Source organism: Maniola jurtina, chromosome 2, assembly GCF_905333055.1.
Source record: "Maniola jurtina chromosome 2, ilManJurt1.1, whole genome shotgun sequence".
Classification (NCBI taxonomy): Eukaryota; Metazoa; Arthropoda; class Insecta; order Lepidoptera; family Nymphalidae; genus Maniola; species Maniola jurtina.
Genome location: NC_060030.1, coordinates 2771694 through 2915872, shown reverse-complemented (window position 1 = coordinate 2915872; position 144179 = coordinate 2771694). Strand labels below are relative to the sequence as shown.

Genomic DNA, 144179 nt, shown 5'->3' with positions numbered 1-144179 from the left:
TCGCACGCATCAGCTTAGTGCATACACAGATAACAAATAGTAATTATTTAAAAAAAAACACGACAGCAATACCATACTAATTTTTTTCAAAAAAATTATAGCCAGTGCCACTCGGGATAGGATTCTAACATTCAAATCTGTTCAGGTATTTAGGAGTTATGGTCGAACAAAGAAAATCATATACAAACATTATAATATTATTTTATACATGCCATACATGAATTCTTATACATTACATTCCTTTTTTTAGGCAGGCGTGTAAATACTGTTTTATCTAATAAAATATCTACTCCGTCTCGCCGTATCATGATCCAATATTAGATACATTTTATAAGTTATTTTTTTGCAGCTTTTATGCTCGGGTTCCAGCGTAGGAGTCTCGGAGGCTTCATAAAGTTGAAGGTAAAAAGTATCTATTATCGTAAAACGTGTCAGAAGCGAGAATCCAGTCGACGTTATATCATTAAGTATATTGGATTTATACGTAGGTAGGTAAAATCACAAAGGAGATTGAAAGTTTCTTTGGCTCTGGATTTTGGGTTTCTTTCTTGAGTTTTCAGGTATCTTTAACGCGAAAGTTGAGGCTGATTCTTCTTCAACTGTGTCATTAGTGAGGAAATGTCAGCTAGTGATTGCGCCCTCATTGTAGCTGAGTGCTTAGTTTATCTCCAATGTTGACAGAATTTGAGCGTCGAAACACTGCCGTTAAAATAGAATTGGCCTTTTCTTTCTTTTAAAAAAGAATATTAGCCATGCTAATCATGACTAATACTCCCCTTTCCCGTCCAATTAAGCGTAAAGCTTGTGCCAGGAGTGGATACGCACACTACGCACAATAGTGCAACGGGTGAGGTTTGAACCGCCGAACTTTCGGAATTTAGTCCGTTCCTCAACCGTTGAGCTATCCAGGCTTAAAACGGACTTGAAAAACAAAACATTTAGTCTTGTTTTGAAACTCAACTATTTGATATAATAGTTGATCTCCCATAGTCACCCCCATATCTATTACCGGGGAACTATTGAGACTTTTATAGAAATTTTAAGCCTACTCAAAAAAATCTTCTACCTACATATAGGTAAATAACTCGTCGAATTGACTGATTGACTATCTGACACATCAGAGTACAGGTCACATCGCCTGGGCTGGGTCGAGAAACTGGAGAAACCCAGAGAATCCTGAGATTTCGCATATAGGTTTTCCCTTATCGTTTTACTCGTTTGTGATATCTTCAATGTAGTTTAAAAAAATTAACTTTTGAACTTTTAATCTTATTTATTATTGTTATGAACTCAACAGCCCACATTTCTAGGGTTTTATTTATTTATTTTTCTCGATAAATTTGTATTTAGAACTTATTGAATAGGTAGTCATACACAATTTGCACACTATTGCGATTGCATTGAATGTGGTGATACTTTTAAAATGAATTTGGAGCATTGGATTGATTGGTATCGAAGACTTATGAGATTGTTATAAAAGATTTTGAAAAATACCAACGGGATTTAAAAAAACCTAAATCCATGCAGACAATGCTGCGGGAAAAATAATTTGTCCATAAATATACATATATCTACTTTTATAATTTGTCGTAAAAAAAGTACGTACCTACCCATTCTTATAAGTGAATATACCCATTCTTATGAAAGAAGAACGGACAAGATCATCCAAAACATATCAAAAACACATTTATACGGCCGCACTGTAGGTATTTACTCACGAAGACGAACTTTTTCATGACCCACCATCACCGTTATTAAATGTACGAGTAAGTTTTTCATAATGTCTGTGCTCGGATTTGGCAAACCTTCGTCGTTTATTATTACAAAAACATATTAAAAGTGTACCTTACTATTATAATTGCGAACGTGTCTGTGTGTCTGTCTGTCTGCTAGTTTTTACGGTAGGTAACTCTGCACCATTCGTTTACCGATTTTGACATCTTGCATCTCAGAACGGACACAGATTTTTGTCAAGGAAATTTTAAATTTCCCACGGGAGATCCTGGATGAAAATTGGCACTATGCTATGAACAAGGAGAAGAATTATTATGCCTTAGCCTTAGCCCTCAAGTAAATACTAGCTGACTCGCTGTGGCTTCGCTCGGAGGACTTCTGAAATCCTTTTTTAACGCGGGTCAACGTTACTGAGAAAAGCTGCATACGGAATTTCAGGTTTCGAGATTAAGTGGTGGATTTCATGGTCATGGTCGCAAAAAAATCAAGCAATAAAGCAGTCACAAAGTATTCTGTAGTAAATAATAAGTAAGTAAAGTAAGTAAAATATTCTTTATTGTACACCAAGATAAAATTATAAATTATAATTTTTTTTTTTATAAAAATTAGAAATTATAACAATATGGATTCCTGTTTAGTTAGTATATAATAGTAATAGTTAGTAGGTAAGTATTCTTTGTTTGTAACGGACATGACCAATACTTGTATGCGACTTTTAGTGAGGAAAAAAGGAAAAACAGTTGAATCGTGGGGTGATTACGTGGGAACGCTACAGAACACCGAACATGAAACTTAATGTGGCGTAAAGTTGAAAAAAAATGGACTCGTGGTTCAAACAAAGTCGCTAACACTCGTCCTTGACCCATAAAGGGATGGAAATGTGTTACATTATTTAAAACACCGTTTGTGGTGTTTACCTACGTATTTTTGAAATGTTTTTACTCAATTTTATTAATATAAATTATTATGATGCCTATTGCACCTTGTGGCTTGTACACGATTTTTTATTTCAGGAAAGACAAACCTTTACTTACTTTTTTTTTTGAATTTGTTTGCAGAATAGAATGAGTTCCTAATCGTAGCATTGAGCTTAGTTTGAGATTTTACACCTCATTTAGAATAGAATTCGATAGAGTTCGGGCGTTGAAGCACAATGACGCCAAAGTATTGAATTAAAAAAAAAAACATCTCGCGTTCAATTAGTTTTCAATGTGTGTCAACGAGTGTTCAAAGCGTATTCAACGCGTGTTCAACTGCAAGAGTTGTCATCATTCTGTTATTGTTTGAACAGAGTAGTAATATAATAGTAATAAAATAAGTATTATTTATCTCCATTTTCAAGGCGTCATAATTTACGCGCCAAGGATCTAAAAAATAAAAGATCGCATCTTTTTGTGTAAAGTTGCATTTCGCTATTTGCCTTTCCTAAAAGAACGTTGATGTTAAAAGCAGTTGAAAATTTCGCAGTGAAAAGCTACTTGTAAATAAATAAAATCCAGTAAAAACACCGTTTCAATTTAAAACCGCAAGTCTATAGAGGCAGGTAAATTAAACTCACACTTAAATAACAAACTTTTTTTAATCCTTAATGAACCTAACCACTCCAAACTTTCATTTTATAGTACTGCGTGATCTATATCCACATTTAAAGTACCTATAAATGTCTTTTTAAACATGTAAAATAAGAACTGAAGTAAGCATATTTTAGAAGTGGGCATATTAAGAGGGCTCTCTCCGTCACTCGTTTCCACTCGTTTCATACAATCATAGTTCCAATTTCATTTGAATATTAAGCAACCAAAGTCCATGAAATTTTGCGGACATAATTTAGAAACTAATATCTATGTCTGTGGTTTTCCAGATTTCTGTTAAAATATTTGGTTTCAAAGTTACGCGGTCTTGAAAATTTCATACAAATCTTTGAGCCCCTGTAATTTTTAAACTACATATTTTTAGAAAAATCTAAAACACCACAGACACAGATATTAGTTTCTAGAATATGTCTGCAAAATTTCATGGACTTTGGTTGCTTGATATTCAAATGAAATTGGAACTACGATTGTATGAAACGAGTGGAAACGAGTGACGGAGAGAGCCCTGTTAAGTGGGCAGTCACTCATAAGCAATTTACGAGATTATGTTGCAAATGGAAACGAAATAGCCAGACTGATCGATTTACAGTGAACATCTATATTGCAGCTCAACGACAATTTGCAAGTTATGGCATTTCTATTATACAGAGAGAGCCTGTGAGGGCCAGACCTTCCTTATTTTATAAAAGGTTAAAGTTTATCTGTGCATTGCCCCCAACACAAGGAGCAACGATCAGCGGCTATGAATTTTGGATCAGGGTGGGAAAGTTTAATAAATTGTTGAAGATTAAGGGTTTCTGGAGGAAGTTGCCACGATAAGTACTAAGTGTCTGGCAATCCATGACATGATTTTTAATACTAATCCGCAGAAAATATAACAAAAAAATTACGCTTTATACTTTGGCGAAAGTTTTTATACACCTTTGTTACCTGTTATCAGCCAAAGCTACAATGATCCCAACTTCATAGTCATTGATCGTTCATGTGTTGAGGAAACTTTCAGCTTTTATAAAATAACGAAGGTCTGGCCCTCATACGCTCTTAATCCAGGAGTTGTGACATACCTATTACATAACTGATGGCTTGTTGATCGAACGGCGTTGAAATATGGCTTCATCGTTTATCTGTCGACTATCAATTTGGGAGCAGGCACAGATGTGCACATCATTATTTGCAGTGTAGTGTTCGTTAATTGCTATTGACGTCAAAATGTAAGTTGATATATTTTACGGACGTGACTCAGATCACGTCACAGAGTAGGCGGTTAAAGTTACGTTACGGCCACCTTTAAACTTCAACTATCAATCAAACATAACTACTAATGAAATGAAACGACTATCAATGAAAACATATTGTGTTGAAAAGGTTAGGATTGGGTGATTGACTCTTTGATTTTCCGGGACAAAACGTAGTCTATGTCCATCCCCGGGATGCAAGCTATCTCTGTACCAAACATCAGAATCGGTTAAACGGATGGGCCGGGAAAAACTAGCAGACAGACAGACACACTTTCGCATTCATAATATTAGCACGGATTACAAGGTATTAGTATAATCTTTAAAAGGTTTCAAAGGTTTCATAAAGTACCTACCTAAAATTATTACAAAGTAATTTTGTATTAATTTGTTTAACAAAGGACGACTAAGCTTAATCCGAAGTAAACGGTCTCTTAAGAAGAGCCATTTATGTACGTCTATCTGGACCACAGAACTTAAAATATAGTTGTTATAGAAGTGGTGAACTAGCTCGAGCGTGTTGTTGCGTAGATGTCTAGTGAAACATCAGTAATTTAAGTGTATCACTTCGGTTCGAATGCTGAAATACTAAAAATGAACTGATTGTCGCACAGAGAAAGGTTGCATTTTTCAAGTATCGTCAAACAGGATACCTATCTATACAAGTGTCCTGAAAGGCAAGATTCAGAAAAAGAGCACAAGAGAGTTATTATTAAAATATCACTTGATTAGACATTGAAGGAAAACATTGTGAGAAAACTTACATGTCTGAGAGTTCCCCGTAATGTTCTCAAAGGTGTATGAAATCTGCTAATCCGCACTTGAGTTGACTTCCTTCCTCATTCTAAGAGGAGACTATGGCCTAAAAGCGTGCTCAGTAATAGGCTGGAGATAGGTTGAGATGAGGAGTAGTTAAAAATTGGCGTCACGCTATTCTGACACTGAAGACAACAAATAGCCAGCTGAAATATTAAACTTTTTGGTTGGTATTTAATGATTGTACGACGGCGTTGTAAACATGAACAAACAAATAGCAATTTCTATTACCTTTTTTACTCTGTGGCCTTCACCAAAAGCTAGGTAATTATTAGGTTGCATAAGTCTTTTCAAGCGTTATTAATTATTACCAAGTGAACAGTTAACTAAAATCTATTTAAGCAAACCATTTTTTTAAAGAAGCTTTCGCATGTGACCACATCACCTTAGTTTTTCGTAGCGTATCAAAAAGTATTTTGTACATTTAACTTGCACAACCATTACGATGAAGGCGTTCTTACAGAGGCCATTTCTATTATTTTATATTTTGAATTCAGTGGCTTTAAGACTAACACATACAGACGGAGTGGAGTGGAATCGAGGTTTTTTAGGATTCCACACCTCAAAAGGAAAAAAGCTCTGTCTGTGTAGTGAGCTGCCGATATAATATTACTTATATGATTATGATGATCTGTGGAATATTAAAAACTCCAATCCGATTCCTTCAATGGTGCAGATGCTTTGTGCGAATGAATAAACTGCATCCTATCATTATGTCTAGCAACATACTCGTAATATACCAAACAAACCTCCTTCCTCCCACATACTATCCCTCCCTGCACACAATTTGGCGCAGGTGTACGTAGCAGCCATGAAACTATAATTGCCTATGTATTGTTTCCGTGTAGTGCTTGTTTATTACCTTCAATAGATTTTTGATTCAATAGTAATCGAATTTTGGATAGGAGATAGATAATGCAGATTTGATGATTGAAACTGGGTGACGCTTGAACAGGGTGAGGGCTCATTTTGTAGGATAGAAAAACCATATAAAATATTCAGGCAGGCAGTAAATTATGTATTATAAAAAAATTAGATAGAAAACTTTATTGCACACAAAACATGAAATAATCAAGACAAAACAAAGAAACTTTTTTAGTTTGTTTGTCTAAAAACTTTAAAATTGTATGCAAAGGCGGCCTTATTGCTCAGAACAATCTCCAGCAGGCAATTTACTTACTAAGTACCTGTCCTGGGATATTTTTAAAAGTTTTTTTGAAAATGGGCTACTAATTACTTACACGTGTTAAATTATATGAATAAGCCTCTTTTTATCTTAATTTTAAACGTTAAAAATCTCGTTTCCATTTGCCTCTTCAAATTACCTACTCTTATGTAACTTTATTTACCTATGTTCGTTACTATGTGTTTAGAATCTCTTTGCAAATTTCCAGATCATGCGGTTTATTATTATTCCCAAGAGATAACAAGCTCAACAATAGAATTTATGAACTGACTTCATTTTTATTTGTTTACCTACTGTCAAGACGGCGACGATGATAATGAGAAAAACTCTTGTTTCGCACGGCCGTAAAATTATTTGCATCTCGTAACTTTGAATCTCCCCACTCACTTCGCTCGTGCTGCAATCTAATCTATCTTATCTCTTGCTCGGAATTAAATACAAACACTCACACCAAATAACAACTTTGCAGTTTTGAATAACAAATAAGTACTAGTTCTAAAATATCACTGAGATTTTCTTTACCATCTCGAGTCTCGACTGTCGTATATGGGACATACACGCATCTGGTGGAATCTTACAATTCGCAACAAAATTTTTACAGCTAAAAAAAATGATCTTGCCAAAAACGGAAACGTTCAGACGCTATGGCCTGAACATTACTTTGCGTTCATCATTAAATTATTATAAACTGAGAGGACAAGAAACTATTCCTTCTTCATTCCTTCAAAATTCCACAACTAGGGACTCGTAGGAGTACAATTTTGCCGTGTTTCGGTCTCAAACTCTCGGACTTGCAAAAGTAAGTTGTACGTATTAGTTATACTTTACTATATTTCGTCATTGAAGTCTAGCAAAGCGGACTTTAAGTTTCCTATTCCATTTTACAGTTAGAAGATTTCTTGCTTTAATATTAAATCGGGATATTAAATTTTAAAATCGTTATATGAACGTGAAATGAGAATGAGAGCTCCTTTAGAGAGCGAATTAAAATTATACCAGACGATATTTTAAGATTAATTTATAATTTTGAACTAACATCAGAATAGATTTTTTAAATACAAATAAACTTTTATAAAGTGCTTTCGAATCATCAAGTTAATCTTTCACAGACACAGAATATTGAAGGATGTTACTTTTAATATTGGTTTAGGTACTCGGCGTGAAAGTAAGTTCGTATAATGTTCTTTAAATGCACTATATAGAAGCACATTTTATTGCCAAAGAGCTAGTAAGAACTTTGGCAGGGTTACCATAACATTCTCTCTACTAGATATATCCTCAGTAAGATAACATATCCCTTTCGTAGTTGGCTGGTCTAAGCTGTGGTTTAGCCGCTGTGGCTGACATTCGGTCGACAGGAACATTGATAATATTACTCGTAATTTAGAAATGTACAGTAAGAGCGTAGGCGTTAGGCAACTGTTTGCGCAGCGTTAATGTCGCACCTACGCAACGTTAGCGTGCACGACGGCCGCGCCAACACGGCCACGTTGATTTCTACGCGCTACGACTGCTACGAGTAGTGTTGCACCTACGACGCCTACGCGACGCTAGCGCCTGCGTCTTTTTTGTCGTAGCGTCTGCGCTGCGCACACATTCTTTTAATGCCTACGCTGTACTACAGAAACGCTCCATTGTGAAGGCTCTTCATGACACCGTACATAATTAAAGCCACATCAAATGCGTAGAAGCAGTCGAACAAGCGCGAAATAGTCGAATGATTGTGATTCGCTATTCACTAAAACCACATGTTGGATGCTGAAATCCCTTTACGTCAATAAACAGCAATAATCGAGGGCGTGATTTCAAAAGCGTACCACATTTCGTAGCCAAACAGCTCGGGGAATTTTTGGGTAGGCACTTGATAAAACATGAAAGTTTGTAATATAAGTAGTTTGGTTTTATCTATGTTAACCTAGACCTGGTAGTCTGAAGTGAATTATTTTCAGACATAGTTTGAAGATAACTTGCTAGGCCTAGTCGAGTCAGTATCATGCACTTTGATCAAAATCAGTACACTAACATCTGAGGTACAAGCTACAGCTTAACCTGAATTTAGGTAAAGCCGAGAATAAAAGCTGGTCTATAATAATCTTGTTGTACATGATATTTTCCAACTTTATTCAAACTTATTTTTTTCTTGACAGAAACAGGGTAGTTTATTTAATCTATAACAGTTATGTATAGCCATAATAAATAACGCCTGTACAAGTTTAATGTAATATCGTACCGAAATGCTAAATCGCTTGAACGCAAATCTTTGTCGGTAGGGTGGTAACCAGTCACGGCTGACGCTTTCCACCAGACCAGATACAATTTAGAAATTCAAATTTCCCTTGCCGGGAATCGAACTCACCCATCCATAAGACCATGTAGCCCTCACCTCTGGGCTAAAGAAGGGCGGGCTTTTCAAAAACATCCACTAGCTCTTTGATTATCATGTTTGACAGCATTTTCACGGCATGTCACGGCCTTTCCGACGTGCCTCGGAGTCCGGAGACCACGTCTCGTTCAGCTGTCGACCCACTTTTATTACTAACTAGCTGATGCCCGCGACTTCGTTCGCGTGGATGTAGGTTTTTTAAAATTCCCGTGGGAACTCTTTGATTTTCCGGGATAAAAATTAGCCTATGTGCTAATCCAGGGTATAATCTATATCCATTCTAAATTTCAGCCCAATCCGTCCAGTAGTTTTTGCGTGAAGGAGTAACAAACATACACACACACACACACACACATACAAACTTTCTCCTTTATAATATTAGTGTGATGTATGTAGGTACTTACTAAGGTCCAGTTGCATGACAGGCAGTTAAAATTACGTTACTATTACCATACAAATTTGACCCTCAATAAAGGCAAATTATGAATGAAATGAGAAGTTTTTTAATTTTTATATTGTAAACTACTCAAACCGCTTGTATAATATGACCGCCTATAATATTTTATGTTCATCTCTTATGTCTGAAACACATAAAGCTACCGTACCCGAATGTTATTACGCTCGTATTATGATAATCGTTAACCTCGTCGGAAAATTAATTTCTTAATAACGGTTTTGAACGGTTTAAGGTAAGGCTGGGCACAAGTATTGAGAGGTTAAGTTTCAATTTGTTCGTTTTGACTGCACTGCAATTAAGTTGTCTGACATTCTATTCGTACTAAATGGGAAAGTGTTGTCATTCGTACTATGGAAGTGCTTCTGTCTGTCTGTCTGCTAGCTTAAAAGAGCCATTCACTTAACCGATTTTGTTATCTGTTATCTGCCAAAGCCAAATCCAAACTTCATAGCCGCGAATCTTTCCTGCCTGTGTTGGGAACAAACAGAGAAACTTTCAGCTTTTCTAACATAACGAAGGTCGCTGCAAAGCACGCTGTTTTGATGTCACTGTGGACCGACTGTATAAAGTATTTCTCTAGTTCAACCTGTAGGCAGCCAAAAAGTATTTGGGTGATTAAAATAATTGTGTAGGCAAAAGTCCTAAACCTACAGGCGCGGATTAAGTGTCGCGTGAGTAAACGACAAATGGGGTTGCCATTGGGCCCTTGGGGTCACCCTTCGCTCCCAGACCGGAAGGGGCCCAAATGTTTTACTGCCCTGAGAAAAAACATCGGCATTTTATTTAAGTTGATCGCACATGAGTCAAGCCGCAAGAGCCTTTAAAGGTCATACGTGCTGAAAGCAAAGTATTTTTCAAATGCGAATTACGAGTGCACCAGCATTGTGAAGGCAATCCGCGACAATACGGATCTAATACAAAAAATGTTTCTCTAAATTTTTTTATTTCTTTTCATAGGCATTCTACGACTTCTGGTGTCGTTTCAATATTGATGTTTTAGTTTTAAGTGTTTGGTACAAAATAAACAAATAAAAATTTAAAAGTACCGAACCATATTGGTTACTTGATGCTACAAAAGCATGTAAGTACTTACTTTGTAAATGTTTCATCTCAACGCACCACCGGGCCACAACCAAGCATTGCACACAAGTCTCTTCTCAAAAGGAGAAGGGTTTAGCCCTGCATATACGCTGGCTAAGTAAAGGATTGAGAGACTTCACACATGTTTGAGAATATCATGGAGAACTCTCACGCAAGCAGGTTTCCTCGCGAGATTTTCCTTCACCGTTAAAGAAAGTGATATTTAACACACATTAATTAAAGTTGTGTGCCGGAATCAAACCCCGAAACTTCGAATAGGAGGCCGAACTCCTAACTCGTAACCATTAGGTTATCACTGGTTACAGGCTGTTCCTTCTAAAAGTTTATTTGAATAAAAACTTTTCCATTCCATTAGGTGTTCTTGCGGCAATGCGTTGCAGTACCTACTCTGCGATCAGTGTAAACATCAGCGTTTTATTTCAATGTACCCACGTGTACTTTTGGTGCTTCCAACTCGTTCTATAGGCACTTATGTCCGACCGGCGCTTACAGGCACTTCATCCGGGAACGGCTTGAGGTAAACCGTAGACCTCAATTTTAGTCCGTACTTTAACGGTTTTGTTTTGATTTTACAACTGTGAAAGGGTTGTGGTTTAGGATTTTCTGGGTCGTCCGATTATAGTATAGACAAAAGTAGAATTAGATTATGCCATTTTTAGTCCGTACTTTTAGCGGTTTTGTTTTGATTTTACAAATAACTGTAAAAGGGTCGTGGGCTATTTTCTGGTATGACACAAAAGCAGAATTTGAGGTACACGACTGTGATACTATCGAGCAATCAATTTTTATCTAGGGCTGTAATGTGTGCCACTTAGGTACCTGAAATGCTCGCCAAAATTTGGAAAAATAACCTAGAATAAACATGAAATAAAACAGTTACATTAGAACAAACAATTTTTCCAATTTAATTTACAAATTTCAAATGAGCTGAAAAATTTTGCTTTGCACAGCTGCAAAATTATTTGCGCCTCGTGTCTTTGAATTACTTACTGCTACGCTCATGATTCTATTTTTATATTTTCTTTTCCATACCATTAGCTTGTCGGGGTTGCGTAGTCAAAGTCTACCTGAAGGTAGATTCAAAGATATTCGTAGGAGTTAGGACATGATTGGCGATTATCGGAAGGGAGAAGAAAGTATCAATTATTGTGGTACCAACTTCTAAGTTCTAGCACATACATTTTGTTCATTCTAACAAGCAGAACCCAGCTAATCATTTGCCCTAAAAATATATACTTAGTTACTTAATTAGTAAACTAATGGCAATTTATTGTTCTATTTGCGTGGAAGTGGAACTAAGCCCGCCCTCAATTTATGCAAATAAGCGCTCAGAGCGTGCTCGCAGCGTCCACTAATCCTGCACTGGAGTGTAATTTGAATGTGTTCTACACTAATTGCTGGGATCCATTCAAGGATACATTGGTGTTTGCATTAAATTGATTCTTCATTTCTAGGTGTAAGCGAAAAAAACGAGTCGTAATTTAAAAAAAAAAAAACAAAAATACTACTGCCCCACCAAAAACGAAATATACCTAATGCAAAAATATTTTTCACATTTGAAAATGGTGCTATGATTGGGTAGTTTTAAAATAAATGAGAACTGAGTAGCTCTTAGCTTTCATAGTTCTTGTGAAATGGTTAGAGTAAAAAGAATACCCAGCTGTATTTATTGTGGGCATCTTCTCAGACCAGGGTACTAAACTCGTAACTTTAGTTTTAAGTTGACGTTAATATCACCATTGTAAATTAATTGATTTGGCTTTGAAAATACTATAAAATATAAAAATGACGAGATGAAAATGTCATCCAAATCACTGTAACGAGGCAGGATGCCCGGAACGCTGGCTGCGTTACCTCGTTGAATGGCCAGACTAATATGCTGACCAAGGAAACTGCCAGACCTCCGGTCACCCGTAGACTCCACAAGACAGGATGACAGGTCCTTAAAAAAGGTTCTGGCATTCTCGCCCCACGAACCCGTGGTCTCCGCCCCAAAAGGCACAATTAATATTAAATTATTTTATATATTTTCATATTTGCGCCTCTCGGCTCTTATTGCCTTTGAAAATTCGACGGCAACTGCATAGCAAGCCAGCCATCACACAGAATGCGCATGTAATGATTTATAATACTTACTATTTATAATTTATACCTAATATTATATAGGACATGGATGGGTATAATTAATTAATGGACGAATAAGACATAGTGAGAGACCACAAGTTTAAGTGGAGGAGAAATGTCTGGGAAACGCTTATACATAAAGTGACGCTAAGCAACCAAGCAATGGCCTTCCTGCAATGCAGAGATGGCTTTAAAAATTCTCTTTTGCATCCCAGAGTGGTAGTTAGCATTTGAAAGCGTATTTTGAGTTTCAGGAGCTTACATTTTTAATGTAATTGCTCTCGAAAATTTGATGTAAATTGCGTGTTAGGATTTAGAAAGAATAAAGAAAAACTGACTAAGTATTTTCTCTAAAAAGCCTGTTCTATACCCATTTTACGAATCACTCACTGTACTTTACTGAGACGTATCTCTCTTTATTAGACAAGTAGATAAACAGAAAAAAAATAGTTTCTAATGTAATTAAAAATCTGAGAGTGTGTGCTAATATTACTTTGTTGCTATAATAGCTGTTTAGTCCTCAAACAGCGAAGGATAAAACATAAATGCACACCGTACGCCACTGTGGCGTAACGAAAACTCTACCATGGTGGGTGGTGCATAGGTATAATGTACTCTACCTAATGTCTTCAATTCGATTGTATCTCCGCAACTGTCACTTTAAATCAGCCAATTATGGCAGCGGCCAATATCGCATCACGCAAAGTACGAACTAATCTTATTATATACTAGAGGATGCCCGCGACTTCGTCCGCGTGGATTTAGGTTTTTAAAGATCCCATGGGAACTGTTTGATTTTCCGGGATAAAAAGTTTCCTAGGTCAATAACAGGGACGCAAGCTACTTCAGAACCAAATTTTATACAAATCGGTTGAGCGGATGGGTTTTTAGGAATCCCGTGGGAACTGTTTAATTTTCCGGGATAAAAAGTAGCCTATGTCCGTCCCCGGGATATAAGCTAACCCTGTACCAAATTTCGTCAGAATCGGTTAAACTGTTGGGCCGTGAAAAGGTAGCAGACAGACAGATAGACACACTTTCGCATTTATAATATTAGTATGGTATAGTACCCAGGTCGAACCCCGCTTCACGCCCCTGTCGTATGCGGCGAGCGCCGGTTCGTTATGCAGCCCCTCTTCCCTCACACCCCTCGAGTAGCTAGGCGCTCACCCCTTCAGTCCGTCCTGGTCGCTCGTGCCTGTGCGCAGGACAGCGGAGCCGCGTAAATTGTTCTCGTAGTCAATAATAGGTTGTTTTTTTCTATTTAATACAGTGTTTATCCACTTACACGGGTTTCTTTTATTACTTACCCTATAATGGATAATTTAATTGCCTTAACCAATTAAATTACGTGTTTAATAGACGTCACAAACACATGTCTATTAACACAATTAATATTAGAAACACATCTTCTATGTTTTATCTTTCGCTGCCTTTAACTATTCACCCCTTTTAATGTAAAAGTACAAACAGTAGCTGAAGAAGAACAAAGGATTCTTTTTATTCCGGGAAAATAAAGATTCGCGCGGCCGAAGCCTCAGGAAAATGATATTCCTTTACCACCCTAAAAAATATCTTATTTAAAGGTTGTTTTAATTTTATGATGAAATATAAATATTTTACAACCGTTTCAAATTTTACAAGGCTGGGACTTAGAAAGCAGTTTTGTTTTAAACTTCTTTCCTTTTGTCCGCAAAGTTGTGCCTGCCGGGCAGAATTTGTGTAATAACTAATTATATTAGACCCGGCGCGACGATTTATCATTATGTAAAGCTTGCAACACACCAGCGCGCGACTGTATGAAAGAAGAATGAATTTGACTGCATCATCACTTATTATCAGGTGAGATGATGAACTCTAACTTGGATGAGATAGTATATAGTTTCATTAAATCCATACCCCTGATCGGTTTCTACATGGCATCATGTCGAAATGCTAAACTATTGGTTGGTGGCACGACTTTGCCGCTAGCGTGGTAACTAGTCACGGCCGAAGCCTTCGACCAGACCAGACCAGAGGCAATTTAGAAAATATACATTCCCAAATTATCTCTGCCAAGAATCGAACCTGTGACCTCACACTTATAAGATTAAGCGCTTACACTTCGCGAGGGAGGTCAAAAGATATATCTAAGAAGAAATATACGAGTACCTTTAAAAACCGGAAGAACTTTTGAGAACCGTGTTGGCGTTCAGCTCTACATCGCAATCATTAGATAAAGTGACATTTCCAAATTAAAACTAAAAACGAAATTTTCGGTAATATCCAAAAAAAATGTTAGTCGCATCATGGTCGCATCATTAAATTTTAAATTTCTTTGAAAGTAAAAGATCCCCTTTTCTGAATATTTCTCTTCCGCTACCATCTACATTTTATACGCTACAGTTGTCATCAGCTACAATGTCACAAAAGAGCTAATTACCCGAGCGACGTCCGTAACAAACGCTCGCAGTGGCTCCCGTCATCTCTTCTGCAGAAAAACAGGCATTTATCTGTAGACCGCCAACCGCAACAGCCTCCGCACTCCGCACTGCAGGGATACGTCTTTACAAATTCCCTTTGATATCAATTTCTTGACACATTGTAGCATACAATTGTGGTTCGCCTTGAATTAATCTAGGTTATCTCGTATAAATTTTTTCATTTGAAAGTTGAAAGCTTGGCAAAAAACTGAAACAGATAGGCTACTTATTAGGTACTCATTTTAGACATGAACATGATTTTTTTTTCAAATTAGTTTTCTGTGTGTGTACATAATAACCATAAACGTAATAATTATAACTTCCTCAAACTATTTGTGCGTAAAGGAAGTGTTTATTTTTTTGTATAATTTCCAAAAAGGGCGCACCGCATGGCAAGCCGCACGAGATAGAGATCTATTTTTGACTTGGTTCTTAAAATAGTTAAAACGAGATACGATTATGTTAAAATAAAGCGAATAAATAGGCCTTATTTTTGTAAAATAAGGCAATCAAATCTGCCTCAGCAGCCAGGTCAATGAGTTTTTTTTAGGATTAACGCGACGCGCTGCGATGGCGTATATGTAAATGAAGGCTAAATTGTTATGCAAATAAACGCCTCAAATATTTATACCTATTACAATTTTGATACCCCTTTAGCACCCCCTCTGGTATGGGTAAAATATTTTTAATGAGAGCCTACATCATAAACCTACACAGTTTAAAGTGTAAACATGACTTCCACAAGCAGGCGAGCAAAAAGGTCATCAAATGCTGCTATTCTGGTAATGAGAACCGTGGCGTGAAAGGTCCTTTGATAACATTTTTCCCATTAAAATTTTGACACCCCATTTCACTCCCTCGGGTTTGAGTGTCATAAAAACTTTTAATTAAGGTCTTTATTCATTAAAAAATAATACAGTTTACGATGCAAACTATATTTTAGAGACTTGCAAATACAAAAATAGTTTAACGTAGTAGTAGTAGTTTATAGTAGGAAAGTATATAATATTCAAAATGTACTCGTAGTTTGTTTTCCTATTTCTTTTAATATAGAAGTAAATGAGGAGTAAAATAATGTTTATGCCAGAATAAGCAAAGAATAAGAAATGTAGAAGATTTCGTTCGAAAATCAAAATTAGAGAAATTCAGTAAATGTATATCTAATATCATTTGTGGTCGTCTTTTCATTATAAATCACTTATATTATAATCTCCAAGACCTAATAATACCTACCTAGTATAACTGTATTGTAAAAAGTCCTTTGTTATACTAAGAATCTAATGATAACGAGGACTTCGCGTGTCTTTGAATAAGTGATTTTACTTGTTGGAATATATATATATTTAGGTTATTAAAAATGTAAAAAATATTATATTTCTAGAAACTAATTTCAATGGAAATGAATATCTCTTATAAGAGACAATATTACGTAAATTCTTATAGCCTAATATGAGTAAGTTTATTATATTGTACAAGTACAGTACAGTCAGAAAATGTGACAAATTAAATTCCGCCTTCATCATTTCCACCCATCGCTGGACGTCCTGAGTGTCCTCTCAGCATGAGAAGGGTTGATACTTCAGCAATCACCACACTGGCCAAGTACTGTTTGGCACACTTTTGAAAACATTATGGAGAGCTCTCAGTTCCCTGACGATGTTTTCCTTCACGGCGGTATGAACACGGTCAATGCTATCATATCTTAATCATTTTTATTTATTGTTTCCTTGTTAACTTACGCACACCCTTTTACCCTTTCTCACTAGTCATTATATTCTGTAACGTGGTTGCCAAGCAGAGATCACCTCAAATCGGTAAGGCCGCCAAATAGTACTACTATTTTTGCTGTGCAATGTTTCACTTTTGTTTCTTTTGATGATGGCTACAATAAAGCAATAATATTTCAATTTAATTCCTTACCAATGTTCAAATAATATAATTGAAGCTAATATATTATATCTAGGCTTTGTGCCACGTTCGAGATGCAATTGCGTATATCAAGCCTTTGTGCTTGGCAAACGACGTGAACACCCTAATCGATAACTAAATGGGCGATCCGACCACGTACGAGTAGGCCCCAGAATTTATGCGTTTATATTCCCCTCGGCTCGGAGAGCACGTTAAGCCGTTGGTTCAGGTACGTTATCATCCTACGCGTACGCGATAATAAACGTACGAGAAGATTGATACTCCGAAAACACTATTACATATTTATCGTATAGGGAAAGTCTTTTGGGAACTATCGTAACGATAAGGTATTTGGGTATTTGTCTCAAGGTATCTATTCACTACTCATATAAACTAGCCGATGCCCGCGACTTCACCCGCGTGGATTTAGGTTTCTGAAAATCCCGTGGGAACTCTTTGATTTTCCGGGATAAAAAGTAGCCTATGTGCTAATCCAGGATATTATCTATCTCCATTCCAAATTTCAGCCAAATCTGTCTAGCAGTTCTTGCGTGAAGGAATAACAAACATACACACACATACATACAAACTTTCGCCTTTATAATATTAGAGTGAAGTGTGATTAGTGTGATGCGAGAGTGTGTTTGTTTGTTAATTTATTGATGTGGTGGTTTGTATTAGATCTTTGCAATTAGGTATTTTAAGGTCTACATTTCCTGAGGATCCGCCGGTGTCGGGGCGAAACGTGCGTGGAGTGGTTTTGGGATTTGTAAAGTGCTTCGTGATGGTTGATTGGTGGTTGGCTTTTCCTGCATGTTTAGCCGTGGGTGCATATCGGATCCAGCATGTTGCACCATACAAAGTCTGGTTTAGTGGATTATAGCAAATTAAGCTTTTGGCTGCTATGTAAATCAGTGAAGCAGCAATGTAGAACCGACCAATGTCAAATGAGCTCGGTGGCTATCATTCAGTGTTAAATATTGAGTAAGCGAATCACCTAGGTCATTCCATTCAGCGATTGTTGGTCTTTTTATCTTTTCTGCTGGGACGTTATCTTGCCAGCTTGTTAGATAGTTAGTATGATTTTAGTACCTATTAGTTCACACAAAATTGAGAATATGTATCCCTTTTCTTTATTACTATGGCGAAGTTATTCATAAGTCTCCGTCATTATCATTATCATGCGATGGCAGTGTAACACTTTGTCAGTCCTGACTTCCACCAGAGTCTGTTTCTTTCGGCGGTTCTTCATCTGCCTTCTCCAGTGTCGTGTTAACGGTAGTTAAAATTTTTGTTCTGTGTTGGACAACCAGTTCATTTTTTAACCAAGTTGAGTGGTTGAGTGGCTTGATGAGGAAGGCTGAGGACTGAGTGTGGTGACGCTCTTTGACAAAGGCCTATATTCAACAGTAGACATCCTCAGACCTAAATTATGATGATCATTGGTTAGCCCAGCGATGATGAACATCTTTCATCTTTCATCATCAAAAGATGATGGCTTTGGTGTGTTCAAAAGAGCTTGAAACAGCTGTCTCCATTTAATATAACATAGCATCATCATCATTATGATGGGTCTATCGCCGTTCCACTGCGCACTGGTTTTTTCTCAGAATGAGAAAGGTTTAGGATAAAGTCTGCCACGCTGGCCCAGTGCACATTGGCAGACTTCACACACCTTTGAGAACATTATGTAGAACTCTCAAGCATAAAGGTTTTCCTACATGTATGTAGAGTTATATTCCCATTAAAAGTTTCAAAATTCATTGTGAAATCGATCATATATAGTTTTCAATTGTTAGAGACAGATGGTCCGCTCGTGAAAACCAATCGAGTTTGCCTTTATTGCCTATTCGTTGTATTCCAATAAAATTAAACGACAAACTGCAAAAAAGATCGCAACTACTGCATATTGATGAACCCATATCCGTAATTCATTCCGACTAGAGCCTTTCTAGGGTTCCGTACGCGAAGGGTGCCAACGGATTCCTATTACTAAGATTCCGCTGTCCATCCGTCCGTCCGTCCATCCGTCTGTCTGTCAGTGGGCTGTATCTCGTGAACCGTAATAGGTATAGAGAGTTCAAACTTTCACAGAATGTGTATTTTTATTGCCGCTATAACAAAAAATAATAAGAATTTCAAAATGATACGGAATCCTTCGTGTGAGAGTCCGACTCGCACTTGACCGATTTTTGTTCTATTTCACAGCTACAATTCAGGATGTCGATATCAAAATACTATCGGTAGTCGCCTTTGTTTTTGCCGGATGTTTTGTCAGGGCGGTTTTGTGATGTTACACGACTGCCGAAAAAAGGAGTGAAATTTTTTCAAGGTTCATATATATTATACGCGAGTTTATTTACTCCACCATAACTTCTAAATGCCTGAAGAGATTTGGATGTAAGTATGGGGTATGACAATCGTCAGAATCCCTAAAATCAGCCCGAGTGGCACTGGCTGTAGATTGTCAAGTATATCATAACATACCCTTAACTCGTCAGGACGATTACGACCATATTGAAAAAAAAAAAACAATTTGGCAGCGTAGGACTACCCTACGCTGCCATAATTTTATTAATTATTCTTTAAACTAATTTTGAGGCATTCAATGTTGTGATTGATGAACAATCTGCAGTTTAATATAATGCCTGCATAACAAAAATATTTGGATAATTCTGTTCCATCATTAATATTCATCACTGATTTCATGATTGACGGAATTGACTGATGCACAATCTTTAGTCTCATGGTCGTCTGCAGTCGATAATAACTAATAAGCTGTCTATCAAGACTTATCAGTTCTTAAGTAGTTGGTTCAGAAACTAATGCAGAAATCTATAATCCACCCTCAGTGTCGGTTAGATAAGCTTGATTAATGTTTCCATAGAGGTGTCAAATACGGTTACATTTACATATCTTAATACTAACGCTAGTTACTTAAAAATATTGAATATTTTTTACGATAGAATATATTCCTAAAAAAAATAAAAAAAAATTGAACTTCCCTTCATACTTTTACAGGCTTAGGACTGTCTAGTTCACACACTAGGCGTACTTAAAAGTTCATTTAGGATCACTTTGTTGTCTGTCTGTTTATTTGTCCGTCCGTCCGTCGTGTCTGTCAAGAACCTAGACCTACAATCATGAAATTTGGCAGGCAGGTAGGTCTTACGTAGCCTAGTAGTCACCTGTACAATGTACATTCTAAAACAGATTTTTATTTAATTGTACTTCCCGTTCACCTACAATCATGAAATTTGGCAGGTAGGTAGGTTTTATAGCACAAGTAAGATACTATACCAAGTGGAGTATCATATGAAAGAGCTTTACTTGTACATTCTAAAACAGATTTTTATTTATTGTTTCATACGATAATGATAAAACTTTCATACGGCTGAATCGATTTTCTTGGATTATAGCTAAGAACACTTTCGATCAAGCCACATTTCAAACAAAAAAAACTAAATTAAAATCGGTTCATTAGTTTAGGAGCTACGATGCCACAGACAGATACACACGTCAAACTTATAGCGCCCCTCATTTTGGGTCGGGGGTTAATAAACAACTGAACACTTGAAAAGAGCAACCGCCGAGTTTCTTGTAGAGTAAAATGTAAAAGTTTACTTGAATAAATATACCTACCTATATTTTATAGTATATTTATTAGTACAGCTACAAGGTTACAGTTACAAAAACAAATAATAGGTTCTCGTTGTTAGCACCCTTCCGATACAGAACCCTGAAAAACATAGAGAAATCCCGAACTTAAGAAAGTAGGTACAAGTTTGTCAATAGGTACATTGAAAATATTATTAACTATGTCAATTGAAATTATTTCATCACGCTAAAACAGGTAAAAAAATCTAACAGGCCAAGCACGCCGAAGCTATAACGGACACTTGGATTCTATGGCCACCTTCCAGCTCCATCATGAGATTCTGGATATGATCTATATTCACTCTAAAGTACTTGTCAAGGCAAATCCAACGAGACCAAACACGACCGAGTTACCCTGTTCAGAAGTTGAGAAATTTTATGCCCACCCGGTTCCATCATCAAACCACCGATATGGTACCATAATTATTGCATTGTAATCGAAGTTAAATATCTGATTACTGTTTCAAATTTCAACTCAATCGGTTAGAAAAACTAATCTGAAGTTGAGTTGCAAGAATTAACCACATAAACACTAAGTAGATAGGTATTTACTACTTACTACTTAAAAAGAAAACATAGGTACCTAATAGCTAATTCATACGTGTTATAAAATGATGCACATATTTCCAAAAAGATCAACTAGTAACTACCACTTTACGTACCTAACTACCTAACCTATAAATAATAACTAACGCACGACACAAATCTATCTACGAAAAACGAAACATTAAATTATCCACATTCAAAATAATTATCGACACTCACGTTGACAAATAAATAAACTGCAGTCCTGATTTAATAGAATACGAAAACCTAGATAAATAATTTATTCTATCGCAGTATTCCACATTCGAACCAATCTCGGGTTAGATAGGCAAAATACTAAAAATGATGTAACAGTTACGCAATATCCAATATTTTTATTATTTACTGTTGTGACGTAGATCGTAGCTGTATCTTTAGCAAACGCCTCGTCAAATTTAAAAGCAATTCTAATGCTAGTAAGAATTTCTATTTTTTTTAAATTACTATATTTTGTATTTAATATGGGGTTTAATGAAAATCTAATATCCTGAATATTTTTCTATATTGAATATGTATTATAGATAAATTATTTTTTGCCACCACTAGTTTCCAAGCGTCTCGAAGGAGCAAAAGTAACATTCTAGATGTAAGTGTGAAAACTTGTTTTCCGACCCTAGAAGCCTATTGATACCTACAGATAGGTAAATCTATCTGTTACAGACCGTTAGGAAAAAGATCTCTGACCTTAGAACTTGCACAGTGGGAGATTTATCGATCTAAGTGGGATGCGATGGCGGGTGTGTTTATCCGAAAAATCAAAAGTTCTCACGGGATTTTCAAAAATAAATTAAATCCATGCCGATGAAGGTGGGCATCGCGCATTTTGTACAAAGATAGCTTGCATATAGGCTGCTTTTTATTCGGGAAAATCAAGGAGTTTACTTGGAATTTTAAAAACCTAAATCAACGCAGATGAAGTCAAGGGCATGATGCTAGTATATTATGTAGAGTTGTTAAGCCAGTTGGGAAGTGCACAGTTAAATGCAATTCATTATAAAACCATATGTGGAGAAGTGGCGTGGAAACCATTTTAATGCATGCAAATAGCTGATAACCTGCACGAACGAGGTGGCGAAGAGCTGAATTTATGCATGTGCGGTCTAGAATTGAATGTATATTTTCTTATTTAAATGGAAATTCCATAGTTTATTGGTATTATGGTACCTTTTATTGGTAACTTACTACTTTTGTTGGTAGTGCGACTGGTTGCGGCACTACTGGTGTCCTAATGAGATGTGGCCTTAGGTTTTCCCTAATTTTTTCTATGCTTATCTCAATACTCTCTATATCGTCGGTCCATTGTGCTGGAGGATGCCATGCTCGCTTTGCAAGAAGACATAATAAATAGTCCCTTTTAGTGAACAGTTATTATTATTGTTCTAAAATGATGATGAATACCTAAATAGCTACTAACTCCTAATTAATCCCCCGCAAACGAAGGACGCCTTCGCTCTCTGGTAGTAATTAATTATAATAAAACGAAATAGATTTGTCGTAATAATTATTACGTGAAACATTAACGCTGTAAGCTTTACATTAGGTATATATACTAGTATTTGCTTCCAGATTCGTCCACGTAAAATTTTTGTTTTATGAACCGATTTTGATTGAAGTCGGAGCAGTATTTCTTGACATATTTTAATCGAACTGCACAAATGGGTATAACATATTAAATATTCTTAATCGGTTCAGTTGTTACGCAATCATGAATAAAAATCTTATTGAAATTGATCTCTATCCTATTAAATTCAAAGCTCTATTTGCTATCAGGACTAAAAATAAATCCTTTATTTATAATGTAAAGGACTAAAATATTTCGGGAATCCTTTCTGGCCCTCTGGAAATTGGAGTTTTTTGAGTGTAGGCGTTTGTTTTGTTTAATTTAAGTACTCCTTTCTTTCACTAGAATTTGCCAAACTTATTTTTTTTTACTACCAAAGTATCAAAATAGATTTCTGTCAGTAATATTTAAAAAAAGATTTATAAGTAATCACCATATTTTATATGACCTTTGTAATCGAACTTTTTTATTTTCTCAGTGTAACGAATCAAATTATAATAAAATATACCCACCATAACGTTTAACAATGATAAACATGATAATTTAAACCTAGATAAACAAATATTGTTGTGGATAAGTAAACACATATTTATTCTTTGACGTCCAGAACAAAGATATGGATAGTATTTAAACGAGTTGCAGAATGTCTTTGGCATGCGGAAATTGCAAGGAAAAACCGTTTTGGACTCGGAAGTATCGGACACAAAAGAATAAATTTATTTCTGCTAAGAGAAGTGAGGCGACTAATGGACAATACTTTTGACGATAAATAATTAAAATGCGACTAGTCAATGCCAGAGCTCGGAGAATTGCCGACAATTAGGTGAAATCAATGTGAGGACTTGCTTTGACTCAAAATGGCTGAAGATAGATCGGCCGCCTGTGACTCTTATTGAGTTTGCATTTTTAACCCCCGACCCAAAAAGAGGGGTGTTATAAGTTTGACGTGTGTATCTGTGTATCTGTGTATCTGTCTGTGGCATCGTAGCGCCTAAACGAATGAACCGATTTTAATTTAGTTTTTTTTTGTTTGAAAGGTGGCTTGATCGAGAGTGTTCTTAGCTATAATCTAAAAAAATTGGTTCAGCCGTTTAAGAGTTATCAGCTCTTTTCTAGTTTTCTTGTAGAAAAGAAGGTTATATAACCGTTAGGTTCATAATATTATGTCAATAGACAAATGTCAAGCTGTCAAGATGGACGTTGCCTCAATACATAATTATTTATTTGAAAATGATGTTTTGGAAAACTCAAATACTTTGGATCGTCGGGGGTGTTATAAATTTTTAATTTACACTTGTAATAAAAACAGTTTTTGCTTTGAATCTCAGTAAGTAGGTACCTGATTTAAAAATATTTAAGTGAAATCTCAGACTAGATTATTGTTCCTTTTTCGAGAATTCAAAAAATAAACACAATAGAACACTGGTTGACTGCGAGTCAGAAGTAGCATAATATGGTATCCGGGTTATCAAGCCTACGGAGTACGGAACTCTTATATAGGGTACCGTAGCCTTGCTAGTTACTAAAAAACTTTGATGTAATTATAATAATAAATCATTCAAAATATCTATTACTCGTGAGGTTTTTCGGTTCTCAGTTTTCATGTTAAGGAGGTAGGTAATTAAGTAGGTACCTACTCTGAAAAATCTATCTTTCTCAAAATAAGCGGTAACAGGTTTCTAACAGCTCTTATTACTTAGTTAATTTATTTTAAAAATGCATATGACACACAGATATATACGGACAGACGGATAGAAATACAGACTGGACGGAACTATAAGAGTTCCTTATTTTACTATGGAACCCTAAAAATAATTTTGTAATGCTTAAGGAAACTCACTTTATTTGGACGTTTACGATTGATTGATAGAGATTGATTTGGTACTGAAATAACTTGAGGTCGTCTGACGTAAGTAAAATGGTTTGATGACGTGGTTAAGCCTACGGGATAGTATTACTTACTTGATATTTCGCTGGCTTAGTGACCCAAAGATGATCTTGACCAGTTCACGACCTAGGGAACTTGTAACAAAATGTCGAAACTTTGACGTCACTAGCAGGCGTCAAATGTGCTACCAAAATTCGCTACTAAGATCTCCTGTCAGAATGAGATGGGTTTGGACATACACGCTAGCTAAGTGTGGTCTGGCAGACTTCACACACCTTTGAGAGCATTATGTACAACTACATTTAGAGTCTCAATAGCTCAACCGGTAAAGGAGTGGACTGAAAACCGAAAGGTCGACGGTTCAAACCCCGCCCGTTGCACTATTGTCGTACCTACTCCTAGCACAAGCCTGACGCTTAGTTGGAGAGGAAAGGGGAATATTAGTCATTTAACATGGCTAATATTCTTTTTAAAAAAAAAAAAAAAAGAAAAAAAAAAACTCTCAGGCGTGCAAATTTACCAGCGACGTTTTTTTTCACAATTCAATGTGTGTGTTTGTTCAGTGATATTTAATTGGTTAAAACCATTTAAAACACATATCTCTGGTTAAAACACACAAACTCCAAAAAGTTAGACGTACGATGCCCGAATGGAGCCGACCTCCCAAAAAGGAGGCCGATGTGTTAACCACTAAGCAAGAATACCTACTTTGAAAACTTCATTTTAGAGATGGCAATAGTACAAGAATATTTGAAGACATTTTGTAGCTCTCTCGTGACCTCACGTACATCACAGAAGCTATGCAAACTGAGCTCATAAGTCATAACAGCTCAACGACAACAAGAACAGCTGACTCTTGAACGCAAGTAACTACCTACTTGCCTCCCTAAAGTTATGTATGACTGCACTCCCACCACATTGATAGATCAGTCTGTCAATCATCTTTTCCTATTATATATTGAGTTATTATTCTAATTGAGGCCATATTTTTAAGGAAATCCGAAAGGCAATTGCTTTGAATCTCCCCAATAAAGAAGGGAGAATATTAGTCATGTCGAAGTTATTCCTAACATTCGTTTATAAGGAAATTTATGAAAATCCATTCCGTCATTGGGGAAGCAGATTTTGCCCGCGGCTTCACCTTTCACCCCACCCTCCTACTCTCAGTTATGGTGACTTTTTGCTCCATAAATGACTTGAGAGTCATTCGAACTGACGAGAGGGTTTAGATTTTCATACAAATATTCGAAAATACTACTACTACAAAATATGTGCTTTGTAAATTGATTTGACATCCATACTAATATTCTAAATGTGAATTTCTGTCTGTCTGCTAGCTTTTCACGGCCCATCTATTTAACATATTTTTTTGAAAGGTACAGAGTTCAAGGTTACTTTTTATCCCGGAAATATCAAAGAGTCCCCATGGGATTTTCTAAAAACTAAAACTTACGCGGACGAGTATATCATAAATCTTCACGCAAGTTCCAAAATCAATTGTACAAAGTTTTAAATTAATCGGTCAAACGATGCCCTAACACATAGATAACGAACAAACACACCAACGCTAGTTTATGTGTAGTTAGGTATATATTTGATTAAAAACGTCTAGTAATTTATTTTGCAGGTTCAGTTTCTGTATTGGCGGTTCTGCACGTGGTTTTACATATGCCAGTTATAGATCTATGTAGGATCAAACTTCCTAAAACCCTCATCTAAAGTTAGGTAGAGATAATTTTACGGCACATTGCACGTGCTAGTAATATTATTCTACCTATCTATGTACATTATACTCAAGATGCCTACCTACATTCATGAAGCAAACAAGTGTTGAAACAAGTCATGAGGCTATTGTACCTAACCCTTAACGGGAAAAAGGGGCTTTTATCTTTCAAACAAGCACACTTTCCGACTTTCAATATAAGCGTTAGTATTCCAAATGCGTTTCAAGTTTCAGCATGTACAGCATTCATGTCCGCATAAAGTTTTCCGTCCGGTTACTCGTAAGTTTCACATGTTGAAATGGAACCTTCCGTGTTGGACGTAAATTCTTTTTTACGTCTATTCATATTCCGTATTCCGTGGAGTTGTAAAAGGGATGCAGGTACGGCAGATCCGGGCGTGTGACTCCGGCCATCCGGCACGGGTAGTATCTTTCCCCCTCATCTCTCCCCTTCATTATAACCGGCCGGGTCGCAGGGGTGCGAAGGGAGAACCAGGGTTGCCAATTACAGGGGCACTTTTCGTCCAGCCCATGAGGTAATGAAACACGCCATTAGTGTCTTCATAAAGGAAGTCCTTTATTACGGCCCATGAAATATGACGGATTCGGAGACCGGAATGAAAATTTCCATTGTGTCGAAAAAATCTTTAACGACTTCCAATTTACAAATCGGTTTTGTATGGAGTTGTGGCTTTATATTATGTTTCCAACCGGGGTGGTTTCGACATCAATGTTTCCAACGTTTTCAGCGTGTTTTTTTTTGGGTGGGAAAACAATGCATGTAAAAAACCACCGGTTCAGAAATCAGATCTCGAGCTTGAAGCTTCATTAAATGGAAAAGAACAATGATAAAGCTGCGTAATATTCGAATTTCACAAACAAACCTTCATTAAAAATAATATCGTATTTATTGTACGTCTATTTAAAATTAAGATTACTGAGAAATATTTTATTTTGTGCTAACTTATTGTTTACATTAGGTTTACATTATATTACGACGGTTTCTATGGATTCTAGGAGTCAACTAACATTTTAGGTACCTACTTTGACTTTTGTTGGATTTGATAATAATAATAGGTCACAAAATTTAAAAAAAATACAAATTAGATTCGAATATAATAATTGAACGTATACTGATATCTTTGACACGCCCTCCTGTAAAATTATAAATTAGGTAAAAAAATCGAATTTTATAGAATTTTTTATAGAAGCCATCGATTAGATCCATCGAAAAAGTTTATTTTTCCTTCAGTAAAAGTTTATTTTTATTTTTCCTTATTAAAAATTGTACCTGTACAATATAACAATCTCACAATATCACAATATAATCCAACTACAAACTTCTATAAAAGCTGTAAGATTCTATAAAATCTTATTTTTCTTTACCCTTATAAAAATTGCTAACATCCAACAATTCGTAGTAGGACTGCAATTACTTTTATACCTACTTGGCATAATATTGTAAATCGAATCTCTCAAAAGAGCAACCGCTAAATTTCGTGTGCTTTTGAAGATTCAATTGTTAAAGTTAATGTGAATAAAAATATTTCTATTCTCTCCTTTTTTTTCTATTCGATTATCTATTGCTATTCTATTATATTCTATGGTACACTTGGTATTATTTTTTCAGTATAAAAATTGCAGGTACACTTAGTGACGGGGTGTTTGCGGGCTAGTCCTGGCAACCCCGGGCGCAGCGGGCGCTGGGCGCGTCCGGGCGCCGGGCGGGCGGCGCGGCAGTCCGCGCGAAGCGGCGCGGTGGCTTAGCGCTCCGCAGTGTCCCAGCCGGCCGCCCTAAGGTACGCGGCATATCTGTTGCGCACAACAATGTTTATAAATGCCTACTCACACTACTTTCAACTTCCCTAGTCTTTGTTATCTTTGCGTAGATTTTCGCGCGCTTTCGCTTAGGTACTTCGATACCTTTGGTGTGATTTTCTTTTGCTGCATATTATAATATTATTGAGTTATGTATTACTAAAAAGTAACAATCGATATTATCGATTGACGGCTGAAAATTAATACTTATTAGTTTTAAGTTTTTCCATTGAAGATATTTTCTTTGTTACCTACTCAAAAAATTTATTTGACAGAACTATAAAATCGATAAACTGGGATTCATCATATTATATAGGCGAATAAATAATCCAAAAAAAAAAAATTAAGTTACCGACTGATGGCTTTATTGTTTATAAATAAAAATAAACCTGGAAGCTACAATGCAGTCAACACCTGCTATGAAAAATAACAAATGAAATTATCGATAGTTGATATTATTATCAATTGATAATAATATTTTCAGTATATAGTAACTGAACTCTCATAATATTATATATCTTATTAAACTATTGCAATTAAATTAAAGCTTGAACACACACATTAATGTGATTTACCAGAAAAGCAGATGGATTATTATTATCGCTTACCGATAACTATTTTCTTTGTTGTCAGTAAAATAGTAATTTATAAAAATTAAACATAGATACGTTAATAATGCTACAAAGCGATGGTAAATTATAATTATAATATGTATAGTGATATGGTGCAGATGATAGGTACCTAATTTTATTGACGTCCATAACTGGTCTAGATCTGAGAAGAAGTCGACAATTAACTCGGTTTCTTTGAATAAATATTTTTTTCCAGCTTTCTTAACTCTTTGTTGAGCGGTTGATGTCGGTTCTTTAAAGGATTTTTCTTACTCTAAGGACCAACCTATACAAAGTACAAACGAGGTGGAGAGAGGAGAGAGTTTTTTTTAACTTCAATATACACTTTGACATAGATCAACATTGGTACATCATGTAACATGTGGTATACTGAAAACAAAGAAGGAGGAAATTCAAACGACGAGCGGCGCGCTCATCCTACGCCTAATCTAAGCCAAAGTAAATGAAGCTTATTTTGAGTTTTTAAATAAAAACCCATCATCTACCCATCATTGGCTACCCCTCCACTCTGCCAGTGTGCGGTTCGCCTAAAACGGCTCATGAACTAAATCATCATCATCATCGGATACTATCTTCAAATTGATATTTAGTGGTCGGTATGTAAATATACCATCTTGAATTTCAAAAGTATGTCTTATATCAAACGAAAAATAAGCCTGAACAGTTTGTTTGTACTTGAGAAGTTCTTGGTATTTAATTGATATTATTCTATGTCCTCCAGTTCATTTAATGTGTATTTTGTGACCTCTGGACATTTATTCCCCTCTCGCTTGAATATTTTAAAAGAAGTGCGACGTGTCCTACTAAAGAATTCTATTTTATTGTAAGTCGGTGGAAATATTTTCATCCATACTCTAATATTATAATGTGAAAGTGTGTTGTCTTTGTTACCTTTTCACGGCCCATCGTGACACTTAATCAATTTTGACGAAAATTGCTACGGAGACAGCTTGTATACCGATACTGCCTACTTTTTATCCCGGAAAATCAATAAAAAATTTATTGATTGGTAGATTAAATTAATTTTTTTTTTAAACTAGATAAGTTTAATATAAAAATTCAATCCTTTTAACGAAGGTGAAAATTCGAAACAGTTTTCTATCACATTTTACACTAAAGAATCATTGTTTTACCTTACACTAATCAGATCCAGGGCAAGGGATGAGAAATAACAAAAGTTGTTATTTAGCCTCCATTGTGCCCTGGTTCAGCCAACCTGAACTACATTACACCCGTCGAATTTGAGGGAGAAACAATCACGATGAATTTTAATTAGATAACTTTCCTTTTGGATTGGAAATACTGGCTAAAGCTTTGCTTTGAAAGCTTATTGTAAAAGTATTGTCAATCCGGGTGAAGGGATCATGAGGGTTTTATATGAGCCCCGACCCCACCCTCCAGCAATCATAGGGCGTGTGTCAATATGTTTATTGGGATCTCAAAAAGACAAACTACCTACGTTTTCCAGTTGCCAAATAGATAGGGGTTTCCTGTTCTTAATAAAAAACTCTTCTGCAAAAATGTGTTTATTATTATTATAAATTTATTTTTCTCTTCTCTCAAAAGTATGTAATTTACATGTACAAAAATTAGTGGTTCTATACAAAAAACTTAGCTATCGAATTGAAAACTCATGATGTTTAAGTGGTGGTGTCGAGTACTCAACTGAAGTGACACCCAATCCGAAATTAAATACGAGTACGAGATTAAATACATATACTGAGCTTATACCTGAAATAAATTCGAGTCAAAAGCTTTTTTATGGTCTCCGATAAAAGAAAGATTCTATTACATAGGGATATTAAATAGGTTGCCATAATATTATATTCCGAATATTATTATTTAACTAAGCCTTAGCAGTAAAGTTAGTTTTTCAGGTTATAATCCACCAAAGTTGCTCAAAGTTGCATCAGTATTTAGGTGTATATTATTTAGGGGTTTTTAAATTTTAAAGTGTCTACTTATCAGTCCAGCTGTTTTTGAATAAGAAACGCATAGACAAACATACAATTTTTGTTCGATTCAAAAAAGAAGACCATCTTAATTAACCCACATTTACATATTTATGGTTTTACTTTCAGATTAATTTTAGTCTGCTTAACATGGGTCAGAATCCCGAAAAAGTGCAAGCTTTAGACTAAACCCTTTAAAGCTTTCTCGAGGACATGGGTCCTACATGACGAGAGGTTGTGTGACAGAATTGTTTTGCATTATGAGATGTGTCACAGATGTGAATATAATTCTACCTCGTCTCCTTACACAGTTCGTGATTTTTTTTATTAAAAATTAAATAAAAAGTAAACTTATCACTATATTTTAGACTAGTTAATTTAGCTTAGTCTAGAAATTATGTACAGCAGAATTAGACACACTGTCTACTTTCAGACGCTTATATTTAATCTACTTTAGATATTTGTGTAAAGGTAAAGCCCTATTGGCAGCAATGTCACAAAAGTAAATAAGCATCAGGAAACATGTGGCTTTTAACAATTCATGGGAAAGGGTAGGTTTATTTGAAGGAAGCTTTTAAGGCTTTTACCCTACAGGCGTGCCACATCATGTAATAACTTTCATAATTTAATTAATTTTAAGACTACGTGCATCGACATTGGAAAATTAGTATAGGTTCATGACTATCCCAAACTGAAAAGGGTTTAATAAAACTACCATACCACTTCCGAATAAGCCAGCTTCCATCTAATAAACTGCATCATTATTTAACACCAAGTGAGATCGCAGTCAAGGGCTAACTTATAATAAAATAAAAAAAACGTTACTTACAATGAAAGTAGGTACCTAAGAAGGCTCTAAACAAGACTCAGTTTTCAAAAAGCCTCGTGTTTCAAAACTTTTGCAATTTTATCCAGAAATTGCTGAAAAAATTTGATGGTAGAGCGCGTAGAATCAAACGAAGCCTTTGATTAAGTTACCTTTCTTTTTTCATTTCTTACTTGTTTCGATGTAATTCCCGAGGCGATTCGAGTCGAGATTTTCGCTGGTTCTTCTCGGTAAGAAGGGTATTTCTAACTGGTGGTAGATTGATTAACCTTTCGAAAACACTTGTAAAAGTTCATTTGAAACGAAAATTATTCTATTCTAATACTTATTTGATTTTCAATCATCGAAACCGAAAGTAACAAGAAACTATCTCAGCAATTATCTCTGAAGGTCTTTGCCTACACTGAAACTCGAAAGGCTTACGACACGGTATCTTCAAATGATGCATAGCTTACACGAAGCTACCAATATAATATTGCATACAATACCATATAATATACAATCGGTCGTTGAGCGACCATATAATATATCTAGAATTAATTTATCCCAGCCTATTACTGAGAAAGGGTCTCCTTTCAGAATGAGAATTATTTAGGCCAAATTATAGAGAACTCTCAGGAATGCAGGTTTCCTCAGGACCTAATCCATATTTAATTGCTTAAAGGTTAAACACAACTAAAATTTTAGTAGAATCTGCTTTCAGAACTGGCGCGGTGGTAGAGTCTTGGGTATAGCTGTATCAATAAGTGGCTCATGCTGTCTTCCATAAAATAAATAAAACCATTTTCATTCAGTTTCAAATTCATTTCATTAAAGTTAGACGTGTGTGTCCGGGATCGAACTTCAGACCCCCGAAGTATTAACCAATCACTGTTTATATCTACCGCTTATATCACAATAACACCCCTCGTTTTGCGTCGGGGGTTAATAACTAAACCGATTGGTTTTAAAGCGTGGATGATAAGTAAGCCTCAATTATTACTCAATGATTCAAGGGATTGGACTGACAACGAAAAGTCTAGATGTTCAAATATCATCCCTCGTTCCACTATTTTCGTACCTACTTCTAGCATTGCCTTTACGCTTATTTTGTAGGAAAAGGGAAATATCCTATTGGTCTAATACCTATTTACCTAGCTATTTTTTGGCCGGTGATTCAACAATTGAAAACCTTGTTTATCATCATTAAATCCATTAAATGTAAAGAAATATATCGCGAAGACTTATTACGCAGAAATAAAATGAATAGCGCCCCAAAGGCCCCAAATTGAGTTCGTCATACACTATCTCTATGGTCATACAAAATTTGTATGTCAAATTTTTGTTTTACAAGTTTATTTACTCAAACTCTTACACCCGAGTCACTAATTATACTTAGTATGTTTTCTCCGCGATAATTGGTAAAACATAAAGGCTGATTCAGGTTACAACCTGCTTACGCCGGACCGTATACCGAGCACACACTTGGGCTTGTGCAAGTAGCACATTTTTTTGCGATCTAGACCGCGGTGAGGTGGTGAGATCACTATTAGCGATAAGATCGCCTTTGCATGCTGTGAAGTTCTGTTCCTAGGTTTTTTTGTGTCATTTCTTCTGTGTATCCTTTTGTGTGCAATAAATACTTAGTCTGCAGTCTATGCAGCACCTAAGTATACTAAACTCAATGAAATAAAATAGAAAATAGCTCCCTAACCTTGTTTAATATTTGTCTCATCTGAGCATCGAAATATGAGGCACAGAAGCGATCCGAGTACGGTCTAGCGGAAATCCACCTTCAACCATTGCTTCGTGATATACAGATACTTATTTGGGTCGTATTTTGGTTAGGCGCCGTATTTTACTGAAATAGAATGGTTAACGTTCGTCGGAAATGAGAACACTTAATTAACGTTCACTAATTAGAAATTTTGTTGATAAATACTTCGATTAATCTGCAAATAAAGTAAGCAAATTTATTTTCAGATGATTTTATTTGCTTATATTTGTAACATATCAATTTTCAAAACACATTGATCTTACATTCCTTTCAAAATAATTAACTAAACCAAAAATCAGTGTATCTTAGATTAGGAAATAAAAAAGCCTTATTCAGAAGTACAGTACCTAGTTGTATTTCAAAAAGACATCTGTTTTTTATTTGAATACTTAGAGGAAAAAATATTATTCAATCTTAATTTAGACCCGTCCTTTCGAAAGCTATATCTAGGTATTTCTTGCTAAATAACATTGAGAAATGTTCGTCAGAAATGTTGTTGAGAAATCCCTTTTGCATTGCGATGAGTTAGGTACTATTGAGAGCGGTCTTGTATGCGGGAACCTTGAGAATTTACTTACTTAGCAACCGGTCGTAATATCGGACGTATCGGACCGAAGTGTTTCAAATTATCCTAGTTTATTGAGGACAGTCTTATATACTCGAACATAAATGTATACGAAGGTTTTGATGTGCAAAATAAAAATGTTGACTGCATAATGTGGCTAATTCTGTTGTGGGTATACACAACCTCTTAGAAACTGAATTAAATTACCAGGTATAAATATAAATTAATATAAATCTAGTGCTTTTTTCGCAGCGAACATTGTGGAAGGGATAGGAATTACATGAATTGTCAACATAATATTTAGTTTAAAGATTTCATGTACAACAAAATTAGACCCAATGTCGATATATTCGATAACTTAGAAAATTAAAAATACTGTTAGCTAGTTACTGGGTCAGTCAGGGTACTGTCAACAGAAGTGAAGCGTAAAACCATGAAAAAACAGTGGGGTTTTATGAAATTTCAAATGAATTGTAGTATGAAAAATTAAAATTTTACAATTAGTAAATTAAAGCCTAACATAACTAAGTTTAGTTTTTACATCTATCAGCACTCACACAATACTATAAATACTACAATATTATAATATTAATATTAGCACGTAGGTGACGTAACATCGCTTCCTTCGCTTCAATTACTAATTAATATGTAAAAAAACTTAGCTTAGAACAACTTCCGACAAAGCTAAGCTAAGCGAAGCTATGAAAATCAAGTGATCCTATTGGTGGGTTTGACGCACATCCGTAGCTTAGTAACGTAGCATATCAATGGTGGAAAGGCAGCCCTATCCTGTGCTACTTTACGCTAGTCTGTTATGTCAAATCTTCCGAAAGGTTATATCCAATACATTATTTTATTCATAGCTTATATAATAGTTCTGAGAAATTCCAAAAAAACGAATCAACCACTCAAGCTTACTACGGCTCTAGGGCACGACGGCTATTTTCAGCTATCGATTAGTACCTACCCTTCAGGCTACAACCTTTTGCTTCGCAGGAATAAAACAACCGAGAGTTATTATGAAATAATTTCTATAGCATTTTATTTTTCTTTCTGTCGTCATCTTTCAAGATAAATCTACTTGTTCTAACCACTAAGCAATTCTAGCTATACGCAGATATAATAAAGGTAAAATCTTACACCGGTCATGGGCCGGGCCATGCCTCGGTTGGGGAACTGTTATATTAGGCACTATACTGGATAAAAAAGAAAAAAGAACACGCGAAGTATTGAATTTTCGGACAAAGAAAATCAATCTATTGCAGGAGCGTTTTTTGAATTTGGAACATTACAACGCAACAAACAAAAAAAAAATCCAAATCGGTCCAGGCGTCTTCAGGCCAGGAGTAATCGGGGAACATACATAAAAAATAAAAATAAAAAAGGTTCCGACGGATTGAGAACCTCTTCCTTTTTTTGAAGTCGGTTAAAACTGCTAGGAAGTTCCACTGTGCCGAATGAATATAATAAATCGTCCCTGTTTAACTCCGCTGGCTTTATTATTGAGACATAACTCACGGTTTCAATTTAAATTTTCCACTCATTTGGGCCGAAATCCGTTTAATTTTAACAAGTCCTCATTAATAACTTGAAGTTAACGAGCTTTTCAAACGATAATAACCACATTAAATACATACTTCAGTAAAGAATAAAACATTGCTCGACTACCAGCAACAGGGTAGTAAGCTTTGTAATCCCTCACTTAAATCAGAGTCGAGAGTTGTTCTCCATCAGAAGTGTTCTGGCATTAAATAGCTCTCCTTTGTTTAGGACACTGACCTCTACTAAAACAAGTACGCTGGACTTGCGATTGCCAACCTGTCTATGAAGCAACTTGTTATTTGCCATTTTGACGCTAATAGCAACAGTGAGTATCATATGAGCGTACTCGAACTAAATGTTAGCTAAGAGATATCTATCAACAGGAAGACCATTTGACAAAATGGAATCCTTTGGTCGCACAGCCATGAACATAATAAGCAGTGTAGATTTGTATCATGACACTAATTTTGGTATCATGACACGTCTGACACGTATACCTACATAATAAGACAATCATAATAATATTATTTATTTGTAGGCAGAATAGCACACATGCTGATTTACTAGATGAATTCAGTGTGCTGCTTAGTAAGTATGACATTTTAGATTTCACCAACATTGATAGAGTTCGAAAGTCGAAACAAAATAACTTCAAAGTAAAAAAGATCTAAATATCCTTATTTTAGAATAAAAAAATCACTACCACTGATTACAATTTCACAGTTTTTACGCTTGGAGCGCTGGCTGTAGATATATTGACGAATTTGAGCATTAGAACAAGACAGTTATAGTAGATTTTACTTTAACATAGAAGTATTACGACGTTTATATACTATCAACATTGGTAAGATTGTACTAAGCTTACTGTAGAATTCTCGTAGACATAACGTAGCAACAGGTAAGTAGCAACCATTATTTTATTTTCCATACACGTAAATAGAATAAAATTATGATTACCATATTAAGGTAAAAGAAAACACACGGACTTCGTCTGTGGTGGCGTGTGCTGGCGCGTGTTTTGTGCCTTTTTGGAGTATTTTTTTGTTAGAAGTGGTTTTTGTGTTCTGGTGTTTATTGGTGGTGAAACTGACTGGGAAGCGCTCTAAAGGGGCGCCGCGTGTATGTCGGCGGGCGTCGGCATAGATGAAGTCCATACTTATACATATAGTTTCCGTAACTTGTAAATAACTAAAAACTTGACATTGGCTAATCAGTGTAAAGCCAGACGAGAGAAAAAAAAAGAAAACACACCTACTCCTAACGTTTCACATTTATGGTATCAATATTACTGAAATAAAATAAAATAAAGATTTTATGTTAAAAAATATGCGATAAAGTATGTGGGATGGCAAAAAAATATAAGAAGTATGTAGATATTTTTGTTAAGAGCTACGGGTCGAGAAGATTTACCTTTTTGTAAAAGAAAAATCACAATATTATGAGTAACTTTTCTTCAAGGCTCTACGAAATGGTAATGATAAAACTTTTTTACGTAAATACTTATGGACTAAGAGCCCTTGAGGGCCAGACCTTCGTTATTTTATAAAAGCTGAAAGTTTCTTTGCGCATTGTCCCCGACACAGGGAGGAGCGATCAGAGACTATGAAGTTTGGATCATGGTGGCTTTGGCAAATACATACCAAACAGACAACAAAGATGTATAAAATCTTTTGTCAAAGTATAAAAGGTAATTTTTTTATACATTCTTCGGAAGAAATCACGTCATGCATTGCTAGATACTTAGTATTGTGCGCAGAGAAACAGAAACTTTCAGCTTTTATAAAATAATGAAGGTCTGGCCCTCACGGGTTCTTTCTCTATTAAACTTCAGACTAATTACTAGGTACAATGATTACTACTTTCGTAGACGTCCGCGTAGCAAGCGTAGCTCCTTACTTGAAATCAATTATTATGAACTTGAAATTTTAACCATCGTTAAAGTAGAATCACTAACGTGGCCAATGAACTCTATGCTCGCACTAGAAGGGCCATTTTGGAGAAAAACTTGTTTTTGCTTATAACTTAATGACCAGTGTGATGTGGAATTTTACACCGTCAAAAATTATGATTTAAATTCGGGAAAAAACCAACTAGTGCGTGGCACATAGAGGTCGTTGAACGTGACATATTATTTGTACTGGTGTAAATCTGTCATACGAGCAAACAGCGTAATTTAACAACTCCATAAAAAAATTACCATTTTAACCTAAATTTGGTAAGTATCGCGTTTTTAGCTGTTACATAGAAGAACAGACAGACGGACATGATCAAACAAAAATAGTTACTTGTTTTGGTTAGTACGGAGCTCTAAAAAGTTTTTACCAAAAGCTCCCGCGATATTTAGTGGTGTAATACCATATCTATGTGTAATACACACCTACGTGACAACAACAGTCGCATAGGTGTGCATAGGTTCGCGTCTTGGACGCTCCCGCATCTCATCCCACATCCCGCGTTCATGACACGCATCTGTGGCCGCAGCTTTACTTTAGTTACTTAATAAAAAAGAAAAATAAACAGTTACAAAAATTCAATAATCCGATTGCAGTTTCTTTTCACTCCTTTTCTGTAAAAAAAGTATTTCCTTATTTTTAATTAAAATATAATGCAGTTTTCCAAAGATAAAAGGTTTTTCTTTGCGAAACAATCCATTGTTCGAAGTTATTCAAGCTAATTAAGGCGTCAGCATGCCTCGTGCACTTTTTGTGATTATTTGCATTTTACCGCTAAATTGTGCCTGCTTTTAACTCCAATTTCAACCGCTATTTACTCAGTTAAGAAAATTCTAGCTTTATTCCGGTACTAGCCGATGCCCGCGACTTCGCCCGCGTGGATTTAGGTTTTTAAAATCCCGTGGGAACTCTTTGATTTTCCGGGATAAAAATTAGCCTATGTGCTAATCCAGGATATTATATATCTCCATTCCAAATTTCAGCGAAATCCGTCCAGTAGTTTTTGCGTGAAGGAGTAACAAACATACACACACACACACACATACAAACTTTCGCCTTTATAATATTAGTGTGATATTAAGAAAAGTCTGAATTTATTTCCTACACCATTTCCATTCCTACAGATAAATTAAATAAGATGGCTATATTTTTTTTTCATTAAGTGGTGATGGCCTTGGGTTGGGGGATCAGTTTCGGGCACTACTAACTTTTTGGAACTAATGTGCTTTTTAAGCAATTAAAATACCACTTCACACTTGCTTTAATAGTGAAGGAAAAGCATCACTCAAGTGCGAGTTGGACTCGTACTCGAAAGATTTCGTACTATAGTATAAGGTTATGTAGTTTTTATTTTTTTAAATTTAGATAGGGGTTATTTCTCTCTTTACCTATTACGATTAACAAGATAACAGCCCGCTGGAACATGTAACCTTAACTGCTGAGCATTTGTTTTCTTCTCCCACAGTTACTCATATTTCTCATTACACTTTAATCCAATCTTCCGCTTCATTTTTCTTAGCGAATGAAGGCGTGTTGAAATTCGTCGCTCTTGAGTTACAATGGTGGCTCGACCCACCTTGATTGAATCTCGCGTGCCATCAGGCGCGACATTCTAGTACCTAGTCTCTAATTATACAAACTTTTATACGAGTAACCTGGAACAGCTTCGTGCCGAACAAAAAAGAGAGAACTCCTTTCATGCAAAGAAAGTTCGCTTTCTTCAGGCATTTACAGAGAGGAGGCCAATTATTACCAGTCCCAAGATTAGTGTTGGAAATTAGACGTAAATGGTTGGACAATATACCTAAGGGGGTGGACAGGGCTTAGTTACCCAGAGTTGTATGTGCCCTGTCCATTGCCACTTCAGCTTCGCTATTCACTGAGCTATATGTATATCGGTTACTCTGGTTCTCCTACGGATCTCCTCATTTCTGAATTCGTAGAGAAACTCCAAGCATAGCTCTCCCCATCGCCTGCTGAGTTACGACTACGCCCTCAGAAGACCTCCAAATATAAGGTCACAGCGCTCAGCACTGCATTACGGAAGTCGTCAAAGGTACAATTGCACGGCTGAATCAGCCTTTAGGTCGTGCCTCGTCGATCTTCATTCGTCGCGATCTGTGAGGCAGTATTTCGTTTGTATCTCGACTTATTGGGACCGCCCTTTGTCGGCTTTTCGGCAATTAGAGGGAAAACGCTTCGCTTTTCCGCTCAAGTATCTTGATTATTTTTGTAGAATGTTCTCTTGAATAAAATAGAACTCTTTGTGTTTTCTTTTACGAAAGGAAATGTTCGAGAATGCTTAAATTACTCGTGTTTGTACTTACACGCTTGTTAACAATGTGATTTTTTGAGGCGAGGAAATCTGTTTTTTGAAACTGAATTTCGCTTTTCGTTCGTGATTTAACGTATTTTTCTTACTTCTGCTGCACTATTTTAAATAATAACATTATTCGTTTATCTACGATAAGTTTGTAATGTTAATTATTATTAAGATACCTTCAAACAACAACTCCAGACACAATTACTTTTTATGTTTTTAATTACCATACAAATAAGGGGTGCCTTATACCCTGTACATAGGTAACAATACCTTTCCTGAAAGGTGGGCAATCGGATTTTCGTTATAGTAGGTACTTTAATTTAACAAAGTTATTAAAGTTGTTTTGTTTTGAATAAATGTATGGAAATACTTTATGCTACGAATAACGAAACAGCATGGCAGCATGGCAATATTTTGACCAACTCTTGCTATTTTTTATGAATATTTTTGGACAATAGATTTTTTTATTGCATAAACATCTTAAATATTGAATCCTGATTAATATTTTAGCTATTAAAGACTAGCTGATGCTAGTCTTCAATAGTTAAAAGGCACGAGAAAGAGACTATCGACTTAATATCATTTAGTCTGAAGTGTAATATCATAAAGCTCTCCTTAGAGAGGTGTACCTTTGAGCCTGTCTTTGTAAATTCCTCATAAGATATTGTTATAACTTATGAGGCAATAAAACTGAGGGACAGCTTCAGCTTGAGGACAAATGCGCTGTCGTTCGCCATTACACGTCTCAACGTTTCATTCCTTAACAAGCAACGTCACAGGGGAAATTCTTGCTTGGAACCTCTATCGCATAATTGCGTATTTAGAGTGTAATCTCTGAACAAATACACTACATCAAAAACTATACGTTTTATACACCACCCATATTATAAATGCGAAGGTGTGTTTGTTGTTTTGCAGGCTACTTTTCGGGATTTTTAAAAACCCAAATCTACGCGGATGAAGCCGCGGGCATCAGCTAGTCTTCAAGAATTAAAAGGCGCGAGAAGAAGGACTATCGACTTATCATTTAGTCTGAAGTGTAAGATCATAAAGGGATGGACATTTGAGCCTCTTTCTCTAAATTCCTTATAAGATATTGTTATAACTTATAAGGCAATAAAACTGAGGGACGGCTTCAGCCTGAGAACAAAATGCCCTGTCGTTCGCCATTACACGTCTCAACGTTTCATTCCTTAACAAGCAACGTCACAGGGGAAATTCTTACTTGGTACTCGTACTACTATGCATAGTTGGGTATTCGTTGTATAATCTCTGAACTAACATGTTTAATCGAAAACAAAGTAAACGTTTTAAGCACTCCGCAACGGAGCAACGGATCAGCGTGCTATTTTGCATGGATTTAGTTAAAGACCTGGAGAGTAATAAAGGCTAGTTTTCGAGATCTATGAAAACCTAAATCCATGCGGACGAAATTCCTGGTTTCAGCTAGTCTTCAATATTTAAAAGGCATGAGAAGAAGAACTAACCGTTTAGTCTGAAGTGTAAGGTCATAAAGCCCTCCGTAGAGAGGTGTACCTTTGAGCCTGTCTTTGTGAATGCCTCATAAGATACTGTTACAACTTATGAGGCAATAAAACTGAGGGACAGCTTCAGCCTGAGAATAACTGCGCTGTCGTCCGCCATTACACGATGTAACGTTTCATTCCTTAACAAGCAACGTCACAGGGGAAATTCTTTGCTCACTGGGAACTACTATCGAGTAATTGCATATTTATGGTGTACTCTATGAGCTAACAAGCTACACCAAAAACTGTACCTATGTTTTAATCACTAGCCAATAGATAACAATAGATAGCAAGGCCCTAATTATAACCGAATAGTTTTCTTTAACAAAACCTAACTATTCCAGTTAACTTGTCTCGATTGACTTAAGTTAGTTAAGTTAAACTTAATATTATTACTTACTGCATCATTGAACTCTGCCTCGGGCGGGCGATTTCTGAAATAACTTTCTCCCACACATACTGAAACTTATTTAATTTTAAAATTCCCAAGTGCATAAAATAGCGTCTTCTGTGGAACTTGTAGTTCAAATATGAGTTCAAACGTGGTTCAAACAGAGTACCTACCTAAGAATATTGTTATTTTAACACTTTACCTTTTGCGACTAAATATCGGACTTTAAAAGTTAGTGAGTTCGAGTTGCATTGAATTAATAAGTATGTATAAATGATATTTATTTTAGTACCACTTTAATTGTGAAGATCTCTTTTTTCTTTTTTTTTTTTTAAGAAAAAACCAAATCCTCATTTCCTTCATATTCATCAGATATCAGAAAATCTATCGTGATAAATGCAAAAATAGTAGTAGTATGAAGCTTTATTGCAACAAAACGCAGTAAGTAAATACAGTGCAATACCTAGTTTTCTAAAATCGTTAACTTGTCAACCAAGTTTAAATAAAGGTACCTAAGACTGTCTATTTCAATTTCTTTCAATTATTCATCATAAAATATAAACCTTTATTTCATTAACAAAACTTTCATTGCATTAATAAAAGTAAAACGTACCTTTATAAATTAGTTCCAGCGGAGGGTGCTATAAGGAAATGTCATGACACAGGTGTTTTTAACTTCTTTCCGACGCTCAGGTTTTAGTAATTACAAGGAAGCAAAATTTATTTCCTTAATAATATTGATGAACTCTTTTATGTATTTTTCTTTAGACATTACCAATTATTAAAGACTGAGTGATAAGCGCTGTGGTCTTATAAGTCCGAGGAATTTATATTTAGTAAATCGTTTCTGATCTGCGGTTTCGGCCGTGGTTGGTCACCACTCAATCGCTAAAGTTGTATCGCCAAACGATTAAGTGGTCTAATAGGATGCCGCGTAGAAACTATTCGGTAAGTTGACTAACTTGAGCCGCTTCCATCCCTACCTCCATATGTGACATAGCTGGCAAGAATAATTGCTCAATAGCAATTATTCTTGCTTGCAGAATAAAAAAGTGTTATTTCTACCATACAAATATGTACCTAATGATACTATAACTATTCATACATTTTTATACGTATGTACAACTTAAATCAATACGAAACTGAACTTTAATACCACACTACTGTAGGCCGCTATATTGATTTATTGTCAGTTATCGAAAAAACATTAATATTGTCAATGGGTTGGCCTACCCTTATTAATTAATGACAGAATGTACCTGTGTATTTAAATATGTATTTCTATGTTTACATTAAACAGCTCGCTGCGTACCGGTAAGAATGTATCTAAATAATTCAGAACTTTTGTGCTTTGTACTTTCAAACTCGCGTGATCAAAGCGACTGCGAAGCGGGAACGTCAGACGCGCGCGGCGGTCGCCTGCCTATGCCTATGCCTTTGCCTGCCTAAGCCTACACGATATTAAATGGTGCCATGTACACCCACGTCACTACAACGCGATTCGACTGCGTCAGCAGAGTGGGACGCACACGTCTAGTGATCTAGAGATCAGCATCAATGTACTAACAAATGATGACCACGATTCGCACTGTCATCGCGTACATAGGTATACACATACAGAAACTGTCGTGGACGCTCCCGCATCGCGTCCCGCATCCCACGTTCTAGACGCGCAGGTGTGGCCGTAGCTTAACCTCAATTACCTTACATGATTGTATGTGAATAAAAATTTATTTGAGTAAATTTTTTTCCGACAACTCGATAGTAGACATCTACCCACCTACATTTCCAATTTCCCTAATCTAATTCCATTATTTATTATACCTATTATTAGCCTTTCTAATTTCGAGTAACCTCAGGCTGAGAACAAGAAAATCTTATGTTTGGTTTTACTTTCTAATCTAAACATAGGTACATATTTACATAATGTATAATCACCATGACTCTTCATGAAAACAGGCCATTAAAAATACATTATGATAATCAAAATTTGCAACAATGTTCTTTAATAAAGTTTCCTTTTTTCAATTCAATAAACTAGGACAAACTCCGTCAAATTCCCGAGTCAAGCTTAAAGTAAACAAATTAAAATGCATTCAAGTGTGAATTTGTGAGAACATTTTATTGCGCGAAATATTTTCAAAGTGACAGTGAAGCATGGTCTCAGCGGTTAATTATCTTCAGGCCCCGACAAAATAGCGCCTGGCTGAGTCTTGAAGTATTCCATTCTTCTCCTAACTGAATGAAATTCTTTCGGGACTTTTGTTGGGAAAAACATAATGGGAAGCAACTTTACAAAAATAATTTATTTACATTCAATTATTTATCGTTTCAAATTATCTTGTATACCTACCTAATTTAAATATTTCGTTTTAGCCTGACTGAACATAATATTGTCCCCTGATTACCCTTGAACTACTAAATATCTTTGCTATACCTTCAATTTGTGACTTTTCCGAAGCTTCACACACAAAAGATTTGTTTTTCCGACATTTTGTACGATAAATCAAAAACTATTATATTATGCATAAAAATATAAAAAAATCCGTTTTAGAATGTACAGGTGAAGTTCTTTCAAATGATACCCCACTTGGTATAGTTATCTTACTTTGAAAATTGAAACACATTTTTTTTGTGATGTAACCACAAATTCACGGTTTTCGGGTTTTCCCTTTACTTGTGCTATAAGACCTATCAACCTGCCAAATTTCATGATTCTTGGTCAACGGGAAGTACCCTATGGGTTTTCTTGACAGACATGAGAGACGGACAGACGGACAGACAGACTGACAGACAACAAAATGATCCTATAAGGGTTCCGTTTTTCCTTTTGAGGTACGTAACCCTAAAAAGGTCTCATCTGAGAGCTTCAGTCGTGCGCTGCATAAATAAATCTATGTACAGTGGTATAACTAATCGTAGAATAGTTTCTCTTCCGAGCAAAGTCGCTGCGAGTTGCTTGTTTACTATATTTCTTTATTAAAACAAGAGAAACTATAGGTACAGGATAGGTACTCTGTTGGATTTTTGTTTCTCTCGACTAGAACAACAAACTGGGAAACATGCGGGTAAATGTGCGAATGAAATGAAGATTGATATGACAGCTGAGGTGTCGGATATGAGTCGGCGCGGCGGGCGAGTACAATGGGCAGGTGTTTTTATTGTGCCACGTTGGTGCCATAACAGCCCGAGTATGTGATAGGAAAAGGGAGGACAAAAGGCAGTGCTTGATAAACTGACGTTTGATAAGAAGATATTTTTTTACAAGCTTTGTATTATTTGCTTTTACTTACATATCGTATCTAATTAATGTACGTGAATATTCTTGCATCTACATTAGTGCTAGAAGTAAAACTTTGGATGCACCTTTGATGACACGCAGTACCTAATATAGTAGTGGTACTATTAAGTTTGAGCTCAAATTACTTAAAATCACTATATGTCAAGGACTGTGAATTAAAATTAAGAGAGACGTTAGGTCATGGCAATGCGCAGTGCGCCACTCAAAAAGCTTTTTTTTCTATCGTTTCAATTAATGCTTGTTTCACTTCAGCTGGCTATTTTGTGTAGCTAAGTTGGACACTCTTATAACTATAATCTGGTTCTCCTACGGATTTCCTCGTTACGGATTTTTTCCCTCAGAGAGATTTAATTATATTAGTCCGGATAAATAACTAATTATCCAATAGGAATCTCAATAATGATGAAAGTAAAACTTTTGTACGCTAGGTCTAAACATATTTCGGTACAGATTAGGTATAAGTGTGGTTTTACAGTGACGCTTTCGCCAGCGCGGTTGGTAAGCGTCGCGGGCCACGAGCTTTGCGTCTCTTGAATCGTTACATAGTCGCACGGACGGCCCGCGCTGACGGCAGTACGGCCACCGCGCTTACCACCCGCGCGGACGGTAAGCGTCACTGTAAAACCAGCCTTACATTGCACAGGCATTATCTAAATTGCCTGTTAGGACCTAATTATATTATATTAGCATTGTTGATTGTGTTACCCGTGTTACCAATCTTGTGTGCTACCAATCGTGTGGTCTTGTAATTAGTTATGAGATCAACCAGGTTCAGTCTTATCACTTTAGATTATGATATTACAAACACTATCAATTTATATCTTAACCATAACATGCCCTCAAAGTTCCTACAGAATCTATCTGGTATCTCTGACTCTATTATAATTTTTTGTTCTTTTCTCTTTTATTTTGCACTAGATGATGCCCGTGACTTCGTCGGCGTGGATTTAGGATTTTTGAAAATCCAGTGGAAACTCTTTGATTTTCCGGGATAAAAAGTTGCCTATATCATTGACCGGGATGCAAGCTATCTCTGTACCAACTTTCATATAAATCGGTTAAATGGATGGGTCTTTAAGAATCTCGTGGGAACTCTTTGATTTTCCGGAATAAAAAATAGCCTATGTCCGTCCCCGGCGAGTACCAAATTTCGTCAAAATTAGTTAAACTGTTGGGCCGTGAAAAGCTAGCAGACAGACAAACACACGGATAAACTTTCGTATAATTTACAATATTAGGAAATTGGATTTAAATTCTATTCTGTTCTAAAAGGATAGACCGTAAAAAGGTTAGAGACTGGGAGACACACTTTCGCATTTAAATTATTAGTACGTATAAACTAGGGCTAAGGTGTGCTTACACAATAATAAAATTTAAATGAATGAATTATACAGTAACTACGAAGTGCTACGCCGGTGTCTACGACAATGCTACGAAAATCAAGATCTTCATAAACAAAACCACCCACCAACTACCCAAAGTTTGTTTTGTTTATAATGCAGACGTGGGGATTTGCGTTCCATTCCACCCCACTTTGAATCCCATCCCACCCCAATCCTACCCCATGATGGGTCAGCTAGATAAAAAAGATAAGAACTGTAACCTTTCACCCACGGATATGAAATTCTATAATACCATTGAATTTAAAAACCTTTTCTGACTAAGCCTTTGCTCCATTCAAAAAATCTCTGTGGCTTTATTCCGAGGAACCTAATTAAGGTTATCTTTACAAATCCTTCGCCAGTGACTCATTAGTACACATCTAGTTATGTAACGAACACAATAGTAGATTATTTTGTTAGTGTGGGCAAGTTAACCTTTGACTACGATCTCACCTGGTAGTAAGCAATGCAAGATGATGCTGTAATATTTATGCAAAGTTTTTTTTTTAATTCTTGCATGTAAGCAAAGAGATTTGCATCCAGCTGCCCTCAAGGTTGTGTGATAATATATTAAGTTGATATAGCTACATATATTGTGATATATGTAATATGGCACTTTGCTACATTTGAAAAGAATAACAACTTCGAGTTACTTGATTACAGATTCTTCAGAGAGTTACTCTCTGAGGAATCTGGTTTGGTTTAGTGTATTGCTGGCATCTCGGAGACAAAATAAATATAAGCTTCCATCCCGGGAAGTCAAAGAGTTCCCACGGGTTTTGTAAAACGCTTAACCTACTTACCTAGACAAAGTTTGCATTCTAGAAACGAACATAGACTATTTTTTATCCCGGAAATCAAGAAGTTTCCACGTAATTTTAAGAAAACCAAACTCACGCGCATGAAGTTGCGAATATCATTCAAGTAGGTACAACCGAGAAAAACATTATTTAAAAATAAACTATTAAGTTATAGGTACATTATAAAGCTTATGGTCACAATCACGTCACAATCACGAATAACTTATTATGTAAATGTAAAAGCACTGTAATAAACTCACGTCACGGAAGCCTTAACCTGCCTATAACACGCTTTTACGTAGGCGAGTATAATTTTGTAATAATGCTTTTTATGACTCAGTTTTTAACCGACTTCCAAAAAAGGAGGAGGTTCTCAATTCGTCGGGATCTTTTTTTTTTTATGTATGTTCCCCGATTACTCAAAGACCCCTGGACCGATTTGGAAAATTTTTTTTTTGTTTGAAAGGGTATACTGTGCAGGTGGTCCCATATAAATTTGGTGAAGATCTGATGAATATCTTCGGAGATGGAGAACAGAACTCCTCAATGGATAGGAGCAAATTGCTCGCGATCAGTGTAATAGCTTAGTAAACAGTAGGGTTTTAACTGGGCACAGCATATTATAGTACAGTAGGGCCACTAAAAATTGTGAAATAAAAGTATGAAGTCGAGCGAGCATATTAAAACAAAATTAGAAATCCAAGAGTGAAGCTCGCCCGACTTCATACCTAGGTGCATTACACGTGTAGCTAAACAAAAGTTATTTTTTACTTTTTAGTGTTTGTCGTTTTTGAAGTCGGTTTTATTTTTCTTTTGAAATTTTTTTATTATTAACATCGTGTGATACATTAAAAATGTCATTTAACGAAATTGAAACTCAATATTTAGTTGTAATATAAAAACATAAGAAATATATCTTTTAAAAATTAACTACTCACATAGTAATTAAGTTACTGACACTGAATGAATCATTTAATGATGTCAAATGAAGAAATTCTTATTATAACTTATTAAAAGTCGTTTTTACAAACTTAAAAATCTATACTTTCCACCAAGGCATAAGATCAAGCAGGGGGTGTGTTAATTTTTATTTTATTTAAATCTCTAGAATCTAGACTTTAAAATATTATAAAGACACTGATAAAGGTACTTACTCGTATTCATACTCGTAGATATCTAAATTACCTCAATGGAGTCAAAATTCAAATTTCAAATCCGTCCCGAAAGTCAAGTACATTGTTAATTCCAATGAAAACATTTGTATGTATCAACATAATTATGTAGGCTGAAGCCAAAAGCAAAAGCAAAGCCATTAGAACGATTCCGGCTTAATTGCGCCCTACAGAGAGGGGTGGTTTAACAAATACGACGGTGTCTAAGGCGTATCGCTCACTACACAGTTGAGGTATAGAATAGAGAAGTAACAGAAGATCGCTCCATACATGATACAACACTCACACAGATTAATATGTCAGATATAATCAGATATAATATGGATAGAGACGTTATTTTAAAATTGACACAAATAAAATCTTCTTTCAAATCTTTCATAAAGTGATGTTACACAACCACTTACTTCTACTACTAACTTAATTAAAGCTCTTCAAAATGTGTGAGTCTTAGAATAAAATTTCGAGATTAAATTAAGACTATAATCATGTTATTCTGAAACATGTGAACGCCAAACTCAGCCTCATAAATTCGGCAAGCTTTTGGCTGACATAAGCTTACTTACCTTGGCATGTATTTCTGTATTCGTCTATGTATAAGTGCATCAGTTTACCGTGCGTTATAATGAGCTGACTTTCTGTTACCACTCTATTTTATGATCTAGGTGGACTCGAGGCAACGTGGGTGAGGTACCTACTGTCGAGAAAGTCGAAACAGAATTAATTGTATGCTTTATTTCACTCATTGCACATGCCATTATCGTCCAAAACAAAACAATAAAGTGATCGTAGGACGTGGAGTCGACTAAAAGGGTGCGCTTTGGCTATGACGTACACCCTACGTCCTACTTTTATAGTAGGCGAACTACAAAGTTACAAAACTTATACTTAGTAGGTAATCCGACCTACCAAACTTCTCCGTGACCCACTATCTACTGGTAAAGACTTCTTTACTTTTATCTTTGACTTTTTTTTGCCAGACGTTCTTGATCCCAATGCCCTCTAGAACTAATTTTGCGTAATATTTTCTGCTCTCCTAATTTTTTCCTTGTAATTTTTCCATGATCATAAACAAAACAGTGAGAGATTAGAGCAATTGTACTCATAATCTCGTATCAATATTTTACGCGTGATCCAATAAATGATAATGAACACTTGGATTGCCCCATAGCTTAAATAAATACTTTATCAATGAATTACTTGAAACTCTCACTAGATTGCCTGTTCTATTATGGTTGCACATAACAACTTGGTTCATAGTTTATAGTTACAAAGCAATGTTCTGAGCCAAGCACTCTGTAATATGGCTCTTGGTTGGATAATTAAATATTGTAAGGCAAATGTTGCCTTTGTGGGTATTTGCGGAGTAAATTAATCGGTTATTCTCTATTGCAATTTCCATATTCTGTATAGTTTTCCCGTATAATGTACTGGAATTTGTTTCATATTAGACGATGTCAGCGACATCGTTTCCGTAGATTAAGGAAGATCGCTCACCGCGACTTTTTGCAGCGATAAATTAGCGATATAGCCGTAAAAGATCGCGATAAAGTAGCGATGCTTAGCTAGCCCTACCTTTGCCCACGATTCAGTTTTGTATAACTAAATACTACCGCAATTCAGAATCGCGTTCAAGATATTATGCGCGACTGTATCGCTACAAAAAATCGCTAATGGGCGATATCCCTTATGTTTTGAAAATCCTGTAGGAACTCTTTGTTTTTTCGGGTAAAAAGTAGCGTACATCCGGTTCCGGGTTGGCAGCTTTTTCTAATACTAAACGTCAAAATTAGTTAAACGGATGGGCCGTGAAAAGGTAATAAACACATAAACGGACAGGCTGACAGACATACAGGTAGACAAACACGTTTTCGCATTTATAATATTAGTATGTAAGTATGTATTGTACCTTATCACACTAATATTATAAAGGCGAAAGTTTGTATGTGTGTGTGTGTGTGTGTGTATGTTTGTTACTCCTTCACGCAAAAACTACTGGACGGATTTGGCTGAAATTTGGAATGAAGATAGATAATATCCTGGATTAGCACATAGGCTACTTTTTATCCCGGAAAATCAAAGAGTTCCCACAGGATTTCGAAATACCTAAATCCACGCGGGCGAAGTCGCGGGCATCGGCTAGTTATCTATAAATGCCCCAAAATGTTGGGCAGTGGTAAATTAGTGAATAAGATTATTAAGGTACTCATTGATTTTGAAAGTGCCACCCCTAGAAAGTACTTGGTATCGTATATAGGTAGGTACCTACTCATAATATATTAAGACGTCGAGAACCAAGTTTCTAACCTCAGTGGCAGAAATCTTCCCACTAAATTTGTTTACTGCATCAAGATTACAACGACGAAGCACCTCTCGGAATGTGACTAAACCACAGCTTAGCGATCATACAGTCAGTACAGACGAAACATTTGCAAAAATCGCAATATACTTATGACATTGCTTCGTACAAAAGGGCATTAGTATTGGGCAAACAACCTACGAGTATATCTAAAGAAGGCCACTGCTATTAAAAATCCCCGCAAATAGTACTTCTGCTGGCACGACGCATTATAGAAATTCATTATTAAGTATGTACCTACGATTTTATTATTGCTTTGTGTTTACTGTGTGTTGAATTAATTAATAAAATAACCTCAATTCTATTCTATTAATAAAAGATTCAAACCCCATCAGTTGGAGTTTAGCTCCCGAATCTACTTACTAAGCACAGACTTAGAAACTGGAGTTATAGTCATCTTTAACATGCTCATATCTTTTTATACTAAACTAGCTTATGTCCGTGACGTTGTCCATGTGGACTACATAAATTTTTTACTCTTTTTTACCTCCTTAGCTTATAGTAATAGTAATAATAGCTATCTGCATGCCAAATGTCAGCCTGATCCATTATACCTACTGTTATATATTATGATAGAAAACTAGTGATAGTTTTAGCTGTGCATTCGTTTATTAGTCAGTCAGTCAGTTACCTATTTCTGTTAAATATCTATACATATAATAAAATTGTAGAAAAGTGGTGTCTGTACAATGGAAATATATAAAAGAAAAGTAGCAGGGGTTGTTATTATATCGATGCCGAACCCGAAATTGTAATTAATTTTTTTTTGTCTGTTTGTCTGTTTGTCTGTGTGTTTGTGCACGCTAATCTCAGAAACGGCTTATTCGATTTAGATACGGTTTTCACTAATATATTGTAGTAAGCTTCACTTAGCATTTAGTGTTTATTTCATGTCAATTGGTTCATAAATAAAAAAGTTATGTCAATTTAAAGAATCACGCGCGCCTGAGCGTCCGTGGCTATAATATAAAGCGCGGTCACTATTCCACGCGAACGAAGTCGCGGGCACAGCTAGTATTTAAATAAGCAACGCCGTACCAAGTTATGTAGCATTCCAGTTTGATGTCACCTAGGAATTAAAATATGCCGGCTACGTAATCATAGAAACTGATTGCTCGTGTCGAATCAACACGTGTGTGTGTTTTGAACTGTATGTTCCTTAAACTACGGCTAACCTGATACTGAGTGATATAAATTTTCTAGGCAAATTGAAATTTTCCTTCGCGCTGTAAAAGCATACTTTATCTAGTATTTCATCAGCACTTTTTAAATTAAATTGTACACGTAATCTCCTCAAACGCGTTTTTATGAAAAAGAAAATAATGTAATGGGTTTTATAATCTATATCCATACTATTAATATTATAGATGCGAAAGTGTCTATCTACTAGCTTTTCTATCTGTTTAACCGATTCGATCTTACAGAGGAGATTCGGTACAGAGTTAGCTTTCATCCCAGGGACGGACATAATACGGCTACATTTGGTTTCGAAAAATGAAGGTGCAGGCATCGTGTCTACTTGGTACTGGGATACCTACTTAGCATCCTGGCTACAAAGGCTACTTTTTAACCTATAAAACCAAAAAGTTTCGATGTTTTTTTAAAAAAAATTAAAGCCACGAACTTGAGATTTATAAATTCCACCCAAACGAAGCCACAGCGGGACAGCTAGCTATGAATAAAATAACCCTAATATTATAAAGGTGAAAGTTTGTGTGTATGTATGTGTACGCATTCCGGATAATCAAAGAATTTCTATGGGATTTTGAAAACCCAAATCCACGCGGACAAAGTGGCGGTCGTCAGCTAGTAGCACTGTATACTAACTTAAAAAGTTGTTTTTAATTAACTTGGTTAAGTTATTAAATACATACATATTACATACCTAGTGAAACTCCTTTTACTAAGAAGCCCTAGAGACATTTCAATTGTTATGAGTTAAAACACTATTTATCTTTAGCTGTACGTTTTGCTTAACCGTAGAACCGTAGGAACTTGAAAATGATAAATGGTGTGAGATTCGCATGACTTTATAAATTGAAATTGAATAATGAGTAAATTATTTCATTGTTCTGTTCCCAATCTCATTTGATTGATGTTATTGAAATCTGTATCCATGCTAAAATAATTTTAAATTCGAAACTGTTTTCGTCTGTCTGTCACCATTTCACGCTCCATCCGAACTTTAACCGATTCTGACGGAATTTGGTACAAAGATCATGCTAGCCGATCCACAGTTGGCCACCGTGGTAGGGAGACCATGCTCAATATTGAGGCAGTGATAGGTTGATGATGATGATGGTACAAAGTTAGCTTACCTACATCCTGGAATCGGACATAGGCTACTTTTTATCCCGGTAAATCTAAGTTCCCACAGAATTTTTCCACTTAGAGATAGCTTATATCCTTGAGACGGCCACAGCTCACATTTATCCCGAAAAATCTGAGGGTTCCCACTGGATTTTTAAAAACTTGAATCCACGCAGTTAAATTCTCAGGTATCATCTATTTAGTATTCTGTGCTACTACATAGCCACATTACTTAATTCCGTGATCTGTCATGTTATCCGAACGTGTCGTGTTGGTAATCCTGACACCGTTCGGCTTAGTGTTCGGTGTTCATGTTGGGCTTTACAAGACGCCTGGCTGAATCAATTTCGGCGCTTTAGATTGTCTAAAGTCTGCTTTATGTATCTACCTTATTGTATAGCTATCTACATTTAATCTAAAACCTTTTACTTTGAGTTTGAGAAATCATCAGCAACCGTACGTGGTCAAAATTCCACGGATACGTAGGTAAAGCCTCCTCGTTTTTAATTTGAATTGCTAGGATATGATCATCAGCATCAATTTTCCCCTCTCATTTTAATATGGTTACCTTCAAGTCAAGAGTGAATAGACTTCTAGGCAAACGTGCTCCATCTTAGGCTGCATCATCACTTGCCAGCAGGTCCGATTGTCGCCAAGTGCCACTCTATTGCTATAATTTAAAAAAAACATGTCCAAGTAAACGAGTTTCCTTTTATATTTTCTCAAAAAGATAAAAATGTGACTCCACTTGTATCGCTACGGTACTGCCATTGCCCTATATCTTTTAATAACCGTGCAATCCAATTAGTAGTAAAAAAATATGATACACTTTAGTAGCCCTTGTGGTGTCTATTCGTATTAATAACTAAGCTCGTGAAATTTTTAGGAGCCGGGAAAATGTGTGAAATATTAAATATTTCAAAATATAATTATTATGTCAGCTCAGTTAAGGGTAATTTAATAAAGTAACATTGTAGTAACGTCAAGTGCTGAAGAACAACATCATTTTAAATTAAACTATTCTGTTGTAATTTTTACCTGTGGTGTCAATAACTTTACGGCTGAAAAAATATAAAATCTTTCTGTAATTTATCGATAAGTTACTAATGTCTGTTTTCTATATTCAATCTATCGCTTTCCGACTATAAGTTACTTGGTACTACTACGTTGTTATTTGTTGAAAAATGTATTGACTTTTTGACAATAATAATCTACCGAGTACAAGCCATAGATTGAAAATCCAATGACAAAGTATACATAGGTAGGTACATGCATTATATCTACTTGATACAGTTCATAAATTCACTTTCCTTAAAAAAACCACCTGTGAAATATCAGAGCGCTATTAATCACACTAATCACACTAATATTATAAAGGTGAAAGTTTGTATGTGTGTGTGTGTGTGTATGTTTGTTACTCCTTCACGCAAAAACTACTGGACGGATTTGGCTGAAATTTGGAATGGAGATAGATAATATCCTGGATTAGACATAGGCTACTTTTTATCCCGGAAAACCAAAGAGTTCCCACGGGATTTCGAAAAATCTAAATCCACGCGGACGAAGTCGCGGGCATCATTAGTCTTGATCATAATTTCTAGTTCATTTAATGTTGCAAATGATTGTAAGTGCGAAATATGAAAAAATACTTTCCGTGAAAAATCTCCTATGAAATACCAGCATTATTAATTTTGATCATGAAATATGAAAAAGCAAACAATATAAGGAACTAGCCGATGCCCGCGACTTCGCCCGCGTGGATTAAGGTTTTTCGAAATGCCGTGGGAACTTGATTTCCGGGATTTTCCGGGATAAAAAGTAGCCTATGTGCTAATCCAGGATATTATCTATCTTCATTCCAAATTTCAGCCAAATCCGTCCAGTAGTTTTTGCGTGAAGGAGTAACAAACATACACACACACACACACACATACAAACTTTCGCCTTTATAATATTAGTGTGATAGTGTGATATGAAAATAAAAAATATGAATAAAGTAAGTAAATAAATATTAAACTATTGAACTAACGAGGCTCACCAAACAGTATCCCAAATTAAATAAAGGTTGTATTATTTCGTGTTGGCATCGTATTGACCCGATTTTTCCCCATCAACGCCAGACGTGTGCCTACCAAAAAATAACAAAACGAATTTTATCCCGATTCCTATTTTTCTTTTACCTTTTACATTACCTGCTGTTCATGAATTTATTCGTTTGTGCATATTACATTACTGAGGATTTTTCGTTTTCATGTGGAAACATTTCATACATTTTATGACTCTCTTTTCTTCCACGAGTGAATTCCAAACTATTTTCATGAAAGATTCTAGATACAAGGAAAGATTGGTCAGAAAATATTAGAAAATCATTTAAATATACTTGACTAGATGATGCCCGCGACTTCTAGAAAATCTGTGAGTGATTTTTAGTTTTCCGGTATAAAAAAATAGCATATGCCCATTCTCGAAATGCAAGTTATTTCTGTCCCAAACATCAAAATCGGTTTAACGGTTGGTCCGTGAAAAGCTAACAGGCAGACAGACAGACAGATTTCCGCATTTATAGGTAAAGATATTAGACTATGAATATATAAATAAAGTACCTATATGGATTAAAAAGAAAAGTTCTGATTCGCTGACTGATTCATCAACCTTTTATAATCCAGGCCGGATTTTGTTGAATTTTCATGGGATAGGGAATAAAGAGCATTTATATTTTCGCCAAGTAAAGCCGTGAGCTGTAATATAATGTTAAAAATTGTCTGTTTGTTTGCTACTTCTTAACACCTCCTAAACCAAATTTTTAATAGACATAAAACATAAAATCTCAGGAAACATACTTTGAGAAATTTGAGAGACGAACACTTTGAAAATAATATGTTTCTTGTAAGTTTCTGTACCTATTATTAGAAGTAATTTCAGCTAAAAGGACATTTTCATGCTCGTTAATGTCAACTTAACAACCACGTACTTAATAAAGAAAGTGGATCATTTTCCACAATATGTACTAGAGAGGTAGCTAGGTACTATGTATAGACTTAATAGATATAGTAAAGCGTCGTTGGGAGCTTAAACTATCATAGTGTCATGAATATATTATCTTTTAAAATGTCGCCTGAAATCAGGTTTATTAAGCTTCGTGCATTTTCCACACAGGTATACTAAAAGTTTCATTCCCCTTTATATTATGTAACGGATCTAATGAAAATCCTGGTAGTGAAACTAGAGGTTTGAAGTACACACATGCAGGCATTTTGAAATTCGCCATCTTGGTTTATTATTAACCCCCGACCCAAAAAGAGGGGTGTTATAAGTTTGACGTGTGTATCTGTGTATCTGTGGATCTGTGTATCTGTGTATCTGTCTGTGGGATCGTAGCTCCTAAACTAATGAACCGATTTTAATTTAGTTATTTTTGTTTGAAAGGTGGCTTGATCGAGAGTGTTCTTAGCTATAATTCAAGAAAATCAGCTCAGCCGTTTGAAAGTTATCAGCTCTTTTCTAGTTACTGTAACCGTCACTTGTCAGGGGTATTGTTATTTGTTGTTATTATAGCGGCAATAGAAATAGGAACATACGAGTACACACTCTGTGCTTTCAGCTCTTTACCGATTACGGTTTATGAGATACAGAGCAGCAGAGAGAGCCCGCTGACAGACAGACAGATAGCAGAGGCTTAGAAATAGGGCCTCGTTGGCACCCTTCGGGTACGAATGTCGGAATCCTTAAAATAAAGTGGTAGTAGAGTAAAACAACGGAGCTTCATCATGTAAATTCAAAAAATGAAAGTATTATTTCTAGTGTGATGGTACGGAACCTTTCTTAAGTGAGTCCGACTCGCACTTGACCGATAATTTTTTTGGCGTTAGCACATGGCGTGTATCCACTAGTATCAAAATATATTGTCTGCAAAAAGGTTTCTGAAATAATTCGTCATTATTTAACGTGTTTCCATTGTATTGACACGGTCGTGCCGTGTTTACCCGCAATCATGCCCGTCGGTAATATCCACTTATTTGTGAAACCGGAAAAATATTCCGTGTTATTTTACTTTTGTTTTGATTGGACGTGTTTTTCCGCCGCCAAAAATTGGTTTTGTTTGATAAAGTATTCATTGATTTTATACCTATTCAGGTTCCATCCACGCGTTCTGCTATTTACTCTCTAAGATTCTGATCTTAGTGAATAAATAAGTTATTCCGAAAAAAAAAGGTGTTCTATGAAACTGTCTAAGTATGGCACTGGCCATTAAGTTATAAGCAAAAAAAAAAAAGATTCCGATGAATTGAGAACCTCCTCCTTTTTTGGAAGTCGGTTAAAAATGAGATACAGCCTGCAACATGTGCAATTTGATCTTTGACCTAAAGCATAACACGCGAAATATTCAAAGGCAATTAAAAAAATCCTTTTAAAACTTTAATTTAATCTAACCACAAACAATAACAGAGGAAAATGGCAAACCAATATCGTTATTTTAAATCGGTGCAGTAAAGTATCGGAAACAAGTTAGCGGCTTTAATTTTAACATCAGGCTTTCGTATAATAGCTTGAAAATCTTTAAGATTTGAAGATTTTAGGGCAAAATTTCTTTCTTTATCTTTAAGGATTTGTTAATTCCACTGAATAGGTAAATAAGTTAATAGTAATAATAATACATACTTTATTTACCTATTCAGTGGTTAATTCCCTAAGCGGTGTACATCTACCATTTGGTTCAGAAAAGATCATCATCAGTCATCACCATCCTCCTCAGGTCTCCTTTCAGAAAGAGAAGGAAAACCCTTCATCGGCCGTAGTCTGCCACGCTGGCTCAGTGCGGCAGATATTACAAACCTTTGAAAACATCATGGAAAACATTTGAAAACTCTCAGGCATGCAGGTTTCCTCACGATGTTTTACGTCACCGTTACTTGCTTTCCATCCATCCATCCATCCATCAGCCTGTATGCATCCACTGCTGGATATAGGCCTTTCCAAGAGCGCGCCACCAAACACGGTCCTCCGCCTTCCTCATCCACCCGCTCCCCGCCACCTTCTCAGGTCATCGGTCCAGCGGGCAGGAGGTCGTCCCACACTGCGCTTACCGGTACGCGGTCTCCACTCCAGAACACGTCTGCCCCATCGGCCGTCGGTTCTACGACAGACATGACGTTACTTGCTTTAGCACGTGATATTTGATCGCTTAAAACGCAGATAACTGCGAAAAGTGAAAGGTGCGTTGGTACCCGGGATTGAATCCCCGACCCCCGAATAGGCTATCACCAATCTTAGGTAAAATCCGTCTCAATCATCGCGCTCTTGTCGTTTTGAAAATAACTCATGAAAATAAAAGAAATGAGTCCAAACTCGACTTCTCTGCCACAAGCCATCACATAGTTCCAATATTTCCCTCCCACCTTCATCATCTATACATATAATAAAATTGTAGAAAAGTGGTGTCTGTACAATGGAAATATATAAAAAAAAAGTAGCAGGGGTTGTTATTATATCGATGCCGAACCCGAAATTGTAATTATTATTTTTTTCTCTGTTTGTTTGTTTGTCATTGTGTTTGTGCACGCTAATATCAGAAACGGCTTATTCAATTTAGATACGGTTTTCACTAATATATTGTAGTAAGCTTCACTTAACATTTAGTGTTTATTTCATGTCAATCGGTTCATAAATAAAAAAGTTATGTCAATTTAAAGAATCACGGCGACATTTTTAACATGCTGCCCGAAAAGTCACTATTCCACGCGAACGAAGTCGCGGGCACAGCTAGTCAGAGAATAGAATCATAATTATCTATTGTCATTCGAACCACTCATTCCTGCCTTTCAAATCAGTTGTAGTCTTGTTGTAGTGGTCGAAAAAACATTTACCAATTTCAACGCAATAACAGCATATGAACAAAGCAACCTAATAAAAAGCTTTTATAAAAATAATTGCCTATTGCCTTTTGTTGTTTATTCCGAGGCGCACAATAAAAGTTTATGATCATTCCATAGACCTATTTATTCCTCCAAGTACCTATCATTCATTCAAAACCTGAATTTAATTGCCAATATTAATAATGAATTTAATTGAAGTCTCTCAAAAAATTCAAAGTTTTCATTAAACTTATTGAAAAATCCTGTTAATTTTTTAACAATTTAAAGGATTATTTATATGACAAGAAAGCTTGGAAATGAACTTAGTTTTAATAATTTTAAGTGATTTTGTGAAGTGGTGATAGGGGAAAAATAGCCGGCTTCGTTTTTTGTGGGCTCTTCTCAGACCGATGTGTTTGGAAAGCTCGTAACTTTAGTTTTGAGTTTACGTGATTTTATCACCATCACATCATTATCTCACTAATTCAACAATCAACTAGCAAATATGGGCACCTACTTCAAATAAATACTTACTTTGAGTTTGAGTTTTGAGCTGACTTTTTTACGTAAATTCCATCTAAACAATTACTATTAGATGAATTTCGTTTAAAAACAAAGACGATGTAACGGGACGTTCAATTCGGCTAAAACACCTACCTACCTACTTGTAATAATATAATATGATATTTTATCATCTCATACATGCATAATTTGGGCGTTTTCTAAGACTTCCAACGTTCTGCTCCAATTTTAAACGGAAATATTATTCATATTATGGTATGGTATTTCATACTTCGCACTTAATACAGAATTGACTGCGTATTATTTCACCAGGCATTGGAATAACTGAATATGTCGGTGAAGTTTGTGATAAAAACTTTCTGAGAATATGAAAGTATTAGCTTTTTTGAAGTCGTAATCTGGGAAAAGAGCTGGTAATAATTATTATAATATATCCTTTCAACGGATAAACGAATTTTCAACAAGCAGGGTTGGATCGAGTCAGTTTTCAGGGCGGTGCGAGAGCCATTTAGGAGCTCCCCAGATCTCTATGATTACCATTTTTTTCACATATTTACTTTTTACATCTACGTTATAATATTTATCTCCATATCTACATTAAATTATTTATCACTTCCGACGGTTATTTTTTCTCACACCATTAAATATTCATAATTATAAGCTCATACTTCCGAATAAGCGCGAGTGAAGAGAGCATACAATTTTGTATTATTTATACAGGAAAGGTTTTTCGGTAAACAACGCGATGTTCTCAGAAAGTAAAGTTGTGTGTAATATTGGCATAAGAGATGCCTTTTTGAGTACGTTTCAGCTTGCTCATAACAGACGGTTAGTTTAAGGTCCCGTTAGCACCCTTCGAGTTCGGAGCCCTAAATTAAATAATAATTATAAAAGCCGCTAATTTATTTTCTTTTGACTTTTTAACGTTTAAACTTTAAACTATCGTGACTGACTTTGATTATGAGTAGGTATATACTGTTGCGGCTATTTATTAGTCAACTAGCTGTGCCCGCGACTTCGTTCGCGTGGAATAGTGACTTTTCGCGCTTTATATAGCCACGGACGCTCAGGCGCGAGGCGCCGTGATTCTTTAAATTGACATAACTTTTTTATTTATGAACCGATTGACATGAAATAAACACTAAATGCTAAGTGAAGCTTACTACAATATATTAGTGAAAACCGTATCTAAATCGAATAAGCCGTTTCTGAGATTAGCGTGCACAAACACACAGACAAACAGACAAACAGACAAACAGACAAACAGACAAAAAGACAAAAAAAAATTTAATTACAATTTCGGGTTCGGCATCGATATAATAACAACCCCTGCTACTTTTTTTTATATATTTCCATTGTACAGGCACCACTTTTCTACAATTTTATTATATGTATAGATGTAAGCAAGACTAGTTTAATTTGTCTTTTCTGGAAATTATTTGCATTAAAACAACATCCACTAAGAAGTGTTGGCGTCAAAACTCGGTAAAAACATAGTTAGAACCTGAAAATCTGCTCCTTAAAATAAGATTGAGCTTTATACTTACGCCGTTATGAGTTATTAGACATTTACTACGTCATAAAACAGCTATCAGCATCAGCTATCAAGTCCCAGGGAAATGGCTCCCGTATTTTATGTCGACATGTTATTATTTGTAACGGATCAGCGGTATTGACTTTATGTTTATGGTCTTTATTTATCGTACCTACAGACAGTTGCCGGCGACTTCGTTTGCAATATTTACATTCGTTCGTTTCATTTCATTAACTCGTCAACGTAGCTTTAGCTGTGAACATGTGATGCGAGCGATGATAGCCTATTATATAGATAGATAGGTTTGATATCCAGTTTTCTATTCGGGAGGTCAGGGGTTCGATCCCGGGCACGCACCCCAACTGTTCGGAGTTGTGTGCATTTTAAACAAATGAATAGTTTATCACTTGTTTCAACAGTGAAGGAAAACTACATGCCTGAGAGTTCTCCATATTTCAATGTTATCAAAGGAATCTGTTAATCCGCACTTGGCCAGCGTGATGGACTATGGCCAATGACTATGAAAAAGAGACCCATGCTCACGAGTAAGTCGGCAATAGGTTGATCATTATGTTGATACCTAAAAGGTAAGTAATGTAAGGTGAAGGCATAGGTAAGTAAATAGATACTTGTTAATCAAAGAGTTCGTACCTACGGGATGTTTAAAAACCCAAATCCATGCGGATAACAAGTGTAAATTAAAAATTTATAACACCCCCGACAAGTGAAGGTTACAGTAACTAGAAAAGAGCTGATAACTTTCAAACGGCTGAACTGATTTTCTTGGATTATAGCTAAGAACACTCTCGATCAAGCCACCTTTCAAACAAAAAAACTAAATTAAAATCGGTTCATTAGTTTAGGCGCTACGGTGCCATAGACAGATACACAGATACACAGATACACAGACACACAGATACACAGATACAGACGTCAAACTTATAACACCCCTCTTTTTGGGTCGGGGGTTAAAAACGTGGGCGTCATCTAGTATTATTTTAAGCTCATGTTTGATACTCTTACATCTCAATATGGCACAGATACATCAATTTCCCCTAGAGAGGATTTGTGGTATCAAAGTGAATAAAATGATTGGATTGGCAGAGAGCATGTTCTGTTCGCACATCGCTGAGTTTCAAATACTCTTGAGGCTTGATGTCTGAAATGTAGATATTATATTATCTATGCTATAAAAATCGGTCAAGTCCGAGTCACACATGAAGGGTTCCGTACCCCCTACAAGAAATAATACTTTTTATATTTTTTAACTTTTCATAGCGGTCATTTTGAGATCGTTATTATTTGTTGTTATGGCGACAATAGAAAAACACATTCTTTGAAAATTTCAACTCTCTACTTATTTCGATTCATGAGATACAGCCTACTGATGGAGAAACGTATGGACGGACGGAGGAACGGACAGACGGACGGACAGCGGAGTCTTTATAACAAGGTTCCTTCCCTTCAGGTACGGAACCCTATAAACCGTTATGCTTAACACCAACGCTCTCTTTGTATATTGATTTCAATACATAACGCCGAATTGGCTTTAAAAAGGGTAGATAAATAGTGTTTTTAGGGTTCCGTACCTCAAAAGGAAAATCGGAACCCTTATAGGATCACTTTGTTGTCTGTCTGTCTGTCTGTTTGTCTGTCAAGAAACCAATAGGGTACTTCCTTTTGACCTAGAATCATGATGGTAGGTAGGTAGGTAGGTCTTATAGCATAAGTAGAGGAATAAATCTGAAAACCGCGAATTTGTGGTTACATCATTTAAAAAAAATTAAAATGTGTTTCAATTTCCAAAATAAGATAACTATACCCAGGGTATCATACGAAAGGGCCTTACAGACCATACATCCTAAAACAGATTTTTATTTATTTTTATGTATTTGATGTTTTTGATGTATCGTGCAAAATGTTGGAAAAAATACCCGAGTACGGAACCCTCAGTGCGCGAGTCTGACTCGCACTTGGTCGGTTTTTTTAATTTATAGACCAGCGCTTAGTTGTTATTATAGGCTGTAAATTTTGTGAGTATCCTGAACAAAGTCGCGGGCAAAAGCTCATATAATAAAATGAACCACAAGTCACATAACTATGTTGTTTCAAAATTACAGATTGTAACGAATTCAAGCTTTTCGCTTTTTAACAACGAAAAGCTCCATAATTACATAATTAACGAAGTATACCTACCTCGCCTCATAAAGTTACATCGAATGTACCTAACGAGCGAAAATGAATAGCCTATTTTAAAGTAGGTAACGTTTTTAATTAAAAAGTTTAAAAAGTAAGCAATGGAAATTAAACCCTGTACGCCGCGGTGAGACCGCAGTAAAAAATTTGGTTAAGTACGTAGGTACCCTCTGAATTTTTTATAATATCAAAGCCGGTCTCTTAATTCTACAGTCTCTTGGTAATTTTATAGCGTAAAAAAAGTAAGAGCAACTCACTTTTCAATTTAAAAAATGAATGTAACTTCTGTAGCAATCAACGGTTTTTTAGGGCGCATCGGGCGCATCGAAGAATTGCTGATGGCAAAGACTTCAGCAACATACGCTGTACGCAGAGCCTGTCCATAAAGGCAACACTTTTTTTAATAAAATTTTATTACTTGGTTCTCTTATCCGGATTTCCTCATTTCTGATTTGAGCTTATACAGTTCTTAATACGAAATCCGATAAGAATGACTTAACATTTTTAACGGTCAATCAGGTAATTCTATTCACAGCAATAGCATGGAACACGCGATAAGGAAGCCTAGTTCACTTTAAGTAAATTAAGTCGGAAAGTAATATAAAAGTCACAACACGCACTTGCTGTTAAAAAAAAAAGGTAAAACTTTTCTATTTTCGTTTGAAGTGACTTCCGGTTACCGTGCAACCTAAAAAATGCCCACTAAAGCAATTATTTTTTAAATTTTTAGAACGGCTGGTTTCCGGTTGCAAGCAAAAAATTAGGCATAGATTAGCGCGCGTCATATTTTCAGGACATACGAGTAAACAACCATGCTATGTCTTCAACTTTAAATAGAAACATTCAACATAACATGACATACTTAGTAGATATTATGTTATAATATAATAGTACAGCTACATAGGCCTAATTAGGTCAATAAATAACGTATATTGGATATAACTAATAATATACACACTACATCATCGTGTATCGTAATGAGGCCACGCTGCGATATTAATTAGCCATGTTGAGTTTACCATGTTCTCAATTATCCGTAATCTATAATACATTTCGCTACGTATTCTTAAGGTGCATTTACACATTGCAAAGGGTGAGACGGGACGCGAGACGACTGTTTTCACTTTCGTCTCCCGGTGTCGTGTTGCATCCAAGCAGTATCGACATTATATGCATAACATATCAAAGACATTCTCGGCGAATGGAGAGAAAGAACACGAGTCTAAATATGTAAATGCACGGTTACATTTTGTTTATTTGTTTATGCGCGTATTATGTCAGAACCATCGATTGACTTTTCTTTCGCATTTCTTAAGCATAAGCTTTATAGGACTTTTTAGGTGTAGATTGCAGTAAGTTCCTAGGATTTCAATAAATAATAATTCTCGTTCTGCGCTGTGGCCTAAAACTTAATAAACGCCTGTCTTTCTACACAAGTCTCTAGGAATGAGAAGAGTTTAGGGCCTAAACTTTAGGCCAAAGTCCATCACGCGAAGTGCGGATTAGCAGACTTCAAACATCTTTGAGAATATTATGGAGAACTCTCAGGCACACGGGTTTCCTCACGATGTTCTGAAGCAAGTGATATCTGATTGCTTAGAACGCACATAACTCCGAAAAGAGAGGGTGCGTGCTCGGGATCGAACCTCCGACCCACCGAATAGTAGGTGGAGGTTTTAACCACTGGACTGCCATGGTTCTATTATGCTATATAACATGCTAATTGCCTACTATCTACTAAATTAATTATTGTACCTCGATATAATTGTACAGACACATCAATATAAATTGCGCCTAATTATAGGTATAGGTTAATTAAATATGTATCATGAGCTTTTTAAAACATAATATCGAATATCGTAATAAAGCTACTAGGGCGACAATTATCGTTATTATTTTATACTTAATTGTGATGGCCGAGTTTCTGTAATTACGGTCATAAAAACCTATTTTCACGTCATTTTCATGCAATTTGATTTTATGATACACATTCAATTTTACTCGGTACAACATCGACATCGTTAATGTTATGTATTATTATCACAAAGTTGTGTTGTTATGACAAAGTTGTGTTTTGTAATGAAATATATAATACATATACTTGCTTACACATGTTACGTCCATATTACATGGCGTATTAGATAACTAAGACATAAGATATAAAACGCACGAGAATAGATGAGATAGACTGATGTGACTCAAGTGTCGCAGTTTTAAATTTTCATTTTAGATACCTATGTATCGTATCTACTTCTTTTGTTAAACGTTGAATAAGTATTTCTTTTATAATATTAGAAAAATGATCAACCTCATTAAAAAAAATACAAAAGTACTTTCATAATAAATTAGTTATAGAAAATACTCGCTTCATTTAAAAAAAAAAAAGTAATCGTCTCGTGAGATATTAATCCTAGGCAATAAAATGGCTTAACGCACACAATCACAATTCAAATAGTTATTGAACTGTGAATCGGTTTTAATCGCTGTTCAAAACTGTGGCACCGAACGGAGATTAATCGTACGCTTCGTAAACTTTTACGAGGATTATCCTTTGATGATTGTTCAGCTTTGTTTATTTGTTTAGGGCTACCGAGATATTTGGTGGGGTGAGTATTTATATGTGTACAGTTCTTTGCCCTACCATATAAATTCGAAGGTCTACTGCTTCATTCATACTTTTCAGAGCTATCACTTGCTCTAACGGTGACGAAAAACATCGCAAGAAAACCTACATGCCTGAGAGTTTTTCAAAATGTTCTCAAAGGTGTGTGAAGGTGCCAATCCGCTCTTGGCCAATGTGGTGGACTGTGTCCTAGACTCTTCTCATTCTGAGAGGAGACCCGTGCTCAGTAGTGAGCTGCCGATGAGACGATGATGGACCTGAAACGATGATGATGGACGTGGCAATTACCTTCGTAGCTCACAATTATTTACAGTTTTAAATAGTTTTAACCGACTTCGGAAAAGGAGGAGGTTCTCAATTCGTCGGAATCTTTTTTTTGAAATGTGAGTCACGCATATTCACAGTTGAAATAAATTGAACTGAGGATTATCCTTGACGATTGTTCAGCTTTGTTTATTGGTTTAGGACTGGGTAGTGGGTACCAACGATGTTTCGTGGGTTATTTACGATGGTTATTTATATCTGTACACTTTTTTGACCTTCCGTATTTCTACTCTAAGCTGATTTGATAGCTTTCATGTTTTATTTTAATCTAGTTTTTGCCTGGAACTTCGTCCGCGTGATATAATTAATTAATTAATAGTATAACCTAGTATTATAGATGAATTTTCAGAATCTAATTATTATTAGTTCCAGAGATTACCCCCTATATGCAAACTTACAAGTTTTATCTCTTTCTATTATAATGTTTTAAACGCACATACGTAACCCCGAAAAGTTGAGGTGCGTATCCTGGCTCGAACCTCCAATCTCTCGAATATGATGAGGACGACTTGACCACTAGGCTATCACGGCTCTTTTTCTTTCACGGAATTGGTCTTAATAGGACCAAATGGATAATAAAATCCAAAAAAAGTTTTTATATTTTTGCTAAATAAGCATGAATTAGAACTTTGTAGCACTTTGTAGCTTGTAAACCTAAATCTTAACTCTGCTGATACAAAAATAGGCTTCTATGTTTTTTTAATTGCAAATATATTACAATAAAACGTAAAGCTAGCCTTATCTAATTACTATACTATACATGCCCGCGTGGAATGGTGCAAAGAATACTGGCTGCAATGCCGCGCTGGACAGCCAGGCTGATCCGTTGTGCAAAAAATAAGCCAGCCCTTCTGTCACCCGAGGAAGCTAATACTCGCGGTGAAATGTCTCGTAAAAATTTCTTAACACTAAGACTCCATGGCCCTAAGGTCTCCACGGCAACCGGAACAAAAATGTAACTCTCGATAAGAGAGGCATACTTGCGCCGCTTGCCGTTTAACAGACACCGCTCGTGTACAAAAGTCAAATTAGTTTAGACAACAATCTGCCCTCAATTCATAAGGCAACAAAATTAAAGGAGCTTCAGAAAATAAATTACAGTTCAGAAGTGTGCGAAGTTCGTAATTAAAAGTTGAAAAGGTATTACGGTGGAAGTTTTGACGGTTTTTGACGTTATCGCCATGGCTAGACCACAGATAAAGGTAGTATAGACTTCACTCTGATAAAGCTGACCGCCCATGTCAACTTTAGGTATCCGCGGTCACGAAGTTTGCTGCGCACGGCTTTACTTTAATATTATGATACAGTTACTTTATCTATTATTTACTTTACTTTAATATATACTAGCTGGTGCCTGCGACTTCAATCGCGTGGACTTAGGTTTTAAAAAATCCCGTGTGAACTCTTTGATCAACCGGGATAAAAAGTAACCTATGTCACTCTCTAGGTCTTTGACTATATACTTACCCATGCAAAAAAGCGATGCGAAGGGCAAACCAACAAACGAATAAACCAACAAACAAATATACTTTCGCATTTATGATACGGGTAGTGATATCATGCTACTAAAATGTAGGTGATAAAAATAGTAATAAAAAACCTTAATTCTGGCGGACGAGGTCGCGGGCATCATCTAGTAAATTATAATTAAAGTAGAGATTAGAGATCCTTGAGAGAATACAGAGATCGTTGACAACGGGTGAAATTTGAATCAGTGACCATACGGACAATTCAGTTCGGTCCACACCCGGGCAGCTAATCAATTTCTGGCGATAAGCATAGACCCATAAGAGTATTCCAAATGTGTATGGGTTGACCACAAAGAAAATTATCCTCTCTATCTAGTACCTACTACCTACGTCTGTTTTCCGTAACTTACAGATTAGCGAACACTAACTTCGTCAATGTACCTCGCTTCCTTAGATCATTATTTATTAAACTTCGCTACGGTACAGTACGACTTAGTACGGGTTTGCTCATCTCGTCAACACTAATAGATTTCGAGTATCGAAACATAATAAAGCCAGAGTAAAATGGATCTAAAGTATCTTGTTTTAGGGTTTATGTTGATCCACTAGTCTTCATCTAAAGTCGGCCCCCAGCTACGACTCTCTGATCTTATTGTTTCGATGTTCCTTTAACATCGTTGTCGAAATGTGCCAACTCGTGCTATAAGCGTAAGTACTATAAAGAGGGTAGGTGAAATATTGCTCGGGAACTTGGTCGTGCACCTGCGTTAATTATTTATAAGTTATGGAATTCTCGTCTAATGCCTTGCGTATTTTTATACGTAATGTCTCATTTATTTTACTTACTTCTCTTTTGATAAATCGACTATTTCTAAGAATTGAAATGTTGAAATATGAAAAATTATAAAATTCTTCCAGAATTCGTAAAATCCACGTGCTCTGTTAGCTTTCAGTTTACTAACCATTTTAAATTATCAATTTCACTAAAGAGGACGTCAAAATATTTTATGACGTTACATGTTTGGAAGTATATAAAAAGAAAAAAGAAATTCTAAAAAGCCCCTGCCGTAGTTAGCACTGCATCTTTTCCAGCCAGCCGTTTCGATTCTTTAAGAAATTTATGTACCCGGAGACACTCACGCCATCAAGAAGAGGAAAATCGGTTGAGCCGTTGAGTAGTTACGAGCAGACATGGCAATGGACATACAGACATGCAGAAAAAACACTTGCCCCTTAACGTAAACATGCAAGGTTCAATTTTAATACAACTTATACGAGTATGTCCATGGGACAACAATTAATCATTAGGTAATTTATGCGTTGATGCGTCCGGCTTGTGCAATTCTTGCAATACGAGCGCTGCAAGTGTAATTAGCTGCAATTAGGTAAATATTAAGTAGTTGTTGTCACAGACTGTAATAAAATACAGAAAATCGAAGTTCCCAAATACCAAAAGCAAATACGAGCACGCCGCCGTTAAACAACGAATTTGTGCCAAACAATGTTGAAACTTAGTGCAATTATGTTGACCGTGGCCGTAACTTTGTCCCTTTGTGCTTAAGCTAACTCACTCACTAAGATGACTGTTGATGGAACTTCGGTGAAGGGTTAGCAAGTTTGTTCGTTATGCTGTACGATTAATTTTAATAACCCTATCGTCTCTCTTGCTTTTACACGCGATTTCTTTCGAGTTTTCTTAAACTTTTCACATATTATGGGCCCTTTTCCATACTTTTTCGTTTTCAAATAAATTGATAGATTACTTATTTAGCCATACGGAGAAATGTTTTGTATTTTTGTTTTTAAATACCTAGACTAGAAATAATAAGCTCCGGGATTTTCACAAAACAAAGAAAAGGGAAAATATTCTAAATACCTAATTTATATTCTGTGATGCCCTTGAAGAAGATATAAATGAGGAGCTAACGGACAAAATAATATTTACCAAGAGCAAAAAACTTAATAAATGTTGTCGATCATTACTTAGAACTCAATTTTTGCACATTTTAGGCTGGTTTGCTTGATAATGAGTTGAGATTTGTATTCAGTGATCGCAATAACGAACTTTGAACTCAATTTCAGTGCAGTTTTAGGCCGCTTTGCTTGGCGATGAGTTCAGATTTGTATTCAGTGGGCTATAAACATCCGGATTAAAGAAAGATAAAATAATTTTGACCAGAAATATAATTAGGTAGTGTAGTGTATGCGCTGGCGCGGGAGGGCGTTGCAGTCTCCGGGGGCGCTGGGGAGTCATTGTCGGCCATGACAGAGAGTGTGCGTGTTCCAGCGTTACGTGTGCTTTACATCCCTTTGTGTGTCCAGAGAGTGTTTTATTAGTGTAATCACAACACTACAAGTGGCGACGAGGATAAAAGTAAGTACATGTAACTCTAATAAAAAAAAAAGGATAAATGAAGGAAGGAACAGTAATGGTTACCTATTTGTTGCCTATCAATTGTTTACGTGTTAGCTTCGGTCCGAATAACCTATTATAAATTGTTGGTATTAGGTATAGGTACCTAATAGGATAAAAAAAAAATTAGTTTAATGAACACTGTAATGTTATATGCATAAATCAGAATCACTTAGGAACCAAGTAAATACGTAAACAAAGGTACCTACTGGCAAACAAATTTATACTCGTATTTATGCCGCTATCCTTCATTGTTAAGGGCCTTGCATTATATCAAATAGAAGGGAATAAGGCCATACAATTATTATGCAAACGTTGTGGTGTAAGGTTATTAAAAAAAAAAAAAAATATTATCTAATGAAGGTGGTTTAACAAAATAATAATTGACTCATTCGATGTCGTACGATCTGTTGCTAGGTGGCCAACAAAAGTAAATTGTTATAAATACGGGAGTTATGAAGGTTTCAAATAAAACCTGCTTTCCAGACCCTTGGATTATATGGATATCTACAAAAATATATATTGTGCACGTATACAACCTAACGATACCTACCTTTGATCAGTTCAATTGATATAATGTATGATTTATGATCATAGATTTGACTTAATGAGAAACATATTTTATGCACATACATTACACAATGTAATATTGATTATTATTTTATTATTAAATTTGGTTATAAGTAATAACTTAAAATATGATAGTTTGAATAATAATTCAATTAGATTGCACGAGGCAGGAAACATGGGTATAAAGTTTATGGTAACTTTGATTATTTCATTGTATTAGTAACAACAATTACATCACAACATTTAAGTTATGCACTTATCCTATTGTTTACTTGCACAATTTATATGGAGATGATCCAGTAATAAGAAAGGTTCACTTTAAGGCCACGCAATGAATAGAGTCACGCAAATTAAATCAAAGGGCCACGCAAAATAAATCAAAGGGCCACGCAAAATTAATCAAAGGGTCACGATAAATAAATCAAAGGGCCACGCAGATTAAATCAAAGGGCCACGCAGATTAACTCAAAGGGCCACGCAGATTAAATCAAAGGGCCACGCAGATTATATCAAAGGGCCACGCAGATTAACTCAAAGGGCCACGCAGATTAAATCAAAGGGCCACGCAGATTATATCAAAGGGCCACGCAGATTATATCAAAGGGCCACGCAGATTAAATTAAAGGCCACGCAGACTAAATCTAAGGGCCACGCAGATTAAATTATGGACATATTTTAAGGTACTCGTATACGCCTTAAGTAACATATTAAAAATATGTGTATATAATTAGGTCCAACTGTATGAGAGGGCTACGCAGTGTAATACTAAAAAAAAAGAGCCACGCAAAAATAAGAGTCAACATTTTGTTGCAGGCTGCCCCAAAATGACTCATGCATCATCTACACTTCCTAACTTGCAACATTTTGATTGCGAAGGCGATCCAACATCTATCGGCACTCGCTGGGAAAAATGGAAAAGAGCATTCGAAATTTACTTACTGGCTGCCAACATCGAGACACCTGTAAAAAAACGGGCTACTCTACTCCATGTGGGGGGTATAGCACTCCAGGAAGTTTATTATAACATACCCGGCGCTCACGTTGAAGAAGAAGGTGTCGATGTTTATGAAGTAGCTCTAAAGAAATTGGACAGTCACTTTGCTCCAAAACAAAGTCGGATTTACGAAAGGTATCTCTTTAGACTCATGAAACAGGAAGAAGAAGAACAATTCGAACGATTTTTATTAAGGTTAAGAACTCAAGCCGAAAAATGTCAATTCCATGACAAAGAGCAGCATATTATTGACCAAATCACTGAAAAGTGCAGACAAGTCGAATTGAGGAAAAAAATTTTAGAAGGTGGAGATACAATTACTCTAGACGAAATCATCAGTAAAGCAAATGCATTAGAAGTTGTAGCCAGACAATTGGATAAATTTAAAATGGTAAAGACAAATGATACGAACAATTTCAACAAAGCAGAAATAAATAAAATCGATAACAAGAAAAAATATAACAAACCGTTCCCAAGACAATTCTCGAACACTAAATGTAGTAGATGTGGAAGCCCCTCCCACTCATCCGAAGACATAAAATGCCCAGCAAAAGACAAACGATGTTTGAAGTGTGGCTTCATTGGTCATTTCCGGGAAAATTGTAGAACTCGACAGAAAAGACAGTTTTCGGGCAACAGGACGGAAACCGTAAATAAAAAACCAAAAATAGAAACAAAAAAAGGTGCCTTTAGATCTGAAATTGACTACATTTTCAATCTGGGTGAAAACGGAGATAAAAAGGATGAGACCGGTGAAGTACGAAAGGAAAAGACAGAAGAGTCCCGAATAGATTATATTTTCCACCTGGATGATGACGAAACTATAAAGTGCAGTATTGGGGGAGTTACCATTGACATTTTGATCGATTCGGGAAGTAAATGCAACGTAATTACTGATAAAACATGGCAGCTTCTAAAAGACAATAGAGTGAAAATTTCTAATCAAATACGCAAACCTAATAAGACACTTGTTTCTTACGGCAGTAAAGAACCTTTGGATATAATGGGCTCCTTTGACGCGAACATTTCAGTCATTGCTAATAAGTGTATAAAAGGTACCATCTATGTTATCAGAAACGGCACACGTGATTTATTAGGCAAGGAGACAGCAATTCAGTTAGGCGTGCTAAAAATTGGGCTTCAAATTAACTCAATAAGTAATGAGAAACCATCAGATAAAGTGTTTCCAAAGTTCAAAGGAGTAACGGTCCAAATCCCAATAGACCAAACAGTTAAACCAGTTATCCAGCCATATCGAAGAGTCCCCATTCCTTTAGAAGAAAAGGTTACCAAAAAATTAAAGGAACTTAAAGATGCGGATATCATTGAGGAAGTAAATGAACCCTCACCGTGGGTATCACCCATGGTTCCCGTTCTTAAAGAAGGACAAGAAGAGGTACGTATTTGCTTAGATATGAGAAGAGCTAACGAAGCAATTATAAGAGAAAATCACCCCCTTCCAACAATGAAGGAATTGCTACCTAACTTTCGTCAAGCGAAATACTTTTCTAAACTTGACATAAAAAATGCCTTTCATCAACTCGAAATTCATGAAGATTGTAGGTACATTACTACATTTAGTACTAGCAAAGGACTATATAGATATAAGAGACTAATGTTCGGAATTTCTTGTGCGCCAGAGATGTTCCAAAAAATTTTAGAAAAGATGTTGTTAGGCTGTGAAGGGACATTCAATTTTATAGACGGCATAATTGTACACGGTGCCACAGAAAAAGAACATGACGCAAGGTTAAGTAAGGTGTTACAAGTTTTGAAAGAAAACAACGTTCTGCTAAATGAAAACAAATGCATTTATAAAACTCAAACAATTGAATTTCTCGGTCATGAACTTTCAGCTAGTGGAATTAGGCCACTTGAAAAATATTTGACAGCAATTAAAACTAGTAGAATACCAAATACTATTGAAGAAATTCAAAGTTTTTTGGGCTTGGTTAATTTTGTAAGTAAATGGATTCCCAACTTAGCTACCCTTACTGAACCTTTGCGCGAACTGTTACGGTTAGGCATTGGAAAGTCAGCAAATGTTCAGAAATTCTGGACACCTAAGCAGGATGAGGCATTTGAAGCTTTAAAGAAAAGCATATCCAATATTGAAACTTTAGGCTACTATAGTCCTTCTGATAAAACCCAGGTTATCGCTGATGCCTCTCCTGTAGGGTTAGGTGCAGTGTTGGTTCAGATTGGTAAAGATGGTCCCCGTGTGATCGCTTTTGGTCACAAGGCTCTCACTGACTGTGAAAAGAGATATTGTCAAACAGAAAAAGAAGCCTTGGCGCTCGTTTGGGCAGTAGAACACTTTAAGATATACCTGTTTGGCAAAGACTTTGAACTAATAAGCGATCACAAACCATTGGAAACCATTTTTGGACGAACTTCTAAACCATGCGCAAGAATAGAACGGTGGGTACTTCGGTTACAGGCTTACAGGTACAAAGTCATCTACCGTCCAGTGGAGATATCCTTCTTCGGGGAACTAGGATAGTTATACCTCATCTTCTGCGGCAACGAGTACTGGAAGCAGCATGAAGGCCATCCAGGCATAGTAGCAATGAAAGCTCGCCTCAGAACAAAGGTGTGGTGGCCTAGGATTGACAAAGATGCTGAACGATTAGTAAAAGCTTGCCGAGGATGTACGCTTGTATCAAATCCTACTCCGCCACATCCAATGAAGAGACGAGCACTTCCCGCTGAACCTTGGGTTGACATAGCGATGGACTTCTTGGGGCCGCTTCCTAGTCATGATTACCTGTTGATACTTGTTGATTACTATAGTAGATATAAAGAAATCAAAGTAATGCGCAGTATTACTTCTCTTGATACGATAAAGGTGTTAAAAGAAATATTCTCCAGATTAGGTTATCCAGCAACCTTGACGTGTGATAATGGAACTCAGATGACTGGCGAGGTTTTCCGGAAATATTGTAAGGAATGTGGAATCATCCTATATAATACAGTTCCGTATTGGCCTCAAATGAACGGGGAAGTCGAGAGGCAAAATCGAGACGTTTTAAAACGTCTAAAAATTTGCCAAGCTGAAAACAAGGATTGGAAAGAGGACATTTTCAGTTATTTAATGATGTATAACAGTACGCCTCACTCTGTTACAGGCAAATCTCCCTCGGAGTTATTTTATAAAAGACAGTTTAGAGACAAGATCCCAGCAGCACCAGATATGGAGTATAAGGCAATAGATGAAGAGGTAAGAGATAGGGACCTGCAAAAGAAGGAAAAAGGGAAAGAGTATGCAGATCTCAAAAGGAAAGCGACAGATAGCAACTTAGAAATAGGAGAAAAAGTATTAGTGAAAAATTTGATCAAAGATAATAAGTTAACCTCCAATTTCAATCCCACTACGCATACAGTTACGGATGTGAGTGGTGGTGATGTTAATATTAGGAATGATGAAACCGGAAAAGAATATCGGCGAAATATAGTCCATTTAAAGAAATTAAATGATTCATGGACGGTTGTGAACCAGAGTAGCAGTTAGTTAACTATGATTAGGTTGATTAGGTGTGATTGGATTTTGTACAAAAGTAAATTGTGTTAAATTGTTAATTGGGAATTGTATTGAATGTTGTTAAAAGGAAGTAAAACCAAAATTGTTTTGTTAAATTTAAAACCATAATTGTTTTGTCTAATTTTGCCTACTGTAACCTACTGTAATTTCAAATTATTTCATATAATAAAAATAAAGAAGGGATGTAGTGTATGCGCTGGCGCGGGAGGGCGTTGCAGTCTCCGGGGGCGCTGGGGAGTCATTGTCGGCCATGACAGAGAGTGTGCGTGTTCCAGCGTTACGTGTGCTTTACATCCCTTTGTGTGTCCAGAGAGTGTTTTATTAGTGTAATCACAACACTACAGGTAGGTATCGTTTATTTTCGCCAGCTCCTCAATTATTTTCTTCCGTAGGTAGGTAATTACATTACATGTCTTTTCATACGTGTCATCTCTGAATTTTTCATGATGAGATATTCAACGCACCTTCCAGAATTCATCCTAACATGACCTAATTCGGTAACAAAAAGTGCTAATGTATGAACATACCTATATCGCATATTGTATTAAGGTTATTCGCTTTTCGGAGGCGAACGTGTGTGGCATTTAAGATTAATTTATTTTGCCGGCGCTAAATACCTTCTATTGTATTTCGACCTGCCGTTTTGGTATTTAATTCAGATATCTTTAACGTAGGTAGGAATCGGACTGAACAAGGCTGGATATCTTTAAGGTGTTTACACGGCACGCACTGAATTTGCTGAAAATCTCGTATATTGGGCAATACTTTGCCCCATGTGCAAGGTTCGTCCTTGGTTCGTCCCCAAGGTTTTTTCTTGGGCAATTGGGCCTAAAGGTTAGATTGCAGTGGCTAACTTGTATCTGAATAAAAAATGAAACTCGTGCTAAATGGCTTTGCTTAGGTAGGCACTAATGATATAAGTATTTTTTAAATATATTGAACATATTCCGAGTTCGAATAATATGATTTGCGATTTTTTTTGAATTTTGCTAACGATGAAGGAAAATATTGTGAGGAAGCCGACATGTTGAAGGATTCTCCATGATGTTCTTAAAGCTATGTGAAATCTACCAAACCACACTTGGCAGCATGGTGCACTATAACCGAAACTCTTCTTATTTTGAAAGAAAATTCATTTATTATTTGGAAATGCAGTTCATTTCCGTGAACCTTAAGAGGTATATTAAAATGTGCGTCAACTTTTTAAAGATATTCAATAAAAATATATAAGTACCTACTTAAATATTGCAAAGCATTATTTGAGCCCACCTCAGAAACTTTGACTACTTTAGGTACATGTTTCACACTGAACTTTTCTTTAATTTAAATATATTTGTGTAACAAAACGCCAGAACAACCAATTCCACTCAATTCTCAAAGCCACATTGAAGTTATAAAGAGTGAAAGTAAACTTTTGTTTGCAAGCAGTCGGAGAGTTTTTAATTAAAAGTTGAAAATGTAAACAATGGAGGGTTTTCGCGGTCGAGGGCCGGTTCAAGCTGGATAAGTGCTAGTCATTGCGCCTTTTATGTGCCTTCAACTTGTGATTGTAGGAACCTCTGAATGAAGATTTGGCATTTTATTTTGCATCTTAAACATGCTTTGTTGCATTAGTAAAGAGTAAAAGCAACCAATTTTTTTAGTCTTATACCTGTTATCACCCATCACCTACCTGGTATGGTTAGGCCATTAAATCATGATCCTCTAAAACTAAACTCCTTCGGTTTTGATTGTGATCCCTATCTCGTTTTAAGGGTTCCGTTGGTGCATGAAAGGAAAAAGGAAGCCTTATGGGATCACTTCGTTGTCTGTCTGTCTTTCAAGACCCATGAAGAGAATTAAAACCTATAGGGTACTTCCCATTGACCTAGAATTATGAAAGGCGGGTAGCAATGACATAGCACCAGTTAATGAAAAAAATCCGAAAACCATGAATTTGTGACATCACAAACAAATCTATTAAAAGTGTTATTATTAATTGTACGACGGTACGGAACCCTTCATAATATGTGCAAGTCCGACTCGCACTTGACCGGTTTTCCATAGTCGCAGTTACCTCAGTCTGCTGATTAGGTACCTACCTTCTAACTAGGAACTGTTTCCAAACTTTCGGCATCAAACTTAGAACAACTTTAACTGTTGACCATCTTTGTAGCTTAATTATACGTTTGCAGCATAAGTTTAGGCAACTGTGTCGTCATGAACTTCAATATTATATTGTTACAACTTACAATACATTGTGTAGACTACGATTATTATTTTATTTATTGGGCGACTGACTGAATCGACTCACTGACTGATTTATTAAGCTGAAACCGAAACAACTGGTCGGATTAGACTGAATTCAGATAGCTATTAGGTAGTAGGTACGATGGAGGCGTAAGGAAATCCGAAACTGATAAAATAGGGGTTTGAAATGTGTATTAAATGATAACCATGAAATTTGAAATTTAGGCTTACGGTTGAAAACTAAGAAATACCTACGTATTTCACGATTTTCGGAGATTTTAATAGCAAGGGAAGAAATTTAAAGGGATTTTTAAGAATCTAATTCCACGCCGGCGAAGTCGCGGTCAAATGCTAGCTGTTTTACAGTATTCATTAAAGCTGAGTTTTCAAACAATAATTGGGAAATCATCAAAATAAATGTTTATTTATTTGCAAGGAATAAACGCTGGTGGATTTCGTGTATAAAATATCTCAGCGGACTAATTATAAGTATTCATGCACGAATTGCCACGGTTTAACGATTAATCATTTTTGTTATTGCAAATGAAATGGAAGCGAGTCGAAAAATAAATTAATTAGATTATATCATGATTCATTAGTTATGTAGCCGTAGGTTTACCTGGTTCCGGCTGAAACTCCGCTCTGTCACTTTTTGTATTTTTTAGGGTTCCGTACCTCAAAAGGAAAAACGGAACCCTTATAGGACCACTTTGTTGTCTGTTTGTTTGTCTGTCCGACGTGTCTGTCAAGTAACCTATTGGGTACTTCCCGTTGACCTAGAATCATGTAATTTGTCAGATAGGTAGGTCTTATAGTACAAATACAGGAATAAATCTGAAAAGCGCGAATTTGTGGTTATATCATGTAAAAAAAATGTGTTTCAATTTTCAAAGTAAGATAACTATACCGAGTGGGGTATCATATGAAAGGGCTTTACCTGTACATTCTAAAACAGATTTTTATTTATTTTTATGCATACTTAATAGTTTTTAATTTATTGTGCAAAATGTTGAAAAAATACCCGAGTACGGAACCCTCAGTGCGCGAGTCTGACTCGCACTTGGCCGGTTTTTATTTCATATTGTGCCACACATGACGTGCAATAATATCCTGGCAATTCTATACTTTTGGAGCAAATAATATGCTCGAGTAGTAGAGACGCCGGGATCAGGAAACCTACATGTCTGAGAGTTCTATAGCCTACACCGTTCTAATTCTGCGAGGAAACCCGTGCTCAGTAGTGGGCCAGCGATGACTTGATCATGATGATGATGACTTTGCTATGCTTGTGAATCATGGCTGGATAGAGGCACAAAGGATCTGGAGGTTCCAATAATTCACCATAGTCTCTTGATGAATCTGCAACAGAAGTTTCTCTGTACAAACCTCAGTTGAAAAACAAATTAATAGCGGGCTTTTGCACATTCGTTCGCGATGTTAGATGATTCGATTTTTAACGGGATGTGGGAAGTGTTCGGGATTAATTGATTTTACTGTCCAGTGACTAGTGAGTTTGCTATTGTAGCATTTGTAGCTGGCTTTTTGCTTTCTCTCAATTCGTTTCGACGTTTAGATTTACTATCTTACTTACCTATTATTTTATTAAAAAAATGAAAACCACTGACCTATGTATGTCACAAAAAAAATCATATCTCCTAAACTACAAAAAATCGCTGTACATACATAGGAGATACTTCCCTAACCCTTTTTATCAGGTATTTAAATTTTACCCTTGGACGTCACTTCCACGGCCACTCCGATTAGTACGGAGTTAACTCACATTCTTCGAAGGGACATAGGCAACTTTTTATTCGGGAAAATTAAAGAGTTCCCACGGGATTTTTAAGGAACCATCGGTTTAGCCGATTTATACAAAATTTGATACAAAGGTAGCTTACATCACGGAAATTGACATAGGTAACTTTTTGTCCCGGAAAAGTAAATAGATCCCAAGGGATTTATAAAAACCTAAATCCACGCGGACGAAGTCGCGGGCATCATCTAGTATTTATAATATCTTCTTGCCTCCGCGCTCGCTGCGCCTTGCCACTTATATAATGGAGGTAAACCGCGCTTTAGCTAGTAAAAAAAATTATCTTGAACTCATTAAAAAGTTATTACAAAGCCAAACGAGCGGAAATGCAGCATTTCTCACTGACTCTTATCTCAAAGCTGGAGTGCATCCAAAACACTATGTACCTATATTTACCTACCTATCTACGTCATTAAAGTTTTTTCCAGAACTAGGTTAACAAGGAATTATGTAGTAGGTAATTTAAAATAAAACCCCGACCGCGGTTTGCACAGGTCTGTTGTTATTGACACCACGTAAATGATTATATTTCGATTTCGAATCGAAAGCATAAAATATGTAGGTATAATTATTTTTTGCTTATGCAATATGTATTGTACTTTAATAACATCTCATTGTAAAAAATGTTTCTGCAAATAAAAAATCTTGAATCTTGTATCTTGCAACCCTGGTAAACATTTTTTGAAACACGCTCGAAGGTGTCAAAAGAATGCTGCCTATAACCCGTACATCCAAATCTGTTTAGACATTTAGAAGTTATGGTGAATCAAAGAAATTCACAATAAACACTTAGGTAAACATTAACCCTGAAAAAATTGTTTTCCTGTCTTGGGCAGTCGTGCAAAAAGTGACTTTTTGCAGAATAACATTTACCTATTTAAAAAAAGGGGAAATGCTTACACAATTGGATTTTGTTCCTGAATTCAATTACCTCCGCGTGTGTTTGACGTCCGGGCCGGAATATAGCACGGAAGCTGCTGATTTTGATTTTTCAATAAAACCCTTCGCTTTTCTGTTCTCTTTGTTGACAAAATAGCTTGTGTGTTGACGATTGTATTATATTATTGCTATCATTGTTATAGGAGGAATCTATAGTTATTCTTGGTCAAGATCCGATATAATATAAATCCCTATCATAACAAAATCGGGAATCCACACATAACTTTTTTCCATACTTCAGTTTCAAACTAAAGTACCTACTTACGTTTTTCCATATACTTTACTTTTTCCATACTTCAGCTTCAAAGATAAACGAATCGCAGAAACCTATCGGAGAAACCCGTACCTAAGCGATGCAATTTGCCCGTGGCGGCGCTTTACAACGTTTTTCACTCCTATCATGATTTCTTTGTCAGTTCGCCGTAACAAGGTCGTATGGGCCGCATCGTGTAGGCTAATAGGCCTTTAACTGCATAAAATATTTAATGTTCATAAGCGGTAATTATGCTTGGAAAACTAGAGCATTTAACTCACTTTTTAGCAAATAAAGAATTTAATTGAATTGTTAATTTACGAGCAGCGAGCTAGCGTAAAAAACACATCTCTGCAAACTGCTTCCTACTTGAATTTGTATGCAACTCTCTTTGCATTCCATTTCGGACGTTTGGAAAAAAGAAAAAGCCGGTCAAGTGAGAGTCAGACTTGCACACTAAGGATTCCGTATCATCGTACAAGATATTTTTTATTTTTTTTTAATTTGCATGGCGGCCATTTAGAAATTCGTCACCTTGGATCTTTATTGTTATGGCCATAGAAATACACACTGTGAACAAGTGTAAATTAAAAATTTATAACACCCCTGACAAGTGAAGGTTACAGTAACTAGAAAAGAGCTGATAACATTCAAGCGGCTGAACCGATTTTCTTGGATTATAGCTAAGAACACTCTCGATCAAGCCACCTTTCAAATAGAAAAACTAAATTAAAATCGGTTCATTAGTTTAGAAGCTACGATGTCACAGACAGATACACAGATACACACGTCAAACTTATAACACCCCTCTTTTTGGATCGGGGGTTAAAAATTCGATTCACTACCTACTACGGTTCATAAGATACAGCCCGATGACAGACAGACGGTCAGACGGAAGAACAGCGAGCGCTTGATAGGTAATAGGGTTCCGTTGGCATCTTCGGGTACGGAACCCTGAAACCTCCCCAAACAAACGAGCGTGTCGTTTCCGAACTACAAGTTAAGGGTTTAGTTTAGACTAGAAAGAATTTACCTTGTATCGGAATTGAATTGCAAAGTAAATTGAATCTCATGCGCGTATTTTGAACTAAACTGGTACCTACCTATTTTGTTAAAACGCTTTTTCTAATTCAGGTATTTATTTTATTAAGTAAGTACCGAAGTACAGACGCACTTCCGCATTTATTATGGACTAGCGGCCCGCCCCGGCTTCGCACGGGTTCATAGAGTTGTAATTTTATCATGAAATAACTAACTGTATAAACTTTCCCCTTCAATCTTTATCTATTGGTGAAACCCGCATTAAACTCCGTGTAGTTTAAAAGATCTAAGCGTTCATACAGACAGTGAGGCGCGACTTTATTTTATACTATGTAGAGAGCTTACCAGCTGTCAAATTTAAATTGCTAAAGTAAGTGCGCGGGAAACTGTGTTTTTAACCCCCGACCCAAAAAGAGGGGTGTTATAAGTTTGACGTGTGTATCTGTGTATCTGTGTGTCTGTGTATCTGTCTGTGGTATCGTAGCACCTAAACGAATGAACCGATTTTAATTTACTTTTTTTTGTTTGAAAGGTGGCTTGATCGAGAGTGTTCTTAGCAATAATCCAAAAAAATTGGTCCAGCCGTTTAAGAGTTATCAGCTCTTTTCTAGTTTTCTTGTAGAAAAGAAGGTTAGATAACCGTTAGGTTCATAATATTATGTCAATTGACAAATGTCAAGCTATCAAGATGGACGATGCCTAGACACATAATTATTTATTTGAAAATGATGTTTTGGAAAACTCAGATACTTTAGATCGTAGGCGCGGAATAGTCCAAGAAAATCGGTTCAGCCGTTTGAAAGTTATCAGGTCTTTTCGGTCTTTTCTAGTTACTGTAACCTTCACTTGTCGGGGGTGTTATAAATTTTTAATTTACACTTGTGTTACTAACGGTCTACAACATAACATTTTTATAAATTGTTTTATCGTTGTAATAACTAATAGAAGAAAGTAAAATAGCTTGTGATTTTTAATATACGGTTCTCATTTTATGCCTAAAAAGTATATGGGTGGTTAAACAGAATAAACAACACATAAAACTTTCAGGAAGCAATTTTGCGTGTCGTAAAACCCTCTATAAAAACACTGCAATGTAATTGATTATTATGGAAATTCATGGCATCCTTTATTATTCTTGTTATAGGGCGACGCTAAGAAAGGCCAAACCCGGCTTTATTTTCTAGTGAAGGTACTGTTCCTGATCAAATCTAACCTATTAGTAAAAATGAAGTAATTTACGCAAAACCTAAATTCAGATTAAATAAAAACTTAAATAAATAAAATTAAATCTAAAACCTCATCAATCAGGCATACCGCAGCGAGGCATAGTTATGCACCGAAGATGCCTGGCAGCTTTGCCTCCCATTTAGATGGCCAGACTAATTCTTTGTCCAAGATAGGTGCCAGCTCTAGGGGCCCCGTAGGCTCGATTACATTTTTTGAAATTTTCTCATAAAGAGGTCCCAGGGGTCCACGGCCCAAGGTCTCCACCCCAAAAGGCACAAAATATGAAACTCCCGTCGAGAATCGACGATTTTTAAATCCTATACCTATGATTTAACATGTCACTTATGGTAGAGTATACAGTCTTAAATAAATATACTTTATACCTAATATTATTTTATGACATAAAGTCGACACTGACCGGGCGATCCTGAAATTGCATTCCGCTTCGTGGAATACTAGTTTTCTCTACATTTGTGTTCCAAATGTCAATATTTATTCGTGATCGTAATATTGTACATCTGCAGTTGTGACTTGAATACAAAATAGCATGATTTTAATACATATATCTGAGCTCAGCCCTATCTATTTCGGTAGGTAGGTACATATGGAACTGCACTAATCTCTGACGGAAAAGCTTAACTTTTAAAAGCAAAGTCCATACGGGATTACTTCGTGCATGAAGCTAAAATGAAGCTAAAATTTCAAGGCGACTTTTGGAAAAGAGATACCTAATTATTTTGTGACTTGGAGTAGAATTACACTTTTTTCAACGAGCAGGGATAAAATAACTATGTCAAGACATTATCAGGCGTATTCGCTTCTAAAAACATGACTACGATCGCTCTCTCAAGAGATTCACGGAGAAGAAATATTTGGCCGTGTTCACGTCCTCATACCATGCTGATTTCCAGAAGTAATAAGTACGCGCATATTGTGCTTATTTAAGAGGGCTCTCTCCGTCACTCGTTTCATACAATCGTAGTTCCAATTTCATTTGAATATTAAGCAACCAAAGTCCATGAAATTTTGCAGACATATTCTAGAAACTAATATCTATGTCTGTGGTTTTCCAGATTTCTGTTAAAATATTCGGTTTCAAAGTTACGCGGTCTTAAAAAATTTCATACAAATCTTTGAGCCCCTGTAATTTTAAAACTACATATTTTTAGAAAAATCTAAAACACCACAGACACAGATATTAGTTTCTAGAATATGTCTCCAAAATTTCATGGACTTTGGTTGCTTAATATTCAAATGAAATTGGAACTACGATTGTATGAAACGAGTGACGGAGAGAGCCCTGTTAAAGAATAGGTAAAAATAAAAACAAAAAACACTTAAACAGTTTCTTACATTGAATATAAGTAACATAATTATCTGAAATTTCGGCACTCAAGATACAGGAGCCGTAGCCCAGCGCGGTGGTCTAAGGTGCTTGAGGTGCGACTCTAAAGAGACGCGTGCACTTACCTATGTGGGTATTTAAAAATCACTTACCTACTGGTTATTAGTGATTGACAAAGAAAATGTGATGTAGACTCCATTGTAATAATAATAGAAAAATTTTTCGTCATACCCGAAGATTAAAATGAAAGACTCCACTACAACGCCACTATTTCAATTTGTACGAGTATCATAACAAGATGTCGCTTTCGCTCGTTGGGCAGACGCAGGCGCAGGCGGGGCGGGCGTGCGTCGCGCGGATGCATGGCGCTGCTGTATCGCGCGACGCGGCTCAAAGACCGCGCGGACACGCACGTCTTCACCTTCGTGGTCACCCGCTCCGCCACTCGCGAGCCCGACCGCGACGTCACCTCCAAGGACTTCTGCTGCGCGCACCAGCGATGGGCCGTCGCCTTCAGTCGCACCGAGGCCGCTCTAGGTAAATATTCTTCCCATGAAAAAATTGAAACATCTTCCCTTAGCCACCTCTTTTAGTCAAAAAGTGTTTCTATTTTTTGATGAGAAGGAATTCATCATCATTATCAACCCATTGCTGGCTCACTACTGAGCATGGAGCTCGTCTAAGAATGAGAAGGGTTTGTCATAGTTTACCACACACTGGTCAAGACGTGTGGATTGTTAGACTTTAGACACCTTTGGCAACATCACGGACAACTGTCAGGCATGCAGATTTTCTCACGATGTTATTGCGTTTTTCTGATAGCTGATGAAATTTTCAATAGCAATCCGGTGTTGGGAAGGGGGTGGTAATCCATGGACTTAGGATCCATTTAGGGATATTAGAGTTTTCTTGAAAAGTTTAAGTCAAAGGTCCATTTTCTAAGACAAGATTTTGTTCTCAGGTGTGTACTTGGTGTGGCGGGGCGTCTGCGAAGGCATGCGTGTCTACGTCGACTTTACTTTCACGTTGCTTAGTCGCGACCACTTCACAGCCAACGAGGGCTTCTCTGGCAAACAAGTCAGATTCTACGCGGGCTGCGCGGCGCAAGGGCGAGGCCGATGCGTCTCGCTCACCGAACTCAACGCCAAGTTCGCGGACGCTCGCGGTGAATTTCAGCTAGAACTGAGCATGTCCCGTGTTCGAACCTTATATTCTTGTGAGTTGCGTGCTCCTCGTTTAGACACGCCTCCGATAGCTTTTGCTGGATTCGACTGGTCAGTGACCGCAACGGGTGGAGTCGGAAAGGAACCTCTCACGTTGCGACTACAGAGGTTATCTGGAGAAGGTCAACGCTGTCGCGTACGCTACGCGCTCGCGCTCGGTGAAGGCGATCGTCGAGTACACTCCGGTCCCCTCGAGTGCCTGTGCGACGCGGAGGGAGGCACTCCACCCTGGACACCACGTCCACCTTCTCGTCTTCTTCACAAAGGTGTTCGCTTAACCGTGGAATTGGTTTGGGCGAGAGCCTTAGCAGAGCTAGCTGTTCCGGTCGCCGGACGAGCGGCCACGTGCTACGACCGCGACAAGCAAGCCTGGGGGCTGCGCTGCGACACGCACTCTGAGACCGTGCGACTACACATGCTGTATCGCGACGTGCACCACGTGCCGCGTAATCACTTGCGCTACGTGAGCTGGTCGGCGTGGCTGGTGCGCGTTGCGCCTGCGACCGGCGAGCCGGAGGCGGACGAACTGCCCGGGGCTCCTTTCGAGAACTATTACGCTCAAGAGAGTGCGGACGAGGGACTCATGATGGAAACAGCGTTGAGGGTAGAAGACGTCACCCGTTCTGGCAGTCCGTTCCTGCATCCCGGCGGAGAACTTCGCGTGCGGCTCGAGTGGACCGACACATATCTCTTATTCCAAGCGACCTATCATGTCTACGATGACCTTTGCCGATTACACGCTCATCAAATGAGGTAGGATTTATTAATATTCGGCTATTTGTATTAAGTTTTCATTTGAAAATTCAAACATTCACTTCTTTGACTCTTATGAAAAAAAACGAATAGCGTCAGAAGATGGCCGCTGTGTGTGTGTGTGTGTGTCTGTTTGTGTGTGTGGTGTGGGTTGGTGTATTTAAGACAGTAAAGCAGCTACGTTCTAAAGACACCTCTTAACGATGACGGTGACGTTTTTTCTCGGTTATCTCCCCAAATACATAAAAATAAATGAATGGTTTGAGTTGGAAGTTTAGTGGGTCGCGTTTGTTGCAGGCGTGAAATCGCGGTGCTGCAGGCGGAGAACTACTCGCTGGAGCGGCAGCTGTTCAGCTACCAGAAGAGCCTGGCGTACGCGCAGGCGCAGGCCGGCGAGCCGGTGGCGGAGGCCAGCGGGCGCCGCTCGCCCGCCGAGCGCTCGCTGTCCACGGACACGGAGTACGCGTGAGCCGGGCCCCGGCAGCGCGCTCTCAGCCCGCTGACCGCCTTCTGCGAGCCCGCTCTCGACTCTTCTATCCTTTCGACTGATTCTAACGTTTTTGAGCGATTTATCTATTTTTCTAAACGTTTTATGGCGAGCTGCGCCCTCGTCCGCACCGCTTCTCGCCGGTCGCCTGCACTCTCGCCGCTCGGATCTATCGATAGCTGATTATTATATTCGACTACTTTTCTATTTATCTGTACATAAAATATATTTAGATATAATATATTATGTATATTTCTTAACTTGAAACTCGAATTCATATACTACGACAGTCGATTTATGAATAAAATAATTTAAAAAAATTCTGGTGTTTGATTTGTGAAGTCTGTGTACAATGTAATCTTACAATACAAAATTACAAATTTAATTTTTGGCACCAGTCACTAAACTTATCGTACTACTATGCTATACTAACCCATCCATTTTGTTCACGTACCAACAGCTACATAATTGCTTCCGCAAAATGTAGTTCTGCTTGAGTAAGTACTACAATAATTAGATATAGGTCGTACCGAAAGATCCGCACGTTAGCAGATTTTAATTATTATTGTGGCCCATGCTTCGTCTCTATTGCAGCAGCTGCAGTCAGAGCACAGCAGAGCAGAGAGAGAGAGAGAGAGGAATGATTTACATTATTAGAACGTATTGGACACGAGCCTTATGAAGTCCGAGATATGAACGCGCTGACCAACCAAAGGTTGGCATTATAAAGTAACCTGACTCGGGCGGATGGCTCGTGCTCTAATGTGAACCATCTCTTACTTCATACAAAATTCTATTTTGATAATTATTATGACTCGCTTGTGCGACACGGACATGTTTCAAGCCATGGCTCGCTATGGCATGGCATGGCATGGCTTGGCATGCTTATAATAATAAGTAAAACTCAATAAATAAATGGCAAAATTTGGCTTACTGACGAATCCCTGCAAGCGAAGATATTATGTAATTATTACCTATTTACGCAGCTGCCCGGTATAACTATTGTACGCTGAAGTGAAAAGTACTTAAGCTATTACTTTTACAAAAATATCAACCTTTCATTACAAAGAAAGTTGACAACTTAAGAAACGCGATTAACTTTAAAGCATTGAACATAAAAATGAATTCCAATGGGAATCAGTTCAATTATAGATTTTAGCAACTGGCTTGACTAGATTTCTGGTCAAAAACCCTCATAGTTAACCCAAGTTTCTAACTGGAATTCCATTTTGTCCAATTAGTTGCGTTTCTATAGTTACCCGGTTTCACTGTGCAATTATTTCTATAAATGCCCGCAGATTCTGCAAAAACAAAACGCAACGGGCGGCTGACATTGACGAAATAACAGACGTCACGTCAAATTACTGTCAAGTGTCAACTGTCAATCTTTGTTTACATTTTGGAGCACGTTTTGTTTTCTTCAAATCAAATTATTAATTAAAATTAAAACAAATATCTATAAAATGGCTCAAGGCAAAATGAAAGTAAAGAGCAAGTTGCCATCAGGCGCTAAATCTAAAGTAAAGAAGGCGAAAGGTAAAGCTGTGACGAAACGAATCAATGCTCCAGTGAAAAGTAAGGCAAAGGCCCAAGTTGTTGAGCGGAATAAAATGAAGGCTACAGTAACTAAAATGGTGAACGCAGCGGCTGAAAAGCAACTTAGGGCTTTAGCAACGGATACGCCACAGCTTTCCGAGGCTCAAAAGCGAGTGGCTAGCGCCCCCACAGCACCTACCCCAGCGAAATAACCTCCAAATGTTCATGGACTGTGTGTTTAATGGACAAGTTTGGAGTATAAATTAAGAATTGTGAATAGTAGAATATTAAATAATAATTAAGTTATAAATGCAAGATCCAGAAACAAGATTGCACAAGTTTTCATGTTGAGTTTATGTAAAAATTAAAATTTTATGGTTCATTAAATACAGAATTCAGCACTTTAAAATTACAGATATAATGTTTCAGAATTCAGACTCTTTTACCGCTTTTTCAATATGTTGGTCACACTTTTATAGTGGAGCCCAGTAAATAAGTAAATATTTGGACCAAAAGTAAAGCTACTAAGTAGTAACCTTACTTAAGAAGTAAAAGTAAGGTAATAAGTTGTTTAGAAAAGTAATCATATCATTACACTAACCACAACTTTCTGATGTGCACATACAATGTACTCATACATACCCAAGTTAGTCAGTATAATTATTAAAAGAGATAATAAAAACCAGCCAAGTACAAGTCAGACTCGCGCATTGAGGGTTCCGTACTCGGGCATTTTTCAGACATTATGCATGATAAATTAATAACTATTATACATAAAAATAAATAAAAATCTATTTCAGAATTAACAGGTAAAGGCCTTTCATATGTCATCTAACTTGGTATAGTTATCTTACTTTGAAAAATGAAAATACTAATTATTTGTTCACAAACACATTTATAATTTTTTTTGGTGATGAACCAGAAATTCACTTTTTTCGGATTTATTTCTTCACTTATGCTATAAGACCTACCTACCTGCCAAGTTTCATAATTCTAGGTCAAGGGGAAGTACCCTGTAGGTTTTCTTGACAGACACAACAGGCGGACAGACAGACAACAAAGTGATCCAATAATGGGTCAGTTTTTTCTTTTAAGTTACGGAACAGTAAAAATGAGCACAAAAAGTTGTGATTTGCAATGACATCCTTATTATTTGTAAAATAAGTAAACTTAACACAGCTCTCAGCACAAAAATATTTATTTCCACAAAAGTGAGGCTTTTCATAGTTTTTCATGTGATGTTCATAGTTTTTTCCTTTAGTATGTGAAATAACTTTAAATAAGTAATATTGTAAAATATAATGTTGTATTAAATGTTATACTAACAGACTGATGATTTCTTTATTTTTAAATCCATCTAAGCTTTAATGCAGATTTGTAATAATGTAGGTATGTTACCGCTAAAGTTGGTAATGAAGATAAAGGTGATTCAGAGAGCAACAAGAAGGACGCTGTAGAATGGATGTGCAAGGTATCACATCACATTAATATTATAAAGGAGAAAGTTTGTATGTCTGTGTGTGTGTATGTTTGTTACTCCTTCACGCAAAAACTACTGGACGGATTGGGCTCAAATTTAGAATGGAGATAGATTATACCCTGGATTAGCACATAGGCTACTTTTTATCCCGGAAAATCAAAGAGTTCCCATGGGAATTTTAAAAAACCTATATCCACGCGAACGAAGTCGCGGGTATCAGCTAGTACAAAATAATAGGTTCAATTTCATCATTAAAAAAAGGTACCATTCCATTGATCTATATCTATACATATAATAAAATTGTAGAAAAGTGGTGTGAAAAAACAATGGAAATATATAAAAAAAAGTAGCAGGGGTTGTTATTATATCGATGCCGAACCCGAAATTGTAATTAATTTTTTTTTGTCTGTTTGTCTGTGTGTTTGTGCACGCTAATATCAGAAACGGCTTATTCGATTTAGATACGGTTTTCACTAATATATTGTAGTAAGCTTCACTTAACATTTAGTGCTTATTTCATGTCAATCGGTTCATAAATAAAAAAGTTATGTCAATTTAAAGAATCACGCTGCCCGAAAAGTCACTATTCCACGCGAACGAAGTCGCGGGCACAGCTAGTGGTAACTAAAATTATCATTATTATCAACCGATAGACGTCCTATACATACAAATAGGTGTCTTGTATGCCCTAGAAGACTATGGCGTGTGAAATTCCCTACATACAATGTAGAAACTTCCATAAATCCACACGTCACGCTTGTGCCGTCTGAAAGACCTAGTGAGCGAACTTTATTATATGAATGGAGGATCACATAATTATACATAGGCTTTGAACATGCACAAGCACTCTTTCAAAAATTTTTCACACTCTTCGGAAACGTTGCTATGCTTCTACTATAATTAAGAAGTATTTATAAATATAATACTTTAATTTACAATACTGTAGCACGATATTATGTAATACAACGCCATCTATGTCAAAAATTAGTAATAAATCAATCCGACTCGAAGATGTTAGGTATATTATTATTATCAGTGGTGCCGAAGGATCTACTAGGTATCAGTAGGTACTTAATATTTCTATGGACGGACACCATCGGATTTGGCAACCTCCAGACTGATGAATAATAAAATCTGGAACATATTGGCAGGATTTTTGAAGAGATAAATTATTTAGCCAAGAAATTAAGAATTAGCCAAAAATCGCTCAAGATTTTTGATGTACATAATATTATACGTAATATGTATACTATATATTATAGATACATATAGTATAATTTATAACTTCATGTTCTAGCTATATTAGGTTACAGACGGACAAAAGCAATTTTACTCAAGTAGACTCCGAGACCTTGCTTCACTTGGTTAACTATAGAAGTATCTATCATGCACTACGCTCGTACCTAGGTATTCTGGATCGTAATAATTAGTAATTACCTACCTACTCAGTTTGTATCTAGGTATATACCTGTTTATTATTCGTACACCCAAATCCATATCGTTAACCAATGCAGTTTAATTAATGTGATGTCGCAGCTGAAACTAATTTAAATTACTAATTACCTGCGTTTCGCGGTTCGCATAATTTTACCTGGAGGTAGTATTTAAGCTCGCAATTTTCAGTAGATATAATATAGGTACACAGAATAGATGCCGTCATGTTTTTTTACCCGACTGCAGCAAAGCCAAAAGGAAGGGTTATGATTTTAGCAGTCTATGTATGTGTGTGTGTATGTATGTATGTTTTTTTTAGTATCCAGAATTTGTATGTTTGTATCCATAGTGCCCCTACACCAGCAGGCGCAGTTATTATTTTGCTTTTATTATTATATTATTTTACACTGTGTTTGTTAAATAAATATTTTAATGAAATGAATACTATATTACTCTTATGGTTATTGTAATAAAATACGAATATAACAAGTTGGGTAGCGACATTATGTTAGTGAACAGACTTTACTCTCCACTAACAAAAGATATCAATTTCTTATTTTATGACGACCCCTCTGGCGCAGTGGTAAGTGCGTGCTGTGGTCTTATCAGTGAGAGGTATCGGGTTCGATTTCCGACAGGGGTTTGGAATATTATAATTTCTAAATCTCTGGTCTGGTCAGGTGGGAGGTTTCGGCCGTGGCTAGTTACCACCTACTGGTAAAGCCGTGCCGCCAAGCGATTTAGCGTTCTGGTAAGATGCCTGTAGAAACCAAAGGGGGGGTTTAATAAAAACTGTCGTACCCCTTCCAGGTTAGCCCGCTTCCATCTTAGAATGCATCATCACTTACCACCTGGTGAAATTGCAGTCAATAACTTGTATCTGAATAAAGAAAAAAATACTTCATTTCATATTGACTAACTGCCCGACTGGATTGAACCGGACTGGATAAGAACCGATGCCTGATCGGACTGGACCGAATTGGTAAGATAAGGTAGGAGTAAAAAGAAATAAGGTTCAGTCCAACCGGTCAAAAATATTTTGGCTGAAACATATACGAAAAAGCTTATCTTATATCGGACATCCCTCAACTTCAGAATAAAAAATAAAATAAAAAAACATTAATAACCACAAACATTAAAATTAAAACAATATTCTAATTTATTACAGAATATAAGACTTATTAGTATGACGTACTCATACCTACAAAAGTTATTATAAGCGTATAATATCTATTATGACAAATAAAATTTATTGTAGTAGGTAGGTACCTACCTCCTAGTTCTATAATTTCTTCCCGAATCAAACCGAAACCTAAAAAGATCGTCCTAAATTACCCAAACCGGGTATTGAACCCGGAACCCGTCGCCTGAAGCCTGTGTGTGTGGGGAGGCAATCGCCCGACGCTGCCTGAGGGAGTTTGTCCAATTGTTTACAATTTGCGAAGAAAGTCTTAATTCAAAGTTATAAGATAGGTACTAGCTGATGCCCGCGACTTCGTTCGCCTGGACATAGATTTTCTTAAAATCTCGTGGGAACTCATTGATTTTCCGGGATAGAAAGTAGCTTATGTGTTCATCCAGGGTATAGTCTATCTCCATTTCCACTTTTAACCAAATTCATCCAGTAGTTTTTGCAGGAAATAGTATCAAACATCCATACATACATACTTACTAACTTGAGTATTTTTAAAAAATTTATGGCTCGCACTTGACCGATTTTTTACTCTCCAGTTGTTCTACGTCACTATACGTTTAACTGTCAATCTACGGTAACCAACGCTGATAAAATTGGAATATGAATGTTGATATCAAAATACTTAAACAAAAACCTGCAACAGGCATTCTGAGAGCAAGTACCGACCGACGGAGGTACCTACCTAAATCGATTCGGCAATCTTTATTTTCGGTCCAAGATTAAATTTTTTTCCGAAGTCACTTCACTGTAATTCGGTGAAGTTTGAGGTTTTTTATTTTAAATTATATTGCATGCTGCGTATGTGGGTAACGTATTCAAGGTAATGTCGCACGGTGAGTGAACGCGCTTTAGGGATGCGGGATGCTTCGTCTCTGATATCGATTTTATCGCCTATACCTACCAACACCTGTACCTATATAACTTGGTACGCTATGAATGTATTGCAATAGAACATAACTGAGCTTATTATTTGGGATTAGTGTGCGTTATATTGTACTGTGTACCTGCAGGCCCTTCTCAATTGAAAAACCGATCAAGAGCGAGTCAGATTCGCACACAAAGAGTTCCGTACCAACGTACAAGATAATAATACCCCGCAAAGAGGCGGACGTAAATCAGTAGGCTATTTTTGCTAGAGCAAAATAATACCCATCCACATTTTTAGTGTTCCGTACGTTGAAAAGGAAAAATGGAACCCTCATAGGATCACTTTATTGTCTTTCTGTCTGTCTGTCTGTCTATCTGTCTGCCTGTCCATCCGTCCGTCCGCCGTGTCTGTCAAGAAAACCTATATGGTACTTCCCGTTGACTTAGAATCATGAAATTTGGCAGATAGGTAGGTCTTATAGCACAAGTAAAGGAATAAATCCGAAAACCGTGAATTTGTGGTTACATCATTTAAAAAAAAACTAAAATGTGTTTAAATTTTCAAAGTTAAATAACTATACATGCTTTCTTGTTAAGTTTATTAATCAATCGAAAACATCGATAAAGTTTCCATACCGAAAATTATTCAAACGATCGGCACTGGCCCGAAGCGGCGTTGTGGCATCAAGGGAAGCGGGGAGGTGATGCGCCGATTTCTCCGAATAAGATTAATAAATGCAGGCGGGGCGGGGGACACCGCGGCTAATGACACGACGCTGCAGATATTTTTTATCGCGAATTTAAAACAAACTGGTTGCGGCGGTAGCTGGACCCCGTCCCGCCCTGGCCCCTTCCGACCCGCGAGCCTGCACTTAAGCCCTAAACAGACGCAGCGCATTAAACGACGCAGGCGCTGCGCCGGTGCACTAGTGCAGGGTGCGCAAGAGTGCACCCTGCACTAGTGCACCGGCAGGGTGCACTCTTGCGCACCCTGAAGCGGGCTAACCTGGAAGGGTATGGCGGTTTTCATTAAACCCATACACCTCTGGTTTCTACATGGCATCGTATCGGAACGCTAAATCGCTTAGCGGCACGGCTTTGCCAGTAAGGTGGTAACTAGCCAGGGCCGAAGTCTCCCACCAGACTAGACCAGACATTTAGAAATTATAAAATTCTAAACCTTGCCGGGAATCGAACCCGGGACCTCTCACTAATAAGACCACAGCGCTTACCACTGCGCCAGGGAGGAAAAGATAGATTGCATAATGCTTTCATTGTATTTCGTGAAGTCTTGCTGTACTGAGCCTGCCGTCGGCTGTCTCGCGTTGCGTCTGTGAAGGCTGTAATAGCTCCTGTGCGCGGGCGCAAACGAGCGCGTCGCACCAATTGTCACACCTACTTAGGGCTTTTGTTACGTAAATAGGTTCGCTTGTCATGCCTCGGCTTTCCTGGTTGCTGGTTGTCTATATTTAAATGTTTACTTTGTAGAGTATACCGCGTGGTAACAGAATTTGTTCCGAGAACGATTTGGATCAAGTACCTACCTCTACTTCTTACAGAGCTTTTGGTTTTGTGATTTCTTTCAACAGTAGGTAGGTAATCTTTTTTTTAGATTTCAAATCAAGGTTTCCTATACCCCTGAAAATAGCTTACAAACTATTTTCAGGTTGTATCATAATTTGACGATTCCAAAACATAAAAGATCATAATTTAAAATATTTTTCAGGAGATCGATTTATATTAAAAAAATAAAATAAAATGAGGAAGCTGGTAAACAAAACGGTCTAATTACAATTCTGATCAAAATACTTTTTTTTTAATTAATCGGGATGTTTTTCATTCACTTAATACAAATCCAAGCATCTTTCATTTGATAGCAAATTGGCCTAAAACTGTACTAAAGTTGAGTCCAAAGTTCATGATTTGCTTCACCTACATACGAACTTAAACTCACTTCCATGCATAACGTGCTGAAATTCAGTCCAATTTAGATCTTGTTGTCGATCAAAACGGTATAAGTTTTAAAAGCTTTCTTCAGTATAATTGCTCGTTTAAAATTTATTTTCGCGCAATTTCACCATTTTGTTTGCCTCCTCCCAATGATGCCAAAAAAACTATAGAAATAATTTAAATATCTTTGCTAGACAGAAATGATGAAAATACCCAAAGCATTACATTATTATCAAGCTTTATAAGGTATGATAGGTAAATTCAAAGTCCAGTTAACACAGATGCAAATACGACTGGTTATTAGTAAGATATCAGTCTGTCAGATGGTCGGGGCCAATGCAAAAAGGTTTCCGATTCAAGCTGAACTAGTTAGGCTAACGGTGCAGATGTGTATAGTGGAGAGCACCGTTTATATGGGCATTAGGAAAAAGGGGACTGAGAATAATGATGTCAATTGTTTTTGCATCTAGAAAGATAGGGGTACCTACTTAGTACTTTAGTTTTTTTTATACGAGTAGAATAATCAGACACCCTTTTTAGGGTTCAAAAGGAAAAACGGAACCCTTATAGGAGAACTGTCTGTCTGTCATACTGTCAGTCCGTCTGTCGTGTCTGCCAAGAAAACTTATAGGGTACTTCCCGTCTAGATTAGACATTTTAATTTTTTTGTGATATGTAAGCACAAATTCACGATTTTCGGATTTTTTCTTTACTTGTGCTATAACACCTACCTAACTGTCAAACATGATTCTAGGTCAACGGAAAGTACCCTATAGGTTTTCTTGACAGACACGACAGTGGACAGAAGGACAGACGGACAGACAAAGTGATCTCATAAGGGTATCTGTTTTCTTTTTGAGGTACGGAACCCTTAAAATCTATAACAAAGTGGACGAAGTCGCGGGCACCATCTAGTACCTACCTAGATATAAAATGTGTCTTATACCTAGGATCTATTTAACGTTACGGGGACATCTATTTTATGTCTCTCATGTTTGCATACAACAAGAATAAAATTCGGTTGCATTTTACGTGAAAGCTGTACTCTAGGTAGCTTTAGGTAACCTTCGGTCCTGACAAAAGGTAAAGCTTTATTCACACTGGCACACACTCCCATTTAAAAAAAAAAACTAATGAATCTTTCTTAGAACAACACAATTTTCTTAACTTAATATCCTACTTACAAATCATCAATACTAAAGATATTTTTCAGCTTTTGTTAAAATAATTAATCTATCAATTTCCCTACTTAATTAGATACTGCTTACTTAGAGTTAAACTACCATTTTTTAACATAACCGTCCAAAGTAATATTGAGTCGTTGATTTAATTATTGTAACTTGTTGCCTGAAAAAGAAATTGCTGAATTCCATTCCGGCTCTTCTCAGTAGAAACTGTTTTGAAAACCGGCGATATATTTACAACAAACAGACAGACTTCATATTTTTAAAATGGTTATAAGATGAGTCTAGTTTAGAGCTCCAAAGATCACCAATCCAGTTATATCTACTAATATGCGCCAACACAACTAGTCGACACGTCTACTAATATTATAAATGCAAAAGTGTGTCTGTCTGTCAATCTATCTGCTATCCAGAGCTTGCACGTTGGAGACAGACGTAGACTACTTTTTATCCCGGAAAATTAAAGGGTTCCCACAAGATTTTTGAAAAACTGAATCCACAAGCGGACGAAGTCGCGGGCACCATGTGCTAAATCTCGATGGCCCAACCTCAGTGCATATTCAAGATCTCTTATGAGCACATCGGAGGGCATCTTCTATCATAGAATATTTTCTCCTAACTAATAGGTCGTAGCTAGTCTACACTAGGCTCTATAGCAGGAGGTTAAACGGGTCAGATGACAAGTGCCCTGTGGGGGCAGGATTTATGTATGTTTCCTCGTACTGCGGGCGAACACGCGGAAGACGGTACATTTACTATTATTGGTGGTATTCCGTCATTACGAAAACAAATCTATTGTTCTTTACCACATACGGTGTGGGGAATAATTTCCGTATTTACTGCAATCTTTGTACGTTGTGGCTAATTCTGTTTGTACACAATTTCTTAAACAAACTAAAACGATGCCCGAAATATATGGTGTAATTTGAACCCTAGCAAAAACGAAGACAGGTTATAGTTAGTATTGATAATTTTACTGAAAATATAAATTTATTTTTTAAAAATTCGCACTGCATTGCAAATAAAACATCTGACTGATGATGAGTTCAACGAACGTTGCGTAGATAGGTACCGTGAGGTCAATGTCGCGTCGATTTACCGATTTACCTAGAAGTGTTCAACTGATTTAGCATACAAATAAAAACTTGATTCGGACGCACGGACGTAAGCTGTGTATAAATGAAAACCGGTCAAGTGCGATCAAAATTCAACTCTCTACTTATTATAATTCATGGGATACAGTCCGCTGACAGGCAGACAGACAGACTAACAGACGAATAGACGGACAGTAGGGGCTTAGTTATAGGATCCTTAGTTATAGGGTACGGAAATCATTAAAACTTTGCATAATGCATCATCGTTACGCGTTGATGTCTTTTATATGCGCTTCCAATTATGGTCTTGCGTTGATAACAATCTTAATTAAAATTAAATGGAGGCTTATATTTTCAATAATTTACTTTTTCCGGTAATCATTTATTTAACAACTTAACTAGTATGATGACCGCGACTTCGTTCGCGTATATTTAGGCTTTTTAAAAATCCTGTGGAATTCTTTGATTTTCCGAAACTAAAAGTAGCTCATGTCACTCTCCAAGTCTTTGATTGAGTTTGAACTTTGTACAGTTGTTGTTGGCTATGTGAAGTTTTCTAATACAGTGTCATCGTTTTACAAAAGGTAGTGCGCATTTACTTAATATTACTACACATGCTGGGCATTAGCTAGTTATTTATAAGTGCAATTTTATTTATCGAACCATCATGAACCAATCGTTGGCTTAGCTTTATTGAGCACAGTATAATCCTCTGTGGATGAAAAGGGCTTTGGTCATAGCCCACCACGCTGCTGGTTTGTTTCAGATTGGCAGACTGCACACACTTTTGAGAATATTATGGAGAACTGTCAAGCATTCAGGTTTCCTCAGGAGGTTCCTTCACTGTTAAAGCAAGTGATACTTATTTAATTGCATAAATCGCGAAAAGTTAAAGAGCCGTGTTCGGAATTGAACCTTCGGCACCCCGTATAAGCGGCCGCCGTCTTTACCATAAGGCTATCACCACTTTTTTATTGTATAAACGAAAAGTATGAATTTCTGTATTTTCGAAAACGTGAATTGTAAAGAGATTTGACTAATATATTTTTCATTCGAATCTTGAATCCTTTCGTTTCATTCATTTAGGCATGTAATTTTGAAACCCTTTTTAGAACATCATAAAAGGCTTTAACACTTAGGTCATTCATGGATGGAAAATATAATTGGATTCGTAATAATACCCACAAATTCGTACATTACATTACATTTCTTTTTCAGCCTGCACATTAAAGCGCATAAAATTGGACGTCTTGATTATTTAAAGAATTTCATGTATGACACTTGCGCTTTTAAGACGAATCTAATGACGTGTCATTTAGCCGTTGAGTAGTTACGAGTGGGCATACATGCAGATCAAATAAATACTTTGGGCTTCGCCGCAGCCGGTTAAAAAACGATCTTTTTTGGCCCGACCCGGGCGTCAACCTCGATATCTGGAGCTGCATTAGCTAGACTAACGAGGCAGCTAAATTAGGTAGGTATATGTACCTGATTGAAAAAAGCTTGTTTCAACCAGTCCCCAAAAGCCCAGTCCATTTACACCCCACTTAACCGTCCGTCTGCGCCATGACAGGAGGTGATATCGACGGGAGACAATAAATCCGGTTCTGCAGCGCTGCAATTAAAGTAGTGTCGCGGCGAGTTCGCGACCGTGCGAAAGTGAAGCGGGGCGGCGCGGGGGCGGCTGCGGGGGAGCGGTACGTGCTAAGCGCATGATCACACCGGAGACATGGTCTGATAAGCTCTCTTGCGGACTTCGTCTGTGGTGGGGTTTGCTGGCGCGCGTGTTGTGACTTTTTGGAGTGTTTTTTTTTGTTAAAACTGACTGGAAAGCGCTCTAAGGGGGTGCCGTGCGTATGTCGGCGAGCGCCGGCACAGACGGGGTCCATACTTGTATAGTTTAGCTAACTTGTTACAAATAACTACAAACTTGACATTGGCTAATCATTGTAAAAGCCAGACGAGAGAGAAAAAAAAAAAGAGCTCTCTTGCGCAGAGTATGCGTGAGCTTTCAACAACGATCAAGTTTGCACATTGATAGCCATATAACGCTAAGTTTACCGAACACCGCTTCAAGTTCGCTAAAGGGTAAACTTGATCGTGTATCGCCATTGAACAGCATCAGAGACACTTATCTTGCGAGCTTCTGCGATAACTAGCACTAACGCAACACGCTGGTGAACATGACAGCGATGAGGATGACGCAAGATTACTGAATTTGAAAATACCCTTGTGCAAGACGGCGAGCCCATCGCCCATAGTGCAGGGATTCTGGACCCGACTCATAACCAAGACCTGGACCTGAGATAAGAAAGCAGGCCTTACCCTATCTGCTTAAATCACGTTACAGGAGAAGTCCCCGGCAAGGGGGCCATGCTTGAGACCCGTTTTCCCTTATTGTTTTAAGTCAAGCGAAGAAGACCCCGTTGTAATAGGATAGATAAGTTTGAGGTTTAACATTTAAAAGTTCAGGAGGCGTTCGTTTGCCGTTTCGTCGTTTTGCGCTGAAAATTGGTTTTCAAAGCTTCCCAAAAGTGTTACAATCGATGTTCTTAAGGTGACGAAAAGTACAATAAATTGTATGAAGTCTCCAAATTGGTAGAGCTCATAATCTGTGTATGCAATATTTTCGCTAACTTGTAGCACTCATTGCTCCTGAACTGTTCAAATAGAGACACCTGCAAACTTGATTGTTCACAAAAGCTTTTCACTTTGACAAAAAGCTGTGAGACAAAAAGTCCAAAGCTTGTGGTTGCTCTGCAGAACCGAGCTTGTCGTGTATTGGCCCATAGTCCCATACTCGTTCAACAGTTGTGAGTTTGCGAGTTGTCAGTATCAGTACACGCGCAGCCGTCGGCGCTGACGCATGCGCCTCGCAGCGTGCCATGCGTTAGCCCCATGGTGTACCCCGAGGCGTCCCGTTGGGGAGCGCCCGACACGCTAGCGCCCCTCTACGATGACGTCTACCGAGGTCAGCATTGCAAGTACCGCGAATTGCATCCTTTGTTCTAAGCCTGTGTAACCTGTCGATGTATTTATATTTATTTCAATGTTTATTGGTGTTTTCTGGTCTTATAAAGTTATTATCTTACTCCTTAACCCGCTTGATACGTAATCGAGTCTCTCTTGAATGTTTTTGTACACTTTAGTTTTCTTTTAATCACTAACAATGGATTCTGCAATGATAATGACTAAATGTAAGGTTATTGGAATACTAAACACAATGATTAAAATATTATTGTACTCACTTAGTTTATAATTATTTACTTTTATTATGTTTTATTCGTGCGAAACATTAACCCATTAATAAAAATATAACAAACAGTTTGTAATGTAGGTTTTAGATGGTACCTAGGTACCTATTAGAATGTCTAACCTTATAAGAATTCAATAAGAAAATAAGTAACATATTTTCCGTTACCTTAATTAACAAAAATGTATGAACGGAAACGGTAACAATAAAATTGGATAACTGTTAGTGGATTCGCACAAATTGACCGATTAGACAGGTTAAGTAACGTTAACTAAGGTCAGTTACTCGTCTGGTGACCGTTAATGGCATGGTTGATAACTTGATAGTTATTGATCGCGTCATATGTTCCGGCAGTTAGAGAAAGCTGTAATGTGAACCAGATTCGAAGAGATTTTAACTTTGTTTTTTGTTTGTGTAAGAAACTTAATTATTTGACTAACTCAACCCGTGTGACAAAAGTTTAGCAGTGCATGTTTATGTTTGTAAGTTCGTCTGTAACTTCTAATCGCATATCTAATAACTACGTATTAGATTGCATATAACAATTAATACATTTTAAAGGATTTCATTGAGTTTCCTTTTGTGTCGTGCATTTCATAGCCTTGCCGTTATGAAAAATTCAATACTTGTATGATGCTTATTATGTTTGTAAGATATTACACCTCAGATTAAAAAAAAACTATGCTAACTCGTTGTATACGTGATAGCGTATCAAATAAAGTTTATTTTTTTAGATTAAAAAATCTTATACTTAGGTACTGTATACTTTACACATATTTTAATAAGTATTTTTAAAAGAAAAAAATTTTACTTAAAGTATTTAATCAAAGTCAAATTAAGTACGTACTTAACTGGAACTTAAAGTTCAGATTGTCCCTCGTTTTCGTTAAATTAAATTCTTAGTTTCGCACCTTACTATCTTGACGTGATAGTTCCTTTAGTTATTTAATTTTAACTTCGTCTACCTAATGAGATTTTAATCGGAAGTGTAATAGATAACATGTCACGTAGTCATGAATAAATATTTCCTTACATAAATTAAGTCCAACAAATTCAAACAATCATGCCCTAGAATTTCCGATATGCCTAAAATTAAAACGTAAAATACATCTATTAATTTAATATAATTGCCTAATTGGCAAAGTTTATCACAGGTTCCCACGTCCACGCTTAGACAAAAAAACGTATAAAAAGTTAAATATGCATGTTGTAAAAAAGCTGTTATAGATTAGTTCGCATGGCAGACTGTCTGTTATAATATTTCTTTGGGGAAGTTCTTATTGTGAACTTTTTATTTTACGTACCTACCTAATATTATATTTATATTAGTGAATACAAGGGAACAATGCATTTTGTAAAGAAAAATTAAATTTAACATGTCCTGGAAATTAATCACGATTACAATGTGTTACATACTTACGTGATTCTTCGCGTTATATACCTACTGTAGATGTAGATTATTTCTTTAAGCAATTAGTTAATAGGTACCTTCGTTGCAGCTAGGCACCGAGGACAAACCTCTGTGGTTTTTTCGGTGTTTTTAGTTTAAGCTTTTATATGTATGTATTTTGTTTTGATAATAAATTAAAAAAAAAATCGAATAGTAAAAATGTAAAATTAATCATAAAAAGCAATAGGTGGTTATGTTTGTTAATTTTAAAATCGTCTAAGATATTATGTAATACTGACTTGTTTTGATCAAAATATTGAAATAAAATAAAGTGAAATATATATTTATATGCTTTAACATTAACAAAACTTAATGCTACAAACTGCTCCCGAAAAACACATTACGAAGATTATGTAAATGAGGATACTTTTATTCTCGTTCTTCTCGGTAGGAGAGACATTCCGAACCAGTAACAGTGGTAGATGCATTTAACAATTTAAGAATTCATTTGAATCGATATATTTCTAATAAGTAGGTAAGTGGTAGGTCCCATAAATAGCTTCCCCAATTTTCCCTAAGCCGATTTCTTATAATTACCGTCACTTTGAAAACAGTATAAGTAAAACGTTTGCTTACCAAGAAAGCACGAATTCAATGCGGTAATATACTTTTATGTATGTTCAGATACCTATAGCTCCATAACGTAAGACATCAACCTTCCATTACTATTATTAGGCCTTTAAGGGAGGGTTCAGTAAAGATTTCCTCTAATCCCGAACACCCTGAGCGGTAAAATATTGATATTGATACCAAGTGATGAAAATTTAATAACACGAGGCTCTACATGTTAAAAGCTTATGTTAAAGCTGTTGGACGTCGACATGATACAGGAATTTTTATGTTCAATATTAGGCAAATATTTAATAAGTAAAATTCTTGAGGCTTTTTTTTTTTTTTTTTTTTTTTATCTATATTTTTCTGGGACTTTTGTCCGACACGGACACGCCAGCCCCATCGTAACCTAAATTACATTCTAAATAACATCGTGGAATGCAACAGATACAAGTGGAGAGATATTACTGCCTATGCAGAAATACATCAATAATAGACTTGAATCTCTCTGCTGTCGGTGTAGTTAACATACTCGTAAAACTACCCATGTCAAATCTATTAATGCTATATCTCTGCACAAGACTCTCTCTCTGCGCGCTGTATCTGCTACATTCCACTAGTACGTGCTGGACATCATCTGTCGTACCACATACTTCGCACTTGTCAGAATCAGCTTTTTTCATTAAAAATGCGAATTTCTTAGAAGGATAGTGTCCAGAACGCAACCTATGAGCTACGACTATATATTTTCTACTTAAACAAGTATTACCAAACCAAGGGAAACGAGGAGGCTGACATTGGATAGTTTTATACCAAATTCCTTTTTCCCTACTTCTTATATCAAAGTATTCCTTAAATTTATCACAACATTTATTTTTAAAACTATTTAAAATTTCTGTAAAAAATGGTACAATGGACAATTCTTTACCAACATTTATTGCCGATTTCGCTAGTTTATCAGCCTCCTCGTTTCCTCTTAGGCCTATATGAGAAGGAACCCATTGCAATCGCAGATTTATGTGCCTAAAATCATATATTTGTTTCAAGATTTCGAAAGCTATCGGTAGACCTCTGCTATATCCAGAGGCGCATCGAGCTAAGTGTTGCAAGGCACTTCTGCTATCTGAAAAGATAACAAAATATTGCCCGCTTAATCCAGAAATGTATTTCAAAGCTTCTGAAATTGCAACGAGCTCCATTGTCATAATACAAATTTGTTGATTTGTTTTAAACATAACTGATTTCCTTTCACCTAAATGGCAAAAAGCTGCTCCCAAACCCATATTATTTTTGGACCCATCTGTATAAATGTGTACCCAGCTCTCATATTTTTCTTGTAGTTCATTGATTACCAAGTATTTTAGACAATCAGGTTCAACTTCTTTTTTTGCTACCGATAAACAATCTAAATTCGCCCTGATTACCCTTTTTAAATTTATATAAGACACCCATACATCAATTTGGTACATGTCTAGTACATCAGAAGAATAAAGGCTTATATACAAAATTAAGAATTTGCTTCAAATGTCCGATGTTTTCTGTCTGTCTAGCAATTTTATTTATTGCTAATGCAAGATTATACCTTATTTAAAAGCTGATTTGCACTGGATGAGTCTAAGCTTTTTTTGTAAGCTTTTTAAAAGGTTTGAAGGCCAAATATAACTTGCGACCGCCCGGTTTCGCTCTCGTGGAAATTTTGAAAAATTGGGCCTTTCTCTTTGTCTATACTATAAAACAACTAACTTAATCTAATGCTTTCAATGAATGAGTCAGGACTTTTCTTTGTATTGTATGTTCAGCAAATAAATAATTTGAATTTGACCCAGTCAAGGAACATCGCAATGTTTAAAGTTACCATTTAAAATGTTTTTTAAACATAGAACTAGGTATACCTATAATATGTGCAAAAATCGACTGAAATATAGTACATAGCTACACCGAGATATGGTAAATAATTTTGACGATTCAAGCCCTTGTAAAAGTTTACTGGAATAAAAATATATTTTATTGTAAAAAAATAGGTATATTCTATTCTATTCGAGATATTATATAATCCGCATGACAATCGTTCGCCTCAGCGTGTTTCTTTGTATCTTTGTAGAGACAAATCCTACAGCTCTCAGTCCGTTAACACAATCCTTTAGCAAAGCTCTAGCTCGTTAAAGTTTCTGAGACACAGAAAATGGCGAACAAAAGCATTACATGGTTTACAGTTCGCGATTAATTTTATATTTATTTATATTTTATACGTCTGATAGCTACCTACAACGTGATATCGTCTACGCAGTGTAGAAATCCGTTGAGGTCGCTTATCGCTGATAAAACATGATGAGTATGACATTAATTTTGCTTTTATTTCTTTGTTTTTTTAACCCCCAACCCAAAAACCCAAGTCCTATAAGTTTGACGTGTGTATCTGTGTACCTGTACGTGGCACCGTAGCGCCTAAACTAATGAACCGATTTTAATTTAGTTTTTTTTGTTTGAAAGGTGGCTTGATCGAGAGTGTTCTTAGCTATAATCCAAGAAAATCGGTTCAGCCGTCTGAAAGTTATCAGCTCTTTTCTAGTTACTGTAACCTTCACTTGTCGGGGGTGTTATAAATTTTTAATTTACACTTGTTAATGACAAGTCTGCATAAAAATGGTCGGTTTTGCATTCACTTTACAAGGTAGTTTAATTGTTACATTGCTTATTTACAGATTAGGTATATTGCAACATTTGGTTTAAAAAAAAGAGCAACTGCCGAGTTTCTTGCCGGTTTTTCTTAACTTTAATTTTCCTTTTAGTATTAGCTGCGTGGTTTTCTACAGAAATGGGTGGCTTGATTTTATACTAAGTGCAGTTCATATTATTATGATTGTCTTTAAAAGAAAGCTCTGTTAGTTTACATTGTCTTTCTGAATTATTTCTACAAGAGTGACCAATACCCAGCCGACCTAGTATTTTTTCTATTAAGTAGGTAGGTACCTACTTAGAAAAACCTAAGCGTAATTTCGCTTGTAGAAAAGATACGTACATTAAGTACTTGAGAATTGAGATAGCTTTATGTAAAACTTTACCATTTATTTCAAGCTGTTGAAGCTAAGCGTTTCAATTCAACGTCCAACTCTCAACGGAGTGATAAAGATACGAATTTACGGAAGCGTCGACATTTGAAAAAGTCCCTACCATTACCAGAACATTATATAAGTATGTTACAGTTACATTCAAAACTTATCTTATCAAAACTATTTTAACGCCAAAAATAGTCAAATCAAAATTAGATTCGTCGAAATTTTATACAGCTATGCTTACTTATTTGAAAACAAGTTGTCTGCATTTTATAATATGACCGCGATTTAGATTTTTTGAATCCCGTGGGAACTCTTTAATTTCCCGGGATCAAAATTTACCCATCTCAATTTCTGGGACGCAAGTTACCTCTGCGCATTTCATACAGTCGGTCAAAAAGTTGGGCTTTTAAGAATGCCGTGGGAACTCTATGATTTTCCGGGATAAAAAGTAGCCCATGTCCGTGCCCGGGATATAAGCGAACTCGGAACTTTTTTTCATCACAATCGGCTAAACTGTTGGGCCGTAAAAAGCTAGCAGACAGACACACATTCGCATTAATCATATTAGTATGGATGTATGGATTTGTAAGTAATTTTCAAAATGGCGAAGTAGGTACTTTCAGAGAGATAGAAATCAGTTCGCCAGCAACGGTAAAGAGACATTTCCCGTGTTTTAACTTTAAGGCTCAATTAAAGCTGAAGCGATTACACTTGATGCGATTCGAATGGTGATTTTATTGTGTTTACCAGTTAATTCCAACGAAGCACGGGTTGCTCTTAACACGAACCCTTCTTATATATTGGATAACCTACATACTGATTAAAAATTTGCTATTTATTTGACATGGGGAGGATTATGTTTTTGCAGACTCAATTTTCAAAACCAAACAAAATATTGCTTTTTTTTCTTTTCTCTTGATAAATTGTATTAACCTATTTTTATAATAAAAATGGGCAGGGTACATATCTAGTTCGAAAAACTGATAGACGTTAGGGTTCCAAGGCGACCCCGTAGGTTAGAATACCTTAAAAACCTTTCCACTAGGTGGACACCAGACCAGAGACGAAGACGCAGTAGACGACTATCAGTTGATAATGTTCATGATGATGAATGAAATGTAGCAGATACATACATAAATACGTGCCAATGCAGAGCAAAATACCTCTAATATAAGCACATTTACTTACTATCAAAAAACGTGACCAATTTTCAACCTATTTTGATGACCTACTATAGAGATAGCTTACTTTTGGAGACGCACGTCGCACATACATTTATCTCGGAAAATCAAAGATCAAAATCTATCAATCTTATCAAAATCTTGTGGGAACACGAGATATTGTAAACCTAAATTCGGATGAAGTCGCGGGCATCGCCTGTTAATTTAATATGTTAAATTTCATTAGGACCCTTTACTCGGTAGAATTACGGATAGTAACCGTAATTAGGTCGGGTCCCTAATTAATTAGATAGCAATTAAGTAAGGTGGTTAAAGCAACGTACTTACTCCAGTTTTACCGAATAACATATCCACGCCATATCGCCTCGTTTCTTCATTATTTAATGACGTCCACCGCTGGACTTAGGTCGCTAAGTGCATGTGATTATGTCCACGGTTTTGTACGGCTTAGTCCAGCGACCCGTTTGATGACATCTGTCTAAGTACCATGGGAACCCTAAGTTCTCCGAAACGAGGTGACTTATTCTTTTGTACACAATCTCTATAAGTACTAAATTAAATTGAAAAGTCTAAATATAGTGCTATCCTTTTCACAAGGTTCCCTGCGGAAAAGGATGATATTAGTTTTAAACCTTTCAATTAGCTTAAAGATGTAAAAATTTAACTAGCCACATTAATATGCCCCTCGAAAAAAAACTGTAGAGTCATTGCTCAACCACTCTTCTTACAAATAGCTAATAGAAAGGAAAGTGACCAAGTATGATATAGGTATCATTTTGTATGGTGCCTAAATACGGGGTTTACCTACCTCAAGAGGAAAGTAAGTTAAAAGAAAACAGAATGCTTCTATTTTCTTTTGTGTCACTTTCCTCCATGGTTTCGAGCTAAATACTCAGTTACACAAAGGAAGTTTCTCGAATGCGAGAAAATCTAGGGAAAACCAAGTAATTAAAGACAAGAAAGCTCTAGAAGTCACCAATTCGCAAAAGTAGTAGGTATATATCTACCAGAAGTAAATAAATATCAGGATCACGACTTTTAGATTAATAAATTACTGATCTTTCGCAATCTGCGGATAGCATGCGAATAGCGCAACAGATTTATGGGACAGATATTTCTCGCTTCAGATATAGGTACTACCTTTACTACTTAGAAACTAGACGTGGACAACAAGAGCTAAGCACTAAGCAGGATCTGTTAGACGGGATAATCAATTTCAAAGGCGTATAGTTGGAGCGCTCACCATACAAAGGAGGGTCTGACTCATATTTTGATTATAACCAAACTCAATGTTTGTAGGCACGTTCTATAACTAATATGTGTACCTATCAGTGTCTATGATTCGCGGTTTCTCAGTTTTCCTTAAAAATATATAGTTTTTCAAAGATTTTTGTAAGATTTCGCCGTATTTTTCTGCCATTTTCACGAGAGTGGCGACAGATTTAAGTTTTTAAAAATTCCATGGAAAATCTTTGATTTTAACAAAACATAGCCTAGGTCCAAGCTAGATAGCAAGGTCCCCGAGATATAAGCTACTTGTATCAAGTTTCGTCAAAATCAGTTAAACGACTGGTGATGGGGAAAAGGTACAAGACAGACAGAAACGTTTTCACATTTATAACTAGCTGATGTCCGCAGCTTCGCCCGCGTGGATTGGTCAGATCCCCTGCAGCATCAGGATTGAGGAGTTGGAATCCAAATTTTTTATGAAACAATATCGCAAAGTTCCTCTATCGATTAAAAAAGAAATGACGCAAATCGGTTCAGAAATCTTGGAGATTTTGGTGTACATAGATAGAAAAACACAACTCCCTTCTTGAAAGTCGGTTAAAAAAGTAGCCTATGTTACACCCTGGTCAATCCTCTACTTGTATGTGAAAATCCCGTTAAAATCGGTTCAGCCGTTCCGAAGATTAGCCTTTTCAAACAGACAGACAGACAAAAATTTTAAAAACCCGTGATTCAGTTATGGTATCGTTCAAATAACCATATGACCTTAATATGTGGTAGTTATTTCGAAATTACAGACAGACACTCCAATTTTGTTTATTAGTATTATAGATACCTAGTACTAGTATTGATCAATATGGATTTTAATGGCTTGTTACATCCGTTGAACTGATCGGCAAGTTACGTATACAGTTAGCATAAACTTACGAGTTGTAACTTCTAATACCATGTTAGATTTGTCACGGTGTCGTTTATATTTAAGTACCCACTACCCAGCCCGCCTAAGTGGCGGATACGGCCTAGCATACCATACATTTAAGGTTACGCTTCATATCGCTTCTACATTTTTCCATACAAACGTATTACGCCAATTATATTTTATTATTTTTTATGCTAGATCTAAAACTAAGCTAATATATCGAGATATCTCTGCATTATTTATGCCCGACATATAATAAAATTGTAATAATTTTGACCCTTGATATTATATCTACTTTAGGCCAAATATGGCAACTTCGTGCGTCAATCATGAATCAAATATGTAAACAAGTGTAAATTAAAAATTTATAACACCCCCGATAAGTGAAGGTTACAGTAACTAGAAAAGAGCTGATAACTTTCAAACGGTTGAACTGATTTTCTTGAATTATAGCTAAGAACTCTCGATCAAAGCTACCTTACAAACAAAAAAAAACTAAATTAAAATCGGTTCATTAGTTTAGGAGCTACGATGCCACAGACAGATACACAGATACACACGTCAAACTTATAACACCCCTCTTTTTGGGTCGGGGGTTTTGGGTAAAAAACTAAATTGTACAACTAACAGTTTATATTAATTGTAGGTAATGTGTTAGGATTGTTTCAAAATATTGATTGGTTTTGAAAAAAATAACCTAATAACGTTGATTTGTGTCTTTGAAACATCGTCCATCTCAGTCTTGAGTATTTCGACGACCTCCCTGGCACTAAGCGCTGTGATCTTATTAGTGGGAGGTCTCAGGTTCGATTCCCGGCAGGGGTTTGGAATTGTATATTTGGGGTCTGGTGGGAGGCTTCGGCCGTGGCTAGTTACCACCCTACTGGCAAAGCCGTCTCGCCAAGCGATTTGGCGTCCCAGTACGACGCCATGTATAAACCAAAGGGCTATTAATAAAAACTGCCATACCCATTCCAGGTTAGCCCGCTTCCATCTTAGACTGCATCATTATACTTACCACCAGGTGAGATTGCAGTCAAGGGCTAGCTTGTACCTGAATAAAAAAATAAAAAAATGTCCCGCTTGCAAATGTTGATTGGAACAGCATGCCACCCTCTCAACTTGGATGCGACCATGAAAAGCTCTCTTAAGCAATATAGGATGCGATCCCTCATTGATCCTCGTTGTAAACCGTTAATTCCTTACAGGCCTATAATTAAATTACGCTTAAGCGACGTCGCTAATGGCGGAGTATTTGTAAACAGTCAACTCGGGGCTCGATACACGTTCGTGTGTTTCTGTAAGCTATTTTTAGAGCCCCCGTCTGACTCATGGTGCCCCTGTAGGTATTATACACATACAGAGTGTTTTATGTATTTATGTAAAGGTTACAAACAAACACGGTAGGTAGTCACTTTTAATATCGGCAATCATCAATAAATAGTTAAGGAGTTGGCAACAAAACGGTGTATTTCGAATCGAAATACTTTTTTCTTTAATCTAATCGTTTTTGCCCCACTAAATAAAAATTTGAAAATTTTAGCGTGGTACATTACATATCAGTTTCTTTTGATTGATTTTGCGAATGTATGCTGAATATCTTTCAACCATGCAGATTAAAAAGTACAATCCCAGATTTTAGCTTCTAAAAGCGATCAAATCGCCAACTGCTAATGCTATTGTATCGTGTGTGCTTTGGCTTTTAAAGCATCCTTTTATTTAAGACCCGAGAACTTTAAATCGAAAGAGATAAAATAATATTATGAAATCTGCTGGTTAATGACCTTTCTTTTTCATGAATGAAAATTTTGGGTCATGATAAAGTTGTAACACAATATTATATTATTGGTTAGCCTCTGTTGTCTGTACTACCATGCACCCCATTTCGCGTCAGAAGTCTTCTCATTTTCATAGCTACCTACCAATGGTTATATGTATATACATGTATATTATTGTAACATCTATGATATTATCTCTATTCTTTTCTGTCTCCTTAATTTATAAATAAATCGCTCTATATATCATACTCTTAAATGAATAATCATAAGTACCTATATTAAACTTGTTTAGCTCATTGACTCATCTTGATCGTTTTTTTACACTTTTTTGGGACACGATTTTTTCATAAAAAGGACTAAATGTAAAATAAATAATTAGATTCCGATCGCTGTCATTAAATGATTAAGTACTTACTAGTTTTTTAAAGCAAAAAATAGCGTTATCGGTTAATGACTTCGGTCTGTCTGGAGGTTTCGCAAATACGAACTAAAAAATGTAAACTTTTTTGCATAATTAAAAGATATCTGGCTGTATCCATGACGTAGCAACAGTGTATTCGATTTTGCGGCTATCGTTTGAAAATTTTAATTGGATGGAAATGGGTAAGTAAGTAGGTATTAGAAACTTTTTTCGTTTCTTTTTTAATGACAAAGTTGCGTTGAAGCACCCGGCTTAGCTTTAAGTGACCATTAGATGCGTATTTCTTTGCTAATATTGTAAACTTTATATGATTTAAAAAGAAAGAACTCAGGAACTTTGAAAAGATCACCTCTTTTCGAAGTTGCTGAGTTTCTTGCCGACTCTTCCCACTAGAATCTTCATTCTAAACCGGTGATAGAATCATAGACGATAACATAACTGAGACATAATTATCCTACACGAAATAAATTGATTTGAAATATCATTGACATTTGGAAAGTTCTTACATTATTTTTCTTCTTCTTCGTTTTGTTTAATTTTAAGCGTGTGCCATTACTTCCTATTTCTATGGCCAATCAGTACAAAATACTTCGACAATGTCACGTCGATACAGTGTTAATTCTTACTCTTTGATCTCACTGTCTTATTGCTATTTTCTATCGTTCGATTCGCTTCAGGTGCTAGGTAGGTATAGCAAATGGTACTTATGCCTATTTTTCTTAAACCATTGATATATCAATATGAGAAGAAAAGATATTTCAATAAAAAAACTCACTCTATTATCTCGATGTTTCAATCTCACCGTCAAAGGCACGATATTTCGATTGAGAAAACAATGTTTATTCGTGAAGTTTTTCGCCAAGTTTTCATTCGAGAGCTTTTTCGTACTTATCGAAGCTTCCTACTTATCCCAATATTCCCCATGCGAGACGACGTGAGACATTTGCAATATCGACTTGCATAAACTTGTCGAGCCGTGTAGAGTGTCGGCAAGCGTGGGCGAGGCCCGGTTGCCGATAATGGGTTTTGGTTTTGCTTTGTTTATAAGTTGTCCACTTATTTATTGTAGAGCAATTTCTGTTATTAGTTAAATGTGAAAAAGCGGTCATAGTTTAGTGTTAAGAAGTTATATGCGTTAAGAAATTAAATATCCTCTTCAGTCCTCATCAAATATAATAAAAGCTCAACGCGGCGCGGCAGTTCAAATCCTAACCGTTGCACAATTATTGTTGTAGTCACTTCTAGCATAGGTTTTACGTTTAGGTAGTTGGAGGGAAAAGGGGAATATTAGTCATGATTAACATAGCTAATATTCTCTAAAAATACCTATAAGTAACTTGCCTTAACGGTAAAGGAACTCTCAGAAGGAAATGTATCTCATGTTTCTTCACGATGTGAGGAAACAGGTATGCAGAGTTCTCAAAGATGTGTGAAGTCTATCAATCCGCAATTGGCCGTTGTGGAGGACTATGACCTAAACCCTTCTAATTCTGAGAGCAGGCCAGTGCTCAGTAGTGAGCTGGTATGGGTTGTTCATGTTGATGATACTACGTCTACAATGTTGAAACAAGTGGAACCTAAGTATATTTTCTAAAACAATTTCAAATGCTTTATCGATACTGAAATTTCAAAACGCTTTGTAGCGTTTGGAGTTGGACGGAATACCAAACCGGTAGAAAGCTTTACTCGCCGAGCTTCCATGAATATTTTCCAAGTTTCCCGAGACCAACAAACCAAACTATGTTATTCAATTTCAGAATACTTATAGAACTGCAAAACGAGCACATCTTTTAAACACTTGGCAATATGTTTAATCAATTCTGAAAATAGCTGAAATTTTCAGCAGAATACTTAGGTACTGACTTGTTTTAAGTTCACGTCTTGGGCTAAGCCAACCATGTTACAAATATCATCTTCGTCATCAACCTGTAGACATCCACTGTTGGACATAGGCCTTCCCTAATGAACGCCTCCAAACCAGATACTCAGATTTCCTCATCCAGCCACTTCCAATCAGCGTCTTCAAATTGTCGGTCCATCGTGCTGGAGGGCGCCCACACTACGCTTGTCTTCATTCTAGGACATTCTCAGCGGCCATCGCCCCTACGACAAGCATGACCTATCCACTGCCTCTTCAGCTTGCTAATTAATGCAAATTTTGTATTCCCGTCTAAAACATTATCACAATGAATGTCAGGAGTTTTACTTATCAGGAAATCTTTGTTTGCATTTGGGAACCCTAGCTGAAAATGTTTTCAATGGCTTAATATCTTGGTATAATTGGACCACATTTACCTTAAAAGAAAATAAGAAGCAAAAAAGATATCGAGCGAACGAAATCAGCAGAAAAGCTTGACGTTAAAACGGTTATGGACGTGTGGACGCTGAAAAGCTGAAAATCGAGCTATTTTGCTTCCTACATACCTACTCTTTATTTAAATTGCGAGAAATGCTACGCAGATTGACTCTAACTACTAATTCGAAGTGAAGATGTTTGAGTTTATAACGTTTTGAATTATGAACACTAAAACGATGCCCTGAACATGACTTTGACTAGATGTTGCCTGCGACTACATCCATGTAGATTTAGGTTTTTTCCTTTCTCCTTGATTTTCTGGGGATAAAAAGTAGTCTATACGTCTTCTAGATGCAAGCTAACACTGTACCTACCTTCTAAAGTTCGCTCAACGGACGGCCACGAAAAGTTAGCAGACAGACAGACAGACACTTTCGCATTTACAAAATTAAATTAATTATTCGCATTTATAATATTAGTATAGAAATATGTGACCGGAAATACTGACTTTTCGATAAGATAAAAAGCCAAAACACCACATATTAGGCCACTAGGTAGAATACGTGGTGTTCTTTATATTCCCCGCGCGTATAGTGGCGCGTGTGGAATCGATAACACGGCCTGTGACGCGGCTGAATGGAGGCAATGGGCTACGGAGCTAATCTTTCTCTACTGGAAGCCTTTTCATATTTGCCGTATCGATAATTTGGTGTATAATACTTGTACCTACTATCATAGGTCCCCGATACTTTCTTACTCGATGATGCGCTTGACTTCGTCCACGTGGATTTAGATTTTCAGAAATCCCGTGGGAACTCATTGATTTTCTGAGATACAAATTAGCTTATGCCACTCTCCAGGTCTTCAACTATATCCATGTAAAAAATCAGACCAAATCGTTGCTCCGTTGCGGCGTGATTAAAGGACAAACCAATAAACCAACAAACAAACACACTTTCACATTTATGGATATTGATTATTGCTTCCATATTTTTCACGAATACGAGAACAGTCACGAGACCAAGCTAGTGTAGGATAAGAACATAATCCCACTTAGTATTTAGCGCACGTAGAGAGACGGGTGTCGAATTGTTAATAATTCGGCTTATCAGCGCGAGCAGGGATGCGGGCTCATATTCCACTAGGAGCTTTTGTTATGTAGGTATTCTATACTATGTGGATTTAATAACAACTGTACGATAACTACTACCACTTTTATAAGTTGCATCGGCAAAATTCGTTTGCGCAGAAAAACGCACCCACGCCTGATTAAAACCGAATAAACGTCAAGCAATAAGGTCTGTATTGCATTGGTGTACAATAAAATACAGACCTTATTTCTTGACATTAAGATTTTAAACACAAAGGCAAGAAACTTGTGCTATCTCGCTCATAATTCGCGCACAAAACATGGCGCGTAAGCAACAACCAATAGCAGACAGACGCGCGCTATGATTGGCGAGATATTTTCGCGGCATTCAAAAATAAGATTTCTGCGCAGGTACATGCGGCGTAACTTTTAAAAGTGGGGCAGTATTAGTGTGGCTTCCGTGGGATACTTGTGATACTATTGGGACTCTCGTAGAACTATGTCAAAGCAGTAACCAAAGACAAGGGCATGGAAAACAACTAAAAACACCATGGGGTAATTAAAAGGACTTCATCATCAATATTAGCTTACAATAGTAGGAGGCTGTCATTTTTTGATCACCAGGCTGTCACAGCTTTCCGAAATCCTGTAATACAACATTTCAGTGATGTTATTTATATAATATGCATTTAAATAAGCTCACATAAATAATTTTCGATAGTGCTTACAGGTCAGTAATTATTAATTAATGTTTAATTGAACAAAGTTCGGAAACAACATCGTTATGTGGTTGCCAATAATTATTGTCACGTACGAATAGGTCTGGTTAACGATAATGAGCAATTATAAATTACACTAAAGAGCGCGTGAGTTAATTGTACTTGTGTTAATTACAGTTTTATAATAGGTATATACTACGTAATTTACTCGCCCTGACTTTCCACGAGTGGGTATCATTCTAGTACCTATAGAATAAAAAATTACACAAAAAAATAGTCAGGTATTGGATTTTTCTGTCAATAAACGGTTGTCCCACGCCAGATATCTCTCTGGTTGTTTCGAAATATCGCCAGCCCATGATTGGGCTATGAGAGTGAGGGAATAGAGAGTGCTCCTATATTTGCGCGCACGTCGCGCAGATGGCTAATCATAACCGATTTTGACGGGTACAGAGATGCATTGTAAAGACAGAAATATTTTCCCAGGGTTTTATCCCGGAAAATCAAAGTTCCAACAGGATTTTTGAAAACATAAATCCACGCAGACGAAGTCGCGGGCATTATCTAGTAATACAATAAATGCAGAACTTTCTACTTCACGGAACTTGAAATCTATAAGGCAACGTAGCTCAACTCGTGAAAGCATATTATATAGGGCAAGAGTCGACCGGTAGTTTTTCTACTTTCCTTACACCTACATGAAAATATACGAATTTAAACTCAAACGTCAAAACTTATTTCGACCTTCGTAGTTAGTGCCGTATGTAGTCGACGTCATCAACCAATAGACGTTCGCTGCTGGGCATAGACCTCTTGTAAGAACATGTAAATGTAGAACTTCTACTTCACGGAACTTGAAATCTATAAGGCAACGTAGCTCGACTCGTGAAAGCATATTATATAGGGCAAGAGTCGACCGGTAGTTTTTCTACTTTCCTTACACCTACATGAAAATATACGAATTTAAACTCAAACGTCAAAACTTATTTCTACCTTCGTAGTTAGTACTATATGTAGTCGACGTCATCAACCAATAGACGTTTACTGCTGGGCATCTCTTGTTGTGGAAAGGACTTCCACACACCACGGTCTTACGCTGCCAGAATTTAGAAGTTGCCGATGCGAGGGTACCATCCAGTTGGGACAACCCAACGGAGAATAACATTAAGTTTTGGTACTTCAGAGGTTATGGAGGTATAATATGAGAACTAAAATCATCTCTAATTGGCTACCTCTCTCACTATAGGTCTAAATGCATATTATATGCCAAGGATTCAGCCAATTTCAACAATTTCGGAAAGTTATAATTATAATCATAAGTTCTGTGCTCCCTAACATCGCCCAAGTTATTATTGACATCAAAAACTTCTGCAGTTTTTGAGCATGTCATAAACAAAATTCAGACATGAGCTATTCCTAAAATAAGTTTTTCAATTACAGCCGACGGAGTACTCTCAACGGTGAACGTGGTAGAGGCGTTACAAGAATTCTGGCAAGTGAAGGCTTCGAGGAATGGCGGCGCGGCGAGCGGCGGCAGCGGCGCGCTCGTCATATACGAGTCCGTGCCCGCCGCGCACCCGCCCTACGTATGCTACGTCACACTGCCGGGAGGCGCCTGCTTCGGCAGCTTTCAGGTAACTATGACGCGGCGGGCGGCGCGGCGAGCGGCGGCAGCGGCGCGCTCGTCATATACGAGTCCGTGCCCGCCGCGCACCCGCCCTACGTATGCTACGTCACACTGCCGGGAGGCGCCTGCTTCGGCAGCTTTCAGGTAACTATGACGCGGCGGGCGGCGCGGCGAGCGGCGGCAGCGGCGCGCTCGTCATATACGAGTCCGTGCCCGCCGCGCACCCGCCCTACGTATGCTACGTCACACTGCCGGGAGGCGCCTGCTTCGGCAGCTTTCAGGTAACTATGACGCGGCGGGCGGCGCGGCGAGCGGCGGCAGCGGCGCGGCGAGCGGCGGCAGCGGCGCGCTCGTCACATACGAGTAAACCCCTCGGCACTGCACTAGTTTTACATACCACGATAGACATCGGAGTGACAATTTAGGAGATAAGCTCACTTGTTTGTTTATACTGACGTGTTTTTATTCTCCTCAACAGAACTGTCCCACAAAAGCTGAGGCGCGGCGCAGCGCAGCGAAGATCGCTCTCATGAACAGCGTGTTCAACGAGCACGAGTCTCGACGCATCTCGGAGCACTTCATCGAGAAGGCTGTGGCGGAAGCACGCGCGTCCTTCGCTGGGGACGCGGCCAGCCACCACCAGGACCCCAGCGCTGGGATTGCGGCCTTTAGGTATCTTACAATACTTTCGTTATTCATTCGTTTTTTCGATACTGCTGACGTGGAATACCTTTCTGGTATTAGCAAACCAGGAAATATGCAACTTCTGGAGCAACTTATCTCAACTCTAGACCTCATTTATTAGTTTTCACTAAACATGGTTAATGTCAAGTGCAAATCAACAAAAAATTGCATAGAAAAATTGTATTAGAGATAACCGAAAACATTCCTTACAATGTTTTCATAAACGTCTTGATCGTTATTGATTCAGAATTCCATGCGATTAATATTCACGTTAACATTTTTGATTCCGTAGGTTTATGCTAGAAGCAAACAAAGGGCGCACGATGCTGGAGTTCCAGGAACTGATGACGGTATTCCAGCTGTTACATTGGAACGGCTCGCTTCGTGCCATGCGCGAGCGACAGTGTTCGAGGCAAGAAGTGGTCGCGCACTACTCCGCCCGGGCGTTGGACGATGCGATGCGTGAGCAGATGGCGCGGGAGTGGGCGTCGAGGGAACGGGAGGCGGCGGGGGCGGGGGGCGGCGTGCTGCGGAACGAGCTGGCGCGGGCGGAGCGGGAACTGCGCGCGGCGCGGCTGGCGGCGCGGGAGCTGCGCTTCCCGAAGGAGAAGCGCGACATACTGATCCTCGCCGCGCGCCTCGCTCCGCCGCAGCAGCAACAGTGATCTCACCGCGCGACTCTAAACATTTTTTGTTATTTAAGTATAGTTTTATAGTGTAAGAACATTTGTGTTTTATTTCTCATCATCTTTTTTTCTATGACCATTAACAATCTTGACTGCTATCTTGGCTGGTGGACGTGATGAGTCAAGTCTAATATGGAGTGGGTTAGCCTGGAAGCGGTATAGCAGATTTTAAGACACCTAAAGGTGCCCACGCACTCGAACTGAACTGCAGTTCAGTTCGAGTGCGTGGGCACCTTAATACCTAACGCTAATTCTAACAGCCTTCACTCAGAAGTTGGTAACATTACGAAATTGTGAGAATTGGACTATGGCCAATCCCCACATTCTGAGACGAGACCTGTGCTCAGTAGTGAACCAGAGATAAGTTATGATGACAATAAATAAGACCCCACGGGTGAGCCAGAATTTTGATTCTGGCACAAACCGCACACTGTGGAAAACTTCAAGTGGATGTCCATTGATTGAAAATTGAAACGAAGATGTAGTCCTCATTCTCAAAATCATACGATCATATCTCATAATCATCCACAAATTCAAAATCTTCAAATCAGTTATTCTGTTACATAAAGCTAAATATATTTGGTATCTATATACTTATAGAAGTAGCTGAATAAATTCAGACATTTTTAATAAATACCACAATATCTACTTACTAGCTATAAGAAAACAACCAAAGCTTTGGCATTTTGCCTTGCTTATCGTAATTTATCTAAGGTACCTCTACCTTTATTTTATTTAACTTAATTTATTCCCTACAAACAAAACGAAATCCGGAATTGTAGAGTGCAGTTTCTCACACAGTTCGAAGCTTTGTGCTATCATTCCACGTCTTATCAGTAAATCTATTTACTATTCTCTTAAAAGCGGTCTCTTCGTCACTCACTCCATACAAACGAAGTTTGGTTTTTCTTTGAATATTAATCAATCAAACTCGATGTAATTATGCAGACACGTTCAAGAAACTAATATCTGTCTGGGGTTTGCCAGATTTCCGTAAAAATAACTAGTTAGAAAGTTACAAGAGTTTAAAGACTTGCATGTAAATTCTTGAAACCGTGTAACTTTGAAACTGAATATCTGGAAAACTACAGTTCGCACTAAAATTTGAATAAGTTTGATTGGTCAGTATTCAAAAGAGGGCCAAACTACGTTTGTTTGGAGCGCACTACGAATAAACACCTCTTAACTCTTTAAACATCGTCGGTGAACCGATAAATCGCTCGCAACGCGCACGCAAATTTATATAGAGGCTTTGGTAGGTGCACTCAGAGGTGCCTGATAAATTTATACCTAAAGCAAGTTTATTTATAAACGCCTAAGAAACTGACTGACTGATATATCAACAGCTCAAACCGCTGGATGTATACACTTAAGAATAGATTTGCATGTGGGAGTAGACCCGAGCATCTGTTCACTAAGAAAGCATTTTCGATGCGTTTTCGAGCGATGGAGTGATCTACGCTCGTTTCTCTACGTGATCGAAATAGAAATGAAGAGATTCGAAGGAGGACCAAAGTAACTGAAATAACTTGAATGGCGACCTCGCAACGGAAAATGAAACGGGCAGATCTTCCACTACGTGAATTAGACATCAAAAATCGCAGGGAACCGTTGGCTCTGGCCGCGCAAAACCGCGGCGCGGTGTAGAAGTAGTTAGGTACAAGGTGACCTAAGTTAAGTACATCGATGGACACTGACGACAAAGAAATCCCACCCAAGGCGAGGTCAAGGCGGTTAATAGGTATTATATTGTGAAAATCCTAGCGACGCGACAAATCATTATAACCATAACCATTCCTTTTTTGTCAAATAAAAAGTCACATGGCCTTAGGCCGCCAGCTTTATAGCGATGTACAGCCGACGGATGTTTCGTAGTATCTTTTCTCTATACCTATAATATAAAAGGAAGAGGTGACTCATGACTGACTGATTGGCTGACTGTCTAACTGATCTATCATCGCACAGCTCAAACTACTGGACGGATCAGGCTAAAATTTGGCATGCAGATACTCATTATGACGTAGACATCCGTTAAAAAGGATTTTTGAAGATTAAACCCCTAAGTGGATAAATTAGGGGTTGGTAGTCCACGCGGAAGAAGTCTTGAGCATAAGCTCTTTAAGTATTATCTACTAGCTGTGCCCGCGACTTCGTTCGCGTGGAATCAGCGCGCTTCATATAGCCACGGACGCTCAGGCGCGAGGCGTGTAGTACGTACTCTGTACGTTAAAAATGTTCGCCGTGATTCTTTAAATTGACATAACTTTTTTATTTATGAACCGATTGACATGAAATAAACACTTAATGTTAAGTGAAGCTTACTACAATATATTAGTGAAAACCGTATCTAAATCGAATAAGCTGTTTCTGATATTAGCGTGCACAAACACACAGACAAACAGACAAAAAAAAAATAATTACAATTTCGGGTTTGGCATCGATATAATAACAACCCCTGCTACTTTTTTTTATATATTTCCATTGTACAGACACCACTTTTCTACAATTTTATTATATGTATAGATAATGTTATAGGTTTCGGAATGACCGGAATCGTAATAGCTTTCCTGTTCGAAACTAATTCAATTCCGTCGTAATTATAATGTAGGGCATTCAAGCTTGTCCTCGGCAGCTCAGGATTTCCGCAATTAGGAATGGAAATGGGGATTATTGAAATGCAATATCGAGTTATTGCGGCCTAAATTGGGTCAAATGTGGTAGTTCACACATTAATTAACCACATACCTCCTAAAAATATTCTTATTGAAGTTTGATCTTACTCTTTTACTTTAATATTTTGAATCATATTTTCTAGGCATGGGCGTTCTTACTTAGAAATTATTAATTATTAAAGTAAAAAAAAAAAACAATTTACATTTGCTCTTTACTAAGAAAAAAAACTCATTTTTTGTCAATAATTTCTCCAAAAACTAAGTGTAAAGGCAGACCCCAAGACTGGCTATGGACTGGCCATCCATAGCAGCCATGACGAGGCATAGCGACTACGATTATCATCCTACTAAATTTACGTATAGCGCTGTTCTTGTTAAAGTAGATCTGTAGATCCGTAAATCCTGTAAATCATTATTACAATCGCAATTGTTGTTATTGGCTAAAATGCTATTCTTGTTGCAACAATGCATTGTAGCCAATAGTGAGCGAGAGTCAACCAATCAGAAGTGATTGCGATAGTGATAATGTAGCTGTAATTCTATCGAGCAGTGTTCATGTTCATTCATATTTGAAAGAATCTACCTTCTAAGTGAAGTTCTTATTCTACTCACATCTATCATTCTAGACTCTAGATCTATCTTTTAACTGACACAGTTCCTGAGGTAAGTAGTACGGAATGATTGATGTATTAGTTAAGTCGCCGTAACCACCACTGGATCTGAAACCCTCGTGTAGATAGCTTAGTGTTCGGATAGTGTTGTAGAATAGTAAAGTAGATCCTACTGATAAGAGCCGGCAAGAAGCTCAACAAATAGCAAGGAGCTCAACAATTTCTCTTTTCAAATAACAAAATGTAACAAAAAAACCTACAACAATGTATATTCAGCATCTTGAAGACTGAAGTACTCCTAAGATCTAGCGAGTAGGTAATAAAATCCGTGGTTTCGCAACGTCCTGAAATATTTTAAACCTCTGCTACTTTGTTAAAAGAGAAGGATGCTTCGGTAGAAAATGGTAAAATATTTTGCTCGACTTGACCAGAAAGTACACTTCGGTCAAATTGAATTTTCCTGAATTTTCCACTAAAAGCGGAATTTCAATCCACAATTTTATCAATTCATACTTTCATAGCTCACATTACATGCGAAAGTGTCTCTGTTTGTCTTTTTGGTACAAAGTCAGCCTCTATCCCGGGGACGGACATGGGCTAATCCAAAACTCACGTAGACTAGACCGCAGGCATCATAATATCTACCTACTCTTAAATAAATGGAAAATTCTTTGCGACAAAACTGTACCTAGTCGTAAGGTAAAGTGTTTTTCATCCCCGAGTTTCCTTCTGCGACGTCGGAGCAATTCTAAATATCTCTGAATATATTCTTTACATTGTAACGATACAACCTTTTGTTCGAAAATAGAACATTTTTCCTACTTGTTTGGTCGTTGCGTGATTATTTTCATTTGAAACTCTTTCGTGGTTTTCGTACATTAGGTTCGTGGTAATTTTCTTGATGACCATTCATAAGTTAACTTTTCTTTTTCGTACATTGTATAAACGTTGTGGTAGTTTTTTTTATAACAAGTTGCCATTGACTACGATCTTATGTGGTGATATACCTACGAGACGATGCAATCTATGATAGAAGCGGGCTAATTTTGAATGAATATGGCAGTTTAACTAATTTTTAGGGTTCCGTACCTCAAAAGGAAAAATGGAACCCGTATAGGATCACTTTGTTGTCTGTCTGTCAGTCCGTCCGTCCGTCCGTCCGTCCGTACGTCGTGTCTGTCAAGAAAATCTATAGGGTACTTCCTGTTGACCTAGAATCACGAAATTTGGCAGGTAGGTAGGTCTTATAGCACAAGTAAAGGAATAAATCCGAAATCCATAAATTTGTGGTTACATTATTAAAAAAAAATTAAAATGTGTTTAAATTTTCAAAGTAAGATAACTATAGCAAGTGGGGTACCATATGAAAGGGCTTTACCTGTAGGTACACTCTAACAGATTTTTTATACATAATAATTTTTGATTTATCGTGCAAAATGACGGAAAAAATACCCGAGTACGGAACCCTCCATGCCCGAGTCTGACTCGGACTTGGCTGGTTTTTTTAAAATATAATAGCGAGCAAACGAGCAGGCGGGTCTGGCCACCTGATGTTAAGTGATTACCACCGCCCATAAACATTAGCAGCACCAGAGGAACCGCCAATACGGTGCCGGCTTTAACTAAGCCATTCAACCTCGTATCACCAATTGGATTGATAAATATCCCATTTCACATAGTCTTAGTAATTTGCATGACTTCTGTTGAATTAAGTGATTGAAATGCTATGATGGTTATAACTTATAAGTAGGTAACTAATTGCTAACATCAACTTAAAACTAAACTTTGCGAGAGTTCCACACGACGCGCTCTGGTCTGAAAAGAAGAACAACAAATTCAGCCGCGTATAGGTAATTCGCGATCATTAGGTACCAGTTTAGATTGTGTCAACACGGATGCAAAATGATTATTAAACTAGGTATGTAGTTAGTTACTTAAAGCGTTTATCGGTTGCTTAATAATAATAATAATAATAATAATAATGAAGCTTTATTTAATTCCATACAAAAAATAATAATAAATGGAATTCCTTGGAGGAGGCTTTTACCCAAAGGGGGTCCATCGGTTGCTTACTTTGTTGCAAGTACAGTCAGCAAAGGAATTTATTTCTTGTCATCGTCTGGAAACGTTCTTCGTTCGTTCTGAAACTTGAAACGATCACGTGGTCGTTTAGAACAAATAGAAACAGGTTTGGTAAAATGCCTTCTGTCGTCATGATCACCTTAAAGAACATGTTCGTCCATACATCTACGACCAGCGCTTCTAACAGAAACCTTATGAATATGAATGCAAATGTTCTTTGTACTATACTTACAGCATCAAAAATAAGTAGGCAATAAGCACGTTTTGAATATTTTGAAGCTGCCTGTACCCGATCGCGGTGTCTTCCGATAAATTGCACTGATAAAGGTGTTTGTAGATCCCCGCATATTTTAGCACCCCGCTTGTGTTGAAGTGTGCTGTTTTCCTTCTTCGAAGCTTTAGAAATAAATATTAGAGCAACAGTAGAGCACCTACCTACAAGCTCAGTAGGGGTGGTGCTTCCAAAATCTATGAGTTTAGTGTATTTCTAAAATATGAATAAATATCCTCCTTTCTTCTATACCTACTATTTTTACTATAAATAGGTACTATATTATGTGAAAGTGTGCTTGTTTCTTATTTTGACAGTTTATCCTTCAATATCACCGCAACGCACTATTCACTCTTGACTTGAAGGTACCCATATCATAATTGGAGGGAAAAACTGATGCTGAAAGGGCGTCCCTTATCCTAGCGGTTCGATTAGAAACGAGGAAGCAAATTTCTTCGTACGTATCCGTGGAACTTCGACTGCGTACGAGTGCACACCTTGGCGATGTAGAAAGGTGAAGGAGTAACGGGGTCAAAAATTTCTCGGACCCACTCTCCTAAATATATCCTTTAGAATACCGATAGACAGGCAACTTTACTTGGGTGACTTGCGCGCTATACATGCACCGTGTACACGCACCATTAGCGATTCGACACGGTGGCGGTGCGCTGCACCAGCACCCAGTCCGCAGAACAGGTGAGTCAATATTAACCCGCGCGTGCATGAGTAGAACACCTGATTACACACATTGACTTACTCTTATATCGTATCGCAAGTCACTACTTTAAGGCTGCTTGTCCACCAGAGATGTACAGTCCACAAGAATCTTAGCCTTAATTGCAAAGTTCTTTGCCGCAAAGTGCCACGCGCAGGCCGCGCGGGCGCAGCGCTGTTTTTATTTTTATGGATTTACCAAGCAGTGCGGTACTTTGCGGCAAAGGCTCTCTTAAAGAAATAGACAGTTTTTAAGTAAGCTCACATAAATATTTATCTAAATCGCATATTCAGCCACAAACCTTTTGATAAAAATTTTCACCACAGTTGGGCGCTATTCTTTCGAACAATAAAAATATATTCATTATTTTTTATTCCTCTGTTACGTTTTAAGGCTTTTTGCATAAAAGGAGCTATTCACTTTGATCTTTGACATAATCGCAGGATACACGCACCCACTGAATTACTTCCACGTCGAAGCTATTGCATACCTATCTTAATGTTCATAAGGGGATAAGTTAGGATGGGCCATGGCATGGTCATGGGAGTGTGAATAAAGGCGATGGTATATATAACTACCACAAAACAATCCGTAAGACTCGCAGGAGCGTTTACAATACATATTGAATAGAGGTGCAAAAGATCAGCTCTCCTACCTCTTTCGTAAGATTAGCTCCTCGTAAGTTTGATTCACTTCATAGTATTGCTACAATATCATCATGATTGATGATCTTAACCCATCGCTACGGCCACTACTGAGAACGATTATCCTCTCAAAATGAGAAGGAGTTAGATTATAGTCTGTCACGCTGACCTGCTGGGGATTGGCAGACTTCACAAACCTTTATATAAGAAAATTAGAACTCTGGCTTGCAGGTTTCCTCACGATATTTTCATTCATCGTTGAAGCGATGTGATATTTGATTTCTTAAAACGCACAAATTCCAACATATTGTAATGAACCAGAATAATTTTAATATTACGTACCTATAAGATTCAATTGTTTATTATTTGCACACCAAGACCTGGTAGAATGTGTAAGGTAACTCAATTAAAGAAAGACCTACTTGTACCCACATTCCAGCGAATAAACCGTGATTTATTATTATTTAGTTGAGTCCCGGGATAGAACCCCCGATCTTTCAAAAAGAGACGAGACACCTGTGGCTCGTGTATTAAATTTTGGACCTAGGCTATAATTTCTACTTTGTGTGCTTGAAACTTAAATAACAATTTTGAAACAACATGCCACGGTAACTCTACGATCGCTACGAGTAGGTCTACGTTTTGTTTGGTATCTTTATCATATTCAGAGGCAAGAAATAAGCGCGGTGGAAGTTTTATCATGTGACCTATTTAGGGGAAACTTTTGATCTCGGGGACTGAACCTCTAGTACGAGTTTTCACACTCGGCGACGTTCAAAGCTTGTTTAAAAGTCATTTACTAAGTTCTACCAATTTTTGTTTTATAATGTTTCCTGGCTATAGATGAATGGACTCTAAAGTCCTGGTTTTTTAATTCTTTTTGTATAAAGTAGTGTACTTACTTGGTTCTAGTTAAATAGTGTGTGTTTTAATTTAATAGTAATAATGCACTTTCTATTGTTTCAAAAATATATATATTAAAAAATTGTATTACTTAAGGTTAGTGTTAGATTAGTTTTATTCTTAATATTGCACCTGTAATTGACAACCATACTGAAATTATGTTGTATGTAAATTTTATTGTCATTTAACTGTATGGAAATTGTTGGTGAAATAAAAAAAAAAAAAGCACCCAGATAAAATTTCAGCCTAGGCGGTTAATGTTAACGGAGGCTTGCCATTTACACTTGTGATATTATAGGGCACAAGTGTGTGCAATCATACGTGCACTCTCTATTCTTCACTCACGTAGTCTGATGAAAAGCAATCCTGCTATGGTAATCGAGGTGGCAGTAAAATGCAGTTTTGAAAGCGGTGCTTGCTTAATTTTTTTATTATTATTTTGTTTTTACAAAAACTAGCCATTTGATTTTCATAAGCATAGAAGTATGAAACCCAAATAGGTAGATACTCACTTTAAACAAAATCGCAAAAACCACGTTTTAAGTCGATTTTTGCAATGCCCGCTCGATTATTTGCCACGACAAAATTCGACTGGAGAGATATTAAGTACAGGACCGATGGTTTTTCATGTTTTTCGAGGCACGGGGGTGTAAAAGTGCTAATTTTCAATTCCAGGTTCCAATGAGAATTTCATGAGAGAAAAATACAACATTTTTCTGTCCGACCCGAGACTTGAATAGACAAACTCAAACTTTAAATCAGGGGAATTTAGGATCATATTACCACAGTTCACGATGATGGTGTTCCTAGTAGGTATATCATTAATTTTCAGCTTTCTTTTTGTTGATACTTACCTAAGTTTGGAATTAAAGGGCTTTATTATTATAATAGCGTTTCGATACTCGAAATGTATTGTCGAGAATAGAGATGTTCAACTCATACTTAAGCCTAGGAGTCTGGAGTACACTTTATCACAACGCCCCTCGCGGCTTCACTCCGACTAAATGACAGGACGTCTAACTTTGTGAAATAGTACGAAAAAGAGTTGTTTCGGGATTTTCCTTTCCTCAAAGAGTTCCGTACCTCAAAAAGAAAAAAAGAACCCTTATAGGATAACTTCGTTGTCTGTCTGTCTCTCTGTCCGGCCATGCGTCCATGCGTCGTCTCTCTGTCTGTCTGTCTGTCAGTATAAGTAAAGGATAAAATCAGAATACCGCGAATTTGTGGTACACAAAAAAAAAAAAGTGTGTTGTGTGTTAAGGTAACTATACCAAGTGGGGTATTATATGAAAGGGCACACCTGTACATTCTAAAACATATATTTATTAATTTTTATGCTCAACAGTTTTTGATTTATCGTGCAAAATGTTGGAAAAATAGCCGAGTACGGAACCCTCGCTGCGCGAGTCTGACTCGTACTTGGCAGGTTTTTTTAATCAAGAAACTTTTTGTACGACACGAGCTATTATGGCTGCAATGGGTTTAGCTGTCTTTACTGTCCTAAGTCATACCCCTGGTATATATAGGTACTACATTAGTATTTCGCAATGAGAAGAGTTAAAAATTTAAAAGAGTTTTGTAAGTATTAAAAAATCCTTACTTCTCGACAGTTGTGAGTATCGGATTTGTTATGTAAATCCTCAATCATACAAATATTATGTGCGAAAGTTTGTATCTGACTGTAATTTTCACGGCCCATTGTTTAACCAATTTTATTTTATTTAGCTTAATTATTTAGCTTGCATTTTGAAGACGGACAATGGACGTAGGCCGTTTTTCTTCGTAGAAATTAAAAGAGGATCCGCGGGAAACCTAAATTAACCGCACAAAGTCGCGGTCCCATCATCTAGTTAAAATTAATAAAAGAAAATCACCTACTGTAGACTACAGGCCCATGTTCAAAAATGGATGGGTCATATGAACCACCAGGTGACGTATACAGGACGATATAAGAGCATAAAATAATAAGATTCAGCACTATGCCGTCACTTGTAAGCTGTCCAACAGAGTGCTGGTTTCGAAAGTGCAGGTAGAGTGAGTACATTTTGGTCATATATTTTTGTACGGCATTTTTACCATCGATAGATCCATGAAAAATAATAAGAAAGCGCGCAGTGCCGTAAAAAAATGGTGCGCCACAAAGTCAGTAAATTTTTTGATTTTCCGACAATTTCCGGGGTAAATTTGGTCATTTAATTCTGTACGGCACTAGTTTCATACTGTTTCAATACAGCCTCTAATCCATTATTCCGCAACGCCGTACAAAAATCATGCGATAAGGGGAAAAAATTGAGGGTAGCAACCCCCTCTCTTTCCGTGGTCTGGGGGATGATTTGAAACAACATAAAATTAATTTATTTTGAAAGTGTTTTATGCATAGATAATATTTTTTTACATGCCGTACATTTTCGTTGGTCCAAAGGTTTGTAGGGGATGTGGATATTATATACACACCCGTTCACTTCAGTTAGACGGCATAGTGATTTTATCATATTATCAATTGTTCTCTTCAAAAATATGTTAATGCCGTACAGTATCAGATGGCCATAAAGTACTACACCCTTAAAATGGTAGCGTCATTTTCATCAGCCTAAAAGATATGGTCTGCATTAAAATGTACGGCATATTTTTTTCCTAATTTATTTATCTTAATACTATTTAAAACAAGGGAAAAGCGTAGAAAATTGCTATATTTTATTAATCTATGAATATTTAAACTTTTGCAATAATTTGAAAAATTTCAGTTTTTGTATTTCTCTATAATTTTTTTTAGAACAGTTTCTTTTGAACGGCAATACTATACAACAATAGTATTTTACACTATCATGTTAAAAAAAAAGTTGCCGTACAGAGTCAAATGATTTTACAGCTTTAAAAATCAAGTATACCATGAAATTAAGATAATTATTGATACACATTCAAATGAACACTAATTTTTTGACGGCATTATTTTTAATAGTACTTTTGAGTGCTAGATAATGTTTTGGAACCAAAGCCGTACTTTTTCAAATCACCCCCCGGACCACGGAAAGAGAGGGGGTTGCTACCCTCAATTTTTTCCCCTTGTCACATGATTTTTGTACGGCGTTGCGGAATAATGGATTAGAGGCTGTATTGAAACAGTATGAAACTAGTGCCGTACAGAATTAAATGACCAAATTTACCCCGGAAAAGGTCAGAAAATCAAACAATTTACTGACTTTGTGGCGCACCATTTTTTTACGGCACTGCGCGCTTTCTTATTATTTTTCATGGATCTATCGATGGTAAAAATGCCGTACAAAAATATATGACCAAAATGTACTCACTCTACCTGCACTTTTGAATTCTCACCAGCACTCTGTTGGACAGCTTACAAGTGACGGCATAGTGCTGAATCTTATTATTTTATGCTCTTATATCGTCCTGTATACGTCACCTGGTGGTTCATATGACCCATCCATTTTTGAACATGGGCCTGTAGTCTACTGCGATATAAGGCCAGGGGTATTCAAACGTGAAACGCTGTAAGTACATAAACTTTTTTTAAATAAAAAATAGCGAGCAAACGCGCAAGCTGGTTACCTGATGTTAAGTGATTACCGCCCGCCCATGAACATTTGCAGCACCAGAGGAACCGCCGATTCGTTGCCGGCCTTCTAACTAAATTCATAACTTCTAAATTCATAACGGACTTATAACTCACCCGAGTTAGGTAACAAAGTTAAATTCGTTAGGTTAAGAGTTTCAAACAAAACTTTTTAATACGCCCGTGATCGGGTCCCCGGGTCCAATTAGCGTCACCGCTTGCTGCAGCGCGTTCACCCTTCACCAAAATGGCGGTCAACAAAAACCACATCAGCCTCCTTAAATTGCAACTGCGATTTTCGAGACAATTATCACTTTTTATCCGCCTTTGATGCGTTTTGCTGTCTCAAAAAAGCGGACGCGCACAAATTTGTTTTTTTTTTTCATTATTCTGTAATTTAAAAAATGTCCGCCAGCGTTCGTCGGTGCATTGCACCGCCAAAGCTTTATAGTACTTTTTGCATAAGCTCGTCACTGGAGTTAGTGAGAAATATCAATAGGTGCCTAAATTATGTGCCCATCAAAAACAAAATGGTTCATAAATTGCTTCAATCGCTAAAAAGATGAATAAATAGGTCAAGAATAGGTATCCGCTAATAGGTAGGTATAGGAAGATACTAGTTAGTAGTTAGGTATCATTCTCATAATTTTCCCATTGGCGACCCGTTACTCATTGGCAACCCGCTAATATGCACTAGGCTCTGGGTTTAGGTCATAGCTTGTCACGCAGGTCCAGTGTGAGTTATTAGACCTAAGAATATAATGGAGAACTCTCAAGCATGCGATTTACCTACTTCGAAAAGTTAGAGCATTGATTTTACAGTGAGAGGGTGCGAATCCTAACCGTAGTCGGATAAAAATAGTTACCTTATCAAGCTACCTTGGCCTCAATTACCTAATGTCTGCAAAGTACTCGAAGAGTAGGTAGGTACAGCGGCGGTAAATACCTCCAAGCGCTGGGAAACTTTGTGAAGAAAATGCATTAGGAAGCGTGAAAACTCTTTCATTCACTTAATGAATGGGAACTACTGAACGGGTGAAATTGAGATTTACTTACAAATACTACAATTACCTTTGATTTCGTGATTCTATTTTGTGCTTTTTTCTTTTATTAACGCTCGATGTTTTTGTGTAAGGCGCCATCTAAACCTTTTGCCCACTACTGAAACCTTTTGCACACTGCATCATCTGAGCTATCTTTCTTTGTAACAATTGGTAACAAATGAAGCTTCTTATGGGTGTTGGGGGGGCACGCACCTTTAACTTTTCGTGAAATCATAGTGAGAGAACTTGCATGCCTTTCTTACTCTGACTTGCCCTTTCTTAGGTTCTTTCTTAGGTTGATGATAATGATGAAGTTACACTTTTTTTTTCTACAGTATATTCGGAAGAAAGCTAGTTAAATTTTTTTTAATTCCTTTCTTTCATTGATAAAAAAGACATGGCATTTTATCTTTTGCATGGAGCAATTTGAACTCCACGATCCGTGAAGAGCGACCTAGTAGCTAAGTAGGTTAGAATAATCTCCAATGAAGTTCTATAGGTAAGTCTTAGTATAGTCTACGTACTGATCAATAAAACTTTATTCGAGCTTACCTACTTGATTGCTGCTTATCGCAACCGAGTATTCTGTAGGTACCTGCTACTTAGAGAACGCAAAGAAAAGATATTTCATTATTCCTTGCAAATAATTTTACGTAAGTATTGTCAAAGATAGACAACTTACGTTAGCAAAACTAAAAGTTTCATCCTATTTCATCTTGTAAAATGTCCTGTAAATTGATTTGGACAATGGACAAGTAGGTACTTCAGCCCGGCTAGCATGGGCAGTAGATAAAAATTATATCCCCCGATTATATTCACTGATGTCATAGAAATTAGTGGATATAATCGGGGATATAATTTTTATCTACTGCCCATGCTAGCCGGGCAGATTCTACAAATATGTTTGAAGAAAGCCCTTTGTATTATTATTAGGTAGTTATAGGTGACTATGTATTGTAAACAATCTGCGACAGATTTTTGCTTTTCAAAAAACATACATGCGTCAGCGATTGCGCACCAACATCAATAGAGTTTTGTTTACAAAAAACAAGTTCGCGAGCGGTTTTGTAGCTGTGGCAGACGTCGTTATCACGTCGTCAATACTCGTCACTTACATCAATGCAGACGGGGTGAGTGACCGCGTTCGGCGGAGCGGGCGTGGGAGCGACGCGCGCGCAGTTTTTGCAACTACCCGCTACGCAGCTCTCGATCGCAGGTAGCCAGCCCAATATAAGGGGTGGTCTACATCATGTACTATGTTTATTCAATCTTTATCACCAATATTAGGTGCCATCTTGTTGTATTAAGACTCTTATTAGTATTACTTCGCTGTAGATTTTCCTTCTATAAATAAAATAAATAAATAAATAAATCTTTAAACTGAAGCTGAAGACAAATTTTGCGGTTTGTGTTATATTTTTCGTTACTAGCTTACGGTTATATGCGGTTGATCCTCGAAGGCAAGAAAAATGGGAGCTGGGCGACAAAGAAAGAAATAGTTCGACGAAAAGACCCGACATATTATTAATTACTCAGAAATAAAAAACATTGTGTTTCCTCCCACGTTTATCCTAAATATCTCAAGACAACAGTGAATAGACATCTCCTGGGTAAGCGCGCTCCAACCTAGATCTTGCTTTTTATCAAGCATGAATGTATTGCAGACGAAGTCGCGGGCAAAAGCCAGTAAGTGAAAAAGCTATAATAGAGAAGTAGGATGTGAGACAATCAGCGCTTAGAGATCATAGTAATATGATATTATGCGGATACTGAATCCATTAACATAACTAGTGTTAGTATATTATAATAGATAAAGACGCCTTCTAAATGAGATCTTACATAATATTAACTATTTCCTTTCGCCATAAAAATTTTATAATAGTATATTATATTTATATTTTGAACCTAAAAGATCCTGTGATATACATCATAATAAAATAAAACGTACGTACAAATAAAACAAATAAATGAAATTTAAATGACTGTGTGTGTGCTTTTGAAATGACTGCTTTTTGTACGCGTTATCAAAACTCAAACCCTACAGGGGTTTGAGTTTAGCTAATTTTTAACTGTCTGAGCTAATTTCACCAAAACCATCGTTAAACCGATTTTGAGGAAACTTTCATATGTGATCTAGATTAAGTAGGTACTTTTAATCTCGGAAAATCAAAGGGAGATTTAACAAATCTTACTTCAGTCGGTCAAAGTCACGGCTAAAACTTAACGCTAACAAAAAATTATAGCATACTTAAATAAAGCTAAAACGCCGATCTGCATTCATTAATATTTTAAACTTGAAAACTGGTCAACGTCTATGCATTGTTGTTAAACAAGTTAATACTTTTCCTTTAATTTTTGTCTAATATCATTTCAGTATGCTAATACAAGGCCGGTTTTTGACCTAAAGGTGGACTTTCGAGAGAGCGTCTGTACGTTTGTGACGCCGCGACAAAGTGGCAGATTTATGTAGTAGGTAGATTTAGATTTTTGAAAATCCCGTGCGATCTTTTTGATTTTCCGGGAGAAAAAGTAGCCCATGTCCCTTTCCAAGTTTTTAACTATACCCACTATCCAATGGTGGGGAATATCATGCAAGCGCAGCGACACTGACGCCGCCCTCATCCAGTGAGGCCTGTAGTATCACTGTGTTCAAATGACGTTCCCTATACAGTCCGACAAGGCTCTTTTGGCGTGTGGCCAAAATAGGAACTAAAGCCGCCATCTTGAGAAGTGCACTTGGTGATAGTTCGCTGTGTGGGCATAAAAGCTACAACAGCGCCCTCATTCAAATGCCAAAAGAGCCTTGTTGGATTGTAATTGGATAGTTATAGGTGCCATCAATCTGTCGCTCTGTCGCGGCGCTGACGCCACAGAGGATTTTCGAGACGCTTGACTTGCTTGAAAGTCCACTTTTAGCCGTCTGGCTTCATGACAGGTAACGATAAAGATGTAACATAATTATTATGATATGATGTAGGTATTTCCTTTCATTTATTTTCTCTATAAGATTTAAATTTTTACTGCAAACATGTTTTTTTCAAATAAATAATTTGAAGTTTTTTGAAATTTTTGTCCGTACCTATTCCCTACTCGTAGGTACGTAGCGTTGAGTGTAGCCCCAGCTTAACGTCCTTATAGCGACACAGCTCCCCGTATAGTAGGTGCATAATTGGGCCAATTATACGACATTATATTTATACTAATGTGTGTATAAGTTTTCTTGTTCAACAAGTCTGACCGATGTGTCCGTCCAAATAAAGTTGCAATTCTGCTACGAGATTTTCAAAACAAGTTGGTGGTTCGATAACTTGGGTTCATTATACTTGTGTTATAATAAAACTAAGTAGAATTCTGTGTGCCCATAATATGTAAAAGGTTCCGTGCGTGATTTCTTTGCTACTAGTGAGCCGTACCGGTTTTGCACGGGTAGCCAAGTACCCACAGGAAAATTAATTTAGAAGAATAATTAGTATTTTTAGGTATTAAATAAAAAGCTATTATATCTATAATACTTCCAAAATTATAGTTGCACAAACCGCAAATTGTATTGTCATTAATTGTTTTGTGAAAATCTAAAGAAAATCCTTACAGTAGTTTTTGAGATTAGTGCAGACAGACAGACGCGGCGCCGCGGGGGAATTTTCGTTGTGTGACTGAGGCTTTAGGAAATTAATGCAAAAAGTACTCTACAATATTATATTCAACTGCTTCTTACATTATAATAATATTTCTCAATGTTACTTACACGTTTTTTTCTATAAAAGAATAGCACAACACTCATAATATAGGTACCTAATATTTTTTTGCTTAGTAAGTAGTCGTAGCTAAGAATGATTTAGCAAAATAGGTTTTAAATACACGAATAAGTCGATTTTGGATCTTTCTACCGCTACATTGAAGTACCAAAAACAACTTTAAGGATCGTATTAGTAAACAAAGAGGCCAAGTTCAAGACTAAGGTCAAGGTAAAAATCCACCGTCTTTGGGCAAAAGTGAAAGGTTTTGTGCCTATTCATTCATGCTAAAGAATAAAAAGCCTGCTTGCCAAAATCTGTTGTTGTTTTCGTCCGCCCCAAATGATTTATATTTACTTGAGCCTGTGCATAAACTGATTGAAAAGAATTTAAATTTCATCTTAGACAGAGTACCGTGCTCTTTTCGGATGCAAATGTCATGATGACTGGCTCAGTACTGAGCACGGGCCTTATCTCTAAATGAGAACGATTTGACCATTATCCATCACGCGGGCTGAATGCAGATTGGCAGACTTCACACACTTTTGCACATACACAAAACATAATGGAGAACTCTCAGGCATGCAAGTTTCCTTCACCGTCAAAGCAAGTGATATTTAATTGTTTAAAACGCACCGAAAAGTTGAAGGTGAGTGCCCGGGATCGATCCCCGACCTCCTGAATAGGAAGGAAGGACTTAACTCTTAACCACTCGGCTATCGTCGCAAATGTATTGGCAAATTAATTGCACAAGACGCGGGTACCTACGCAATGAGTGCACTTTGTTCCTGTTCTAAAGCTTCCATTACTTTGACTACGGAACCCAAAAGTTGGATCAATCTTATTTCTTACTGAATTTAAAATACATTTTCGTTAATAAACTTTTTGCAATAAAGGTACTCGTCTCTTATTTGGCTTACTTTAGGCGGGTTCTTAAATATGAAAAGCTATGTATAAGTTAGCTGTAAGTACCTAAAATCAGTTTTGCCTCAAAAATTTCAAATAACAAAGCTATAGTTAATTTTAGTTAAGAAACATTTGTTTAACTAAAATTAATATTAATATTAATTTTAGTTAAACAAATGTTTCTTGTTACAATAGGTATCACTCAATATATCACTATATAATACAGTATCAATCCTTCAGTTTATCAGTAGGTATATAGTATCAATACTCAAAATATTAGTTTATAATGAAAATATGAGAGTGTTTAATTGTTTGTTGATTTGTTGATTTGTCCTTCAATCACACCGCAACGGAGCAATGGATCGGCGTGATTTGTTATGTGGCTAATCTAGAATCTAATAATATTCTAATCCCTGAAAATCAAAGAGTTCCTAAGGGATTTTAAAAAGCTAAATCCGCGTGGATGAAGTCCCGGGCATCAGCTAGTTTTGTATATCGGTAAAAATCACAGTAAAATGAAGTAGGTAAGTTAGTAACTTATAAATCATAACATAAACACGAAGCTCTGAAAAAATCAGGTCATGTTGATTTATAGTTTTACGCGGAGGAAGTCTCTGTCATCCGGTAGTCTACTAAACAAATAAATCAAATTAGTGTCTGCTCCTTTGAAATAACTGTCTTTTATCAAGAGGTCAGAACCATCAGAACCATCAGAACCAAGCAAACTGCCTATTTATTAAGAGGCTGGAACTATCTAAACCAAGCAAACTGTCTTTTAATTTACAGAACCGTCAGCACCAAGCAAACTGTCTTTTATTTTACAGAACCATCAGCACCAAGCAATCTGACTTTTATTTTACAGAACCGTCAGCACCAAGCAACCTGTCTTTTATTTTACAGAACCATCAGCACCAAGGAAACTGGCCTTTTATTATGAGGTCAGAACAAGTAAAGTGCCTTTTATTAGAACTAATACTGAAAACATTACACTCCTTTTTTGGGTGGTTTTATAAAATGTTAGTGTTAGCGTGCAAAGGCGACCTTATCACTAAAATGTATAGGTATAGGAACACGTGTAGATAATGATTTCTTGAAAGCTTTCGTGGCTCGCGTGCATTCTCCGATAAAATGTTGTCAATAAGTAAACATTTTAGCAGATTGCCTTATGGTGCATCGACTATGGCACCGACTTGATCAACGATAAGTTACTAAGTACAGTAATATAGGTAATTTAATAAATGGTATGGAAAAACTGCTGAGGCATGGACTCTTAAAGCTGATAGGAAAAGGATTGATGCTTTTGAGATGTGGTGTTGGAGACGCATGCAGCTCAACGATTGAAATCTGATAGGTACGGTCAGCTTCAGAATTCGAGTAGCAATTCGGCGAAACTATTGCATCAAAAACCTATCGCACTTACAACTATAGTAAATTACTATAAATACGCCACACACACCTAACGCATGTGCAATAACTATGCCACGCGAATATTACCATTAAGGTGCTAAACCACTTACTGCCTTTGACTGTACTATAGGCTACATAATATCATAATTTCCGCGCCCAGTAATCTAAATCCTAAACAGCAGGACTCCAGAATGTCATTTATTTTTAAAACGCGGGCCAAATCGTGGGAATCTTCACGTAACCTTTACGAAATATACAGACACATAAGTTGGACATAAAATGGTCGCACATACGACTTACGAAAATGTCCGCAACGTAGGCGCCATAACGATAAATAACTAAATGTCATACATTATCGATCGTCACAACGAATAACACTATAATCCACGAGTATTTTATATAAGTAAAAGGAGAAACTAACTGATTTGAAAAATCCCAGACGTAGGTACATATTAGACACTTCTATATACAAGGAACAACAAAAAAGGTCAATGCAGACTTGGTTAACCATGTAGTATGTGATTATGCACTGCCCGCCCTTCTTCTACGAAACATGTAGTGAAAGCAAGCAACCAAGCAAGTAATACGCCCCGCAACGTACAAACTCAATTCTTCTCACAAGCGAAATATCTAAAACACACTCTCACAAGTGTTTGGGTCAGATTAATAGCGAACTAACCTTCATTGCATCGTTGTTCTGTATGTATCGTGGACTTCTGCAAAGCAAAGCCTGATAAAGTAAAATAGGATCAATTCAATCTTGTTTCTTCAATTTTGTTTACTTGTACAGAGTATGAATCCAGGACGTAAATACATTATATCTAATGACATCGACAACTTGAATTCAAAGGAGAAAATTATGTGGCGCGTACAGCGTATTAAGATCAATCAGCAATCAGCTTTACTTAAGAAGTATACAAAGGCTTTTAGCTATATCTGCACGTGGTTAGAGCAAAATTAAATCTAGGTATAGTCTTAAGTCGCGGTGAACGGACGGCGAAGGTCGATCGCGCATCGAACGGGTCGTATCGTCAGCCTTTACTGGATTGCCAAATGGTGATTCATTATTCGTGAGCACAATTTTAGTACACTTTATTATAAATATAAATAAACATTTATTTCAGGCATTAAACCCATAATTGTGTTAGTATGACAAACATCGCTTGACCTATGTTAGTAGATACTTATTTCTAGCTTAACAACTAATTATATGACTACAAAGCCAGTGGGAGCCTCTTGGCGCCATGTGCGCACCCCCCAGCACCTCCAGAGAGGACTATCCAGTTTCCTGGCCAATACGCTGAGAAGAGTGTTGGTAATACTCTTTAGCCTGCGCATCATGGACGCGGAACGCTTGCGCATGCAATCGCGTAGAGATCATCCACGCGAGCAACCGCAAACATTGCCGATGCACTGCGTGTCGGGCATCTAGTAGTTATAGCGGTGTTGAGGAAGCTCAACAAATCAGGTCATGTGGGCACTGCTAATAATGTTATTGTAATTTGCTAATTGCTGCGAACTGTACATTTTGTAGGTATAATATCTAAGCACTTACAGTAGGTACACAGAAGCAGGTGAAGTGCGCTCAACCGTAAATAATAGGAACATCTTCCTCCGGATTGTTTTGTCCAGCTGATCTAACCGTTGCATCTTGGAACTTGAAATAATAGTGCTCCGTAGACAAAACTTCGTTAAAGGACAGATTAAAAATCCAGTAACTACATCTAGTGTGTTCATTGCAGTTAAGTACTTCGTACAGCGTGCGAAGGCTCTAGATTCCTGAATGACCAGCAACGCGTTGGCGTTGGGGATTCCTCTGGTGCTGCAAATATTCATGGGCGGCGGTAATCACATAACACCAGGTGACTCGCCAGCTCGTTTGCTTGCTATTTTTAATAAATAATAAAAAAATATTAAGTTCTTGGCATGAGTTCGAGTAGCATTAGATAATATTAAAAAAAAATATTATAACAAGAGTCTAAATGTGGAGACCACAGCTTCAAATAGGTAGGCTTCTCTTCAAGTTGTGTTGCATTACCCTCCATGAAGCTTGTTTGTCGAGCATGCATGAGCGTGGAGACCCAGCTTTACACTATAATCCAATCAGACTTGCTAGTTTCTAGATAGTGCCCGGCACAATTAAACTTTAACGAGAATAAAGTACGGATAAGACGCCAAGTTGTTCTTTATAGCCGTTTTGCTTTTGTTGGCGTTGCAAACTTAGCGCTTTTAATGGTGTTAAAAGACATTGCATTTAAAACTTCTTGATTATAGTAAAATACTAGTTGTCACGAGCATATTCTGACAACCTCCCGGATGGGTGAACAACAGTGAATTCTCAGTTTGAGCCTGAATCCATACTTCCATACTAATATTATAAATGCGAAAGTGTGTCTATCTGTCTGTCTGTATGCTACCTTTTTACGAGACAACAGTTTAACCGATTCTGACGAAATTTGGTACAGGGTTAGCTTATATCCCGGGGACGGACATAGTCTATTTTTTATCCCGGAAAATCATAGAGTTCCCACGGGATTCCCAAAAACCCATTCGCTTAACCGATTTGTATGAAATTTGGTACTGAGGTAGCTTGCGTCCCTGTAATTAACATAGGCAACTTTTCATCCCGGAAAATCAAGCAGTTCTCAAGGGATCTTTAAAAACTTTACGCGGACGAAGTCGCGGGCATCCTCTAGTCAACGATATGTCAAATATTAGGCTATGGATTACGTGAAGTGAAATAAAAGAAAAATAGGCGATTCATATAGGCTACCTAGCGATTTGTAGCCATTTGTGTGCCAGTGACGTCGGGGCCTCGACGTTTTTAACCGACTTCCAAAAAAGGAGGAGGTTCTCAATTCGTCGGAATCTTTTTTTTTTTTATTTTTTATGTATGTTCCCCGATTACTCAAAGACCCCTGGACCGATTTGGAAAATTTTTTTTTTGTTTGAAAGAGTATACTGTGCAGTTGGTCCCATATAAATTTGGTGAAGATCTGATGAATATCTTCGGAGATGGAGAACAGAACTCCTCAATAGATAGGAGCAAATTGCTCGCGATCAGTGTAATAGCTTAGTAAACAGTAGGGTTTTAACTGGGCATAGCATATTATAGTACAGTGGGCCACTAAAAATTGTGAAATAAAAAATTTTCAAAAGAAAAATAAAACCGACTTCAAAAACCACAAACACTAAAAAGTAAAAAATAACTTTTATTTAGCTACACGTGTAATGTACCTAGGTATGAAGTCGGGCGAGCTTCACTCTTGGATTTCTAATTTTGTTTTAATGTGCTCGCTCGACTTCATACCTAGGTACATTACACGTGTAGCTAAATAAAAGTTATTTTTTACTTTTTAGTGTTTGTGGTTTTTGAAGTCGGTTTTATTTTTCTTTTGAAAATTTTTTGTTACAAGACTGTCGTGAACTAGCCTCCCTGTGATGTCCGAAACGTAGAATAAGAGACTATAAAGAATAGAATAAAAGAATAGTTTAAGAGCTGGCGAACAGAAACCAACTAGTCCACGAAATTAAATTTTACAGAACAGTGAAAAACCTGAGACTACGATTGCATATTTAAGCTCTTTAGAATACTAGAGACTAATCTATACTAATATTATAAAGAGGAAACCTTTGTATTTTTGTATGTTTGTATTGAATAGGCTCAAAAACTACTGGACCGATTTCAAAATTTCTTTTACCATTACTTAGAGGGATTCTTCCGAATCTGTATAGGCTATATTTTATCCCGGAAAATAGATAGGATTTTTCGTGGTAGTGTCCACCGATGCGAAGCCGGGGCGGGTCGCTAGTATTATTATATTAGACCAATGAGACTAATCAGGTTTTGTTTGAAAACGCACATTTTCAGGCTATTTACCCCAGTTTGAACCTGTTTTCATTTTGAAAATAATAAAGATCGACGTAATTGGATCAAGACAACTACGATTTAAAAAAATGTGTTTGAGTTAAAAGAGGACTAAGTAGTACGGTTTTGTTCGCCAGTTGTTCTATATTACGTAATTATTTATTCTTCTTAATTTCTTGTATATTAGTGGGCGCTGGTCTTAACAGTGGTAGGTCCAGGGTTCGATTGTTAATAGAAATTTATGTTGTTAAGAACAAAGGGTTAAGCCGTGACAAAAATCAAGTCCTAACCAATAAAAGTAAACAATTACAGTGCTGGTGGCTTTCACAATCAAGTTTTGCTTTGATTTGATTCCGCGAGAGCCAATAAAACTAAACGAGTGGAATTGGAAACAGGTTGTGAAAAGTTAGAGCCGTAATAGTCCTCTCGCGCGCGGCTTTGCCGGATTTGCGTTTCGGTTACTAATTATGACGTATTATTATGTACTTGACTGCCATTACTATGGTAAAACTAGCTTTAGTTCTTAGGCTGAGATCGAAGACAAAGGCAAGCCGAAGACTAGACAACAATAAGACCAAAATAAGACTAAGAAAGGTCAAAAATTAACATCACAAGGTAAAGACTAGACAAAAACCAATCGAACACTAGACAGAGTCAAGCCCAAGAACAATTTATCTTAACAAATAATAATAGACGAAGACTAGACAAAGACAAGACAAGTTAAAACAGGACAAAGATAAGAAAAAAACTAGACAAGGACTAGCCAAAGTAAAGACAAAGACTAGACAAAGATCTATGACAAAGATGAACCAAATAAAGGCAAGACAGCACAATACAGAGACAAGAAAAAGACTCAACGAAGACTAGCCACAGCAAAGCCAAAGACAAGACAAAGATACAAATAAATCACACTCAAAGAGCGCGTTGAAGGCATTTTGTACCTAGTTATTGAGTAGGATTGAATAGGTTCTGCTTGTCATTCGGATGATGAGGCTTTTGCGATTCGATCGGCGCGGGCGGCGTAAGCTTAGGTTTATGAAAGCGCCAGGATATACATTGCAACACATTGTTATTGTACACGTACAATTACAATGTATTGCAGTGTATATCCTGTCTATGTATGACGAATTGAGATAAATTTTTCACGGAAAATAACTACCCACACTGATCATCCATACTAATAATATTATAAATGCGAAAGTGAGTCTGTCTGTCTGCTATGTTTTCACGGCTCAACCGCTGAACCGATTTTAATTAAATTTGGTACAGAGTACTTACTTCCCTGGGACGGACATAGGCTACTTTTTATCCCTCAAAATCAAAGAGTTCCCACGGGACTCATAATCTATCCGTAATCGTATCCGTCCGTTAATCTGTTTATCCGTTAAACCGATTTATATGACATTTGGTACAGAGCTAGCTTACGTCCCGGAAATTAACTTCGGCAACTTTTTATCCCGGAAAAGCAAAGAGTTCCTATGGGATTTCTAAATAAACCTAAATACACGCGGACGGAGTCGCGGGCATCATCTAGTATTATTATAAATGTGAAAATGTGTTTGTTTGTTTATTGGTTTGCTGGTTTGTCCGTGGAAGCAATAGATCGGCGTTATTTTTTGCATGGATGTAATTCAAAACCTGGAGATATAGGCTACTTTTATCTCGAAAAATCAAATGGTTTCCAATGATGTACCTACCTCTACCTACATATAATAAATAGATAGATATTATGCATAAATTAAAATACATTAAAGTTGCGACTTCGATTAGAAAATCAGGAGCAATGCAATTTCTCAAGTCCCGCCCACCGGCACACTTCGAACATCTACACTTTCCTACCAAACCTGTTATTTGCTACTTTGTATGATATAAACTCGTACCTACCTTCTCTTGATATACCTATTTAGAATAATACGAACTAAGTGCCTATTACAGTTAATCATAATAGGTATGATACTTATTATTCAATTTTATTTAGCGGAAGTCCATGATATAGATAACTAGATGATCTCGCGACTTCATACCGCGTGGATATAAATATTTTTTAATCCCGTGGGATTTTTTTGATTTTCCGGGATAAAAATTTGCTATCCACTAAGTCAACACAAACACACACATATACACACACACTACAACATTGTAGTTGAACAAGTCTACATCACAGAATAAATAAATAAATTACTACTTACCTATCTTTCATACTTATATTTATATTATTATATATGTTTTATTATGTCTCAACAATGTAAAAGCTTAAATAATAAAATACACTGTGTTCACAATTCAACAGTATAGTTTTATGAGAATCATAATGTAGGAGTAGTACAACTTCGTCCAGCTCTCATTTTGAAAAGAGATAAAGATATTTAAAAGTAGGAACTCCAGATGCTCTTATTTTTAGGACACTTTCCAAATTTTGCTATGGTCCCATAACAAAATAGGTCGCATCTGTGCTACCTACCCATTTCTTACTTTATTTTTAAACTGAGCCTCTGATCTCAGCAATCAGACTCCAAAATGCATCCTATACACTCTAGTGGCTCTAGTTTTAAGTTAACGTAATTAATTATCACCACTAGACTAGATCATTGTTTGACGATCAGAAAGTGTACAATAGTACCCAATTTGAATAAATGACGTTGACTTTAACTTTGATAAGTCAGATACCTTACGGCGATTATCAATGCTGAAGTTTCGCCAGCAGAGGAGATTCTTCGCTTATAAGTTTCTTAGCTCGACGATCAACAGCATCTAGAGCCGCTACTTAAGTAATTGGTATTTAGCAGAGCCATCATAGAGGCTTATATCAACACTCATCAGCAGATTTTTTTTATTTTTTTTTATTCACTATAGGTAAGCGCTTGACCACAATCACACCTGATGGAAAGTGATGATGTGGTCTAAGATGGGACGCGTTTACCTAGAAGGTGCCTATTCACTCTTGTTTTAAAGATACCCGCGGATTGTAATTGGTAGGAAACACAGATCGCGGAAGAGTATTCCAAACCTTAGCCATGCGTATGAGGAATGAAGACGCTAAACGTTTCGTGCGTGTAGATGGAATGTCAACGACAACAACGACGATTACAAATAAGACAGTGCGTTGATAGAGCAGTTAGTCAGTCAGTCATCTTTTCCTTTTATATTATTTAGATGCATGGTCACCCTTGTGTACAGCGAACAGTGCGGCCGCCCAGGGGAAATCTGCCGCTGTCCTTTGTATTGCGGATTTTGAAGTAAAAACGAACTGAAGTTTTAATAAAAATATATCTGTTATATTTTTATACATCTTACTTCAAACACTACAAGCGGGCCGTAGACGAACGTTTTATTATTTTGTTATTGTGATGTATTTTGTATAAAAAAATTGTATATTGTTATTGTGAGATCTAGATAACTATTATAATCTAAATTATCAAATAATAATATACTTAAATCTATACATATAAAATACATGTATCTACTGACTAACTTATCTGCTCTATCAATGCAAAGCCGAAACCGCTCGGGTTAGAATCTTGAAATATTAACAGTAGGTTCCTTTCGTAACGAAGACATTTTTTTGAAATCCCAAATCTAAAGGGATTAAAAATGGCATGAAAATCTATCATTTTTAAAGTTATATTCATGAAAATTGATACATATTTGCGTTTTCAGTCAAAAGTGAAAAAGAACATGTTGCAGGATTTTTGAAAATTTCCGCCCTAAA

The 144179-nt window shown here is 36.9% G+C and overlaps 3 protein-coding genes and 2 long non-coding RNA genes across 6 annotated transcripts; 4 read left to right on the top strand and 1 right to left on the bottom strand.

Moving 5' to 3' along the window:
* The first annotated feature begins 3783 nt into the window (after positions 1-3783).
* On the top strand, positions 3784-17762 carry LOC123871067. The gene is made up of 3 exons (XR_006797208.1): positions 3784-3795; positions 13052-13055; positions 17694-17762. It is a non-coding gene; the product is annotated as an uncharacterized LOC123871067 (long non-coding RNA).
* Positions 17763-28141: 10379 nt separating this feature from the next.
* Positions 28142-86675, top strand: LOC123870950. Its single transcript, XM_045914468.1, has 4 exons — positions 28142-28211; positions 84224-84438; positions 84863-85877; positions 86175-86675. Exons 2-4 carry the CDS (start codon positions 84264-84266, stop codon positions 86344-86346), a joined length of 1362 nt encoding a protein of 453 aa, XP_045770424.1. The 5' UTR covers positions 28142-28211; positions 84224-84263; the 3' UTR covers positions 86347-86675.
* Positions 69738-75362, top strand: LOC123870873. Of its 2 annotated transcripts, none has more exons than XM_045914358.1 (3): positions 69738-69910; positions 71333-72909; positions 74642-75362. In XM_045914358.1, the coding sequence occupies exons 2-3, from the start codon at positions 71344-71346 to the stop codon at positions 74723-74725; spliced, it is 1650 nt and encodes a 549-aa protein (XP_045770314.1). In that variant the 5' UTR covers positions 69738-69910; positions 71333-71343; the 3' UTR covers positions 74726-75362. The 2 variants fall into 2 exon arrangements, with proteins under 2 accessions (XP_045770314.1, XP_045770322.1); XM_045914366.1 differs by having other exon boundaries at positions 73985-75362.
* A 13256-nt stretch (positions 86676-99931) lies between the features above and the next one.
* Positions 99932-118078, top strand: LOC123871016 (protein limb expression 1 homolog). The gene is made up of 4 exons (XM_045914545.1): positions 99932-100075; positions 116490-116683; positions 117155-117348; positions 117653-118078. Exons 1-4 carry the CDS (start codon positions 100003-100005, stop codon positions 118023-118025), a joined length of 834 nt encoding a protein of 277 aa, XP_045770501.1. The 5' UTR covers positions 99932-100002; the 3' UTR covers positions 118026-118078.
* Positions 102727-103775, bottom strand: LOC123871058. The gene is made up of 2 exons (XR_006797205.1): positions 103100-103775; positions 102727-102856 (listed from the first exon to the last, which is right to left on the bottom strand). It is a non-coding gene; the product is annotated as an uncharacterized LOC123871058 (long non-coding RNA).
* Positions 118079-144179: the final 26101 nt, after the last annotated feature.

Bases quoted from the DNA above. Each gene is read 5' to 3' on its own strand.
- LOC123870873 (XM_045914358.1), top strand. From the start codon at position 71,344: ATGACTCATGCATCATCTACACTTCCTAACTTGCAACATTTTGATTGC. The intron at 72,910-74,641 runs GTACGTATTTGC...ACTCTGTTACAG, and splicing joins TTAAAGAAGGACAAGAAGAG to GCAAATCTCCCTCGGAGTTA.
- LOC123870950 (XM_045914468.1), top strand. From the start codon at position 84,264: ATGGCGCTGCTGTATCGCGCGACGCGGCTCAAAGACCGCGCGGACACG. The intron at 84,439-84,862 runs GTAAATATTCTT...TTTTGTTCTCAG, and splicing joins TCGCACCGAGGCCGCTCTAG to GTGTGTACTTGGTGTGGCGG. The intron at 85,878-86,174 runs GTAGGATTTATT...CGTTTGTTGCAG, and splicing joins TTACACGCTCATCAAATGAG to GCGTGAAATCGCGGTGCTGC.
- LOC123871016 (XM_045914545.1), top strand. From the start codon at position 100,003: ATGGTGTACCCCGAGGCGTCCCGTTGGGGAGCGCCCGACACGCTAGCG. The intron at 116,684-117,154 runs GTAACTATGACG...TCTCCTCAACAG, and splicing joins CCTGCTTCGGCAGCTTTCAG to AACTGTCCCACAAAAGCTGA. The intron at 117,349-117,652 runs GTATCTTACAAT...TTGATTCCGTAG, and splicing joins GCTGGGATTGCGGCCTTTAG to GTTTATGCTAGAAGCAAACA.